Source organism: Natator depressus, chromosome 14 (genome assembly GCF_965152275.1).
Source record: "Natator depressus isolate rNatDep1 chromosome 14, rNatDep2.hap1, whole genome shotgun sequence".
Lineage (NCBI taxonomy): Eukaryota > Metazoa > Chordata > Testudines > Cheloniidae > Natator > Natator depressus.
The window spans coordinates 3,382,757-3,523,595 of NC_134247.1; the positions used below are offsets into that span (position 1 = coordinate 3,382,757).

The following is a 140,839-nucleotide window of genomic DNA, read 5'->3' on the forward strand; positions in this document are numbered from 1 at the left end:
ACTGCCCTGGCCTTTCAGTGTGTAGTATATGGACCAGTATAAACAAGTCAGTGTCTGTATGAAATTTTAGTTTGTACTGACTGCGCTGGTGCTTTTTATGTAGCCTGTTGTAAAACTAGGCAACTATCTAGAGGAGTTGATGGACCCCCGGCAGACCTCTGCACACGTCCAGGGTACGCGTATCCCTGGCTGGGAACCACTGCTCTAGCACATCAAACAAACTACAAGTCTTCACTTTCAAGGCTCTTCCCAGCCCATTCCCACCGACCGAGCAGCTCTCATTCAGCATCGCAAGGTCGATCTCCATTTCTGATTGCCTCCTGAGGCTAGCCTCTGTTGCCCCTTGATACGCTTTCAAACAAGCCCCTTTGTGCTTTCTCCTCTGCTGCCCCTCGTGCTTGGGAGACGCTCCCTGCGAACACCTGCAAGACTGACCTCATTATCTGCCTTCAGCTCCCTCCTTAAAACTCTCCTTTGCCATGATGCCTAGAACGAACAGTGGGTAACAGCTGGGGAGCTGGTGTGTGGAGACCACAGCCTCTCATGCTGACCGACACTGTTTCCTTGTGCTCCCCGTCTGTCTTTCTCCATCGGGTGCCTCTCGTCTGCTCCTTGGGGCAGGGACTGACTTTGTTCTGTGTTTGTTCAGCGCCTAGCGCGCTGGGTCCTGCTCCACGACTGGGCTATCTGGAGGCTACGGTGACAGAGAGAATAAATACTGAAATAGCAAAAACGACACTCAGACGGGAACAGGCGTGGGGCAGGAGATATTTCCCCCCTCTAGGGGGCAGGGCTACCGAGGGACAGAGCCTGCTCTACTGGATGCAGTCAGAACTCCTGGGTTCTATTCCTGGCTCTGGGTGAGTCACTCCCTCACCCAGTGCCTCAGTTTCCCCATCTGTACAAAGGGGATGATTACACTGACCTGCCTGAGAGGCCGCATGGAGAAGGGGCTTTGTACAAACACGTGCAATGCAGGCAGCGGAAAAGCCCCAGCAAGCTGAACAAGCCTCTCCTGCTTTCTCCTGCAGCTCTCGGGCTGGGTGAGTGGCTCGGAGAGCTGCTTTCACTTTCCCAGCTGCAAGACACTGGAAAGGCTGTTTCGCAGGACAATACACGAGGGAGCTCCTCAGCTCTGAGCTCTCCCCTCCGAGCGGCAGCTCCTGCCTGGATCAGACTGAAGTTACAGCCATGAATGTGCAGCAGTCTCCCCCGTCCCTGGCTGATGTTTCTAGCCATGTCTGCAAATTACCGAAGCAGTGCACAAGTATTTATACAAGGGGGCTTTGCTTCTGCCATGATCATCTTCCTGCTGCTGCTACACAGCCACTCAGTCCCTGCTTCTCCGGGCCACGTGCATGCCTGCAGCCAAACACACACGCACACGGTGCATCCTCATACCCCCTCCCCAGGGAGTATTCCAGCGCCTGGCCCCTTTACTGTCAGCAGGAGAGTCGCAAGTGTGCCTGCGGCTTTGGAACAGGCCTATCAGTTCCACGACCCAAGCAGATCGCGTGTGGATGAGTGTCACAGGGGAAGCTCGACAGACTAGACAGGTCGCCCCAGCTGGGATCGCGAGGCCAGATGAGCTGGCGCAGTGGCTGCAGGGTGCATGGTGGGACAAGGAGAGGAGCCAAGTGTTTGCCCAGGACTGTTTGGCCTTTTGTCATGTCACAAAGATGCTGCTTTCTGAGGGGAAGGGGAACGTCCCATGCTCCTGTGGGCAGGTGGCTGAAGGAGAGCAGGCGGAACAGAACACGGCACAGACCTCCAGCAGCTGCTGCTGCTCAGCCTGTGGGTCCACGTGGGGGAGACAGCACGGTCTCTAAGCAGAGAGCAGCGGCTGGGGAATGGCTGCCCGCCTCCTCCATCGATTCAGGATGCAAAGCGGATTGTAACATACAGATCCCGACACCCTGATATCTGTTGGATCCAACCAGACATGGCTTAAAAGTGCTGCTGTTTATTAATCCAGTCTATCTTGTAGAAAAGATCAAAAGGGGAAACAACCTGCACTGGTACGAGAATAAATTAAGTGCAACTGTGATCCACACACCAGGCTCACTCCTCCTGCAGAGAGAGAACAGGGGTTAGGCCAAGGAGGGTCTCCTGGGGCCCAGAGTCTCTTCCCATAGACAGCATCCCAATGCCCTGCCAGCCAGCGAAGGGGAGTCCAGATCCGTCACAGGTGCAGTGAGCTGCACTAGCTGGCCCTCCTGAACCTCGGCAGGCTCACAAGACAGTGGGGAAGAATCCACGCTTACTCTTTCTGGCTCCACCGGCTGTGCTGCATGTCATCACACAGGATGCCTGGGTCCAAGCACTGCACAGGATGGAGGCTGACAGGAAGCCCCCTCCCCACGCCGGCCCCACGGCAGCTGACCAAAGGAATGGGATGGCTGCCTTAGAAGGGTGCCGCCCAAGAAGGCTGGCTGCACAGAGAGGTAGGGTTAGCTGCTCACGTACAAGGGGAGAGGGAAAGTTCATAGGGAAAGAAGCAGCAGCTGAGAATAAAGGGTTAGGCGCAAGCTCCCAAGCCAAACCCGCCTGGTGTCCTTAGGAAGGGGACTGGCCCCACAGCATATCCTGAGTGGAGCTGGTAGGAGGGAGGAAAGCTGGGCTCCTCCCCCTGAGAATACACACCTTTCAAACCCCTCCTTTCGCAAAGAACCCAGAGCTGCATCTACACTCTGGGCGCTGCCACATGGGGGACCCAGTTACACAGTTCCCTCTTGCAGTGCAGGTGAGACTGCTGGGATATGGATGCCCCTAATTTTGGCTCCTGTGTGAATTTCACATGGGGATCGGTGTGTGACTGGCAAGCTGGGGTGCTCAGAGAAGGAGAGACATTGAAAAAAGCCACAGTGTGGGGGCTTTTCAGGAGTCGGGGGGGGGTAGAAATGGGGGAATCAGTCTACAGAGGGGAAAGGAGGGTAGCCTGGGGTGTATCCTGACCTTGTAAGGGTCCTCGTCCTCGTTTTCATCTGTAACTTCTTTCTCCTGAAAGGAATAGGGAGATCGTTGTGTTCCAAGTCCCCAGGCATGGAAAACCTGCTCTTACGGACCCTCTTTCTCTCTGAAACAGCTCCCTGCCCAGCTCTGCTGCTTTGGCCTTTTATCAGTGAATACTTAGAACCTCTATAAAAATCAGCCCCCCGCTCTTGTGGAATCTGTGCCAGCCCGGCAGAGTTCCCCACAACAGGCAGCGCACTGGTAAACGGGACAAAAGTGCAGTCAGTCAGAAATCATCTTCTCCATAGGGGTGCAGTTAATACTCTCAAACAGACTGTTCTTTCATGAGGGGAAGCCGGTACTGGAAGGTTAAGTGAATAACTGCAGAAGTTGAGTGACAATGGTGTGAACAACGCAGGGCCAGGCTCACATCCATCAAACCTACGGGGGACAGCTAAGTGATTGTCAGGGGATCGGGGTCCCCTGCAATGAAATGAAAGCAAAGGCAAACAGACCATTAGCCTGAAACAGCAGTCTGTTCCTTGGGCTCTCCCTGCCCTGCTGGGTGAACGCCATGTTCTCAGAGAGGAATCCTGCAGCTTGACGGCTGATATAAACGTCACGGGTCTAAGACATGCGGCAGGACTGGTAGGTAGGGAAATCACCTCTGACTTTTAACTGAGTCCACCTGATTTGGAATCAGCAAGTCCCTCATCGCAGGGCCCTTGCAGAGCAGAGCTGCACTTCCATTTAGTCTCCTCACAGCACGTGATGTGCCGCCCACCCCGAGCTCATCGACCTGCCTCCTAGACGCCAGCTCCAGGCTGTAGCACCATGGTCAGAGAGCCACCCCCCCATCCCTTTTGCAGACCTCGTCTCTGTGCTACCTGAGCTTTCGACAGCTTGGCTGCCCGCTCCTTCCTCTTGATCTCTGCTTCGATGACCTCGAAGAACTCCTGCTGGACTCTGGCCAGCAGCTCCTCAGGCTTCTCCTCCTCCGTCTCCACCTTCATGTCCTCCTCCTTGCCCTCAGTCTTGGTGCGCTCCTTCAGACGCATCTCCCGGTGCCGGGCCTCCAGGATCTTCTCTCGCTTTGCTTCTCGCTCAAACATCTGAGAGGCACAGGGGGCAGGAGAGGGCTAGGGCTCGGGGACCTGGGTCGCCAGCGAGAGGGCTGTGGGGAGGAATCCTGGCCCCTGAACTGAAGCAGAACGCCTAAGAACCCATGCCGTTAGCCCCTACAGCGCGCCAGGCTGCTCCCTTCCTGCCCCACAGCAGGTCCCGCTGCTCAGTGCACACATTAGCCATGCCCTCGGCATTCCCGCAATCCCCCTCCATCCAGGGATCAGCCACAGGTCTCCTTCACACAGCAGAATCCCCACAAGTGGGGTCTCTGGCGCTTTGGCCCCTGCTGTGAAGCAGTTACACAGGTCAAGTGCGTCAGGGTGCCTCAGGATGAGCTCCGGGGCTTAAAGCTAGGCACCTAACCCTACTCCATGGGCCGTGATGAGGAGCTGCCACACTGGCTGGGGTCCTCAGCACCCTGGAGAAATCAGGTCACTTGCTTAGGAACCCAAGTGTTTCCCCTTGTGCCCGCCACCAGGGGTGAAGGGGTGAGTCTTTGCCTTAAAACTCCTACACACACCAGGGGAATAGAGAGAGCCAGCCCCGCACAGTGCAGAGGAGGAAGGCTCGAGAACACAGAGGTCCATGTCCCTGATGTTAGTGAGACCTGGAATGCCACCAGAATGCCCCCCTTTTTGCAGCATGGGCCCAGGATTGCCTACCTCTGAACCCCTCCTAACACTGCACCATCCTATTGCCAGAGACACCCCGCGGAAAGCCTGGACTACACCCAACGCTGCACTGGTTTAATGGCAGGTTTGATTTGAAGCCCATTTTAGTTAAACTGGTGCAATGTTTTGTGTGGCCGCTCTAACCTAGGTTAGCTACGCCTGGGGGCAAAATGAAATCCACGGAACCAGACTTAAACAGATATAAGTGCATCCACACAGGGCTTTGCAGTGGTTTAACTAAATCTGGTTTTAATCCAATTGAAGTTAAACAGGTGCAGCTTCTGTCCATAGACAACCTGGGTGCCCCAGAGCAACCCCCAGCATGGGTGCATGTACTCCCAGACCGTTAACGACAATCCATGCCAACCGCTTGCATCACACAAGTTTCTACTGGCAAACGTTACGAGGGAGATTGGAAGCATCCGGGTTCAAAGCAGACCCTGAGCTCACCTGTGGCAGCTAGCACAGCCTGGCCCACGTGGCCACTTGCAGCACGAGACACTCACCGCCGTGGCCAGGTTCTTCTCGTTCCTCTGCAGGGTACAGAGCCCAGAAGAGACCTCCAGCAGGGTCACCGTGCCCAGCTTAGAGCCGCAGCCAATGAAACGCCCGGTGTCCTGCAGACGCAGGCTGAAGAGAGGCTCGTCACAGACCTGGGGAAGAAGGACCACTTGGGGAGTTTACTGCTTCGGTGCTGCCCATCACCAGAGTGTCAGGGCGCCTGTCTCAGGGCAGGCTGGCCACACGGCTCAGCATGTCAGGACTGACTGACATGCGCGCCTCAGGCACTAGTCATTAATACTCGCTGAAATGGATTTTTAAAAGATGTTTTCACTTATGTGTGACATGGCCTAAACGGGGGAGGTGGGAGGCCTGGCTCCTGCTCCCAGCTACTACGAGGAGGCACACATTGGAAACACGGACACAGCAAAAACTTGGTGGGAACATCTCTTTCCTACAGGTTTGGGTTGCCCGAACAGTGAGACATTGGTGAGTGCCTATGTGTGCACCAGAGCTTATGCTGGCCGCTTTATTTCCTCCACGGCCGGGCTGGCCAGGATGCGTTTGCTAGCTCACTCCTGCTGCAGAACTCAACACAGGCAACTTAAAGCATTGCGTGGGTGCAGCCTTCCACTGGCCTTGGTCTGCGAAGCACCTGGCACATCCCTGCAATGGTTCAGATCCCTGCAATGGCTTGGTCTCCGCTCCCACCCAGTGGGCGATGAGGAGACACAAAGGTAAAAGACGACATGTTTCTGACCCAACCTTCACGCTGAGGGAGGGGTTGTTCTGTTTGAAGAGGAAGTCCCAGATGTCAAGGGTCCCGTCCATTTTGCTTGTGAAGAAGACAGCTGGCCGGATGGTGCTCCAGCACCCATCTGTTAGGTAAGCCATGTGGTACCTGCCAAGAAATCCAGCAGCTCTTAGAACAACTCATTCACACCATTTGGTGCTGAAGAATCCACGTTAAAGAGCTATGCTACATTGGAGTAACTGCTGAATTCCCTGAGTGCGTGGCTTTAACATGCCATGCATTGCTGTGCTAGACACGCTAGGCAGCTGCCTTACACGTATACTGGGGCTGGGACATGCAACCGGACCAAGAGTGAATCCAGGTCCCTTCACTCCTGTTCTGCTTCTGTCTTCACGATGGCTCGAGCTCTGTGGCTCTGCAAGGCGAATTCTAAAGAAACCTAATTGTGGGGGGAGGAACAATTTCCTGCCACCACCACTCGCTGGGGCCGCAGGTGGGATTTCCAAAGCCCAGTGATTCAGGCACTGAAGTGCCATTAAAATAGACGGAGAATTGTGCTCCTCCATCACTGAGATGCTTCTGAAACCCCATCCTGTGCCTATAAATCAGGGACAAAAACAGTACGTGCAAAACAAAACCCATTGCCTACTTTGTCCACATGATGGATGATTCCTTGCAGTCCTCAGACCAGATCCGAGCAGTCCAGTCCCCGACTGTCAGGAAGTTCTTGGGGAAGAAAGGGTTCCTTGCCAGGGCGTAGATGGGGCCATGGTGCCCACTGTATGTGCCAACTATCTTTTCAGCAGGTGTCTTGGCTTTGCGGTTACAGGTGATCACCATGCCTTGTTCCGTCCCCACCATGAACTTGGTCGGCTGTGGTCGGAAATACAGTTGAACGCAACTATCACTGGGTATGGGGATGCTCTTCCAGCGGGAGAGGATCTCCCACATGAAGGGCAGGTCCCAGAAAGGGGGTTTGTTCTCCTCTAGATGAGTGGAAGGCGAGGGTGTAGCTGGATCCAAGTAATGCCCGTAGGAGTTATGCAGGCAAACTTTCTTCCAACGTGCATCAAGAGGAGAACTGAACCCGGCATTGAAAACTGGCAGGTGTACTATTAACTAGAGCACTGTTGGTGAGATCCACCATTCTAGGAACAAGCCCAACTCCAGCTTCCCGAAGCTGGTGAAAGTAGCGTGGAATCCACTGAAGATCAAGCGACTGCCTAGAATTCTGGCTTTTCCCTGGACACGCACTAGTTGTTTTTTTCGCCTAAGCTTCATGTCCTGTGTATATAAACTGAGGTTACATTTCTTGATGCCTTGCTGGAGAGATGGAGTCTCATCCAACAGGCCTTCCCCATCCCTACATTGTCATATACAGCTCGGTTCCTTTGTCTTCAGGGCTACACTTAAACCAAAGGCACTTCCATGCAGTTGAGGTTTGCTCTGCAGAGCCAGTGTCAAAGCAGCCCCCCAGCTCTCATTCACTGTTGGCCTCATCGCTTTGTAAACATCCCAATTTCTGCGCACACAGAGCAGGATACTTATCAACTGCAGCCCCCCACTGGCTCTACGCAACTCTCCATTCTCAGCAATTATAGCACTGCTCGGCTGTGCAATGCAGAGATAAAGATGCTTATCATGGCTCGGCCCCTGCCGGCTCTGGAGATTAGAGATCCCTTAGAGTCTAGATCTGATTTTTCCTGTCTCGGCAGCAACCAACTGCAGGGGTAGCGGGGAAAGGGAAGCCAAAACACAACACTGGATAATTTACACTTACTAATGTAGAACCCAGCAGGCTTCCCAAGGAAGAGCCCTGCGTATGCTGCAAATACTCGACTTTAGCAACAAACAACAATCTCAGGCCATTATCACCCCAGTCTTCTAACAGAGACCTTTAGTTGTATGCCAAGATCAGGAGAAAATAAATAAATTCCGGGCTTGTTAAGTGCTGGTTCCATGAAGGAAACCCATGCTGTGCGCAGAGATTACCACCTGCAGCATTCGAGATGCTTTATGGCACTGGCCAGCCTCTCTCTCAAATTCAAGCAGATTTGTACACAACACATATGGGCCCACATCCTGCTCTCAGCACCGCTGATGTAAATCCAGAGTAACCCCATGGAAGTCAGTGGAGTTACTCTGAATGCAGACAGATGTGGTGCATGGTAATGAAGCATGTGAATGGTGTGGAAGCTCAGGAAATCAACATGTTTGAGAAATATAAACCAGTGTGTAGAGAACCTGGTTTGCCTGCTGAACCCTACACAACGCCAGGACCGTATGAGATGTCATACTAACTGGGCCTACAAATGTACCCTGTGAGATGCTGGCAGGCCAGGTGCGAGCTCATGCCAAGGTCCCCATGTCTCAGTTGAACACTGACAAATACTTAGCAGGCATCTGTCTGGCTCAACGGGGTTAGTATTGTTAAAATAGGCTTGAGAGTTTTACAAATGTGTTTAGTGTTTAGACTTTATTGAATGCTTGTGACTTGCAGCCAGCATTAATCTCACTTATAGAAGCCGCATCCCATACTGTAAAGTAATATTTGAGCAATTGTATTGTGAACCTCTGTGACTGTGTAAATCACCAGACAGGAGAGAGACATTAATTAGTGTGACGGGTTGATCTTCAACAGAAGGTGTTACGCCCTTCCAAAAAGGAAAAGTCCATCAATACCAGACAGACTATTGTGGGATGCTGCAGCTGGAATTTCCCTGCATACTGTCAGGAAGAGGACAAACGACTTTTGCTGTTATTCTGCCTCCTCCACATGAAGATGAGCCAGGCCTCGGACTCCATCCATCAGCTGAGCTTTGCAACCAAAAGAGTGGGTGAAGAAGAGAATAAAACCCCTAACGAAGAGAAACTGATTATGCCTGTGCTGCTTGGACTCTGGGAAGGCAAGTTTTTCTAGGCATAAGCAAGAGATCCCCAGCTGTGTTGACTGAGTTAGCCCTAAACAACACATAGAGCTTGCTCATTAGAGAAGCTTCTATTATCTTTTGAAAAGTAAGATTGTAATTCATTTGTGTTTCTATGTTTACCTACTTTCACCTTGTAAATAACTCTCTGGTTTCCTTTTCTGATTTAATAAATCTTTAGATAGTGTATTATAGGATTGGCTACAAGCGTTGTCTTTGGTGTGAGATCTAAGGTGCAACTGACCTGGGCTAAATAACTGGTCCTTTGGGGTTGGAAGTAGCCTGAATATTGCTGTGATTCTTGGTGTAAGGGACCATCTATCACAAAGGCAGGCTGACTTGGGTGGTGAGACAGATCGGCGTACCCAAGAGGACTGTCTGTGACTCCATGTTACGGCTCTTATAGTGCCTGCGGAGTTTGCACTTGGTGATTGGTTCGTGAACAGTAAGTGTAGAACTCATAGCCAATTTGGGGTTTGTGCCCTGGTTCTTAATAGTTTGCCCTGAAATTGTTACTCATGCTCTTCAGCCCCTGCAGAGAGGTTATACCCTAGCTGTGAGCTCAGCTGTTGGAAGTGTGAGAAAGTTCGTAAGATGTCCCAATAACCTGTAATAACAAGTGTTGATGGGGAAAGGTGCAGAGGCAGGCAGACTGAATTAGTCCAAACACAAAGGCCTCCTGATATAGCTCAGGGACTGTGTTAAGATCATGCTGGGTAAACAAGAAAAGCGTGGAACCAGAAATCAGTGAACCACAGCTGGTACATTGGAAACGAGGCCTAATTGGTAGCCGAAATAATGAGAGGACGGGCTATTCTGCCCATCACAGCCTTTTGGGTCCTTGAAGAAAGACTTTGGGAGAAAGACTGTCTGCTGGAGTGAGCTTCACCAACATGGCTACCATCCCCACCACATCTTGGGACCCTGGACCATCCTAATCCTGAGAAATGTCCTGGCCAGAGCGGGGCAGAGAGAGGGACCCAGCTGATGCCACCACCTCCCCTGGCTGAATCCCAAACACCATCTGGGGTGCGCGTGTCTCTCTCTCCCCCCACCTCCATGTGTCCTTTTCCTTCCCTGCCTAATTTCTTCCCTTTCCTCTCTCTCTCCCCCTTCTTTCTGTGTAACAAGAATTTGGTGTAGCCAGCCCAAGACTGTACATTTTACAACACTGCTGACAGACAGCCTGTGACCAAAAAGGCAGCTAAACAAAATGCCCTAAACAGCCCCATGTTGGTAAAAGTTTGCCAGAACTTGGAGTGGCTGATAAGACCATGTTCTGTGCGAGACTGCAAGTGGGAGTCAACATCAGAGACAGAAGCTGCATTTTCTGTCTCTGCTGTTCTTTTCTCACGCTCTTTTCTGGATGTCTATCATGTTTTGCCTTCTAAAGAAAATGGGACTTAACTTTAACAACAACAGTGACAATGCCAGCTCCAGCCCCGTTCAACTCACTTATTCTCTTTCCCCCCACAAGGACAGTTATTACCACCTTTAATACAATCTAAGAGCCTGTCAAACAAGGGGTTTTCCCTTTAAAGACTCTCCAGCTAAGGGAAAGGGAACAAGGGCTGTTTTAAAATGAAAGCCTCACTTAACACTTTACATTTCAAAGGCTTTCACTGTTTGCCCTTCTTTTCTGTATCTTTAATAAAAGGTTAAAAGGATTCCTAACTGTGTGTTTACCAGGGTACTAAGAAAGTGAATGCCTCTGTATACCAAACCCCGGACCTCATTTAACACTGGTTAATGTCAGACAGTAACTTTGGCCCATTTATTTAATCTAAATTAATACAACAGACATGTACGTTCCCTCCTCCCCACCGTAACCCTTGACCGTAACCCAAGCCTGTGCCTAAGGATTCCACCACTGGGAACTGCTTCTCTGAAGCGTTGCATCCCGGCCACCATGCTTCTGGCTTTGGAGCTCTGCACAAGCCTGCGAAGCCTCGCTCAGCACCCCCAGTCTGAGCAGAAAGTAACCTGGGACACCCAGGGTCTTTGGAACAATGACTACCACAGGACAAAGCCTCCCACGTGAGCTCATGGCACTCACCATGGTTGGTTCAAACTCCAGTGCGATGGCTCCTAAAGCGTTCTCCAAGACTCCTTTCCTGCTGATGTCCATCACCAGTGTCTCAATGGGCTCGGTCAGCTTTCGGATATCCCACCACAGGACCTGGCAGAGGGGATGGGAGACATCAGAGTGGCTCGCTCTCATAATCCCCAGAGTTTCTTTCTTGTATAGAGATGCTACCCAGCATCAGGTAGCTCTTGAATCAAACACATGAATGACTGGACGTGCAATGGCAGGACACACGTACATGCATGCTTCCTCTCTGTGGGTGGGGGGCAGTGGAGTGTCCCAGGGCAAACTAACTCTCCTCTGAGCAGAGACTGTCAGTGCTACCAAGCCGTTTGGTGATGCCAGGTGCTGGCCGTGAGGAGACCACAGACCGCCTTTTCTCTTGGCCTTTACCTGCCCATCAGTAGAAGCGGAGAAACAGTCTGTGCCAGTTTTGGATTGAAGCCAGATCGTTCCATACACGGGGTCCCTGTGGCTGAATTCTACAGTGGAAAGCTCCACCGGCTGTCCTCCTTTCCTGGTGTCCCAGTAAGCTGCGAAGGGGGAGGAGACCGTCAGCAGTGTCATATCCCCTGCCCCGCTCTTTTGGTTGCAGCTCTCAAAGAGGACCTGGTGAATAACCATTCCCCGCCCCAGTGTTTTGGCTCTGCTCCACCTGGCTCCCATGGGTTGTTTCCCCTCTCGGTGCTTTCTAACTGGATGAAGCAAACGTGGAGTTCGTCTTCCTTTGGCTATCACTTCAGCAGCACCCCAGTGATGCCAGGAATAAGGAGCAGGGTTTGCGACTACCTGGCACTTACTTTGTGCATTTCATCGCAAAAGAGCCGTCAAACCATCCACTGATTTGGGCCTCACATACACTGGGGTTTTTAGCTGCCAATATAGTAACACTGACCTAGCAAAACTGTTGCAACCTCTAGTGTAGATGGGCTGAACAAAGGCTAAACTGTGGGTTCCCCAGGGCAGCCTGAAGCTGGCTTAAGCAAGTCACTGATGCAGCTACACCAGCAGCCAAAAACTCCAGTGTAGGAAAGTCCAAGTGTCCCAACTGCCCTTGGAGAGGCAAGGGATGACCCCTATCCCTAGCAGAGATGTATGCAGTGGTGCTGAGCAATACCCCAGTTCCCATCTACTCCAGCTGGTGGTCTGGGTGCTTGGCGCTTCTGAAATCCAGGCCCCAAGGTCGTATAGCAGGCTGGCGTCAAACCACTCCACAGCTTGTAACTCATGCACCCTCTAACGGCTCCGCAGGAGCACAAATCAGTGGAGGTCCTACAAAAACAGCGGGTACTATATATGCATATCTCTGCATCAGACAGGCACAGATGCTGCTGAGGAGAATCCCTAGCACAGCATAAAGGTAGCTCTCATTTTGGGTGTAAATGACTTGCCTGGCCCTGCTTTTGCCAGGGTTAGGCATCTGGGTTGATTCTCTGCAGACGTGGCAGAGCGGCACTTGCTTGCTCTTGCTCGGTTATAATTAAACAATTGAATGTGACAGTCCTGTGCTCTGCTGGGCCATCAGCTGCACGCCTGGGGAGCCCTGTGAAGGATGAGGTGAAATCGACTCTCTCTTCCATCACCTAAGGAGCGCATGATAATGTCCTTCTAATGTATGCCCTGCCAGATCAGATTGCTGCTGCAAAGGGCAGCGAAAACATAAAAATGAGCATAATTAAATTGAAAGGCTTGCGTGGCTGAATAAATAATAGAATCTTACATGGATCTGGCAAAGATGGGGGCCTCTTTTAATATTTAAAACAAGGGAACAAAAATTATTCTACAAATGAAATGAAGGCAATTATTCCGAGCTTTTCTAATGCCACTGCTCACTTCCCGAGGCACATTAGTGGGGAAGCGAGCAATAGCAGGTCACACTACCACCAGCAGCTACTACCCACTACACAGTGTTCTGTGCAGCGCGCGGGATCTACAACAGCAGCCTCCTGTCCTTGGCCCTAGCCTGCTTGGTGACATGGTGCACCTACAGCCATGCCACGGGAAGGACGCCCTGGTGAGCAAGGACATTCCCACGGCATCTCCAGAGAGAATACTTGTGTTGGCGATGGCAGCTAGTTGAGCACAGCAGATCCCCCAGGGCAGGTCCCCCCGTTAGGTGAATGGGCCGTATCTGGGCTACTGTTGACATTAAATAAAATGGTGACGGATGTTGGGACTCAGTCCTGCTTCTAATGTCCACATCTCTCCCCCCGCAGTCCCCGCTGCACTGATTCCCGCAGGTGAGAGGCAGGAAGGGACAAGCGCACACGGGCAGACTGGGTGGACACAGAGACCCACCTGACCATTCTACAGAACGGAGCTGAGTCTCACTGGTGCCAGGCAGTGCGTGTAGAGGGCACAGGAAGCTCTTACCGCCCCTGTTTGGGCTGTATCTGTTTTATGGATAAGCACGAGCCTCCGGTCTCCAGGGACTGCTGATTTCACTAGCACTCAAGTTACTCAGTAATTCAAAGCATTCCACCAGCTACATCCTTGTCTGTTTCCCATCTGGAAAGGGCCTGACATGTTTTGAGGGCTAAACAAATGAAATGACCACCTTTCTTCTAGGAAATAACACAGCCTCTTTGTCCAGGATGACCCACCTCCGCCACTGACAGAATGGGCTTCCCCCGGAACACTATCACGTCACGGTGAATTATCTAGCCACATAGCCTGCACGGCCATCACCTGCTGCCTAATTAGGTGAGCGTGTGTTATCTCATCAGTCATGGCAGCCCCAAGGCTCCGATTCCAATTCGGTATTCCAGGCCTTGGAGCTAATGACACGAAAGAGTCTTGTGCAGATTTCAGAGTGGTAGCCGTGTTAGTCTGTATCCTCCCTTGGTATCCTGTTGTTAATTGATTTATCTCGTTAGACTGACCTCACAGTTGGTAAAGCAACCCCCAACCCGTCATGTATTTATACCTGCTCCTGTATTTTCACTCCATGCATCTGATGAAGTGGGTTCTAACCCACAAAAGCTTATGCCCAAATAAATGTGTTAGTCTCTAAGGTGCCACAAGGACTCCTCATTATTTGTGCAGATGAGCACTGGAGCAAGGCTAGTGCAGAACTAAAATTAAGCAGTTCCCCTGGTAGCGTTGCTTTACATACAATCCATGTCCCTTACCGATCTGTCCATTATAGCATCCTCCAACCAGGATGTGAGAGTCCTTGGGGTTGTATTCCAGACTCACGAGCGGGGATGATGGCCTGAGAACCAGTTCTGGTTTGTTGGGATTTTCTACCAGGAAGGGACAAAACAAACGAGTAAAGTTTGAGTGAAGCCCAAAAGGAAAACAACATTTCCAACTAATTCAGCTCAGGACGGCTGGACACTAAGCAGTGACCTCCAGAACCCATGTCTTTCCAGCATCTAGTCCAATGGTCTGTTTTTGACAGATGCTGGGTTAGGAACTCAGTGCTAGCGAGAGGCAGGGTAGAAACCGTTACTACAATGTACTAATCCGGAGTAATCTCTAGCACCGATGTCACACTCTTCACCCAAAATTACTTTACAAGTATTCTCTCCATTTTACAGGTGGAGGTGGAGAGAGGAAATGACTTCCCCAGGGTATCACAACAGCCAGGAAGAGAACCCAGGAATCCTGACTTCCAGTTCTGTGCCTGAAATAGCCCAGCAACTCCTCTCCCTGCCTCAGATAAAAATGCACCTCGTCGTCTCCCTCCAAACAGAATATGAGCCATCCCATGGCTTGGGACAGAAAGACAAGGCATGTTGCACTGCGTGCGCGCTTTCTGCCTCCATTCTGCATGACTCTTTTCCCATTTAGCACCTTGATTCTAAAGGAGGGAAAAGCAGATGGGACCATTACTGAGGGGCTGCGAGCCGCTGGGAATGAAAGTCACTAGACAGACAGCTGGGAGAAGAAGGAATGTCTCCAGCTCCCACATCTTTCACAGCCACAGGGGGCTGCAACCACAGTCTGAAAGGTCTGTTCACTTTGGGAGGGCATGTGAAATGATGGGGGGAGGAAGAGGTGTCCACTCCTCACACTCCACGGCCCCTTTTGCTTGTCATCCTTTTGTTTTTCAATGGTGGACTCAGTCCTGCTTCTAATGTCCACATCTCTCTCACACACCCCTCCCTCTCACCCACTGCACTGAAGTTCTATACACCTGGGAAGTTCCTCAGCAAGATGATTTTCCCAGCCCAGGGCGTGTTGCTTCTTGCTTTTTAACAGAATGGGCAATTAAGCTACTTCAACAATCCAATCTGTCTGGAAAATGTAACTGAGCTCGCTGGAAAAAGCTAGTAGGGCTCTATCTTGGGAAGCCAGAGAGTCAGGGCCGGATTTCCAATTAGGCGCAGTAGGCCTGTGCCTGGGGCGCCTAAAAGTTAAAAGTGGGTTAAAAGTTAACACATACAGCTCCCCTGAGGGGAGCCGGGCTCCTGGCATGGGTTGGTGGCCGCCCAGCATGTGGGGCTGGAGCAGGGTAAGCGTCTAAGTCAGTCCGCCTGGGGGCGCTGTGAGCTGCGGCCAGGGCCGGGTGGCTGCTGAAGGTGCTGAATGGGAGCTTCCCAGCCCCTTTCCAATCTCGGCCACCCTGCTGCCTCCGCCCCATGCCGGTGAGGGAGAGGGAGGGGCATGGCCAATGCTCCATTTATTTACACAGGCAGAGCCGGAGTGTGGCTGCCATGCCAGGCTGTGGGAGGGACAGAAGACACCCGGGGACTGCTCACTATGGGGAGAGGTACAGTCCCCCCTCTTTGCGCCTCGCCTGGGGCAGGTGGTCTGCGCCCCGGCTCAGGCTGGGATCACCATGCATGGTGGAGGGTCTCATGCCTTCCCAAGGAGGCTGTGTTTATATTTCTTTTCATTTCAATTTTTTACGAAAAACACAAAGGTCAGCTGTAGGCAGTGGGGGTGCTGAAGATGCTGTGCCTAGTGACATGTGAGGTGTAAATCTGGCCCTGCAGAGAGAGAGTCTTTACAGGTGGTTTTCCATATTTTGGTCAGGTTTCAGATACCTTAAACCCCTCTTCTCATTCCCCCATGTGTAAAACGGGAGTCTACCTCCTCTTTCTACTCTCCCGGGGGGTATTGTGAGGATTAGCTAGTTAATACCTTCAGAGCACTTACTAGACATTAAGGACCGTGTTAGTTAAGAACCAAGCATTACTAACTCTAGCATTTTTCCTTCTTACCAAGATCCCATATGTATGACTCATAGCTCATATCTTTAGAACTTCGCTGGAACTCCAGGCTGGAATAAGCTACTGCCAGCTTCTTGCTTCCATCTGGGTGCCAGGAGAGATGCGTGGCTGTCCTTTTGATTAAATTTGGATCCCTTTTTGATAATAAAACAACGGCATTAACTTACTAACAATTTTGTCATGCTCCAGGCTATGCAATAGTGTCCCAAGGGAAGTGGCGGGAATCTCAATTAGAAAGTTTAAAACCCTTGAGTATTGATTACAGGAAACAATCCTGCATTGGGTTGTGAAAGGAAGACCTAGATGAGCTAATAAACCTTTCCCGTTAGAAATTTATAGAAATTCAATTACATTCCAGGATCTAACTTTTAAAAGTTACTACACAGGCCCCTACACTGAAAAAAATCCTTGAGAAACCAAAGAAGGAAGATTCCTTTGACACTGTGTGGTACAAAAGATATTAAAACCTGGGGTACTCACTGAAATGCACTAACTAAAAAGAGCCCCATAATACCGCAAGTCCATTAGATTCTCCCCATATGAACATTATTTGACTGTTTTTTGAAGGACATGTTAATTAGTGCTCAAAACACAGGGAAGGAAAAACAGTCTGCTTTCAGAGATCGGAACAAATAATCAGTGAGGTGGGGGATTAAGCTCTCCCAGAAGAATTATTTGGAAATACCTAAAGGAGCATCTATATTTATATATTACTCTCGAAAGCTTATGCTCAAATGCTTGGCTTAATGGTGAAATCCTAACGGATCTTAAACATAAAAAAGAAGCTTACAAGAAGTGGAAGGTTGGACATATGACCAGGGAAGAGTATAAAAATATTGCTCGGGCATGTAGGAAAGATATCAGGAGGGCCAAATCGCACCTGGAGCTGCAGCTAGCAAGAGATGTCAAAAGTAACAAGAAGGGTTTCTTCAGGTATGTTGGCAACAAGAAGAAAGCCAAGGAAAGTGTGGGCCCCTTACTGAATGAGGGAGGCAACCTAGTGACAGAGGATGTGGAAAAAGCTAATGTACTCAATGCTTTTTTTGCCTCTGTTTTCACTAACAAGGTCAGCTCCCAGACTGCTGCGCTGGGCATCACACAATGGGGAAGAGATGGCCAGCCCTCTGTGGAGATAGAGCTGGTTAGGGACTATTTAGAAAAGCTGGACGTGCACAAGTCCATGGGGCCGGACGAGTTGCATCCGAGAGTGCTGAAGGAATTGGCGGCTGTGATTGCAGAGTCCTTGGCCATTATCTTTGAAAACTCGTGGCGAACGGGGGAAGTCCCGGATGACTGGAAAAAGGCTAATGTAGTGCCCATCTTTAAAAAAGGGAAGAAGGAGGATCCTGGGAACTACAGGCCAGTCAGCCTCACCTCAGTCCCCGGAAAAATCATGGAGCAGGTCCTCAAGGAATCAATTCTGAAGCACTTAGATGAGAGGAAAGTGATCAGGAACAGTCAGCATGGATTCACCAAGGGCAAGTCATGCCTGACTAATCTAATTGCCTTCTATGACGAGATAGCTGGTTCTGTGGATGAAGTGAAAGCAGTGGACGTGTTGTTCCTTGACTTTAGCAAAGCTTTTGACACGGTCTCCCACAGTATTCTTGCCAGCAAGTTAAAGAAGTATGGGCTGGATGAATGCACTATAAGGTGGGTAGAAAGCTGGCTAGGTTGTCGGGCTCAACGGGTAGTGATCAATGGCTCCATGTCTAGTTGGCAGCCAGTATCAAGCGGAGTGCCCCAAGGGTCGGTCCTGGGGCCGGTTTTGTTCAATATCTTCATAAATGATCTGGAGGATGGTGTGGATTGCACCCTCAGCAAGTTTGCAGACGACACTAAACTGGGAGGAGAGGTAGATACGCTGGCGGGTAGGGATAGGATACAGAGGGACCTAGACAAATTGGAGGATTGGGCCAAAAGAAATCTGATGAGGTTCAACAAGGACAGGTGCAGAGTCCTGCACTTAGGACGGAAGAATCCCAGGCACCGCTACAGACTAGGAACCGAATGGCTCGGCAGCAGTTCTGCGGAAAAGGACCTAGGGGTGACAGTGGACGAGAAGCTGGATATGAGTCAGCAGTGTGCCCTTGTTGCCAAGAAGGCCAATGGCATTTTGGGATGTATAAGTAGGGGCATAGCGAGCAGATCGAGGGACGTGATCGTTCCCCTCTATTCGACACTGGTGAGGCCTCATCTGGAGTACTGTGTCCAGTTTTGGGCCCCACACTACAAGAAGGATGTGGATAAATTGGAGAGAGTCCAGCGAAGGGCAACAAAAATGATTAGGGGTCTAGAGCACATGACTTATGAGGAGAGGCTGAGGGAGCTGGGATTGTTTAGTCTGCAGAAGAGAAGAGTGAGGGGGGATTTGATAGCTGCTTTCAACTACCTGAAAGGGGGTTCCAAAAAGGACGGCTCTAGACTGTTCTCAATGGTAGCAGATGACAGAACGAGGAGTAATGGTCTCAAGTTGCAATGGGGGAGGTTTAGATTGGATATTAGGAAAAACTTTTTCACTAAGAGGGTGGTGAAACACTGGAATGCGTTACCTAGGGAGGTGGTAGAATCTCCTTCCTTAGAGGTTTTTAAGGTCAGGCTTGACAAAGCCCTGGCTGGGATGATTTAACTGGGAATTGGTCCTGCTTCGAGCAGGGGGTTGGACTAGATGACCTTCTGGGGTCCCTTCCAACCCTGATATTCTATGATTCTATGAAATTTGTTAGTCTCTAAGATGCCACAAGCACTCCTTTTCTTTGTGCGGATACAGACTAACATGGCTACTACTCTGAAACATCTCCAAGGATTATCTTTCTGAGCCAAGGTTGAAATTGACAGGGTTGGTCCGAGTGCAGAGAGAGACTGTCTCTACCAGAGGAAAGGCTATAGCTCCAGCCTTCCATTCATATAGCTGGGATGTCCTGCAGTTAATTCTGGTTGAGATGGACTGCTGCTAGGATCTGCTGCGATGGCTGCTTCGGTTATGCCTGCTCCTGTCAGCAGATGCAGCTTAGCAGAGCAGGCTTAACTGAAGTAGCCGTCTCAGCTGGCCCAATGGTCAGTATGGACTGGAACAGAACAGTGAATGCTTAGAACACAGCGCAGCACCTCCTGGCTGCCAATACCTGAAGACACTGATGGTTTTTGCAGACGGAGGCTCATCTGCTACGTCTGCTGTCTCCTCATCTTCAAAGTACTCCTCGTAGATATTAATCGCATTGTTCTGTTTGATGCAATGTTCCATCAGCTGTGAAACAAGTCATGCAAATAAGCCGTGATGTGACATTTGGGGAACCTACTGGCTTGGGAGGGCAGGCAGCAAGCAGAGCATGATGGGAAAGGGAACTGTAACACACGCAGACAGGCAGAGGGGCAGTAAAGGAGAGGGGAGGGTAAAGGGATGGGACAGTGGCCTTACACTGCCGAGCTGTATGATGGTGTAGACATAGTTCTCATCTTTCTCCACTTTCTTCCGGAAGCGAATGGTCTGCTCCATCTCCAGGGGGTTGACGTCTTTTGGCCACCCTCCTTCCAAGTGGTTAACCCCCTGATTTTCCATCTCAAATCTCTCCGTGTTGACCTGAAGTGTTACACAAAGCAAGAGGGAAGCAAGATACAAAGCTGATGGGCTTGGTTTTTAAAGCTGCTCCATGAGCTGACTTTGTGGGGTCTAGCATTTACTCCCTCACTGATTCCAGATCTGGAATTGATTCCAGTGCTCAGACTACCAATTTCCCTGGCTTTGTCAGTGCTGCAAACTCCACCTGGGTTTTCAAAACTCCTCTCTCTGGCTCCTGCGCCATCACCAAGACTAAAGAGCCAGCAGCCAGAATAGAACAGGCTGTTCAGTTGCTGATGCACAAGGCAGATTAGAACCCTGCACACTCCTCTCCAGCTGCACTGCTCCTGCGGGGCAAAGGGGAGTAAACACTATTTTCGTCAGTGCCATCAGCAGATCTGACCTGAACACACACACACACAGATGGTGAGAAGCTGCCAGCATTACAGTCACTTTTCTGGCCATAACCAAGTGTTGAGCTCGTAGTCCCCTCTGTGGCTAACAATGGAATTATGGACAATCACTTCACCAAATGTCCGTAGCACCCCACTCAACTTCCATCTACTGGAATGCAATGGGATCATGTAGCATTACACCTTATAACTGAGAAATCCCTTATTATTTAAACTGGGCAAATTACAAGGAAGGTAGAGAGCTCATCTGGGAATGTTAACAAATTGGACTAACAAAGTTCTTACTTTTATTACTCCCCACACTGGAAAAAAGGGGTTTCCAACAATGTGATTGCAAACAGGGGCCAGCACTGGAATGAAGAATTATTGGCTACTTCTCCACAGTTCAAACCCAAAGTAGCTTCTCATCTCTCACCCAAGCGGAGCAGATTGGCTTTGCAAAGGATCAGTCCGGCTCTGGGAGCTCTTAGGAAATCATTCATGAATCGTTTTCTTTATTAACCATCACTGACTGCAGAGAAGTGAGAACCCCCCAACCACCCCCCTTTTCTCATGGCATTCCAGGTTTGCAACACACGAGTCTCTTTCCTGCTATGGTGGAGGTTCTCCTCAGAGGATCTCAAGCCACGCTACAAACATCCATGGAGCCTCACAACTTGTTTCCTGTGAGGTAGCTAAGATCAAATCCACTTTAGGTCTTAACATCTTAGAGCTGCCAAGGCCATACAATGAAGCAGAACCAACAGAACCCTGTCTCCTGCTTTAACCACGAGACAAACTCAGAGCTCTTAACTGTCCTGCAGGAGACAGAAATGAAAATATTGGCTCCATCTTGTGAATTTTAGGATGGGTGAGAACCCTGAGATAACATCATTGCAAACTTCTCTGAATACCGCCCAATTGTTACACCAGCAGCATCACTAAATTTCTTCCAGAGGAGATCTTGATACCTATATCCTCCTCCTACAGATGGGGTCCCAGAAGATCTCCAGTTTATCACTGACTAAGGCTGCCTTGCATTGTTGAGCATACCAAACTCTGCAACCCCATTAAGCGACACATCCCTCTTATCCTGTCAGAGGAAGCCTTGCAAGCAAGTATTCATTAAAAGAGAGCTCTGTTTGCTCCCACTCTACCTCATGCTCTGACATATCACTGGCACACTGTATTGCAGCATCAATGGGGTCCCGCTCGATGAAGTTTGAAGCTTGGCTCGGGTCTGGCTGGATGTCCACGTTGGTCTCGCCCAGCCGGTCAGAGAAGTTGCATTGTCGGCCAAACTCGCTGCGCTTCTTCACATACACATAGACGATCTCCATGGTGCCTGCTGAGGCAAGGGAGAAGGAAACATTGCACCTTTGCACTGCTTCAAACTTACTGTTTCACTGCTGTGTTGCACAGCAGATGCTTCCTGGGGGACACAGAAAGATGTAGTCCCTACCCCAAAGGATTACACTCTGTGTTTAGAAATGAGAGTTTAAATTAGGGAACAATCCTGGACTGGATGATCCAGTGGGCCTTTCCTCTCTGATTTCTATCACTCTGTTTTGTAAGTGTATCCCTAATTTCTTCGATGGATCTAGCATGCAACAGGCTTTCCTACCATTTCCTTTGACCTATGATTGCACATTCAGGAGATGGGGACCTTGGCCTTTAAAGAGCAACCCCTGGTCTACACAGTTTTTGTACCCGTTTAACTATTTCAGTTGGGAGTGAGTGGTTTTTTTTATTGAAATAGTTAAAACCATTCACCCCTAGCATGGATGCAGTTATAGGAGTATAAATGTGCCTTATGCCGGTACAGCCTATTCCTCTAATTATTATTACAGGAGTGTTTACAGGAAGAAACTGAGGCAAGCACCTTTACACTGTGTCCATGCTAGAGGGTCAGACCTCCTTAACGATACAATTTCAAACCAATACAGTTAAAGCAGTACGAACCTCTGCACCCTCAGCCCCACACACGGCTCCTAGCAGAGCAAACTCAGGAGTCCTGGCTGCCAGGGCCCGCTCTGCGCCCTCGGCCACAAGCACGGCTCAGAGCGAACACAGGAGTCCTGGCTACTGGCCCTGCTCTGTGCCCTCAGCCCCGCACATGGCTCCCAGCAGAGCGAACCCAGGAGTCCTGGCCGCCAGCCCTGCTCTGCGCCCTGGGCCCTCACACGGCTCCTAGCAGAGCAAACTCAGGAGTCCTGGCTGCCAGGCCCCGCTCTGCGCCCTCGGCCCCACGCACGGCTCAGAGCGAACCCAGGAGTCCTGACTGCTGGCCCCGCTCTGCGTCCTGGGCCCCACACATGGCTCCTAGCAGAGTGAACCCAGGAGTCCTGGCTGCTGGCCCCGCTCTGCGTCCTGGGCCCCACACACGGCTCCTAGCAGAGCAAACCCAGGAGTCCTGGCTGCCAGGCCCCACTCTGCGCCCTCGGCCCCACGCACGGCTCAGAGTGAACCCAGGAGTCCTGCCTACTGGCCCCGCTCTGCGTCCTGGGCCCCACACATGGCTCCTAGCAGAGGGAACCCAGGAGTCCTGGCTGCTGGCCCCACACATGGCTCCTAGCAGAGGGAACCCAGGAATCCTGGCTGCGGCCCCGCGCACGGCTCAGAGCGAACCCAGGAGTCCTGGCTGCGGCCCCGCTCTGCGCCCTGGCCCCACACGCTGCCCCGCGGAGCCCTAGTGCCTGCGGGTGCCGGCTGCGCCAGGCGCTGCACGAGGGGCGCCCGCGGCAGGGGAGGGGCCGGGCTGCCAAGGTACCGCCTGGGGGCAGACCCGGGGGGGAGGGGGCAGACCCGCATCCCCGCCCGCCCTCCCTCCCTCCCTCCCTCCCTCACCCGGCCTGGGGGGTCAGATCCGCTCCGGGCCCGGCTCCCTGCAGCCGCGGGCGGCGTGTCCCCGTTGCCCAGCAACGCCCGCGGGGCCCGGAAGCGGAGCAGTCACGTGACGGGCCGGGGGCCGCCACCGCCCTGTTGGGGGGCGGGGCTGTTCCGTGAGGGAGCGGGGCGTGTGGCCGGGGGGGCGGGGCCTGCCCCCCCCCCCCCCCCGCAGTCTGCCCTCGCACCTGGGGACACGCGGCCCTGGCCCGGCTCCCGGCCCAGCCGCTGCCTGTGCGGGCCGGAAAGCGGGGCCCGGGGGCCAGAACCGGAGCGGGCCGGTGCCAAGCCTGAGGCCCCGAGAGCGCCCTGGGATAGCCCAGGAGGGAGATGATGGAGGACGCTGAACTCTGCTGCGCCCCTTCGTACGGGCGGACAGGCAGGGCGCCTGACACCAGGGCTGGGGCTAAAATAGCTTTTACCAGCGAAAGGAGGAAGGGGCCTTGCCCACAAGAATTCAGCCAAAACATCTTCCCCGTAGTTCCACAATTTGCCATGCCCCCCCTTTTTTTAGGGTGCAGGGGAAAGAGCAGAAATTCCTCCAGCCCTGAATACTCAGTGTCAAAGTTTTTTTTAATCCTCTTATTCAAAATTGTGCGGTATTAGTGGGATATAGAACCTCCCACAGGTGACCCCCCTGTGCAGAGCTGGCCCAGGTCAGGAATGATCAGATGTTAACAGCGGATGGCCAAGCTGCCCCTCATGAAGAAAGGAAATAAATAATGCAAAGTTAGACGGTGGAACTCCCTGACACAGGGCATGGAAGCCAACAATTTAGCAAAATTCGTGGAGGAACTGGACATTTATATCAATAACAAATATCCAGAGTTCCAATACTAAAAAGTTTCCGAAGGAATAAGAATTTTTTTGCTTCCGAACTTAGGCCAATCTTGGTAAGATGTGAGGAGGAGACCTCCTTAACGAGAAGATTATCTCAACTGCATCTTACGGGGTTTCTTGCACCTTCCTCTAAAGCATCTGGTGCTGGCCACTGTCAGAGAAGATAATGAGGCCCATTGACTATGGGTTTGACGCTGTATGGGAATTCCTATGAAAGGCATGGCCTGGTAGCCTCTGTTTAGAGCTGCCCATTTAACCTTACCTCACAAAACCAGCCATTGTGATAGCCAGGCCTGCTGGTGTGTCCAGCAGATAGGTCAAGAATAAAATGGGCCAGAGCGACTGAGCTGTCTTCAGACACCTAGGTCACAGTCGAGGCACCGCACTTACCAGTGCTGTAAACTGCTCCCTGGATCCCACATTCTGGAGCTTTTACTGCCATCCTTGTTAGCAGCAATAAAACCAAAATTTGATATCCTGGCCATAAAAACCAGCATTGGTAATAACCGTGACACACGTGGTGCCATTTCAGTCTTAAAAACCTAGATTAATATTCTCAGATGCTGGCAGTTGACTAATACAATTTAAAAACTAAACATTTGCAATGCTCAAGTGGGTTCCGAACATGAGTTAGAGGACACTAACTGCAGTCGAGGTGTTGGAGTGTGACCTGGGTGTTTTTAATTTAATGCAAATTAAATACGTTGTGCGGTATCCATCTACAGAAGAACCTCAGAGTTACGAACACCAGTGTTACGAACTGACTAATCACCCACACACCTCATTGGGAACCAGAAGTACACAATCAGGTAGCAGCAGAGAGGGAAAAAAATAAAATCAAATACAGTACAGTACGGTGTTAAACGTAAACTATTAAAAAATAAAGGGAAAGCAGCATTTCTGCATAGTAAAGTTTCAAAGCTGTATTAAGTCAACGTTCATTTGTAAACTTTTGCAAGAACTAAACTTTTTGTTCAGTTACGAACGTTTCAGAGTTACAAGCAATCTCCATTCCCGAGGTGTTCGTAACTCTGGGGTTCTATTGTATTGCACAAACAAGTTATACCATAAGGTGGCACTGCTCTCTATATCAAATAGCTGGGCCCTAGCATCCTTGTATCTGGAAGAACTTTCTCATGCTCTGAAATTAAACAATTAAAGCTAGGCAAGTACTGGGGGGGGGGAAAACACCCACATTCCAGAGACTTTTTAAACAACTTTTGTTTAACTGCATTTATGCTCCTTGTAAACGCTCTAGCAAATCCGTTTGCTGTCGTGAATATCTGCAGCAAAGGCAAACTATGAAGTGAATATTGTAGTCTATTGGCAGAATGCCAAGTTCAAATCCACAGATCTATGTAGGTTTGAATAGCACTGTAGGACTAGGGCACCTCAACATTTAAATAATCCACACATAATTGTGAGCATTTGCAGCAGAAACCTGATTATAAATTACACTCATTCTGTCACGGAATGGAAGCGATATCACGTGACCTGTGCCCAATCAAAAGACATCTTGGACTGCGGAGATAAAATACTCAATTCAGCATTTGCAGCAAACTGTTCCTGCAGTTCACTGTTGGCTGCAAAGAGTGTGCCCAGCTCCGGAGACCAGGCTGGAATGGACTGAAGCCTCATCTATGTAAGCCAATGAAGACATTGGCAGATACCATCTTGTCCTCATAAGGATCAAAAGGAGATGAATGTTTAGTCCAAGTTTTTATTGTCTCCTTCCTGGAGGGTACATACAAATCAAGCAGGACTCCGAGTTCCTCCAAGGAGCCCAGAATGAGGTTAATTCACATGCGTTTAAAAACAGCTCTTCTACCAGTACTGTTACACTGAAACATTAAAAGCAAAAATGAAGATTTTCAACCATACCCTAGCGCTAGTCACGTGTAACATGGACGTACAAACAATGTTATGGTGCGTGATATGTACAGTTATATTTAAAAGACCCAGGCAATACAACCTCCATGAGGTGTCTGCATGCCTGGGAGGGCCGCTCCGCACAGTTGAGAAGGAGAAGGAGGAGCCTGTTCAGTTTTAGCATCGCAACCACAGCGTTAGGCTAAGAAGAGCAAAAATGGGTGTGGAAGGATAGCTCAGCGTCAGCAGGGCAGGCTGGGCCAATGCCATCCAACCAACCCGGCATGATCCAGGGTTGAGTTTCTCTGGTTTTTTTGTGCTTGAGTAGAACAAACCCTGGACCAATTGCTCTGTTCTGAGGTGATGGCTGCAGGCTGGCTTTTCTCTCTGTTTGAGAGCCTAGTCTTGTAAGGGGTGCAGCTCCACAATTTAGGAGGAACCATGGTTCAAATTCAGTTCTGGTGCAAGCAGATGCAACCTCACTGATTTCAAATGGAGCTAAAATGCTTATGCTAGAGCTGTATTTAACCATGGTAAGAGGATGGACCCAGAAGGATCAAGTGGGTAGAAAATCTCTCTCTTTCCATCTGGGTCTTTTAATCCTCTGAATCCAGAAATCAGTTCTCACCCACCACTGCTGACTAGGTATTCTCTCCTGTCCCAAAGGACACGGGAGGAGGATGGCAAAGGGTGAACCTGTACTTTCTTTGATTATGAAAGGGAGAGGAGGTAACTGAGGTCCTGTCTACAGTATAAGAGAAAATAGTGTTGGCAACAGCTGTGTTAGAAGACTATTGTAGCTAACAGGGTTTCCTGATCAGTGTGAACAGGGGAGTTTCCTTGAGAACCCTCTGTTGGGTTTAGTCTATAGCACTATGTAACTCAGCAACGTCCACACTGCTCAGAATTAAAAGACGTGCCACCTACCGCTTGCTGCTAACACCATTTCAACGGCTGTGGGGACAGAATCGAGGAGCTGCCAGTTCCCACCACACGATGGGTCAAAAGTGGCTGCCATCCTCCACGCTGAGTGGCAGGAGAAAAGGAGATGCAGCCTCTCTCACGAGTCTTAAAATTATCTCGGGTTTGGATTAAAATATTTTCTAAAAAATAATTGTTTTTTCTTAGCCAGCCCCTAGGAACAAAAATCAGTGCCAAAAAAAGTTACAAGACCTGCAAAAGATTTTTATATAAAAACCCATGCAAAACCAAAAAACCCTTCTAAAAAAGGCAAAAAGTGTGCTGTGTATGTCTGTTCTTTGGATAGTCGATAAAACCACTGGTGGAAAGACGATACCAGCAAAAAATAATACAAGGACAAATTATTCTACTTATTGTGAACTCTCTAATACCTGAGACCATCCTGGCTTATTCCAGTAGCAAAGGGACTGCAAGACAGGTGAGGGGAAGCGTGTGTTGGTCTGGTACCGTACATACCAAACAGGTGCTACAGACAGTGTGGGGAGGATGCCGTCACAGGGCGCCAGGGTGAAAAGCCCACCCGCTGGGACCCTCAAAAGAAAGCTGGAATCACTAGTGGTTGGTATTGCATTGCTGCAGGAGTGAGGAGCATCTCCCCACTTTGCAAGGTGGTTGTGTGCGATACTGAACAGTGGATGTGCCTGTGTTCTGTGTATTTGGACAGTGTACTGGTCTTGTTATTCACACCTCACTAGTTATAAAAGGAAGCCCTCCAAAGGCCCTCCAGTGACTTAAAATAACCCCAAGTTGGTGCAGATAGGAAGCAAAGAGGAACCCACTCCTATGCACAAAGCTGCTTCCATCTTCAAATTGGCATCGGCTGTCATGCTGGAAATGGCAGAGAGCCGCATCCAACCCCCCAGGCGGGGGAGGCAGAGAGGTGGCAGCACCTAGCCTGTTGTATCACAAGCCAGCTGGAATCCCTGCTCCACGCTGGGGATGGATGGAGAGAGGGAAACCATGTTTCAAGCAAAGGGCATGAGGGAAGTTAGTTTGGAGAATAGAGGCTGTGGGCACAGTCTCACGTGCACTTCAGAGAGGAAGACTAAATGTGAGCAAAAGCTGCCAGATGATACAGGAGGGATCTGCAGAGCACATGGAACATGCTCTGGGCTTCCAGCAACCATCAGCTTTTGACCTGCAATTTGTCCTTCAGCCAGAACCAGCTCCAGATCTCTCCTGTTGGCTCCTGTCCCCTCTCTTCTCCAGCAAGAGGCCTTTTTGTTTCATGCGCTTTCCAGTTGCCTTTGGTTTCCGTTGCAGAAACGCTGTTCATGTTTTCATCTCTTGTAAGTTGCTCAGGGAGAGCACGCATTAGGCTGGGAATTCGTTGCCGTAAGGTCTTATATGCTCATCGTTGACAGAAAGATATGTGGCTCGCATGCTGGGAGAGTACTGTGGAGGAGAAGAGGGAAATTAAGCAATATGTTCTGCCTACAATCCGTAATCAGGTGAGCCGCTCGGCAGTAGAAGCTGTGCTGCTGAACTTGGAAAGGTCTATTTAAGACCCCAAGTCAGTAAGAGAGTAGGTTTCAGTTGCAAACCTATCTGAGGGTTTTATTCTGCCACCCATCACCATAATATCTGGGCAACTTCCACATAAAATCAATAGCAACAGTGAAGTCCCAAGTGGATTTGGGGGAGTCTCTACGTTTTAATTTTTGAGTTAGTCCTTTATTTATCAGTCAAGTTCCTGTGATTAAGAGGAATTTGATCCTATTTATGGGCTAGTTTCCTCCCCTGGATGAAGTGAAATCTAAAGTGTTATCTGTAAAACAAAAGATTTTATTTATGTCTTAATATCTGATTTTACACCAATTCTAGAATTTCTTTTTCACTCTGCTGGGACAGCAAAATGAGATTAGTCACATTTGTTTTCTGATTTTCAGGCCCTAGCTCAGAAACTGAACTGTAAATATAGCAGGGGAAATTCTAAACCCTAATTAAAAAACTCCAACACTTTCCCTTCAGTTCTTTAAGCCATAAGAAACCCTAACAGACCCAACAGCCGCTGGGTGTGGAGGTCTAAGCGACCCAGCAGTCCCTTAGTAATCAATGGGTCTATTCCCCTGCATCATTTGGTATTTCGACCGCCTAGGAGAGACAAGGAGAAGCTGATTTAGGTGGCTCACAGATCATGGTAAATGGAGGAGGAATTGATTTTAAAGTATTTTGTTCTACTGTTATTTTATTATGGTAGCACCAAGCAGCCCCAGTGTATCCAAACGTTCCTTTTAGATTCACATACTAACTGTGCTGAGGTAATGGGATTTTAATGAGGAGTACAAAAGCCTTTGTGATTGAAAAATTGAGGAACTGTCACTCATTACAGTAATTTTGCCCTGACTATGGCAACACGTATCAGTGCTTGGTTTCCATGTCTACCAAATACGATTTGGACAGTGGCAAGCTGGAGGACAAAGGTGTACAGCAGCTGGGATGACTCCTCCTTGCAAAGCACTTCGCCCTGCTGGGCTGCCCCCCACAGCAGAACACACTGCACGTGCAGTTGGACAGTATGTCCACACAAGAGGGAAAAGGCACAAATGCGACGCACAGAGGTGCCCAGCAGCACAGAGTGTGCGCACCATTCACTGAGTAAGGCACTGTGGGAGAGGATGGAGGAAGAGGACTGCACAGACAGACACACCAGAGACGGTGTGCGGGTGCCACAGCTCACAGGACTCCCTCTATAGGGCACAAGTTTGCCGGCTGACCTTCTGTTGAATTATTAGTACATGGAGATTAACGGTCCCAATTCTAGTTCCCATAGGATGAGACAGGCAGTGGGAAAAGGTAACAGAAAGCTGCATCAGCACTAGCCTGCGTCACACTCATCACCAGACTAGCACCGACAGCTCCATCAGTGGGAGCACTGGACAGCTAACCCTGCTCTGAATAATCCTAGACATAGCCTAGGTCTGTCTTCATTGCAGAATTAACAGGCTCTTACTCAGGTGTTGCCCCTCTCCCATCCACACACAAAATTCACTGACCCCAAGTTCAGTGGGGCTTCCAACCCAGGCTAGCTGGCTCGTCTGGGGCTACAAACTAAAATTTGTACTGGTCACCTGCCCACTTTGCAGTATGGACACAGGCCAAGTCATTCAAGTGCTTACAGTCCTCCAGTGCCTTCCCACAATTCCCCCCGTTTGCCCAGGACAGACAAGTTCTCCCACAATTCACTGTGAATGAATCAGAACGTCTTAGCTCACTGCAGCACAAAGAACCATGCGATACCCCAGAGGTCCTAAAGATGCACACGGTAACTCGGGCAGGGCTTCGCTGTGTGGCTGCTCACACCCAGGCTAGGCCAACCTGGGTGTCGCTCGCCCGAGCTAACTCTGCAATGGGACATGAGCAGTGCTCACAGAACCAGGGGGACTGGAGCTGGCTGCTCTGGGGCAGGTGGGAGATTTGAAGGGAGAGGCTAGAGCAGACAGAGCCTCAAGAAATTCCCATCCCAACAACAATGCAAAAGGAAATTCTCTCTAGCCATTTAGTTTAAAAGGGGGGGAGAGGAAGGAAAAAGGTCCCCACCAAGCCAAGGCGTTAGGGAAGATTATTCAGAGTTTGTTATTTTGGAACTCAAAAGCCCTTCCTCAGGGATTTTAATTAGACTGTTCGGTGCGAGGATGGCAAAGAGCCAGGAGAGGCATGAGCTGGCCACAACGGCCTAGCGCCTAGCCATAGGCTACTAGATAACCCGCCCGGGGGCATTACAGCCAGAGATGGAGGTGTCTAATGGGATTTCATGGACAATGCCCATTGTCTTCAAAGGGGGGCGGGGAGGGGGAGAAAGCAACCAATGCACAGAAAAGTTAATGATGATGCTATCAGGCTGGAGCTTAATGATTTCTAGCAACCATTGAAAGGCACATGCGCTCTGGAGGTCTGGCTGGGACCTCTTTGGGCAGAGTTGAATGACAGGCCTGCATTTCAGCCATTAACAGGTAGCCCTTACACCGCTTAGTATGAAGTGCTCTCACAGGCTAATCGCAAGCCGTCCTGGGCAGGCGCCAGATCTTCCTAGTCATCTAGGGCACTAGGTAAATAGCAACCATGTCTGAGCTGTTCCAACGATGGGCTGTAGCTCACTCCAAGGGGCATCACCCTGGCATAGCAGTTCACTCCCAGAAGACGCTGGTGGGGAGCAGCTTTGAGGAATATTGGCCGGGCAAAGAGGATCAGATACTTGGTTATTTTCTAAAAATAGAAATTCCTACTACTGCCATTACTACCACCTCTTCTAGCTAGATTTCCTCCAGCTGGGGTCAACGCTCATCCTGGCTTCTGGTCGTATTTCACTCAGACCAGGCAGGGAGTAGACTATTAAGGCAGAGAGAGGTGGAAGTAGCAGTAGGGGGAAAAAGCATCCCACTTTTTTGTGGAAAGGGCATTTTGATGGAGATTTTCCAAACAGCCCCCTGATCTGTTTCAGTCTCTGGCTCTAGTTAGTTTCCCTCCCTGACCTAGGAGCACAAGGAGGGTGTACTGAAGAACTCCAGTGGGTTGAGAGAATCTGGGAGCCCTCCACACAATTCAGGCGGATTCAGGCTTTGGACTAGAGTTGAGATACACAGAACCCCTGGGTCTGGCTCCAGAGTGCCTACTGTCAATGGTTTCCCATTTCCGTTCCAATGAAAGCAAAACACACACAAAGAAAATATGTATACAAAATGGAAGACAGGACAGCTAAAATGATGGACGTTATGAGGGGAACAAAATGACCATCTCAAAACAGAAAAGAAAAAAAACCCAAAAAACTTACTCTTGATGGGCAACATAGCTCCAAAATAGTTGATGCAAAAACAAAGCAAATATTAGCAGGCAAGATGCTTTTAAAGAACATTAAGCCAAACACTCCAGGGAAATGCAGACAAGTTTTGGTTACAGTGAATACATTTTAAAAACGTCTTGGGAGAAACCAACAAAAAAAAAATAAATAAAAAGATCAGAACCAAAGCAAATGAAGCAAAACTTTAGTTTGTCTTCTGAGATGTATAGAATGCATGACTCTTTTCCCACAAAAGCCAGCGCAGATTAGAGAAGAAATCTGTTAACAAGTTAGATATGGATGCATTTGTTTTTAAATATGGCACCAAGCACAAAGTCATGACAAGATACAATAAAATGAAGCCATATGACGTATCGGTGATGTAGCTGGAGTGCTATGGGTAATGAGTCATCTGCTTTTTCATGAGCCATTTTCTCCCTCTTGCTCAAGTGGCGTATCAAGAAGTTCCGCCTCCAAGTCTAAAAGGTGGGACTTCCTGTCACAGCCTTACATTTCCGACAGTGCTGATTCCTGGCTTGGGATCATCATTGCCAGAGGTGCCGTGTTCAAAGGACAGGGTATGTCCATTAATGCCCAAGAGCAAGAGGGATTGGAAGAGGAAGCGTTCACGAGCCATTGTCACTAGCTCAGCAAACGAACCTCTTTGGTTTCGGAAGAAGTGGAAGGATTCCCCATCACTTAGCAACACGATTAAAATAATAAAAACTGAGAAAGCCAAGAGGCCCTATTATAAAAATGACTTGGCTTCAGATGCCCATCGTACCGTAGGGGGAGGAGAGCCTCTTCCAATCAACGGGACATTTTCATAGCGCGGGTTTCCACCAAAGAGTGCAGCTTGGTTCCTGTGGGGAGATGGAGTAAAAGCCCTTCAGCGATGGAGACCACAAGTTGACCGAGCACCACCCCAGAAGGACAAGTCCACTGAATGGACCAGATCTCCCAGGACTCTCGTCATGAGGGGACGAGACCAGGGGGAGGAAGTGCCAATTCCCCCTCTGGTGGGTCAGAGGTCAGTCATGGAGTAGGATACCACACCTCCATGCAAAGGGGATCTGGGACACTCCAGAGCCCTCTACAAACACTGGACTGGCCCAGAGGTTCTGGGACTCGTTGGAGGAGGGAGGCAGGGGGCTGTAAATCAGACAAACAGTGGGGTCGAGAACGCCTTCAGCACTCATGGATGGTTGTGGGGAGTATTAATAGTTCGCGGTTTTCTAGCACTGTGCACCCCATGGTCAGAGAGCACTTTACACACTGACACCCCACCTCCTATCAGTCCTCTCACTCTTCTACTGAGGGGACAACTGGGCCAACAAGGAAAAGTGACTTTCCCGAGGATGGGGACTCAACAGCCAAGTGGGGCACAGAACCCACCCCTCCCAAGCAGCAGTTCCCTGCCCCAGGACAACCCCCCCAAGCGCTGAGCCTTCCCCCAGGGAGAAGTAAGCAATGAAGCAAGACACAGTGAAGGAGGGGCGGAGAGGCAAGGGGGCTACACCAAACTTTCGCATAAGCCTTCTGCCTCTTCACACCAGATCTGAGCACAAGGCTCTCACCCTTCTGAGCTGGAAAGCTGTATATTCCCCGCCCCGGGGGAAGGGGTGCGTCTGTCTGTTGATGCCTTAAGGATCTGCTCTAAGCCTCCCCATAGCCCCCTGAAGCCCCTCCAAGCAGCAGCCCCAGTGCCGCTAGCTGTCCTGCCGGGGGAAGGACTGGAGACCCTGAGTGTGCCGTCTCCACGCCCAGTTCCCATTGCTCAGGGAGCTGCAGGCCAGTCCATGAGCACCAAGCCCGCAATGGCACGAGCCGCCCCAGCACCCTGGAGGGGTTCCCAGCCCCGGGGTTCCCCAGTGGGTGAGATGGGGATGGGGTGTTGAGGACGGAGCAGCCTTACATGTACTCAGACACTGGGGCATTGGAGATGGTCTGTGCCGGCGGGTGCAGGCTGGTCTGGCTGCCCAGACTGCTGCTGTAACTGCAGAAGCTGCGGAGCTGTGCGCGGGGGGGGTTGTGGGTGGCGATGCGACGGGCCTGCGGGTTGAAGGGATCTTCCTCGTCAATGTCGTCATAATCCCGATCCCTGGAAGGAAGGAGGGGCAGTGCGGCCCTTTAGCCACCCTCTGACAACGCCGGGACCATGGCCCAGCCCAGAGGGGCAGCCCCCGGGGACGGGAAAGGGGCCTCTCTCTGGGCAGTCTCAGCACAGGCGCCGCGATGAGAGCACAGCCGTGGAGTCTGAACCCGGGGCGAGTTCGCCCAGCCTTGTGCCCAATCTGTGGAGAACAGGACCCTCAAATCCGCCCTCCTCCCGCCAGCCCCACACTTCACTGGGGGAAGGCAGGGCCCCAGGGCTGGGAGAGCTGGCACAGGGCAAACCCACGGCAACTGGACGCCATCACTTTGGAGGAAGGAACAAGCCAAGAGACATGACCCGGTACTGCCACTGCCTGAAGCGTTCAGGACCCAGGCCCTGGGCATGGCAGCGACGCTCCCCGGGATTCATGAGGAGCCAGAGACAGCCAGGGTGCCAGGGAAGGGCGGCTCAGAGAGCCAGCTCCTAGGGCAAGGAGGCAGGCGGCCATCCATGGCACTGAGCCAGATCACCCACCCTCTGTGGGTTACATACTCCCGGGTGGTGCCTGGCCAGCCGCATGCCGCATTACAGCCCGGCTCCCCAGACTGGTGGGGAGCTCAACGACTCCCACCATCCGCCTCAAGCGAGCACCAGCGGCGCGATCCCAGGATTGGACTCACCTGTCGGCAAAGTGCTTCCAGGCCCGCGGCATGGCACAGATGAGCGTGGAGAAGGACGTGGCGGCCAGCAGGGAGAACAACGCCAGATAGAGCAAGCCCTCCACCCCATCGTAGCAGATGCCCATCAGCCCGTCCAGGTAATCCTGCAGTGGGGACAGACCACGCAGTCTTGCTCCTTCCCCCCGTGCTCCCGCTGGGCTGGCAGGCAGCACAGTGCCAGCCCCAGGGTGAGCCACGTCACGGGAGGGAAAGCACCCCCTCCCCTGATGCCTTGGCAGAGATGCCCCACCCACCTTGTGCAGGCCCCGGCAGTCCAGCATGGCCGTCAGCTGGTGCAGGCTGGTCTCGGAGGAGTTCAGCAGCTGCTGGATTCCGAGCAGGTCTTTCTGCGGCCGAGAGAGGAGGGGCAAGGCAGAGGCACTGAGGCCAGCTGGGCAGCTGGAGGAGCTGGCGGCAGCACAGGTTGGGGGGCGTGGTGGGTGGCGGGGGAGGCAGGGGCAGGTGCACGCCGCACCTCGGCCCGGGGGAGCCCTGCGTCTCCCCTAAACGTGGCGGCTGGGGACGTGGTCTGTATGGAGCTTTGGGAGATAACCACCCTGCCCCAGCCACAGCTGAACTTCCACCCCCAACGTCTTGTGTGTTCCAGACACCTCTGAACTGTTCTGGCCTCGGCTGCAGGATTTCGGGTGGGGCTAGAACGCCTCCCTCGTCCGTCCATCCCTCCCCCCCGAGCTCTCAGCCCAGGAGGAGCCGTGCCCATCCTGCAGAGCGGCTGGGGAGAGGGCAGCCAGGCACGCTGCGGGCTCAACACTGGGCACAGAAGGCGGGTGGCACGGCATGGGTTTCAGTTCCAGGTATGAGAAAACAGGAGCAGCCTCTCCTCCCCAGTGAGGCACTACTGCCCCGGATCTGAGTGCCCAGCGCTGGCCCCGCCTTACCTCGGCCGTGGGGAAGAGGGGCACCGCAAACTGCAGCAGGCCCTGGATCTGAATTTGCATGGTGGTGAGCGAGCGCTGGTAGATGGTCAGGGCCTGCATGGCAGAAAACAAGACCTAGCTTAGGGAGTTGTCCATGCCACCCGCAGGAGGGCAGGAAGAGCAATGCCCCCCCCCCAGCCTTGTCAAGACCCAAAGTGCAAGCTGGGCATTGTAACCCTGGGGAGTCAAATCCAGCTAGTGCCAGCTACACCTGTAATGCAGATCCCAGGCCCAGCACAAGCCCGGGAAGAGAGCTTGATGCCTTGATTTTTCCACCCCAAGGTGCCTACGTGGACGTGTCTTGTGGCTGTGGTTGGTGCTGGCAATGCATGGAGCACTGGGATACAGGGTATCGGGAGCCGCATTCCTGCCCCAACACCCAAAGGAGATACTGGGCTCCGCACCTTCTGCGCTCTGGTCCCCCATCATAGGCAGAGTCAGCCCCTCTCCTCCCACCCCCCCGCAAGCACTGCAAGGGGAACCCCCAGGCCTGGGCTTTCCAGCGCCGGCCTCTGGAGAGAAGGCACTAGGCCGCGCTGCAGGAGGGGAGGGGTCTCCGTACCTGCTGGAAGGGGTTGCTCAGGTTCTGGCTGCAGCACAGGTAGTAGTGAACCACTTCTGCAACGCAAGCACAAGGGGAGATGTCGGAAACCAGGGTGACATGCCGCTTGCCCCTTGTGGGTGCCTCTCACCCGAGCCAGAGAGATCCCTCCAGCCCTCCCAGATGCAACAACCCTCCCCAGCACCAACAGGGTCCCAGGCCCCGCGGCCCCGGAACAGGGAAAGCAGCGTCTCTGCACAGGAGCCTTTGCCAAGAGAACCAGTCGCCTCTCCGAGACGGGACGGGCTGCTCTGCTGGTGGCTGTCTGCCATGGACGGCACTGGGCCAGGTCATGCTGCAATGTGCCCGCGGGTTTCAGTTCCGCTCCAGGTGGGCGCGTACCTGGACAGAGCTGCCTCTGCTTGCATCAGGGCTGAGGCGAGCCCTGCAAGTTACACGGCCCCGCCTCTTACCCCACTCGTCCACCCACTGGCGTCCCCGCAGGCACCAAAGCCACACCACGCCAGGCACACTGGGCCCGTGCCGAAGCGCTACGCACAAGAAAGGCAATTCCGTCACCTGCACGGAGATCACCCCGAGTTAGGTTCATGATGAACTTGTCCGGGGCGACGCAGAAGTCACTGGTGCCCTGCAAGAAGCAGAGAACACACGTTGACAGCACGGCCCGGTCTCTCGGAAAGAACCCAGGCCAGGGGGCAAAACGACAGCGGGGGGGGAGGCGGGGGAGCACGTAGCTAGGAGCTGCCCCCGCCCCATCAGCTCCACCACACACAAAACTGGGCCCATTTTAATAGGTGGTGGAGGTCCCATTTTACAGCTTCTGTCCCTAAGCAGGGCTCCCCATGCCCCGCACAGCGGACACCAGCCCATTCCTAAGGCCTCTCCGAACCACCCAGAGCTGGGTGCTCTTTGCACACGTGCTCCGGCACCGCCTTGGGCAGCCCCTCCCGCACAGCACAGCCAGCTTGTGCAGGCAGGGCCCCGTGCCCTGCATGGGGGGGGGGGGGGGGGAGTGCCCCTTTCTGCCACGACCACCCTCAGGATCTTGCATTTCATCCCAAGCACTGCAGGACGAGACCCCCCGGCCCCGAGCAGGGGGCAGGTTCCCGGGTGGGGAGGGGAGGAGAGAAACCGACGCAACAGACGCCACATCCCTGCACCTCCATGCCGCACCTACTTGAAGCACAGGAGAGAGACGGGGATTTGGCGGCTGCATGCCCGTCAGCGCCTGGCGCACAGGGCCCAGCTATTAGCAGGAGCTGCTCGCTTCCCCTGGGAGTGGGCTACAAGCACTGAGCAGCTGCTTGGTGTCCTAATGGGATCCAGGCCTTGAACTACTCCCGCTCACACCCACTTTGCAGCACACACTGTGTGGACAGACAGACAGCCGGACTTCAGCAGCCAGCCAGCCCGCCACTCTGTTCCTTCTCACTCACCACAGCCGCAGAGGTGTCCACAGCCAGGGAGGCCCAGCTGAGGATGAGTGTCACCAGCCCGCAGCACAACATCCTACATGAGAAAGGGAGACAACTAAGTTACGGGGACCCGAGATCTCCCACTGCCCAGGCCAGGGGACCCTGCAAGGGCAGGGGCTGTGGTGTCGACTGGATAGAACATGGTCTGGGACTCTGCCACTGACTCACCAATGACCTTGGGAGAGTCACTGCTCCGATTCCCCACTGCACCAAGCTGCACAGGGGCCTTGCATGCTTACGTGAGCAACTAAGGAGCGGTGGCGGGGTGGGGGGGGAGGGGAGGGAGGGAGCGCTGACCCCTGGGCAGAGGGGCTCTCGGTGCTGCAGCACCGTCCATCCCGCAGGTGCGTCAGGGCCCCTGGGCCAACCCAAGGGAGGCAGGTGCAGGGCCAGTTCCAGGCCTGGGGAAGGGAAGGTCCCCATCTCCCCTCCCAAAGATAGCAGCAGCCTCGGCGCAGCGCAGGAGGGTAGGGCTGCACGGGCAGTGCCCACCCCGCGCCAGACAGTGGGGCAGAGGTGGGTACTCACATGGTGAGGAGGCACCTGGAACGCTTGGCCAGCCCCAAGCAGGCGATGAGGCAGATGATCAAGTCCAGGATGAAGAGCAGGAGGTAGGAGAGCCACCTGGGCCCAGGGGAGGAAGGGGAAAGGCTGTCAGAGTCCTGCAGCCAGCCACGCCCCTGGAGGGCCATCTACCCCAGAGCCAGCCGCACTCCCCTGGAGAGGCCGGCACATGAGCTGCAGCCACAGATGGGAGCCTGCAGCATCGCATCTCCGCAGGGAAGCCAGGAGATGGGGTGAGATGGACACTGGCCTGACCCAGTCTGGCCCTTCATACGCTCAGGTTGGGGACGGCGGGAGCCCCGTGGTCTCTGGCTGCCCAGCTGGATCTCAGCCTCTCCCCTCGATGGCAGCAGACGTGCACCCGCGGCCCTGACCCGGCGGCTCTTCTGTTGTGCCTGTCGCACCCTTCACGCCTCTGCCATCATGGCTGGTTTCCGAGCGAGGGCTTCCCCAGGGCCCTCCAATGCACAAACCCGCCCTGCGCAGAGGCGGATGGGACGGCGCTGGCTCGGGCAGGACGGGTGTACGGGCAGCCCACATGGGTGGGGATAGAGACGCATTTGGTCCCATCAAGTCCAGCACCCCAGAAGCAGGCCAGGTCAGCCCTATGTTCGACCCCCAGGGGATGGGGTTTCCTCTGCTCTCCCTTGGGGGGGCAGACTAGCTCAGAGCGGAGGCACCTCCCCCTCGAGGTTCAGCCTAAACTCTCTGTTCCCTGGGTCAGACGCTACATCGCTGAATACGACCCAAGTGCACTGGGCAGGGACGGGGCTGAGCTCCATGGGGCGTGGTGCACACAGGCCAATTACAGCCCCTGGGCGTAGCCAGTTCCTGACACAAGGCAACGCCTCCTCTGAGCCCCCCCAAAGTGGGGCTGGCAGATACGGTTGCAGCAGCCCTCGTGGGGCAGACGCGGTGCTGCAGGCTGGGTCTGTGGGGAGTTAGCGGGAGCGCTGGCGCGTGGGGAGCACGCTGTGTCTCTGGCTTGCTCTCCCCCGAGGCGCCGGAGCCCAGCGGGCGCTCTGGTTTCATTCTGGCTCGTTAACCCTGCAGGGGAGGGAAAAATCAGCTTGTTTCCGCTCATTAGAATCACTGCCACAGCCAAAAGGAGCCAATTAAATTCCTCGACTCCGGCGCCGCGGGGCGCACGCTGCAGAGAGCTGCGCTCACGGCTCTGGGATCTGCTCAATTTCACAGCTGGGATGGCTCGGGAGCTCCTGCCCCTCCCCCCCCAATACTGCCCCCCCCCCCCCCCCCAGTCTCCTTCCCCAATGTGTTCGCAACAGGACGGTGAAATCCAATCGGCAGAGCCCCCAATTCAGCAGCATCATCACTGCAGCAACCAGCCAGAGCATTGGACAGGAATTTACCCTGGCACAGCCCTGGGCTCCTCTCCTACCCAGCCCCACAGTGCCATGCTGGCCTGGCCCAGACAGTGCAGTGCAGACCCCGATCCCCCCCCGCTCACCTGTAATACTCCACGTAGCCCACCTGGCCGGCCACAGCAGTCAGGTCAACACTCACGTCCTGCCAGACCGGCAGCCCTGAGAGCTGCCGGACGATGTTGCCAGCCATTTGCTGCAGAAACTTCAGGGTCTGCACGTAGTCGCCCCGCATGGCGAAGATCTCGTTCAGCCGAGCCAGGTGCTGCTCCAGCCCCACCTTCATCTGCACCGTGGTGCCCGAGACCTGCCCCGGGGAGAGGAGCAGGAACAGTGAGCCTGCCACGGAAACAGCCCGTATGCTGCCCCATCCCATCCAGCGCTGGCCCAAGGTAACCCCTGCAAGACAGACCCCGCGGGCGCAGTGCCCACCTCGGCGGGCTGTGCGCAGATAGCTCTGCAGCGATGGAGAATCAACAGGGAGCTGAGGAGCAACCAGAGCAGAGCTCTTCCCAATGGGGCAGGTTCTCCCTGATCTACAGAGTGGGTCACAGAGCCCCAGGGACCCGCCCGGTGAGTCCTTGGGAACGGGCTCCCGGCATGACTCAGTGCTCGTGCCAGAGCATCTGCTTCTCTGCCTCCCCAGCCCTGGCGCCCAGCCCGCCCTGCACACGACCAGGCCGCCCCGCCTGCCCTGGCCAGGCCAGCGCCGCAGCCAGCAAACCGCAGCTCCTCATGGAGGCAGCTCCCGCCCCGGCGTACAGTAATCCGGCAGGAACGGGGAGAGCGCCGCGCAGGGACTGGGGGCAGGGCTGCCAACAGACCAGCCTGGCAGCACTAGGGGCTGCCCCATGCTAGCGAGCGACTCAGCCAGGTCTCTATAAAGGGCAGGGGAACCCTTGTTTCCAGCCAATGGCACTTCAGGGGCCCCTGCTGGGGCTATTTGTAGGGCCCCCTTCACCCCCCAAAGCGGGAGCATTTGCAGGTTTAAATCCAGCCCCTGCACTAGCTCTGTAAAGGCCTCCCCAAGCAGCAGCGGATGGATCAGTGTGGCCCGGGGGCGGGGGGCCAGCAGGGCTGGAGCTCTGTGCTCCCCAGTGCTAGGCGAGTGCTCATGCAGCTCCGTGCACCCTGGGAACAAAGGGGCTCCTCATACAAACATTTCCCCCACGCTGACCACCCCAACCCAGGGCAGGTCGAGTCGCCCCAGTGGCAAAACTGCCGTGCCCAGGTCACCATGACGGAGGGAGATTTTACAGACAGCTTAGCATGGGCAGGAGAAGAAAGGCCTGGCTGGTCGCGTCATGGGGCTCCCCCAAGCCAGGGCAGATGCCACACCAGCTCTTGGGGGCAGAGCAGCTGTGCCTTGGGGGATTCACCCTGTAGGGAGCAGCCCCCTCTGCAGGGAAACCTCCCAGCTGGAGATCTAGCGACACGGCGCCACGGAGGAGTGGTTCTGCAGCTGGGGTCTGACCTAGATACGTCACTCAGCTGACTGCAACGCTGCTTCCGGCTCTGAAAGAAGCAGGCCGCCCTAGCGGGGCTGGCTCCCATCTCCACGCGGCCTGCACAAAGGCGCCGTTCTGTGCTCCCCGGACGCCAGGCCCAGCACAAGGAGGCAGGACCAAAGGCTGTGACACTTTGCAGCTGTGCCAGACGCTCCGGGACCCAGTGCTCCCCCAAACAGAGGGAGACAAGACGGGATGGCATCACTGCCCAGGGCACTGCCGAGTGCTTGTGTTCATGCACCCACGGCATCTCCAGGGCTGTTGTGCCCAGTTAACAGAAGCAGCCCCTGATTTTGGGTGCCTCTGCCCAACCTGCAATGCCCTGGGCCTGGTTTCCAGAGCTCCTGCTGATTCCAGCCCCGGCTCCCCGAGTTGGACCCTCGGCAAACCCAACCCGCTCAGGGGCTGAGAACACTTGGGAGCTTTGGCTTAGGCCACTCGTGCAGGTCACATGGTGTGTCGGGGAAGATGCGAGGCACAGAACCCAGGAGTCCTGCATCCCTGTCTCGGCTCACCCCACAAAGAGGAGACAGACACCAGAGGGGGCACTAATGCCCGGTTATTTCTTGCTTTATCTGGCTGGTGCCCTGCAATCAGCCCCGCGCTGCCGCTGCCCAAGGCAGTCCAGGTGCCCCAGCTAAGGGGGCCCAGGCCTGCTAAGCACAGAAACAGCAACCACCACCTCGGGCACCGAGCTCGGCCCTTCTGGGCCCAAGGCCAGTCCCGACAGCCTGCAGGGAAGGTAAGTACCATACTGCTCTGCAGCAGCTGGGGCAGGGCATGCCGCCTGGCAGGCAGGCTGCCCTCCCCTCTCCCAGTTCCGTGGCCAATGGTCCAGAGCCTGCCAACAAGAATCTCCACAGGTGCAATCTAACAGGGGCTGGCACAGAGGGGCACTGTGCCCTTTGCCCCACTGCTGGGGATAAGGATGGCAGAATATGCATGGGGGGAGCAGGCACAAGAGACCCTAGGGGATTCCCAGCCACGTTCCCGAGAGCCCCGTGGCCCCCAGGTACATTACCGTGGGAACGAGACTGTGCCAACGCGCTGACTTGGCCGTCAGCGGCGCTGCAGCTGAGCCAAACTGTTTGACCAACGCCTCGCAGCCCTAGCCAGCAGCTCCTGTTACTCCAGTCCTGGCCCTGCTCCTTCACCCTGCCTCCTGCCTCCCGCCTCCCTCACCCCCCAGCTCTACTGATGCCCCACGATCCCCACCGCTCTGCTCCTCATGAGTGGTGACTCTGCCGGGCAGATGTGCAGACCCTTCCCGGCCTCTCTGGGCATCAGGACAGACTATTACAGGTACGGCCGTAGCGCCAGGAGCTGCACAAACAGATCCCAAGAGACTGAGCGAAAGCTGTCTGGGGCGGGGATTGAGTATGAGACAAGAGACAACAGGTGGATCCAGACACATCAGCACAGGGAGCCAGTACTGGCCGGCATGATGCACAGTGCGCTCAGCTCACCAGCTGTGGAGCCGTTGCCCAGTTTTCCCGCTGGCCTCAGAGCAAGGGGGCCTTCCGAGGAGGGCAGGGAAGGAGGATGAAGAGGGAGCTTTGTGGATGGTCACAGGGAGCTCCTCCGAAGCACCAGGGGCAGCGTGGGAGAAAGCACAAAGGGGCACCGGAGGTTGGGCTCAGGGGCCGACAGCGACTGAGAGGGAGGGCGGAGATAGGCAGGGAAGGGCTTTGAACGTGGAGACAAGTAGTCCCGTGTGATATGCTGGAGAAGAGGAGGCTGGCGGAGGGATGCAAAGAGAGGGGTGCCACGGGCCAAGCGCCAGGCTAGGAAAAGGATCATGGCAGCAGCATTCGGAACTGAGCCGAGACACCATTTGCCAAGGGCAGAGAGGACGGTGCAGTGATCGAGATGCAAGCTGGCGAGCACCTGAGTGAGAGGTTTTGCTGTGTGGATGGACAGGAAAGGCAAGGCCGCAGCTCAGGGACATCAGGCAGGGAGAACTGGCGAGATTTAGACACAGGCTGGACGGGAGCCACTGGCGAGGGATCTAAGGTGAAGAGGACACCCAGGTGCGGGCCTGAGTGACAGGCAGGATCAATCGACACAGGAGGTAGTGGGGAGAAGATGATGAAGAGCCATGCTAAGCTCGAGTGGGTGGCCAAACACCCCTGGGGAGCGGTCAGAGAGACAGGGCTAGATCTTCGTTTGGCCAGGAGACAGGCTGGAGCAGAGGCAGATCCGTGCGTCATCAGCACAGAGATGGCAGCTGAACCGGGGTTTGCAGATGAGATCACCCAGGTGCAGAGGGAGGAGAGACAGGGATGCAGGACAGGCCCCAAGGAACCCCCCAGGGCGCCGGACAGGGGATGACGAGTATTCTCTGAGTTACCCCCTCTGCCACGCCTGGCGCTGGTGGCTCTCCAGAAGGCAGCACCGAGGCTGGACGTGTCCAACGCCGGGCAGCGCAGGCTCGGCCTAGTCCATCTCGCTGGGATAAACCCCTGGTTTTTCAGAGGTTTAATTCCCAGCCAGCTTAGCAGATGCAGGAGGGAGCTGCCAGCGCAGCCCCCGCAGCGGAGATGCCAGCTGATCTCCGTAATCTCTGGAGGAACACAGCTGTCTCTTTAAGACAAGGCCCATCCAAGAGACCCACTGGTTATATCACCTGAGCAGCTTACAAGAGGAGTGAGGATGGAAAAACAGCCAGTTTCCCAGGAAGGCCAATAGCTTCTGGCCCAATTTCCTCGGCCTATTGTATCCCGGGAGGCCAGCACTCCAGCAGGCATGGTGAATGCAGCAAGGCCACGGGTGGTGGGAAAACATGGCCAGGCCAAGCACAGGCAGGAGAAAGCCAGCGCGTCAGCTTGTAAAGTAATGCTGTGGCGAGAACAAGGAGCGGGCACAGTTCACTAGTTTGAGTTGGAGGGAAGGGGGAGCTGGAAGCCAGGACTCCTGGGTTCTGTTTTTGGCTCAGTTGCATGGCCCAGCTCAAATCACTTTCCTGCTCTGTGCCTTAGTTAAGGATACCCACCAGCTCTGTGACAGACCGAGGGCCGGGGACCGAGAGCCGGCGATGGTTTCTTCTACATTAGAGACTCATGCCTGGCGTCCTGCCGAAGCCCCACGTATCTGCCTCCAGCCACCCAAGCTAAGGAACTCGGAAGAAGCATCTCGCCCCACAAGGGGCAGCCCTGGGCTCTCCCGAGGCCACAACGACTCACCCACCAGCTCCAGCGCTTGCCAGGGAGAACGGCCAATGGCAGATGCTTCGGATGCGGACGGAATACCCCACAATGCATCTGTGCAGCTGACCCCCAGCAGGCCCTTACCAGCGTGTCAATCCCGGAGAGGGTGTGGTTGGCGTTGTCGATGGCATAGATCAGCTGGTACACCCCATCGTTGGTCTCGCTGTTCCCATAGAAGCCGATGCCGACTGCAGCACTACGGACGAGAGAAAACACAGATTAGAGGAGAGGGAAACGGCACAGCTGGCTCCAGGTGCCAGGGGCACATTACCCACTGCTGGCCTGGCACTGCTGTAGCCCCGGGCCACTGGCTCTGGCCAGAGGAAGGCAAATGAAAGGCAGCCCTCTGAGCACTGAGTTTAGTGTGTGCACGAGATGTGACTCACCCCAGCTGGACAGGCCTCCTGGGGGGCGCAGCCAGTCCTGGGCCTCCGACACGGGCAGCTAATGCCAGCTGTGACAGCGACACCAGCCCCCTAGGAACTGGAGCAAAGCTCCCGAACTCCTCTCACCCCAGGGCCTTGCACAGTCCTGGACGTGGTAATCCCCTAACCGCTCGCCAGGGCAGCAGGGTCTCTGAGGGTGCCATGGGGCTGTATCCGGCCAACGCCCTCCTCCAGTACAGGGAGTCACCAGGAGGAAGGTGGCTCAGGGCTCGTTAAGGGGACGGGGCGAGGCTAGGTACAGGGATGCTCCTCCCAAGCAGCTCTACCATCACTTCTCCCTGCCCACCCATGGCAGCGCAGCGGGAGGATGGTGGTTCAGAGGCATCAGGACTGAATCGCCCTCGGCCCTAGAAGCCGCTGAGATGAGGGAGGGAAGGTTTGCCCGGTCTCTGCTCAGGTCGTACCTGCTCTGCAAAGGGAGGGTGCTGCCCGTACACACTGCTGGAGCACCCCCCACTGCAGACCTGGGCAGGCCCTGGTTGAGATTCCCCCCCCCCTCCCCAGCTCCCCTTTGCCCCACAGCTGGGACTCCTGCGGGGGGGGTGTCATTTACAAGAATGGAAAAGGGAGGGAGAGCTGGAGGGGATCCAGGCTTGAAACAAACTCAATCCTCAATACAAAGCCATCAATAGCTTTTAGTGCAGCCTGGAGCCGCCTGGCGCCTGCAGCCCGGCCAGGGATCTCGTCCCCTTCCCCTGCCTCTCTCATGCCCTTCCACAGCCACCAGGACATCTCTTGCTCAGCTGTACAAAGTGAGAGGGCCCCATTCAGGCCACAGGCCGGGCAGAAGCAGGGTATGAGACACCGGGCACCTGCAGAACTGCCAGCGCTGCCCTGCACAACCCGGCCCAGTGGTTCGGGCACTAGCCTAGAATCTGGGAGACCTGGGTTCAATTCCCTGCTGTGTGACTTTGCGTGACTCACTCGGTCTCCGTGCCTCAGTTTCCTGTCTGTACCAGCCCAGCCCCGCTGCACCGGGGTGTTGTGAGGATAAATTCATTGGAAGTGCTCAGACACTGCAGCAACAGCAGCCACAGAAATACCCGAGACTGGGCTCAGCACGAGCATCCAGGTGCTTAAAGGCAGAAGCACCAACAGCCCTGATTTGGGCCCCAGGGAAGGCAGAGGTGCCCCGCTGGGGCACGAGGCTGGCTGTGGGTGAGAGGAGATTCTCTGCTCATGCTGGGGCTTAGCGAAGCTCGCAGCCAGACACACAGGCTGGATCTGAAGCCAGCCCCAGCGAATGCCGCGAGATTTAGGCCGCAAAGCCTGGCAAAGCAGATTAAGAGAATCTGTCAGAAAAGAAACACTGCCTCCGATTAAATCTGCTCCTTGGTTAGTCCCCAGGAGGGGACAAGGAGTGAAAGCTGGGTCTCCTGCTCGCCCCTCCTTGGCTCTGTGAGCCAGCTGGCCTCAGGGACCCAGTGCAGAGCCCAGGAGCCATGCCACAGGCCCCAGCTCGTCAGCGCTGCTGCATGCCCCACAGGTACCCCCAGCAGCGTCCCCTCCACATCCAGCCAGGTCCCTGCTTCCTGACAGAGAGCAGGGGCATTTGGTGTTTGCTCCAGCTGGGACATCTGGGGGGCTAAGTGTCAACTGCTGAGCCGAGCGGGGATGACGAAGGGTTCTACGGGCTTTGCTCGTGCCCCAGGTGCTCAATTGGATCATTGGCACACTTCTCCCTGCCCCTAACAGATTCATCGTGCCTCCCCCAGGGTCCTGTGAGGGCAGGCAGGGATGTCTCGTAGCAGTGGGTAGCCAGAGAGCTGGGTTCTAGCCCCAGGTCCACCGCCTTGCCCGCCCCAGAGAGGTGAAGGGAGTTTCTGCTGGGACGTTGCAGGGTTCTGAGGGCCTCCCAGAGGGAGTGCAGGGCGGTATTGTGGCATACGGACCTGTCTTGCAGGGGCACGGCCCGCCACATGGGGTGAACCCCGCAGCCAGGTGAAGTCCTGATGCAGCTCCCAGCCAGGGAGCACGTGCACCAAGGACGGGGCCCCCGATAACACCACGCCTGGCAGCTCCTGCGCCCTCTGTGCGTAGGGTTGGCTCCAGCTCGGCTGCTGGGACCGAGAGCCCGGGGGTCCCTGGAAGGGAGGAGCAGTGCATGCTTGGCACGGCTCCCGAAGAGCAGGCGCTCGCTGCTCCCCCACTTCCGGGTGCAGCTGTCAATGAACATGATGGACAGCAGCCAGCTCTCCCCATTAGCCTGTTAATGGCTGCACTCTGCTCCAAAGAGGTTCCACTTAGGCATCGATGTGGGTTTGGGCGCCTCTGAAGGGCTATAAAGCCCCAGCTCGGTCTCCTCCCCAAGCCACAGCACTTCACGGGACCCCACAGCCCAGAGCAGCGCTAGCCGCCCCAGCACTTCTTAAGCACAAGGAGGGAGGAACTCACAACCACCACCTATGAGACCTCTCCGGGCACCGCAGGGTGCCAGGCACCCTAGCAAAGGGAGTGCTCCGACAGCACCACCCTTCTCCCCGTGTTCCCAGCCTTTCGTTCCCCCGGGGCGACAGAGGGTTAACGCGCCCCTGGGAGCTGGGTTCAAATCCTGCCTTCGCTCACCAGTGAAATGAGTCCGAGTCTTGCCCTTGTCCTTAGCGGGCACCTGGCATTGCGGCTTTGGTGCAGCTGGTATTCTGTGCTCAGCAGAGGCCCAGCGCTGCCATGGCAGGGGACTGGGGCCCAGTGGCACAGCTGCGGGGGAGCCCGACACCAGAACGGCAGGGGATTGGGCACACGGGCTCAGCAGCTGCGGTGGAGCCAAACGACAACGCCAGAGCCCAGACGCGTGCTCAGCCGTGCACAGCTGCTACGTGTGGCACTTGCGAGCCTCTTGGAAAGCCCCAGGGGAGCGAGGATGTTGGGCAGCATTTGCTTGTCACTGGAGAAGAGGAAACATGGATTCCTCTCCAAGCAGCTGGTGATCACAGCCCCGTCCCTGGAAGTCACATGGAGCGGTGGTGGAATGGGCCCGGGGAGTGGGGGGAGTCAGCAGTCATGGGAAGGGCACGCTGAACTAATCAGCGGCATTTGCTTCCTCTTTAGAGCGTGTCTATTGCCATACACTGAAATCTCTGTCTGGTCTAAAGCGAGGGAAGAACAATCTCTTTATTCCCTTCCCATGGGGAGCGGATCACGCCGAAGCAATCAAGAGCCCCCACCGCCTGGGGCAGGAGCCCTGCCTGGATGGGCTGAGAAGGGGATTCCTGGCAATGCAAAGTAGAGAACAACAGAGCAGCCCATAACCCCAGGACACAACCTGCGTGGCAGGGCGAGGACGGGCCGATGAACGGTCAGGATTTTGTATCGGCCAGCCTGGGCTGCTGGCAAATTTTGTTACATTCTTCTGAAACCGGGAGAGAGCTTAAAAACGCCTCTGATGAGGACATGCAACTACCAGGCAGCAGGAGACGGACATCAGCTGCCCGCCCACCGCAACGGGGCCAAGCACCAGATTCAAGCAGAAGTGCCCGGCGGGCTTATCACTGCAGAGCCGAGCCTGCGCCACACAGGCCGGGCAGTGGCTGGGGGAGCTCCTGGGCCTCACCCTGCCCCAGAGAGGTTTAGACACAGACATGGGACCCAGAACCAGATGAGCCACTAACTCCCCTAGAGTCCCCCAGTCACCCACTGCTGCCCTGGCCTCAGAGTATGGTTTCCATTAGTCAGGCCACTCCTGGCCCCTCAGGCCTGCAGCGCCAAGGAGAGGCCGAGAGCGCCAGGCCATGCCAGTCAGAGGGATGCTCTCTGCCAGCAGGACAGCAGAGCCTCTCCAAGCCACCTGGGACCCCTCCGGGGCCCACTCCCTGCCCCCACCCCCTGCCAATTGACCCAGCCTTCATCTGTAATTAACCGCAAGCCTCATGTGACCAAAGGCTGCCAGCTGTGTCCGGCTGCAGGCTGCCATCTGCTCCAGGACTGGGATTAGTGACCCCAACTCCCCGCTACCCCCACTGCTACCCCTCCCCTCCCCCGGGATTAGCCAGCACTTCCAGGAGGCCAAATGCACATGGGGCCCAGAGCCACCAGTTACAGCAGGGAGGGGAGAGGCTGCCAGGGCAAAGATGCAGCCTCGGGCTCCAGCCCCGGGCGGATGAGCCTATGCCCAGAGAGGAGCAATCAGTATTTAAGCCTCTGAGAGCTGGATCTAATCAAAGCGATTCACGTGCACAGCTGGCCCTCAAATCCAGCGATGGGCGCGAGATGAAGCCTGGGTTAGGAGGCAGCTCAGCGGGGAGAAGAGGAGGATCCTGAGCAGACAACAGGGAAACAAAAGCCGTCTGCCTCTTCCTCCACCCGCAGCGACTCAGGCTTGGGACTAGCGGCCATGAGAACCTGTCTGAAGGCAGCTGGGCTGGGGAGATGGAAGCAGAGCCCCCGCCCCTGGCTCTCACAGGCATGCTCCTTCCCCGCCCTGGGCAGTCGCCTCCCCAGCTGCAAGACCGCCCGTGTTCCACCCATCACCCTGGCATCCGGGCGCGCAGGGGCTTGCGAATATCAACTGCTCGCGAAGCGCTCAGGGACGAGCGTCTTTTTCATCAGGTGACCCACTGGAAGCTCCTTCCCACCAAGTGATTCTGAGAATGGCCAGGAACCTCTGCCCGGCAGCTGTCCGCTTTGTCTGGTCCCCTGCCCTTCAGCCGTAATCCCCCAGGAAGTGGTGTTTGCCCCCACTCAACAGGTGGGGACCCAGAAATGGGGGACTACCCAAGGGCACACAGCAAGTCAGTAGCAGAGTCTGGAATAGAACCCAGGAGTTCTAGCCTGACCACTGGGCCATGCTTCCTGTGGCCAGCGGCTGCAAGGTCTCCCCCAGCCCTGCCAGCTGGGCTGCGAAGGCAGCAGCCACACGGGCCCTAGGCCCACCCCGCGGGACACTCACCAGCAAACGAGGCCAGCCACGACAGCCGTCCAGGTGACGCAGCAGGAGTTGGGCCGCTTGGTCTCCGACTCCTCGCCTCGTTTGCAGCTGCACAGGCAGATCAGGTAGATGGTGAGGAAGAGCAGGTTGAGGCCGAGGCAGACGGCAGCCACCAGGCCCAGGAACAGCAGGGACTAGGCAAGGGAGAGACACCAGAGTCAGTGCATGCTCCATGCAGGCTGCACAGCACCAGGGCTCGGGGCGCGAGAGCAAAGCTAAGGCGCCCAAGGCCCTTGGTTTGCAGGCTCCCTAGAAAGGGCCAACGTGGCAGGGGGCTGCTCACCACCATCCGCGGGGCTCCAGTGCCGACCAGCTCAAACGCAGCACTGGGAAAATCCGCAGCCCCCTCCCACTGCTGCAAAAAGCAGCATTTGATGACACACTCCCCTGGCCCCAGAGCTCCAGAGCACCAAGCATCTCCCAGCCCACAGCGAGCCACTTCTGGTCCAGGCGTGCCCAGCCCGGAGAAGGTGCCTGTTTACACACAGCCCAGACAAGCGCCCCGTCAGATCCTAACACGGCAGCAAGGCGGTCGGAGCAGGGACGTCTCTGGCCAGAGCTGCCCCAGCCTAAGAGGCTGTAGAAAGCTCTCGATCCAGCCCCTTTAGCGAGACCTCCCCCAGCCGGTGGGCATCTCTAGACTGAGCGATCCTGGCCGATGATGGGAGCTTGCCCTCCCCAAGGGGGTACTCCGGCTGAGAGACCTGGGAGCAGGTGTGTGCGTGACGCAAGCGCTGGAGACCAAAGCCTCTCCACCCATGGAGCAAGGCCAGCTCAGGCAGCCACCATGCAAGCTGCCGGCAGACCATTCACCCTGCTAGCGCGCCTCGCCCTGCCCGGGAGGAACAGCCTCGGGTCCAGGGAGCGACATCAGGTTCAATCCATGGCCCATCAGAGCCGATGTGACAGGGAACCCGCGAGGGGAGCTGCGCCGAGTGCGGCAGACAGATGGGAGCAGCTCAGTCCCTGCCAACTGGGCCAGACCCAGCCGAGTAGCCTAGATGTGAAAGGCCCCTAATCCCACTGCACTGAGCCAGCCGGGGCCTCCGCCTCAGCTGTATTTGCTACTGGTCAGCAAATATGCCTGTCCCTTAGCTGGTGCTGGACGGGGTGTGCTGGGCGTCGGGCTGTTTGCCTGGGGGAATTCACTTGGTGCACAGTTCACAAGCATCCTGCTGCTGCCCTCTCACCCCAACCAGGGTTACAGCTGTGGATCCTCAGGGAGATTTCTGTGGGTGCACTCCTCCCCCAGACACCAACACGCAGACACCTGTCTCACACAGCCCTGCCGACTGGCACCCATCACGCCCCCCCCCCCCCGCTCTTCACATTTACAATCTGAATGCTGGTGGAGGGTAACAGCATCATAGGACTGGAAGGGACCTTGAAAGGTCATCTCATCCAGTCCCCTGTACTCATGGCAGGACTAAGGATTATCTAGACCATCCCTGACAGGTGTTTGTCTAACCTGCTCTTAAAAATCCCCAATGATGGAGATTCCACAACCTCCCTAGGCAATTTATTCCAGTGCTTAACCACCCCGACAGTCAGGAAGTTTGTCCTAATGTCCAACCTAAACCTCCCTTGCTGCAATTTAAGCCCACTGCTTCTTGTCCTATCCTCAGAGGTTAAGAAGAACAATTCTTCTCCCTCCTCCTTGTATCCACCTTTTATGTACTTGAGAACTGTTATGTCCCTCCCAGTCTTCTCTTTGCCTGGCTAAACAAACCCATTTTTTTCAATCTTTCCTCACAGCTCATGTTTTCTAGACCTTTCATCATTTTTGTTGCTCTTCTCTGGACCTTCTCCAATTTGTCCACAACCTTCCTGAAATGTGGAAATCAGAAAAGGACCCAACACTCCAGCTGAGGCCTAATCAGCGCGGAGTAGAATGGAAAAATAACTTCTCGGTCTTACAACATTCCTGCTAATACAGCCCGGAATGATGTTCGCTTTTTTTGCGACAGTGTTACACTGTTGACTTATATTTAGCTTGTGATCCACTCTGATCCCCAGATCCCTTTCCACAGTACTCCTTCCCAGGCAGTCATTTCCCAGTTTGTATGTGTGCAACTGATTGTTCCTTCCTAAGTGGAGCGCTTTTTGTCCTAATTGAATTTCATCCTATTTACTTCAGACCAGTTCTCCAGTTTGTCCAGATCATTTTGAATTTTAATCCTCTCCTCCAGAGCACTTGCAACCCCTCCCAGTTTGGTATCGCCCGCAAACTTTATAAGTGTACTCTCTATGCCATTATCTAAATCACTGATGAAGATATTGAACAGAACCAGACCCAGAACTGATCCCTGCGGGATCCCACTCATTATGCCCTTCCAGCCTGACTGTGAACCACTGATGATTACTCTCAGGGAACGGTTTTCCAACCAGTTATGCACCCACCTTACAGTAGCTCCATCTAGGCTGTATTTCTCTAGTTTATGAGAAGATCATGCAAGCCAGTATCCAAAGCCATACTAAAGTCAAGATATACCACCTCTACGCTACCCCCCATTCACAAAGCTTGTTACTCTGTCAAAAAGAAAAGGAGTACTTGTGGCACCTTAGAGACTAACCAATTTATCTGAGCATAAGCTCATGCTCAAATAAATTGGTTAGTCTCTAAGGTGCCACAAGTACTCCTTTTCTTTTTGCGAATACAGACTAACACGGCTGTTACTCTGAAACCTGTTACTCTGTCAAAGAAAGCCATCAGGTTGATTTGACATGGATTTGTTCTTGATAAATCCATGCTGTTACTTATCACCTTATTATCTTCTCAGAGTTTGCAAACTGATTGCTTGATTATTTACTCCATTATCTTTCCAGGTACTGAAGTTAAGCTGACCTATCTAATTCCCCAGGTTTTCTTTATTCCCCTTCTTATAGATTGGCACTATTTGTCTTCTTCCAGTCCTCTGGAATCTCTCCCGTCTTCCATGAGTTTGAGAAGATAATTGCTAATGGCTCAGATATCTCTTCAGTCAGCTCCTTAAGTATTCTAGGATGGATTTCATCAGGCCTTGCCGACTTGAAGACCTCTAACTTGTCTAAGTAATTTTTAACTTGTCCTTTCCCATCCGCTTCTCCTGGTCTCCTCTCACAGCATAGGGGTACAGTTACACTGCATATTCCTGAGGGCATTCTGTGCCAAAAAATGAAAAATTCTGCGCACAATATTTTAAAATTCTGCACATTTTATTTGTCAAATAAACGTGGAGGCTCCAGCATGGCATTGGGGAACACAGGCCACTGGCTGTGCAGAAGTGGAAGATCACTGTGCAGCTTCCCCATCCCCCTCCCAGGACATGGACTCAGTGGTGAGGCTGCACCCAACCTTGACACAGCATAAGGACCGGGTCTGCCCCAGAAACACCCCAGGGCCCTGCCCCTCCGTGCCAAGTGCACCAGATGTGGGCAGGCAGGCTCAGCCAGGCAGCATCTAAGTGTGGGGGAATCCAGGTTTGGGTTGAGAGGGTTCTGTGTGGGACAATCTGTGTGCGGGTGGCTCAGTGGGGGAGGATCTGGATGCACAGGGGCCTGTTGGGGGGTTCTGGGTGCAACGGTAATGGGGCTCTGCAGGGGTTCCAGGTGAAGGTAGCTGGGGCTCAGCGGACGGGGGGTCTGGGTGTGGGAGGATAGAGCTCGACGGTGGGTCTGGGTGTGGGGGGGGTCTAGATGATGGGGATCCAGGTGCAGGTGGCTCGGGACTCATTGCAGGGGGGTAAGGCTCAGTGGGAGGGACTGGGTATGAGGATCTGGATGCACGGGGGTTGGGTGGATGGGGGAACAACTCCCTGTACAGGGATCCCTCCCCCTGCAGCTGGGGAGCGATGGGTGCAGGAAGCAGGGTGGGGAGTTTGCAGAGATTCCTGCAGCTGGGGGAGAAATCTTGGGATGGGTCTGATCCGGCCCCGGATGCCGTGCAGGGGAAGAGGAAGTCCAGTCCTCCTCAGCCTAGCCAGGACTAGCAGCTGAGCCCAGCACAGGGTAGGAGCCACCAGCCAGGTCTTCTCCAGTCTCACTCCCTGCCCCACAGTGATCATAGAATCTCAGGGTTGGAAGGGACCTCAGGAAGTCATCTAGTCCAACCCCCTGCTCAAAGCAGGACCAATCCCCAATGAAATCATCCCAGCCAGGGCTTTGTCAAGCCTGACCTTAAAAATATCTAAGGAAGGCGATTCCACCACCTCCCTAGGTAACCCATTCCAGTGTTTCACCACCCTCCTAGTGAAAAAGTTTTTCCTAATATCCAACCTAAACCTCCCCCACTGCAGCTTGAGACCATTACTCCTTGTTCTGTCATCTGATACCACTGAGAACAGTCTAGAGCCATCCTCTTTGGAACCCCCTTTCAGGCAGTTGAAAGCAGCTATCAAATCCCCCCTCATTCTTCTCTTCTGCAGACTAAACAATCCCAGTTCCCTCAGCCTCTCCTCATAAATCTTGTGTTCCAGTCCCCTAATCATTTTTGCTGCCCTCCGCTGGACTCTTTCCAATTTTTCCACATTTACCTCTCTGCTGACTGCCCTGGGCACCTGAAACATAGCGCTGGGGAGGGTCGCATCACCGCTCTTGGGGCTTCCCTTTGCTTCCATGTCAGAAAGTCATTTTTCTGCAGAGAAGCCAAGAAATCTGTGGGGGACATAAATTCTGCGCATGCGCAGCGGTGCAGAATTCCCCCAGGAGTAACTGTGAAAAAAGGTGTGCTCTTGACTCAAGTTAGCGGCTCGAGTTCAAACCTGTAAGGCAGCTGGAGGTGGAGCCTTTGTGGTGTCTTCGCTGCTGTTTGAACCCAAGTTCAGAACCCCCCCGTCTGCAGCACAGACATACCCTAAACGGCTACGCCTTGCGCTGAAGCTCCAGGCTACGCGAGCGCTGGCTGTCACCGGGCAGCGCCACCCCCACAATGAAGCTGTCTGGCTGTCCATGAAGCAGCTCTTTCCCTTGCTCAGTGGACGTGCCGAAGTCTTGCTCTCCGTGGCCCAGCTGAGCACTGCAGCCAAACTGCCTTCCCGGCAGGAATGGTTACCAACCATCCCGAGCACGGCACGCAAACAGCCGCCTTTCCCTCCAGTCCCCTGCTGTGCTCCCCGTGGAGCCAAGAATAACGGCTCCCAAGCCGGTCCGGGGAGCTGGAAAGGTTCAGCCAGAGGCAGACACTGACGAGGCCAGGCACAAAGCCAGGAATGCGCCCCAACGTGCATACCCACACCTGGCGGTCGATTCACCCGTCCCCCCGTTACACGGGGGCGCCGCAGCCAGCATTAGATGCAGCAGAGAAGATGGGGAAGGGCCCTCCCCACATGCATCTCCGCCTGAGAGCGAGGAAGACCGTACCGAGCACAGCACCGTGCTCAGTTCCTGCATGCAACGTATCTCACCTCTCCTACCCCCGCTGAGTAGGAACGAGCCCCCCCTGCAGCCACAGCCCCCGCTCCCTACACACACCCTGCAGCCCGGGCTGCTGCAACGGGCTCGGCGCATCGCTCCATCTTCAGCCAGCACAGGATGTGCCTGGCAAGGCGCGTCCGTTTCGCACATGGAGCCTCTGGCTCCCCTGCTTTGCGAGAGGTCAGTTCAGGGTGCCTGGTTCTGATCTAAGGCCTGCCACGTTGAAGGCACGAGCGCCTCAGACCAGTCTCTGCCTTCGTCTCTCTCCATTAGAGACTGAGTGAGCCGATGACCCCACCAGTCGACATTGGGGAAGGCAGCGCCAGATGCAGGAGGTCTCCCCGATCCCAGAGCAACGCCACCTGCATCTCCCGTCCCACGCTCTCCGGCTCCGCTGTTCCTGTTGCTTGTTCCTCGCCCCTCCCTGCTCCATCCCCATTAGCGGCTGCATTAATACCACAAGCAACAGCAGGGAACGAGTGAATCCGATGAGAGCCGGAGTTCCCGCAAGTGAAAGCTGAGATGTGACCAGACAATACCATGAGCATAACTGCCCCCAGCCAGGGCATCCACTGGCTTCCCGTCAAGCCGTGTCCATTTACCAAATCCTGAGGGCAGGTCACCATCACGGGACCTAACCAAGACCTATCCTGCTGACCACATGATCTACATGGAGGCCAGCAGGACACGTTACTGGACCATCCGGCAGGGGGTGTCCTTGCTGGGTCACACTCCCATCCAGATTTGCACGTACGGCAGAACTCCAATTTTACAACCTAATGGGGGACTGAGAAGTTCATAAAAATCGACCGAGTCGGAAAACGGAATATCCCCGAGCTCCAGCCGGCGCACTGCGTCGCTGCCCTCCGACCACGGCCAGCGCACGGACCGCAAAGGGACGACGCCCTGTTCTCCATCAACGTCACGGTTACGTGATTCCCCACCGCGGTCCCCGTTAGGAAAAAACTGGGAGAGACGGGTACCTGTAAGAGTGGGGCTCACAAAATCGAGGTTCTGCTCTCAGATGGTTGGGGCTGGTTCTAGAGCAACATTTGCCAGGGCAGGGGGTGGGTAGCAGCCTGTATGGGACAGACCAGACAGCAGGGAAAAACAGTCACTGGGAGGCAACAGCACATCCATGGGCTCCCGCTCCCCCACCTTCCCACCACACCCCACTCCCCCAGTGTGACCCAAGGCAGGACCGTTCCCACCGTTCTCCAAAACGGCAAGCATGTATTGAGCGCCTCCAGCACGCTAATCACCTTGCAAGACAGACAGTGGCACAGTCCCTGCAATCTGCTAGCTAGAGTGCTCCAAGAATGGGGCGCCAGATTTCCCGAGGGACGCCTATCTGTTTGAATTGCCTCTCGTTTGTGCTACAAGTCAGTTATAGCGTGGGGCTGCTTCCTGGCTGTCATTAAAGAGACTGATTGACATCTTAATGGCCTGTATAGTCCCCCGAAATGCAGTGGCCTGCCGTGACCTTTTCAGTATTCCACATTTTGATTAAGTGGCATCTCAGGCCCCTCTGTGCAGGTTGCTGAGGCCATAAAGCAGGGAGCAGGCACCGAATTTGAAGAAGGGCAAAGTGGTCCCATAATTCAGGGAGCACATGACACGTTAACAATAGAGGCCTCATTCATTACAGGGCCGGACAGGGCAAGAATGGGTTTCTAGTGAAAGGAACGTAGACCCACGCATCCATCTTTCCCCATGAGAGAGAGAAACACACACACTGTGCGTGAGAGAGTGTGCGTGAGAGAGAGAGAGATCCACAGAACAATCTTTACACTAATGATGGTTCACATTTGCAATTGTTCCAGCGTAAATGGCTGTTCACACAGTGAACCGCATCCTGGATCGAGAGGAAGGGGGAGACAGCCTCAGACCCAACAGCGATGCTGTGCAGCTCTGCCTCAGTTTCCCCACCGATGAAGCAGGGACAGTCCATTCCCTGCCCTGCAGGGGGTGCGTTGGGTTGGTGAAGCAGGGCTGCAAAAGCGAGGCGGATGTGACTCTTGCTGTCCCTTTCTACCAGGGACTTCCCACCCAGCTTTTAGGTGCCGAGCCAGCTTCCTAACTGGGTCCTGTGGCGCTCACCCCGCCCACCCAGCATGGGGCCGGGCAGGAAGGAGATACGGAGCCAGAGCACTGTTAGCTCATCGCTCGTATTCCACCGCTGTGTTTCCCAGGACCTGAACACGGCGCCAGTTCCAGGGGGCTCTGGCTTCGCAGCCATGGAGCCTTTCATCAAACAGTCGTTACGTGGCTGAAAGGAAAAAGGGCCCCAAAACATCATCCAGTGCGGTGTGCAGCCTTGGGGCAGTCTTGTGGGTCCCAGGATATCAGAGATGTTACCACAGCTGCCTCATCTCTCTTTAAACCATCAGTTGACTGAAAAGCATCCGAAGGGGAGAATCGTGGACTGAGCTTCTAAGCCCAGATGGGCCGGGGTTCCACAGAGCTGAACCTCGTGGAGTCAGCCGCACGGACACCCCCTCCCTGCGGTTCTCTGGGAACTAAACACACACGCTAACAAGTTGCAGACCCTGCTACTGCACCCCCTCCGCCTTCCAAGCCATTTCCCAGCACCGAGGGCTCCAGGGTCGTTAGCGGCCCCGCTCGCCTGCCAAGCCCGATCGAATCTAAGAGCCTGGCTTCGATTACTCCAGCTAATGCAGGCCAGAGCGCGGGAGGCGGCTGCTGGGGAAAGCCACGCTGCAGGGCTCTTTGTTAAGGAGTTCTCCGCCTGAGGGGCATGGGGGAATGCACCAGCAGGAATCATTTCTCTCCGTAACGGGCAATTACTCCTGCAGTCCTAACGAACAGTGCCAGAGCCTCCCCGCCCAGGGCTCTCCATTTCCAGAGCTGTAATTCCCCTATAGATGGGCTGGCCCACAACAGCCATCACAGACATTCCAGCTTACGTGAGGGCCTCAACATGGTGATTCAAGCACAGCCCCCTGATTGATCGGGGCCATCTTTACCAGGTGTGGGTCACAGAGAGACGACAGGTCCCAGCACGCAACGCTCCAGCTTGAGCGGAGCAGCGGATTGAGGGTTGCATGCTATGTCTGCCAGGGCCATACCTCCATGTTCCAGATGTGGGCAGCTGCGATTCACTCCCATGCAGGGCCAATCGGGCCAGGCCCCGGGCTCCTGGCATGTTACCAACACAGGCTCCCCGCCCTCCACCAGGCAAGGACTTGGCATTGCCCAGTGACAAGAACCTATTGAAGAAAAGGGAGAGGAGCGCAAGGCATGCAATCCACACCGTGGAATGTACTACTTCACACAACACTCAGTCAACCTGCGGAACTCATTGCCAGGGGATGCCGCGAAGGCCAAAGGTATAACTGGGTTCAACAAAGAATTAGATCCGTTCCTGGAGGATAGGTCCATCAATGGCTATTAGCCAAGAGCGTCAGGGACACCAGGCCATGCTCAGGGTGTCCGGAAGCCTCTGACTGACAGAAGCTGGGGCTGGATGATGCGGGATGGATCGCTCAATAATTGCCCTGTTCTATTTGTTCCCTCTGAAGGACCTGGCACCAGCCACTGTCAGAAGACAGGACACTGGGCTAGGTGGGCCATTCTTGTGACACACAGCGGGCATCCCTGGAAGTCTCGTGTCCTCAGCCGGGACTGGACAAGGCTTTCCTCAGCAGCAGTGCATGGCCGCTGCTACAGAGGCAGACAGCAATCACCCCGCAGGGCGTGACCCTCTCCCAGGGATGCGCTGATGGGAGCACCAACCAAGGAGCTCATCGCAGGATGGTCCCATGGCCACAGCACTGGACGGGGACTCAGGAACCCTGGGTTCTACCCCTGGCTTGGCATGACCATGGGCAACTCACTGCCCTGCTCTGTTGGGTCTGCAAGCTCACTGGGGCAGGGACTCTCACCACGCACACAGCGGGCCCCTGATCTCAGCCGGACCCTCTAAGGCATTACACTGGTGCAAGACAAATCCTGACACACAACAGCTCAGGCAGACGTCACCTTCCTTTAGCTTCCAGTTCCCTTATATTTAACGGCTCCCTTCCTGGATCAGGAAACCTCAGAGCATGACTGGCTTATGACAGTGACTCAGACGAACTCCTCAGGCTGACCCCCTCCTGCAGGGAACTTCTCCCATTCCCTTCCTCAGCCAGATGCAGGCCCATGCCCTGCTTGACCTGCCTTTTTATTTTTTTGGTGTACTCGTCACTGCATATTTTAATTCCAACCTTTGTCAGACATTCACCCGCTCCTAGGGGCAGAGAGCAGCAGCGAGGGCCGCAACAGCTCTGCAATGCTCCAGGGGCAACTAGAGAAGAACAGAGTAATCCCAGAGACAAAGAGAAGGGGAAAGCAGCTCTGATCACCTGGCTCACACACAGCGATAGCAAGTTTGACACCGAACATGCAGCTTCCATCAGCCCGAATTTCCGCTCTTCCATCTCGCTTCCCGATAGCAGCTCTCTGAAGGGGAGATGCCCCCATCCCTGGTTTCAATAAACCCCCATTTGTCCTGTCGACTTTCATGCACCATTCTCCCCACCTGCTATTGCATTGCTGTTTTGCATCAGTGGAGGAGCTGTTACTAGCCAGAAATGGCAAGGACCTGGGGCTCTCAGCTCATCAAAAGCCCCATAATACGGACCCAGCTCCCAAGCCCCAGAATGCTCAGCACGCAGGCCAGGACCCCAGACCGGCCGAGGGAGCATGTCATTTTGGACTTGCTTTGTGGGTGGCTGGTGAGAGGCTCTGTGCAGCCGGAGACAGAGGGGCACTTGGTGAGAGTGGGTTAAATCAGCGCCGGCCCTGGGCTGGGTGGAGCCGGTGCCGCAGCAGGAGGTGTATTAGAGGTGGGGGAACAGCGATGCCACTGCTGGTTAGGACCAACCCAACCCTACAAAGCGTGAAAGCAAAGCTGTGCCATGCATCGCACAGCCGACAAAGTCACAGGCGGGAAAGGAGCTTGGAGCAGCCCAAGCCACTGACTGGAAGGAGCCGGATCCCAGTGGGAAGAGACGCAGGAGGGGCGTGAAAGGGTGTCACTTGGAGGCAAGGACAATGATTAACCCAAGGTGATAGAGCAGAGGGACCCGGCTTGTTCTGGGGGCATCCTTGGTCAGTTCTTTACAGCGGGAATCTAAGCCCCCCCGGGCTAGCACCCAGGCTGGAACTTGTAACACAGTCACTGACCAGAGGGAGAATGAGGCGTTAGGTCCGTCCCGCCGTTAAAACAGAGCTTTCAGCGAGCACCAGGGCAGAGTCCAGAGGCTGGCGCTGGGATCTCTCTGCGAGGCTACACCCTTGAACTGTGCTGAAATCCTAATAGAGAGAGGACAAAGCGAGGGCCCCGCCTTGCACCCGGTGCCTTCACCTCTGGAGACCTCAATCAGCAAAAACAGAGCCCAGGGCTGGAAGAACAGGGGGTTGGAGGTCAGGATTTGAAGGACATCCGCAGAGCTGCGGGGGCAACCCGGGGCTGGAAAAGCCGGTGTGTGGGGGCCACATTCCAATCAATCCACTGCAGCCCTGGGATTGTGTGTTGGGCAGAAACTTTTTCTGCGAGGACTTGGCTCAAGAGAGCCACTCTGAACAGAGCAGTGATTGGTACAATCACCTGAGCCACTGACCTCGCTGTCCTGGTCTCTGCAGGGCCCCCCCCCAGACTAAGCCAGTGCCCCCCGCCCACCTGGGGGAAGAGTTTTCAAACACTTTCCCTGCAGCTCCAAGGGAGTGTGGACCGAGCGGCCTGGTTTGCACAGGAAGTGACGAGCAGCAGTGGACATCCCGGGGGGCAGCTGTGGGAGCGCTTGCCCGGAGACTGGCCTCCACAGATCCCCTCCCTCGTGGTGCAAGGGGCAGCCAGTGCTCACTGGGCCTGGTCCCAGCTGTGAGCTCAGAGCAGAGCTGCGGGACGCCAGGGTTGCACAAGAAAACTCTCCCGGCCACGTCTTCTCCCTCCCGCTTCACCCGCTCCTCTGTGGGGAGGTAGGGCGGATAAACAGGCATCGGGGTCACCCTGCAAAGAAACTGTGGTTCTGCCACAGAGCAGAGACGGGTCGCTCTTCTCTGGAGCCCTGGATTTTCCCCACGTGCTCCGTACAGACTGCGCCCCCCCCCATGACACACAACCCCCGAAGGGAGGGAGACAGAAACCTGGCACATCAGGGGCCAAGGCCTAGACCCTCCAGCTACGATCGTCGGCTAAATCACGTCTGTCCCCACGGGATAGGCGCGCCTGTCAGACCACACAGCGCTGCGTCGGCACCAAAGCGTGCCACAGGCCCCGGGCCAATCCTCACACCCCTCCAGGAGAAAGGCAAGTCTCGCTGTGCAGCGGGGAACTTGGCAGAGCTTTCAATGCCCCAGCGCTGGGTTTAGGAGACAGGAGCCCGGCCTGACACTTCCCCTTCCAGTGCACATTCTCCCAGGCCACGCTGCCGAGCCTGGGCACCACAGGACCGGTCTGTCCCCGGCCCCTGTACACATCTCCCAGTTCCCGTGGACCGACCCAGTGGCTGTCAGAGAGGTGGGTGCCCAGATACGCCCTGGGTGCTTTCTGGTCCCCGCGGGACGCCCGGTAGGGTCTCTGCCATCTTACACTCCCACTTCTCACTCTACGGCAACCCGAGGCCACCCCGCCCCCCTCGGAGGGGATGAAGGGGGAGCTAGCGCTGGGTTTGTGGGGGCATGCTGGCCATTGGGGGCTGCCCAGGAACACGGCAGCGAAGCAGTACGGTGTGGGCGGAAAGGTGCTGGCCGTGCAGGACAGGAGGGCTCTCAGGCAGTGCCCTGCCTACCTTCTGCCACAGGCACTGCCCCTGGGTACTGCCACGTCTCTGCCCCGGAGCCAGGTCTCCATTCAGGGCAGTTACTTTCCTGACAGTCTGCATGGCTCAGGCTCGGCTCCCAGAGAGCCAGGCTCAGACCCGAGCTGGCTCAGAGACGGCAAACTCCCATCTTTATGCCTGTGTTCGAACAGGTTGTGTAGAAGAGAAACCAGATCCTCAGGGCGTCTGAGAAAGCCCCCCCAAGAGCGCAGGCGTCATGTCCCCCCAGCAGCTTCTGCCTGATGTGAGTGGACAGCGCTGCCACCGCCAGCGTAGTCAGCCTGAGACAAGTGGATGGCTTTCCAGTCCCACTGCCCGCTGCCCCAGAGGTGGCCGCATTTCCGCACACTGCCTGTAAGCTATGGGACCGGAGGTACTATGAAAATGTCAGCCATGACCTACATCCCCAGCACCCAAGTGTCAATCCCCATCCCAAAGCGAGCAGCACCCTGCACCCATTCAGCAGCAGCCGCTGGGCTCCGAGCCGCAGAAAACCCGCCCGACACCTTTGCAGGGAAGGTGATCGGGCTGCGAAGGGCTTCCTGTGCTACGCTGTATTGTTTGAAGGTTTCCTTCCTGCCCAGCCTGGTTTGGCACAGCTGTGCTCATTAGTGAGCAGATACGATCTTATCGAGCCAGCAGGAATCGAGCGCACCTCCGGCTCCCGATGGCACGAGACCAAGCAGAACCGCGCCCCCCCCCCCCCCCCCCAATTATCGACAGCAGATAACGGGCAGCGTCCACAGCGCTCCCTGGAGAGAGCCACACGGGATTGAGAGCTAAGTAAGGGCTGAGGCGCTTTGCAGTTCTGATCACATTGCAGCCAACTCAACCACACTGAGCAGCCCCTCCGAAAAGGCTCTGGAGTGCCGAATGGAGCCATGAGGGGCGTGTCTGCTGGTGAAGAGGAGCGCTTCTCCTGGGGAGCTGTGGGTTCATGGTGGGGAGGATTAAACAGGAAAAATAATAGCCGTACATGTCTGTAGGGTGTCTTTCAGCCATGAGTGCTTTGCAGACTATATACAGGCAGTGCCAGGGAAGTGCAGCTGCCCCTGGGGAGGAGCGCACCGAATAGGGGTGTGAGTGGGGTGTTTTTAGCAGAGGACAGCGGGACAGGCCCCTAACTCATGGGGACTGGCATCCACAGGCAACAGACAGGCGCTTGGAGGCGGGGGCGGGGGCAGAGCTCCATTTTGGTGATGCTACAATTACTCCAGAGTGGACCAGGCCCTGCTTTAAGCTCTGCTGAAGGCCGGAGTGGGAACAGGCGGGGCCCTTCAGACAGGAACTAAGCTGCAGGGAGGGGGCTGGCACACAGCATGAGGGGGAGAACAGCACGGCTGCTCCGGCAGAGGAGCTGGTAATGCCGAGGCTGGCTCTACCCAGCTTGGTGGACCGGGCTCTCCTGAGCTTACCTCGGCTTCCTTGAGGTGCGCCCCGCGCACAGTGCTGCATTCAGTGTCCACAGACCCTGTAACACTCTCCTAAGGGCGGCCCTGGGCTCCCAACGGATCTCAGAGCCCCTGTGTTCTGATCATCCAGATCTGCAGAGCCAGGTCCCGAAGCCACCTGCCAAGTCCCGTGTCCAGGTGGCACATCCTGAGCAGGCCTGCATCCCAGGAAGGAGAACCGGGGCCCACACGACGGAGACCCGGCCGACACGCTGCGTGCAGGGATGGAGCCCCTCGCACCGGGACGGGGAGCTAGCCATCGCCCGGGTCCACAGTCCAGCTGACCAGCACCTCATTCGCATCAGTCGCCTTCTGGTGATAGCTCTGCAAGCCTAGCACTGCCAACACCTCCCTCCATCGGCGGCACCCCACCCCCAGCCCCCCGGGGCCTGTCCAGCACCGATCAGAGCAAGTGATTCCAGTCACAGGCACCTCACCGCCCACCGTGCTGCCAGCGACCTCTCGCCGCTTACAAGCCCCCATTAGCTTCCGCACGCTGCGCTACTTTTCCCCTGGTGGAGAGCTCCTGGGAGGCAGGACCGCCACCCCAATGCACCAGTCAGGCTCCAAAGTACCACGTACCTTTTGTTAAACAGGCCCTCAGAGCCCACAAACCAAGCCAGGGTGGGCACGAGGAGAGCATGGGGAACTTCTCAGCACCAACGGCCGAGCGTTTGCCCTCCAAACACCCCAACGGTGCTTAAAGGGGCATGTCAGGTGACTCAGGTTGCTCAAAAAGAGCCACCTTTGCAGGCGATTGTGAGCAACCCAGCAGACGAATTCAACAAAGGAGGGGGGGAAGAACTCCAAGTGGCTCTTCCTCGCAGAGGGATTTGCTCTCTGCAGTTTGCCCAGCCTGGCTGGTGGAGTGGACCGCTCACATCCTGGTTCTCGTGCTCTGACTCACCCACTCTGACATACTGACCCCCTGACCTTCCCCTACTGCCGAACGGACAGAGGGGTCCCAGCGTGAGAGTCACTGCTCGAGCTCAAAGCGGAGATACTTGGGTTGCAGGGGAAGTTTCAGGCACGATTAAAAAACAATGTTCTCAATTAGTTCCTCCATCCCCTCCCCGCACCAGCCATGCCACTCAAGAACTAGGCCAGTAGTTCTCAAACTTTTGTCCTGGTGACCCCTTTCACACAGGAAGCCTCTGAGTGTGGCACCCCCCACCCCCTTATAAATTAAAAACACTTTTTTTTGCAACCCAAAGTACTTTGGGAATTATACCGAGGCGGCACCCCTGAAATGCAGCCACCTCTGGGGTGGAGGGTGGCAGTCACTCAGCAAAGAGTACAACAGCGTCACAGGAGGGGGGATAATGACAATGCAGTAACTTTTAATGTCTCATCCAAGGGCCAACCCTCCAATAAACAGCATGACACTGTCTGAAGGCCTGGGGAGAACTGGAGTCAGCTCCGCTGGGTTTCAACCTGGGGTTTTCTACTGGCGGTGACTGAGCTGTCCCCTGCCAACAAACCACAAAACCCAAGACTCTCTCTGTAGCAGACCCACAAGGACAGGGCTGTAACACCGCTCGGCCGCGCAGGGCCCAGGAGGGCTACCGAGGCAGAGAGGAGGGACAGGTAGGATTGGCAGTGGGAGGATGTGAAGGGGTCAGAGTCGGAGGGGCAGAGTTAGCAGCAGGACAGATGGCTGGAAGAAGAGGTGCGCCACTGCCCACATCCCCCGCTTTCCAGTATCCCTCTGTCACCAGCTGCATCCTCTGCTTTGCTTTGACAGGAAAGAAGCCCCCCTCCACGCATCTTGCCGCACTGGAAGAGTGGGGGGGGCGGGGGAGTGGGTGTACAGCACAGTACCTGCCCTGAGAGCTGCGTGAAGGGGGCTCCAGAAGATGACGAACTCAAGTACCCCTCGTACAGCACATCTCATAACCCTGGCTAGGAGCATGTCCGGAGGGCAGATGGCGTGTAAACGGCTACTCCACCCGATCACTCCTTGCACCTACAAACGGTCTGAAAACACCAAAGGGCAGGAGAACACCTGGCCAGCTTCCCACTGGCCACAACACTTGGTCCAGGCAAAACCTAACTTTACAAAGACTGACCACTTCCCTATCGTGGGCTGTGTTCAGAGGAGTGCGACAAAAGCCCCGCTAGCACAAGAGTGCGCAGGTTTCTGGGTGGCACGAATGGAATCCAACGCTTTAGAGGCCCAAGGAGAGCAGAGGAGAAGCAGTGATTTAACGCCCCTTTGTTTGCTTCCCCCCTTCATTCACGGAAGAGAGACTGACTAGAGAGTTGCCATTTCTGCTTTTCTTCCCAGACTGGTGCAAGGCTTGGGTTGCAAACCCTGCAAGGGGATGTTTCACTGGAAAGAGAAGAACTTGGCATTTTAAGAAACAGTTTGCAGATTTTCTTCTCTCAATAACTAAGTTCGGCCAAACCTTTAATGAGCACACAACCCCTAAAACGCTGGCCCTGGCTAGCAACTCCCTGCAGCCGGCCACGCTCAGACACTCAGCAACAACAAACAGAACGGGTACCAACTTCAACACCACTGAGTCAATCTCTGATACTTGCCCACAAGCAAGTGTGGTTAGGAGGAAAGAGCCGCTACCTTTGTAAATACCATTTCAGGCTACAGCGTAATCTGCAGGACTCGGGGAGTGGGGTGTGGGGGGACACACAGGGTGCCATGCCATCCGTGGCCTAGAAATAAGTATTCTCTGCCTACCCTACAGGTTCCCCCCGAGAAGGACCCCCCAGAGATAAATATCGGCTCCAACCTCTCGCTCTTTTTTTTATTTTTTTTTAAGAGCAAACAAAAGATCCACATGCAGCAGGAGCGTGAAGGGAAAAGCTACATGGGAATTGGAAATTGTCCCATGGGAAGCAGAGGTGGGTCCCTCCTCCCATAACCAGAGCTCCCTCTGATTCTCAGCAAATCCATTTTGCAACCAGACTGAAACTTTTCAAAGGCGATTCCCCATCCCCCCTCCACACAGCCCTACAGACAAAGCCCAGCTAGGTTGGGAAGGGTTCAGAGCCAGGGCCAGGCTGGGTGCAGAGGACAGATTTGGGGGAAGGCCTGGGATACATTCATTCTATTGAGGGTCTTATGGGTGGTACCGAGGCTTCCCGATTTTTCATACTTGCTGTCTGGTCACCTGAGGAGCTGGCGAGCTCGCGGGGATGCTGGCGAGGCGGAGGGTAGGGCGCACGCAGAATGCCCTGGGCATGGGGTTAGCGCGCCAGAGAATTGGCACATGGGGGCAGAGAGGGTGCTGCCCCAGGGAAGTTGGCAGCACACAAGGGTGCACTGGGGTGACCCCCAGGTTCGCAGTGTGCAGAGGGTTGCACTGTGGCTGGGGGGGTTACACAGGAAGAATGGCCCTGAGATGGCAGGTGGGACTTGACTGCACTGGGGCTTGCAATGCACAGGGTGGGGAGGGGTGTCCAGGGGAGGTGCTAAGGGTGGAAGGATTGACGGGGTGCACTGGGACAAGGGCTGAGGGGGTGGTGAACGGAGCTGGGGCTCACGTGCCTGGGGGATGCCCCAAGCCCGAGTGTTGTTAGGGAGGAGGGGAGCTGGGTGCACCGGGGATGCCAGGCGGGGAGGGGACGGGTTGACGGAGGGTGTACAGGGGCTGCCAGCAGGGAGGAGGGGGACTGGGTGCACTGGGGTTGTCGGGAGGAGGGGGGGAAGAGGGAGGAGAGTCCAGGGGGACAGGTGCACAGAGGGAGAACGGGGGGGTCCGGGTGCACCGGGGGGAGGGGGCTGGGGACACGGAGGGAGGACGGGAGGGGGGTCCGGGTGCACCGGGGGGAGAGGTTGGGGGCACGGAGGAAGGCGGGTAGGAGGGTCCGGGGGCAGCGGGGGGAGGGGCGGGGGGCACGGAGGGAGGACGGGGGGAGGGCCCGGGTGCACCGGGGGAGGGGGCGGGGGGCACGGAGGGAGGACGGTCCGGGGGCACCGGGGGGAGAGGTTGGGGGCACGGAGGGAGGACGGGGGGAGGGCCCGGGTGCACCGGGGGAGGGCACGGGGGGAGGCGGAGGCGGGGCCGGACCCACCTGCTGGTAGTCGGGCTGCTGCGGGCGGAAGGCGCTGGGCACGGGCTGCAGCCGCAGGCTCACGTGCGGGAAGCGGTGCAGCCAGGCGGCCCACCAGGGCACCAGGTAGTCGGCGCGCGCGGCCGGCAGGGCCATGGCTCCGGGACCGGCTCCTCCGCCCGCCGCGCTCGGCTCCAGCGCCCGGCCCCGGCCCCGCCCCCCGCCAGGCCCCGCCTCCAGCGCCAGGCCCCGCCCCGCCCCCCGCAGCCCGGTCCCCGGCCCCGCCCGCACCGCGCACAGCGGCTGGGACCCCCCGCCCAGAACCCCAGGGGGACTGAACTCTTGTTTTCCTGGTGCTGGCTGCTTCCAAATGGTTTCTGAAGCAAGAAAACGGAGCTCAGAGCCTGCCCCTTCTCCCTCTAAGGGCCCTTTGTGACGCGCTGTACCTGCGGGGAGCACCCTACGCCCCCACGTTCATCGTTATAAAAGGATCGTGTGGCAGCCAGCGCGAAGTTTGCCGTGGGTGGGTGTCTGCGGAAGGCTCACGATGCACTGCGCAGGGCTGGTCTAGCGAGGTTACAGGTTATAATTTCCTGTGTGTAGTTACGAGGCTGAAAACGTATCCTCATGGCTTAAAGCAAGCCCCTGCAAACAGTCTCCAGGAACAGAGGGGCAGTTCACACCTCGTCAGGGCATGGAGGGGACAAACCCAGCCCAGCCTCACAGGAACAATGGACACGGGCTTAGGCAGCAACAAAAGAATCTGTTAGACCCTGGAGGGAGTCCCCCCCTTCCTTTGGGCAGTCTGGGAGTGCGATGAGGTAATGCTCACTTGGCCCTGAGGGGGGGGGGGGGCAAAGCCAGGAGGAAGGAAAGGACATGATAAAAGGGAGAGACATGTTGCCCTGCTCGCTCTCTTCTGCCTACATCTACAGACACCACCACCGCCAAGCGACTGAAACGCTGATCACAGGGGAGAGCCTGCCTGAAAAGTAACCAGCCAGCCTGTGGTGAGAAGCATCTAAGTTTTTAAAGACATAGAAAGCAGGGGGCTGGACTAGATGACCTCCTGAGGTCTCCTCCAACCCTAATCTTCTCTGATTCTATGGAAGTGTTAAGATCAGCTCAGAATGCGTTTTGCTTTTATTTAATTTGACCAGATTTGTCTTGTTATGCTTTGACTTATAATCACTTAAAATCTGTTTTTATAGTTAATACATCTGTTTGTTTATTCTACCTGAAGCAGTGTTTGGTTTGAAGCATGTCAGAGGCTCCCCTTGGGAGAACAAGCCTGGTGCATATCAATTTCTTTGTAAAATTGATGAACTCCTATAAGCTTGCAGCGTCCAGCGGGCATAACTGGACACTGCAAGACGGAGGTTCCCAGGGTTGGTGCTGGGACCGGAGATATTGGCTCGTGTCATTCGGTTGCAAGTAGCTGGGAGCAGCTGACATGCCAGAGGCTTTGTGAGAACAGCCCAGGAGTGGGGGTTCTCACAGCAGAGCAGGGTCAGGCTGGCTCCCAGAGTCAAGGATTGGAGCGGCCTAGCAGATCACTGGTCCTGACACCACCAGAGGGGAACGTCACACCCTTCCTAGCCCTCTGCCCCCCATCTGCAGTGCGCAGCACTTGGCTCTGCTTCTACCAGCAGGAGCATTGTTTCAAGGAGCACACATTTAAATTTTTTCTTGTCCTTTCTCTGGCTTTTCTTCCCTCTTTCTCATTCGGAATATCAACCCCTGTGCGTGGGCAGCAGGTGAACCCCGTAGGGGAGGCTAGCCCCCCGGCCCTGCCCCTTCTGCCCAAGGCCCCGCCCCCACGGCTGGAGTGCCCCCCCCCCAAAGCTGGAGGCCTGAGCCCCACACACCCCCTGTGGCTAGAGGAGCCCCCTGCCCCAAGCCGCCAGCCAGCCCTCCCCAACTGCCCCAAGCCAAACTCCAGCCAGCTTTAGGGGAGAGGGGGAGGAAGGGCAGATCCTTGGGGCGGAGTATGGGCAGGACCACGGCCTGGGTTGGGGAGGTTTAGCCTCCCCTGGCCTACGATACCCGCCGCCCTTGCCCCTGTGCGACAACGAGGTGGGAGTAGCTAAGGTAATTGCACCTGAAATGGTCTCAGTGCTGTTGCTGATGTTTGTATTTGATGCAGTGCTGAGTGGTATGCTGGAAATTAACCAATAGCAATTAATTATCTGGCATCAGATTGCCCAGAGATACCAGCAGAAGGGGCTCAGCTAGAAGTCATGGGCTTGATACAGGAACCATTGGGTGACATTCTCTGGCCTGTGGACAGAGATCAGACTAGAGATCATAATGGGCTCTTCAAGCCTTAAATCTAGGAAGGCCAAGCAGAGTAAGGGGTAGGAGCCGTGTTGTTTTTCAATAGGAAGCGTTCAGCTCTAAAGGTGCAGCTCCAATTAAGCGCCGACTGACTCCACCGGAGAACTCCCTGCTGTGATACACAAACGCGGCAGCAGAGAACGGAATGGGTGTCTCTTTCTTCCAGCTAATAGAGTCATTGAACGACTTATTTTTTAAACAAAGCGGCCCGGGCCCCTCTTCCAAAGGGAACGACCCAGGAGATGAGAGACTAGCAAGGAAGGAGAGGTGCTAAGGGGCCATGGGCAAAGAAATCCTGGGTAGGGAGGCAGCAGGGGGACTAAGCCAAGAGCCTATTTTTGCAGGAAAGGGAGGTGCGACGAGGTGTTTCCCCAAAGAGCTCAGACTCTCGCTGAGCGTTTGTGCCCTTCCGGGGCAGTGAAGTAGGGTGACCAGGCAGCAAGGGTGAAAAATTGGGATTGGGGGGAAGGGTAAGAGGTTGCCTATAGAAGACAAAGCCCCTAATATCGGACGTCTGGTCACCCCACAGTGAAGTCAACGGAATGAGGCCCTGGCGTTAGCATCTTGTGGAGGTGAGCGGGATGGAGGATTGCAACAGGCACCTTTGCAGTGGCTGGGGCAGTCAGAAGCCCGTTAACGGCCTAGCCGGGCCTGCCAGGATGCTGGGGACACCTCCAAAAGGAGAGAGTGAGAAACTGCATTTAAAAAAAAAAAAAAAAACCAAAAGGGAAAAGTGTTTTAGATTCTGCAGGTAACAAAGGGCAGGAAGGGCACGCAAGGAACACGGAATAGGCTCAGGCTAGAGTTTGCTTCTTTCTAATGGACAAAGGAGGCTTGGAGGGTTTTATCTAAATAAATAATCTTTTGTTCTTTCCCTTGAAACTCAGGCTGTGGCTGGGATGGAAGAGTCCGGAGCCAGTGGAAACTTGGGAGGAAGGATGGTCCAGTGGACATGAGACACTGCTCTGCTGTAGGCTCCTTGTGTGAGCCGTTTAGCCACTCTGTGCCTCGGTTTCCCCATCTGTGAAAGTGATAATAGCCCTGCCACCCGGGGGGGGGGAGGGGGGTTGGAAGGATAAAGACAGTAAAGGTTGTGAGATTTTCATCTATTATGGTAATGGGGGGGGGACTTATCTGGCCTGCCTCAGATAGAGATCTAGTCATGTCCTGGCAGCCCCTGGGGCGAGAGCCCAGACATCGGGGAAAAGATTTTTAGTCTGAGTCTTTAGAGCTTGTTTTTAACACCCATAACTAACAAAGACGTGGAGAAAGGACAGCTTTGTTAACGATACACATCCTGGCCTCCCCCACGGTGGTGGGCTTTGAGAGCTATCATAGAAATGGCCTGAGGCCTCGACATCCTGCTCCTAAACTTAGACCAGACACTACCGTACAGATGAAGCAGAGAAAAGGGCTTTTTCCTGTGTGAACGCTACCCTGGACCCATCTTTTGCCACCATACAGCAGCAAGGGCAGGCAGAGACCCAACTGCTTAGCAAAAGCCAGGGGAGGTCACCTTGAAAAGAGAAGAAGCTATCGTTTTCCACAGACACGGTGTTAGCATAAGAGCCACACGCAGAGACCCAAACGGCCAAAGCACGCCGCAGATCCCATGCAGCCTCTGGCCTGGCTGGAGTCGCACCCCAGTAGAATTTGGCCTGCTAACTACACGGATGACTTACGTACTAAAACACAGGAACCGGCCTGAAACAAAAAGAAGCTTCCTCTTGCTAGTGGTTCCTCGTGACCCTGCTGTTTAGAAGGTGGAAGGCCGGGCAGAGTTGCATGAGAATCGTGGTTCTAGGCCTTGTAGGACTGACAGGCCCAGCGCCAGAGGACCGGGGTTTAGCTTTTGAAATCGGAGAATCAGACTGATGGTGCTTTGCAGATGGGGAGGGGGAAACGTGTGCAGAGTTGCCTGTCCGAGTCACCCCCCTGCCCCCGTTCCATAAGGGCAAGGGCCCAGGGCCGCCCAGAGGGGAGGGGCAAGTGGGGCAATTTGCCCCAGGCCCCCACAGAATATTATAGTATTGCAACTTGTTTTTATGGAAGGGCCCCCGAAATTGCTTTGCCCCAGGCCCCCTGAATCCTCTGGGCAACACTGCAAGGGCCAGTAGTGTCCGAGCAGTCTCATGCACTCACTAGCAGACTAAGGAAGACAGAGAAGTATGAGAGTGTGTGTGTGCGCACACGCGGGGGTGGGGGAAGAAGGGGTTAACTTCCTCCCTGAGCGCTGACAGCTAGATGAGGCGGCTCTCTGATGTGGGGGTGAAAGCCGTTTCTAGGCTGCGTGGAAGTAAACACCACAGTGGATACAAATGAGCTTTACTTGCCATCCTTTGCTCGCACTTGCTTACCTAATGAGTTCAGCTTGGCAGTGCCTTCCCCTGGGAGAAGCCTGAGATTGCAGAATCTGAATGTCACATTTTAGGTAGCTGATTAAACAAAGGACTTGTCCTTTTCCAGGACAATGAGAAAATGAGTGAAATGAAAGCCCACACGCTGGCAGGGAGCAAATGCGTTATTAGCCCAGCCATGCAGTCAGACCCTCCCCTATGAAGGCTTGGAGAGGGGAGATGCTCTCAGAACCAATAACCTCAGTTTTGTAAAGGATCCATAACAGAAATGGAGTTGCAGGATCAGCCTGACTGGTCAGATCGTGTGGGGGTTCCCCCACAGGAAGGAGAGGTGAAGAATGCCTTACAGCGTACCAATCTTGATCACATTTTACTCCATCTGTAGATCTCAAAGCACAGCAACAAATTAAATCTCAGACACAGACGGAAGGGAACCGCCTTTGGGAATTGCTTTGCAGGGGGAGTTCACAGGCTGTTCCAAGCCAAAAGCATCCGCCCTCACTGAGCCCTGGAGCTGGGAAGAGCAGAGAACCCAAAGGGCCTAGTCTAAGTCCTGTTTTCACCACCCCATGATCACCTTTGAACTGGCACTTGCCACATCCTGAAGTTGCAGTTGAAAAGAACACCAAGGACAGCTACAAATTGTCTGAGGCTTCCTGCAGGGGTAGGAGCGATTCAGCTGGGCTGGGAAACAACAATTTAGCTGCACATACAGTGCCATGGCTCCAGGCCTCAGCAAAGCTCCTGGACCCGCCTACAGCCTCCACTCGTTACACTTCCAGCTCCGTGTGCCTTTGAAAAGGAAACTGTCAGAACCAAAGACAGGCTCCCCCAGCCCGGGCATCCGGTGTGCAGAGACGACACCGGCTCTGGGACAAAAGCTGAAAAAAAGGTTGGACAATTGGAGGCCGTAGCATGCATCCCAAAGCGCAGCCCGGAACGTGAAGGCACATGCAGGGGGGCTCTGGTAGGTGAATGCAGGAGGCCTGGCTCTGCTGAATATGGTTAAAAACACGTCTCCACCCAGCTTGCATCCCACGTGAACAACAACGGTCATATATATTAAGCCAGGGAAAGGCCCAAACAAGAAACTTTGCTAACACTGGATTTAAAAAGGTTGCTGGACCACAGAGCGCACCTCTGCAAGCCGTGAGAGGCTAGGAAGTAAGCAGTTAAGTCATTCAGCATCTTACCTACACTCATTTGATCACCTTTTCCTAAAGATTACAGAACACACATCTAGCAGCTGCTGTTTGCAATCTTACACCATCCCTCGCTTACTGTCCCCCCCCCCCCACTCCACACTGAAACACATTAATACCAATCCACAGAGGCTGGAGTTCAAGGGTGTCCACTGGTTGTTCAGGGAGATAGTAGATATCGGAAAGGATCAATGAGTGGAGTAGGTGGGGTGCTAGAGGACTTGCATGCTCGTTATGGCTTGCACTGGAAGGGGGCGGATCTGCAGCATAGCTACCTGGGCTCAAAGTGGTTTTATTTCTACAACCAGACCGCAGAGATCTTGAGACTCCACTGCCAGAAACCATCCTGTCACGGGTGCCAGGAAATTAACCTGCCGACCCCATAAGTCTTCCTCACCCCCAGCCTCTGAGAGACGCATGGGACACAGTTGCTTCACTCCACTTTTATTGCTTCCTACACCCATGCCTAACAGTGTCAATTTCAAGACTCTGCAGCAGGATGTCATAATCTCCAGGCTGATGTAATGAATTCGCTGTAATAACCATTCTTCAGATGCTGGGCTGCTTTCTGAAGAATGGCAGTTGCTTGACTAGCCAGATGGCCCTTACCCCAGCTTACCCCCACTTGCTCCTACACACCTTCTAATCAATTGTTTTAATAAGCAACACAACATCTCGCTCATGCTGGGATATTATAAACAGTAAATTACAGCAGCATAGAAGATACTCTATATATCATATCTGTGGTTCTGATGAATGCATCTAGTTTCTCATGTGGTTTATATTGTCACCACACATCCTTGATAAAATACTGTCCTTTGTCAGGGTTTATTCTTTAGAGCTCTCTTTTTTTTCCCCCTGTCCTAGTTCCTGATTTAGAGCTAGTTTACCGTGTCTGCGGTTAGAAGTATGGCTATTACTAACTCACATGAAAAAAATCACAATTCTGTGATTTTAGGGTTATGATTTTTCACCAAAAATTGTAACATTAAGATCCCAGCCCGTTCTGTTGCAAAAGCAATGTTCACAACATAAGGCCAGCCCCCAGGAAGCACAGATCATGCGTGATTAAGGACAATTTAAGCTCTGTCCCCAGTAAAAGGAAGGCAATTTTAATGAGACACTTGAACAGAAACACTCACGCAAGCCCATTCAGAGTTCAAATACAGCAGAAAAATGCTGTCAAGAAATGAGACGTCAACTGTGCGACTTCTCCTGAGACAATTTAAGTGATCTACCAGGGAGCACAGACTAACCCACCGCTCTTTGGAGCTTTTATGCTGTTTTAATGAGAACATGCCAGGCAGCTGGGGACCACAGGATGGGAAGGACAAAAATGCATCGCTGGATGCATAGACATTAAAATCAATCTATTAAAAAAAATATGAAGATTGTCACTGGTTCTTTTTCCTCCTGTAATCTTCTACTAGCCCATGCAGATTCTCCATTTCACAGCAGCAGAACGGCCAATTTCTCCCAGGGACAAAATTATATATTCACTCGTCTGGCACGTGGTCTTTCTGAGCTCTCTCAGCTCCCTGCTCAAGATGCATGTAAAATTTGCAAGAGACAAGGTTGGTGAGGTATTTTCTTGTATTGGACAACCTTCTGTTGGTGAAAGAGACAAGCTTTCATGCCTTTCTGGGGCACTTGATAGCTTGTCTTTTGCACGAGTGGCAGCTGGTCCAATAAAAGATTTTACCTCACCCACCTTCTCTCTCATATCTCTTGGGACCAACAAGGCTATAACACTGCAAATGTCTTAATTTGCACTTATTATTGTATGGTGCCACCTAGTGGCAGCTTGTACTACATAGGAGTTGCCCAACAATATTACTCAGAAATGATCAATTCTTTGAAGATCCCTGAATCCTGGCAGCAGCACAGAACAGCTGGCAGGAGGAAGAGTGCTTTGGAAGCCTTCTTGATGAAACGCAGCATATGTGGGGAAGAGAAGAGGAACTTAACCTAAAGCACTGACCTGAATCTCACATGGTGTGAGGTTGAGCCATCTCAGCTTAATCTACCCGGAAATTTCCACAAATCCAGCACACTGACAACAGGCAGATCCACTCTGCCTGCTGCAGAGAACTCTTTATCCTGGGCAGTTAAGTTATTCAGCTCAACCCCTCTCGCCAACCCACATTTGGCTAGCGAGGCTTCAGAACTGGGGAGAAGCTGTGAGGCACCCATGTGTGTGCCCTTCTCTGTGAGACATGGGACACTTAGCCCAGAGCTGGTATCAGCGCTGCCGGAATCTACTGCCAGTTAAAGGCTCTGCTAGCACTTTAACCACCACTCATCTACCCCTTTGTTCTGCTAGGCTAAGCTTAGTAAAATCAAACCACTCTGAAAAGCATTAGCACTAAAAGGTCGCAAAACAGGGGCTTCCAAACTGGTTATGGAGAGACTGCTGGTCATATGGTGCTGGCAACTCCAAGTTCTCTAGCTGCTAAGCCAGGAGTGGGCAAACTTTTTGGCCTGAGGGCCACACTGGGGTGCAAAACTGTATGGAGGGCCAGGTAGGGAAGGCTGTGCCTCCCCAAACAGCCTGGCCCCACCCAGCTCAGAACACCCCCCTCCCACTCCTTGTCCCAACCACCCCGTCCCAGGACCCCCACTCCTAACCGCCCCCTGGGACTCCACCCCCTATCTACCTCCCCCTGCTCCCCATCCCAAGTGCCCCCCCCCCGAACCTCTGCCCTATCCAACCGCTCCCTGACCGCCCCCTCTCGAGACCCTACCCGCTATCCAACTGCCCCCTGCTCCCATGGGCTGTAGTTTGTCCACCTCTCTGCTAAGCTATGCTACAAGGCTAAAAATACAACAAACCTCTCAGTTTGCCATGCAATCAGTCCGTGTGCAGGGATGCTATGTGATTGCAAACCTCCATATGAACCCACAGACACTTGCTAATCTGAGTTCAGTCTGTACTACAGAAAACCACAAACCCCAGCGCTGAACTGTCAGAAAGTTCAGTGCACAGAGCCCTGGGTGGGTAAACTTCTTAGAACAAAGGTGCAACACCCCCGCGCTTAATGTCTCTTAAGAACTCAAGGCTTAGTGCCAGCAACTGGCACCACTGTCTTCTCAGCATGGGGATGGAAAGCTTGGCAGCTCAAGGGGTTCTATCCCTCTAAAATCAAGTTTGCCATCTTCTTTCCTCAGTTTGAGGTAACGATTGGTACAGCAGCACCAGCCAGACCCTGTGGGAGGGGGAGTGGCCTTAGTGCCCATCTACCAGCGAGTTCGAAGGCATCCAAGCCCTTTGCAGGTCACGCTGAGAACGCAGCATTTTTTGCTTAACTGAATGCTAGACAGGAGAATCGGAACTAACAGGGCCAACTGCAGCCCCAGCCTACGGGAAGGAAATCTCGGCATTACAGCCAGTGAACCTGTGGGATGCGAGCCACAAGTGCTTTCCCTGCACGTTAGCACGAGCGTGGACACACTGCAGTCTAAAGAGCTAGGCCTGGCCTACCCTCAGTTTTGCCAGCGCATACATGTCAGTTAGGAGCACGGGGGGAAACCCCCACCAACTGACAGCTCTGCCAGGACAAGCCCCGGTGCAGGCGCAGTTATACTGGCTCCAGTTCTGTAGCTGGTATAGGCGGGTCTCTACTAGAGGGGTGTGACGGTATAGCTCCTGCCAACTTCGTACTAGAGGCAAGGTTTGAGAGGGATGTCAAGCAGCAATTTCCCACGCTGGCGTTAGTGCCTCCATTTCTATTCACTTCTAGAAGTGCCGGCTGCGCTGGGCTAAAGAGACCCAGCACATTCGGATGCTGTTGATAAATGAAAAGCAGACCCTATGGCAGCTGATGATAACTTCATTTGAATAGACTGAGGGGCCGACCCAGCACGTGACCCATGTATCTTTGGCCAGCAAGCCCTGGGCTACCACCTCTTTCAGTGGAGTACAGGTGGTACAAGCCTGGCTCCTGCAGCTACTCCAAACTGCCAGCTGGGGTAGCACGAGGACCCTGGCCATGCTCAGCTGGTAAGAGCCTGCCCGTTCGATGACATTCCTTCCGGAGCAGTTACATAAGCAGCAGTAGGTTGGTCAAGTCAACCTTCAGAAAAGAGAAGCCAGACACGCAAGAGCAGTTCCCTCTTTTATTATCTCACACCTGAAAAGCTCTGAGCACGACTGGTTCATTTCAGCTCCTTCACAGCCAAACCTGAAGAGAAGGGAGGGAAAAAGAAAGGTTGAGTAGCTAAAGAGAGATCGATCACACTCATCATTTCTGCTTGCCTGGCTGTGAAACCCTGTAACAGGGGCACTGCATCCTGGAGACAAGCTGCTGAAAGGACTGCGGTCCCCAATGACAGGTCAGGAGTGGATTTCTCTGCCTGCCTAGAGCCTCCAGACTTGAGACCTCACTCCCATAGCTTTCAAAGCAAGAGCAGTTGCTCAGATGCTGCAAGACTAGGGCCAGATATTCTGTTTCAGAATTAATACTGGGAGAGAGTCTATGATTTTCATACAGTAGGCGGGGCAGCAAACCCCACTGCTGCCCCAATGGAGGGCACTTAGCCCCTCCACCTGGAATTCAGCACCAAAAAGCCACTTGAATTGGGCTGACACATCAAGAATGGTTTTGTTGATCTCTGAAACTCCATGGGATGGGCAGGGATGGTGTCCTTAGCCTCTCTTTGCCAGAAGCTGGGAATGGGCGATAGGGAATCATCAAGTGATCCATCCCCTATTCTGCTCATTCCCTCTGGGGCACCTGGTATTGGCCACTGTTGGAAGACAGGATACTGGGCTAGATGGACCTTTGGTCTGACCCAGAATGGCCATTCTTATGGCAACACCAGAACCTCTCCTAGTAGCAGACAGCTGTGGCAAGAGGGAATTATCTCCTTCCCCACTTACGGTCCCTCCATCATTCCCTTCAGGGCAGGACTTGCAGTTCAACACTCTGCCCACGAGTGCATGTGACACCAGGGGCTCCCGGAGGAGCACAGCCAGAGTATCAGTGCTCTAGACGAGTCCTTTGGGTGTTCTCGGATCTCTACTGCTGGTGCCTCAACCACCTCTTGGCTTGTTGGTCCATGTTACCCCATATGTATAGTCTCATTCACCCTTTTAATTGAAGACCATTACTTTCTACAGTGACCCCTGTGGTCAGCCTCATAAGTGTCTCCCATATTTTAGCAGCTCTCTTCCTGCTCTCTTTAAAAAGCGTCACTTTCATTACGTTAACACATGAAACCAGTGACTGCAGGGCTGGACGCTTCTCCGACACTCGACTCCGGCAAAGCACAAAGCGAACTACCAGGAATAGGGGATACACAGCCAGAAGCAACAAGCTCCTAAGACAATGAGACATGCACAGCATTCAAGTGATATTAAGTGAACCAAAATTAGACAGACAGGGCAACCCCACCCACAGTAGTTCTCCCTATGAGGTGATGTTTAAGGCATAAGGCACCTCTCCAAAAAAAAAAAAAGGGCCATATATTTGGAGTTGAATGCCCCCACCCTACACTCACCCATGCTGTATATCATTTGAAGCTTCTTTAATGTATGTGTAGATGAGGTGTGATGTGAGGCTATCAAGTGGGGCCATAACCCTGTAGGCACAGTGAAACAGTGGTACCCAAAATGAGGACGTATCATAGAATATCAGGGTTGGAAGGGGCCTCAGGAGGTCATCTAGTTCAACCCCCTGCTCAAAGCAGGGCCGATCCCCAATGAAATCATCCCAGCCAGGGCTTTGTCAAGCCTGACCTTAAAAACTTCTAAGGAAGGAGATTCCACCACCTCCCTAGGAAACACTGGAATGCGTTACACCACCCTCCTAGTGAAAAAGTTTTTCCTAGTATCCAACCTAAATCTCCCCCACTTCAACTTGAGACCATTACTCCTCGTTCTGTCATCTGCTACCACTGAGAACAGTCTAGATCCATCCTCTCTGGAACCCCCTTTCAGGTAGTTGAAAGCAGCTATCAAATCCCCCCTCATTCTTCTCTTCCGTAGACTAAACATCCCCAGTTCCCTCAGCCTCTGCTCATAACTTGTGTTCTAGTCCCCTAATAATTTTTGTTGATCCTCCTTTGCTGTTCCAGAAACACTGCAGTGAGTGACTATAGGTTTTACTGTTTAAGTTACACACCGTAATGTGGTGTTTCCCGGATAAAGATGGTCATTGGTTTTGCAAGGGCAATTTCCCCCCTACAAATAATGCTGTTTGGCATGTGACAAAAAATGGCAACTATCAACATTTTGCCATGTATTACCATGAATTGGTTTCATATCACAGACTCTCAATTGTCCAAGTATCCCACAAGTGACTGTAATAGTCGGATATTTTCACTTAGAATTTGCTGACCAGATCAGCCTTACACTGAAGGTTGTGCAGCAGTAGCAGCTGACTGCATATGTCCATAGTCTGTCCGGCAGAGTGGATAGATACAATGTACATGAATTCCTAACGTCATGCTGCTCCATTTGTAAGCTTTTGCACATACAACGTAGCGTCTAGTCTGGAATGCCTATGCATGTAGTCCTAGCCTTTGAAATAGTCGAGAACAGTGGTTCTCAACCCACTTAGCATACAGTTGCAACCCAGATGCGTGCTAAAGGCTAGGGTCTGGGCTGCTGCACAGCTGCCCTGCCACCCGGTAGGGTCTGGGGCCCCTGCTGCCCGGCTCTCCACCCAGGGCTCTGCTCCTGGCCCCACTCTGTGGAGGGGGTCCCTGGGCAGGAAGTGCTGGGGATGGCGGGGGTGGGGGAAGAGAGAGAAAAGCAACACTGTGGTTCTCAACCTGAGGCCCAGGTAACACGCTGTCAGCTGCATATGCAGCCCACAGTGATAAATAGGTTGAGAATCACTGGTCTAGGAACTAGCTTTTTAATTCAGTGACACTTATGCACAGGTCAGCATTAGTGTTAGAGGTAACATTCAAATTATGAATACGCAAAAGCTATGAGAATAAGAAATGGCCTAAGAACTAGTAATGAAGTCCACAAACAAGTCCTTGCCCCTGCACTGAAGAAGGATAAAGATCATGTTACAGCTCTTACTAACCACTGTCAGTAACAATGACAAACTCATTTGACTCTGAATCACATCCAGACGTGCTTAACAACATATCTACCGGTACATCAGATGTTTTATCAGTCAAGAGTCTACTGAAAACAAAAGACGTAGGTGAAGAACAAAAGGAGAGATTTGAGAGAGGTGCACTTGATTTCTGATGGGATCCGTACCTTCTTTAGTCCAGCCAAGAAATCAGACATTTAGTCTAGAAAGGGAGGGACAGTCATTACAGCTGTCAGTCCACAAATTGCTTTCCACAGAGCCCTGTCCTTAGAAAATGCAGGGATGATGTTTCAATGGCAACTGTTCTTAGTTGCCCAATAGGACCTGTGCCTATGTCCCTCTTCCACACTGATGGAACAATGAGAACTGACAAAGCTGAATTAGGGCATCAAGCTGAAAGAATCCATGAGTTAAGAGCATGCAACAAAGAAACCACAGTGTACATCAGAGATGCTGTGGCTGTCACACAAGTCATGGCTACAGAAAATTACAGACATTCAGTGAATTGGCTGCTAAGTACTTGAGGCAGGCGCTAAAAGGATTTGACAAAATTAATTCTATAATCAAAGTTTCTGACAGATATGACAACAGTAACTCTGTGAAAACTGCAGAAAAACAGTGCCAGACAGGACATAAGGTTGGATGCAAGAGTTACCAGAGGATGGGTGGACACCCTGCGCCTCCATGGAAAAAGTTTAGAAACGTGGCAGGCAACAAGCAGGCACTTGGTAAAATTCCTCTGTGAATACGCAGCTGAGAGCGCAGGAGCACACCCGCTCCCTCTTGCTGGAAGCTTTTCCAATAGTGAAGCAGTGAAGTCCATCACCCGCAGAGGGCTAAAGAAGCCTAAGGCTTGTACAGTATTCACAAGGAAGCTTCTGCATTATGTACATGCCAATATGACGTGTGTGTCTCGGTGTCAAAGGAGCCGTAGTAATTAGGTCCCCTGATTCAGATATTTTGGTCCTTGCTGTTCGCTAATTTCCAAAAATGGAACACACAGATAACATGTGGAGTGAAACAGTCACTGTTACCAGCACAACTGACTAGCATTACCTCATACCTGTGCATGCAACTTTTCCACACACTCACTCCTGACTTCTGCAGTACACACATTAACAGGATGTGACCCTGAGTCATCCATATTTTGTATTAGGGGGAAAAAAAAAAAAATCTGTTTAACATTGTCAAAGCAAATGGAGCTTACTGCTTCAGAGACCTTGCCAAACTGGGAGAGAGATGGACAAGGTGCAATTTCTGCAGCAAAGAAGTTGGTAGCAGTGCATGACCAGAGCAAGAAAGAAAGAGAGACCCACAAAGACCTCAGTTGCTTGTGCCTCAAACTAGCCATCAAAAAGGCAAGTGTCACTGGCCAAACTCCCACCATGTCAGTCATTTTGAAGAGCACGTCAGGACACGCTCTTGGCAAACAAAGATTTGGATGCCTCTGCACACATATTGGATCACCACTGCAACATGGATGGAAAAAGTGTGGATGAACTATTTCCTGTATGCTTCAAGGCCCCAATGACATCTGATCTTCAGCAAGACCTTATTTGTGCCTAAACCAATAACAGTTGCCAGACAATCAACTCTGTTGCAGTCAGGACAATTTTCCCTGCACACACTGTTGTAACCTACACACTCTTGACAGAGATCACGATGATGAATGAGATGATGTTGACTAGAAATGTCACCAGTGCTATTACATTTCAGTATTACCTGTATCAAATTTTACCCTTTAGATTGTTGTTGTAACACTTTGAAGTATTTGCATTGGTTTCTGTTAGTTTAATGACTATCATTTCAAGACATAAATTTGAGTTTCTTTGTGACCCCAAAGTTGTCATTTAAACATATTGATGGTGTCATCATTTATCCGTTTCTACGGTAACAGCAGCACTTGACAGCTCCACATGCTCTCATCTTGAAGGAGACATAATAAGCTCTCAAATGATGCATGGGATGCGCGTAGGTGTAGAAAAGAGGCAGGCAGACTTTTTCGCCTGAGGGCCACATTGGGCTTCCAAAATTGTATGGAGGGCCGGTTAGGGGAGGCTGTGTCTCCCAAAACAGCCAGGTGTGGCCCAGCCCCCGCCTCCTTTCTGACCCCCTGCTGGCCCCATCCAACCCCCCGTTCCCTTTCCCTGACCACCCCCCCGGGATTCCTGTCCCATCACCACCCCCTGCTTCCTGATCACCCCCGGACCCCCCACCCCTGACTGCCCCGTCACCCCATCCAACCCCCCCCCCTCCCCCGGCTCATTCCTGACTGCCCCCGCCCCCCAGACCCTTGCCCCATCCAACGCCCCTGTTCCCTGCCCTCTGACCACCCCGACCCCTATCCATACCCCCTGAACTCCCCTGCTCTCTATCCAACCCCTCCTGCCCCCTGCCTGGAGGGCCAGTGGCTGGCGGCGCTACAGCCATGCCGCCCGGAGCACTTGGTCAGGCTGTGGCTCTGCAACTGCGCTGCCCGGCTGCCCAGAGCGTTGCTCCGGTGGCACAGCGAGGCTGCAGGAGATGGGGAACAGCAGGGGAGGGACCGGGGACTAGCCTCCCAGGCCAGGAGCTCAGGGGCCGGGCAGGAGAGTCCCATGGGCCGGATGTGGCCCGTGGGCCATAGTTTGCCCACCTCTTGGGTAGAGGGTACAGTAAGTTGACCAAATCAGTGTGTCTCCTGCTCCCCTATTTCATGTACTGTAGAATACTGCGAATACCTACAGCTTACAGATCCGATCAAGCTGAGGGAATGAACTGTGAGCCAGAACGAGGGTCTGTGCTCCATAATGTAGCACTACCCTTCATCAAACATGTATGTATTCTTTGGCAGCTCTTGTATGCGCAGAAAGAGCCATTTCACACACCCCCTGCTCAGCCTAGCAGTGTGAGGCTCTCAAAAATAGAGCAAACAAAGGGGGTCCCAAAGCCTCCACTTTCCTGTTCCACCTCATGGCACAATGAAAGAGGGGTGCCAGTTCACTGGTAACTCTAGATAACACAAGAGGCTGGTTATAAGTACTTTGAGATCTGAAAAAGTGCTATATAAAATACAGGACACTCTCCCCCACAGTCAGTTACCTGGTGGCAGGGACTGCTTCAATTTCTCAGCCTTCTCCTTGTCTGTGATAACCAGAGTGTAGAGATACCGGCTGCAACGCACCTTAAATTTCACATTGTCTTTGTTCTTCTTGATCTTGACAGCTGCAGTAGAAAGAAGCTGGAGTTAGCACATCATTAGTGCCTTGCGCACACAATAACTTTTGCAAGCCACTCCAGCCAGCCAAGGAAAGTCTCAGGAACCCAGTGAAAAAAGTAGCCCTCCCACTACAAGGCCTTGCACACCAGTTATTCTGCCTCAAATGTTTAAGTGCAGAGCAGAATTCAAGACTATCTAACCCTGGCCACCCTACTGCCATCACAAAGGGGCAAAGTGAAAATCCAGCTCAAAAACCTCATCAGTTTGTTAGTGTCAGCTGCAGCTGAAGTGTTTTCACTGGATTTAACTCACTCCAGCCAGTAAAGAGGATAGACCACATGAGGATTTCACAAAGCAAACAGCTGTATATTTCAGGCTATTGTCCTCCAACACACACACACAAAACTTAATGAACTGAAATTTATAGTGCCACAAATTCCAACAGAGTGAGACAGTTTAAGTGTTATGAGGTTGTATTTACCATTATGGTCTTTTTGCACATAAACAACATTTCAAGTTCCACCACCATGTTTTACATAAAATTCAAGTTATCCAAGGTTGCAGAAGATGCTTTAAATCCAGTTTTTCCATCTTTGTCTTTTAGGACCAATTTAACTAGACAGTTCCTTCAAACATATGAAACTGTGCTTCTTAGCCTCCCTTCTTGAAGCAGAGTATGAAAAAGCCCCAAGAGTTCTGCATTACAGAAGCTATCGGAGGTTTACAGAACCCAGAACTGGTTGAAATGCTTTTTAAAAATGACACTATCAGCCATAATAATGTTTCAAGTACTACACCATGCCCTCACCCCTTGCTCACATAATGGGTTTTACAAAGCCCATTTTCAAGTATTTTTCCTCTTTGTTGCAGTGCAAGACCCACACAAAGAACGGAACAGTGTAAATGGGGCTCTCACACTAGGTCGTGACATCATGTGGGGCTTGCGAGCAGTCAGCCCAACCCCAAAACCTGCTTTGCATCCAGCATTTATAATTGTGTGAAAGTGTTTTTAATTTATAAGGGGGGTTGCACTCAGAGGCTTGCAGTGTGAAAGGGGTCACCAATACAAAGGTTTGAGAACCACTGGGAAACCACACACGAAGTACTGTCAAATGCTAAAAGCAAACCGAAGAGACATTTCTCATTTTGCAATTATAGTCATCTTAGGTGCCACCTGAAACAATAGCAGGTACGACAATTACAGGTAAAAGAGTGATTTAATGGTGCCTCTTTCAAAAGAATATGAAAAGCTTTTGATATTAAAAATGTGGCTGAAAGGCTAGACTGAAGCTGACAAGACACATGATCATACCATAGTTGCAAATAGTTTCCAACATCACTTATTTGCCAAAACCCAAGTGCAAGGTTGTGTGTCCCTGTTCACCACATTCCCATGAAGGGAAGGAGCCGCACTCCTTACACTACTTGAGGTGCCCCAATAGCATCAATTCTTGCAGGAGAAATGTAGTCCTGAACTTGGGTCATGACAAAAGCAACACAAACACAGTTTATAAGAAAAAACAAACTAACATTGGTATAACCACAGTCAGGCTCTCTATTTAACAGGCACTGCAATTAGCCTCTACTTGCTTTATTTAAGCTCAGATGCTGCTATATTTATTTAGTGATTGCCACTTCCTGGATGATTATTTTTGTAGCATTCAACACAAGGTATGAGAAAACTATTGTAATCCCAGAATTTGCTCCGCTCCCCATCTTACACCATTTAATCAAGGTCACCATGTTAAGTACCAATCCAATGAGAAACCACTACTTTAAGACAGAGCTCCTCAGGGCAGGAAGTGCACCTCTACTTAATACACATACTAATATTACTATATATTAATCTTAAACAATTGAATAAGTCACTAACACATTCATTTGTGTTGGGAAGAACAGCCCCCACTCTTGTTACAAACAGAAGTGTGTGGGTCTAGACCAGAGTCAGGTTTACGTCCCCTGCTAGGGACAGGATTTACCCATTAGTAGCAGACATGACAAGATTTTGTCAGTTATTTTTAGTAAAAGTCACAGACAGGTGGGTAATAAACAAAAATTCACAGAAGCCTGTGACCTGCCCTTGACTTTTACTAAAAATACTTGGGGGTGGGGGTGAGAGAGAGCATGCCCACTGCTGTTCCTGAGGTAGGGGCTGACCCTTGCTGAAGCCCAAGGGGACTGGACACCTGCCAGCTGCTCCAGCATCCCAGGGGGCTGACATCTGCTCCAGCTGTGCCCCAGAACTAGTCCCAGAGGCACTGGAAAGTCACAGAACCCAGGACAGAATAGTAGCCTTAATGATGGTGAACAGGATCTACACTGAGCAGTCATTCATGGTCAGTCCTGTGTCAACTAACTTAGACTCTATACAGTTGCCCTTGGACAGGAAGTTGTAGCATGTGGGCAAGCCCCTGACCAATCGTCTAACATGTACTCATAGGCTCCAGAAATTTAAGTCCCAACATTGCTCCCTAACAACCATGTGGCCATAGCTAAACATATAAGTCAGCAGACATGCTGTGGGGCCCACGCGCTCTGTCTGCACTAGGGTAAAAAGATTCCCTCCCTTCAGCTTCTACAGAGAAGGGCCCTCTTTAGCGCTTCAACAGGAGATAATTTTTTAGAAGACAGATGGAAGCCAAGCAGACCCCATGTAGGACTTCAACCCAGCACCCGGGCAACCAGTACGACTCACATTTGGCATCCTTTCTCCTGGCTGTAAGCAGGAAGTCTTTGATCTCTTCGATTTTGCGAGGCTGGAAATACGTACAAAAAATTTTTTAAAATTATTATTATGAAGACTCCCTATCTGGAGCACCACTCAGCTTGGAGAGCAGCGGGAGGCAGCATGTGTCCCCGAGCCAGCCAGCCCTAGGCCGGTCAGCTGCCCAACAGTGGGCTCGCACCAGGGAAACGCTCCGCCAGCCCCTCGCACCCGTGCCCACCCTCCGGGGCACGGGGGGAGCGGGGCGTGAGCCCAGGTCCCCAGAGCAGATGGGGAGAGACTCCCCGCAGGGCCGGCCCGCCCTCGCCACGCCGCAGGGTCCCCCCAGGGCCCGGCCCGCCGTCCCGTCCCACCCGAGGCCCAGGCGCCCATCACCCCCACGTGCCGACTCACCATGGCGACCGGCCGGGCTCCGGGGACCTGCGGGAGAGAAAATCCAAGATGGCGTCAGCGCGGGGGGGGGGGCTGAGAACCCCCAAGCTCGCCCCTCCTCGCCCCCACCCCGCCAACGGGCCCGCCCGCCTGGCCCCACACCCGCTCCCCCGTGTCCCTCACCCCCTCCTCGGGACCCCCCCGCCCGGCCCCGCCGAGGATGCCGGCGGATCCAGCCCCGCACCCCCCGGACACTCACTCAGACAGCCACAGACGCGGTGGTGAAAAGGAACAAGTACTTCCGCATCCGGGCACTTAAACCAGACCCAGGCGGCTACTGGTGCCGAGCGCAGACAAAAGGCGCCGGGGGGCGCTCACAGCAAGACAAGTGAGGAGGGCTGGCTAGCCGGAGACGTGCTGGTTTATTTGGGACCCTAGGTTTAGACAGGGGTTACAGTGTGTGGTTGTGAGGGGGGTATTGGTGTCGTGTTTGCTATTGTCTTCATTGATATGAATAGCCAGGGATAGTGCTATCGATTTTTATTACAATTATACTAATTGTATTAAGATTTTAATTAATGATAAACAATTAATTCACAACTCACGGTTGGAGTGTGTTCGTTCCTTATAATATTTCCTTTGCCGGTTAGTCCGGATCTACTAATATTGCATTACTCCCAGCTGGGGGTCATTGTAGACACGACGACGTTTTTGTTAATGTAGAGTTGAATGCCATCCATTGCAGTTTCTTGGCTGACTGTTACAACCTCTCTTTGCTTAGTGCTATGATCCGGGTCTTCCAGCATGTTACCGGCTGTTATAAAGAGCATGGGGATCAATTGTTTTCCATGTCCACTGACGGTAGGAGAAGAAGCAATGGACTTAATCTGCAACAAGGCAGATTTATGTTAGATGTTAGGAAAAACTTTCTAACTCTAAGGGTAGTTAGGCTCTGGAATAGGCTTCCCAAGGGAGCTCTTGGAGTCCCCATCATTGGAAGCATTTAAAAACAAGTTGGACAAACACCTGCCAGGGATGATCTAGATGTTCTTGGTCCTGCCGCAGCTCCGAGGACTGGACTTGATGACTTCTCGAAGTCCCTTCCAGCCCTATGTTTCTATGATACAAGAGGAAAGAGTATGCTTTTTTTGTGGTTAAGCCAACCACAAAAGGAGACTGGGTTCTGTTCTCAGTTTAACTCCAATTTTGCTGTGTGATTTTGGACACGTCAAATCCCCCTGTGTTGTGCCTCGGTTTCCCCATCTGTAAAATGGGGGTAATGACACCTACTTTATATGGTGGCTGTGAGGCTCAATTCACTAATCTGAAGTCATCAGAGGGAAGCTGCTAGAGAAGAAGAAAGCAGGGTGTGGTTAGGGCTATCATTATTTATCAGGCACTATTTAATTATGGCAGCGCCTGGGGGCCACCTGAGAATGGGGTGCCATTGTGCTAGGCACTGGACAGACAGAATCAGAGACAGTCCCTGCCCCAAAGAGCTTACAATCTGAATAGAGCAAAGGGGCGGGGAAAGGTTTAGAACACAGAAGTGGAGCCCATCTGGGTTTGTACAGTGCTTAGCACAATGGGGGCCTGGTCCACTCCTGGGTGCTGCTGCAATACAGATTATAGGACCGAGCTGGTGGCAAATTAGGTCTGCAATTTTTACGTTGGTGGTGCCATTGTTTTCTTTTGGCTTCTAAGGCAGAGAACCACCAGAGTTTTCAAAAAGAGAAAAATATTTCAGGCCTCCTTTATCCATTAGGATGGGCACAAGCCTAGTTCCCTCCCCCCACTGCGTCCCCCCAAGCTGTCCTGTTCAGGGCCCCCTTCAAAGAGCTGCATGTCAGAGCTAGGGATGTAATGGAACAGTTCATCCACGGGAGGGAGCTTTAGCAACGCTTTAGCACCCTTGCACAAAGTCAATGTAAAGAGCAAAGCAGCCTGGTCCCAGGTATTGCATTGGGTGATGACCCTGGGAAAGGTTAGCCCTCCCCAACAGCCACAGCTCAGTGTGGCTTGCTTTGTCCCGAACAGTAATTGGGTTCCTTCTACACGGCATCCTCAATCCATCGGTCATGCTGCTGCCATCCAAAGAGCAGCCGTGGACTGGGGCATACCAGGCCTTGTAGGGAAACTGGATCATTTGCTAAGGGCAAATTCAGTGTTGATTTATTTGTTGGGTTTAGTGCTTTGCTGGGAGTTTAGGGGAATGGGGCGGTAACAAGCCGACAGGGCCAGGGGGCTGCTTGACACACACAGCAGGTGCCTGGCTGTGAAAGTGACATCCTCCAACAAGGGGATTGCATCAGGAATTTCTCCTGGGTGTGAGTTTCTCTCTAAGCACCCTTGCCCTGATTCCGCTCGCTGGGATTTAGAAATGCTAGGAGCCCAGGTCCTGGGCGGATGTGTGTCCAGCTGGCTGTGAGGGGAATGGTGAGGGACAAGGGGAAGGAACAGACACTTCACTGACAGTGTCTGATGTCTGTGGGGCTGCGTTGTTGAAAAGCTGCTTCTGCACTCCTCGATGGGATGCATTACTGAGACCAGCCCTCCCAGGATGGGCAGATTCAGCCGCCACCAGCAAATGAGTCATGAACAAGTAGGAACTTCAGGGGATTTGGAGGGGTATGTATCCAAAATATATGTCCAGAGGCTTCACCCACTGTTCCTTTCCCTTCCGGCTGTACCTGTATTTCTTCTAATGCATCTGGAGAGACCCAGTAACCTGCTCCCTCCAAACCCCCAATCTTCCCTCCCCCTGATCACTATGGGAAGGGGAGGGTGACTTTGCTTATACTTCAATTTTGCATCAGTTTCCATCCTTTGATCTTAAAGCACTTTACAAAAAAAGGCAAGTCTCATCTCCCCGCAGATTTCAGGTGAGGAAACTGAGGCCCACAGAGCAGGTCAGTGCCGGGAATAGAAACACCTGGGGCTGTGAAACCGCAGCTCGTCTGTCAGACAACTGAACCAGCCTGGAACAAGCGAGGGGAGAAGGCTGAAAGCTCAGGCTTTGCTGGCATGATTTCTCCTCTCCGCTCCCAGCCAGCCCTAGGAAGGAGAGAGACAGGCTTGTATTTATGAAACACACACAGCTCTGTGTGTGTGTATGGGGTCATGCTGGAAGTCTGGGCAGAAGGGTCAGGTGACTTAGGACACTGGCGGCATAGTTTCCCCCAGCCCTAGAGCACAAGGTCCCCCTCAAGACAGTGCCAAGACTCCCTGTGAGCTGAACGGGAGCAGGAACAGCCCCTTGGGCCAGGAAACTGGACCATGGTACGACAGAGACAGACCGGAACCAAGACACCAGCCAGGAACCGCTTTGAGGAACTTTGGACCCTGATCAGCATCTAGGCGTGAGCTTTGCTCCAGGCCTTCTCTACAGTCTGGGTGAAGCTCTGGAGCCAACTCCTGCCCGCAATCAATCAGTCCAACCTATCAGCTTTACAGAAGTTTGGATCTCGAGCAGAACTTTTATCTCCACATCGGTTTTTCTACCATACCCATCACCAGAGCATCTGGGCTTTCCCCCTCTGGGCTCTTCCCTACAAATCCCAGTAAAATATCTACTGCTGGGACAGAAGATAAATTAAATGGACATTTCTACAGATCTAGCAAAATTATACTGGAGTGAAGGAGAATTCATCTTCACCTTAAGGGACAAAATTTTTTCCTATCTATCAAAATGTGCGTGGGAGAAGGAACATTAGATCTACAGAAAGGGACAGACCCTTTCGACTAAGGGGCAGGGGGCCAGCCTATCTGCTTGTATATATCTTATGTTATGCAGCAGGAGAAAGGAAATCAATAGAGCTGTCAGGGCTTTAATGCATTCAGTATTGCAAACTCTGCAATCACCGGAATCACCAGATGGATGTTTCAAATTAAAAAAAAAAAAAAAAAAAAAAAGGAAGATAAACACCTGCCATGCCAAAGGGGAAGTGGGAACAGGAGTAAGTATTGGGGCAAATTAAAGGCCATAAATCATTAGAACCTGCCCAAAGTCCAGGACGCGTTATTTATAGGACAGGCCCTTTAAATTAAAAAAAAATTGCATTAGCACCCCAGGGTCACTGGCTGTTGCAGCTCGGGCTTGAGCGTGGTCTGTCCCTGTCAGTGTAGAGCCCTGTTTCACAGCACCTGCTCGTAGCTGTAGCATGGCAGGGAAAAACCAGAGCTTGGGGGAGCTTTATAAACACTCCTAAGGGGTTCTAGCAGCCTGGGGAGTGTTAGAGCCTGCTGCCCCAAACCACAGGCTCCGAGAACTTGAGACACCAGGACGTTGCTGTGGGATATACCAATAGCAGGGCTTTTAGCCTCTTTGCAAACCAGACACTAGTGGGCAACTCTCATTCTACCAAGACAGAGGCCCCCTTGTTCTGGGTGCTGCATGGACTCCTAGCAAGAGAGTGCCCTTGCCCCAAACAGCTTACAGTCTAAATAGACAAGACAGACAAAGGGGAAACTGAGGTGCGGAGAGAGGGGACATGTGACTTACCTTACGTCAGTGGAAACAGAACCCAGGTCTTAAGTCTCACTCCATTGTTCTGCACACTAGCGCACACTGCTTCCAAATAGACCCACTATCCACACTCCCCATGCACCCAGAAATGGATGCATCATTTCAGGGTCTTGAGGGGGATCATAAAACCCAGGGAGGATATTTTGAAAGTCAGGTTAAATGTGAACATAAGAACGGCCATACTGGGGTCAGACCAATGGTCCATCTAGTCCAGTATCTTGTCTCTGACAGTGGCCAATGCCCGATGCCCCAGAGGGAATGAACAGAACAGGGCAATTTCGGGTGATCCATCCCCTGTTGCCCAGTCCCAGCTTCTGGCAGTCAGAGGTGTAGGGACACCCAAAGCATGGGGTTGTGTCCCTGACCATCCTGGATAATAGCCACTGAGGGACCTGTCCTCCATGAACATGTCTAACTAGTTTTTTAACCCAGGTATGCTTCTGGCTTTCACACCATCCCCTGGCAATGAGTTCCACAGGTTGACTGAGGGTTGTGTGAAGCACTTCCTTATGTTTGTTTTAAACCTGCTGCCTATTAATTTCATTGGGTGGCCCCTGGTTTGTGTGTTATGTAAAGGGGGTAAATAACACTTCCGTACTCACTTTCTCCACATCAGTCATGATTTTATAGATCTCTATCCTATCCCCCCTTAGTCAAGCTTTTTTCTAAGTCTTTTTAATCTCTCCTCGTATGGAAGCTGTTCTGTCCCCCTAATCACTTTTGTTGCCCTTCTCTGTACCCTTTCCAATGTATCATTTTTGAGATGGGGCGACCAGAACTGCAGGCAGTATTCAAGGTGTGGGCGTACCATGGATATATAGCGGCATAATGATATTTTCTATGCCTTTCTTGATGATTCCCAACATTCTGTTCGCGTTTTTGACGGCCGCTGCACATTGAGCAGATGTTTTCAGATAATTATGCACAATGTCTCCAAGATCTCTTCCTTGAGTGGTAACAGCTAATTTAGACCCCCATCATTTTGTCTGTGTAGTTGAGATTATGTTTTCCAATGTGCATTACTTTGCATTTATCAATAGGGCCCTACCAAATTCATGGTCCATTTTGGTCATAGGATTTTTAAAATAGTAAATTTCATGATTTCGGATATTTAAATCTGACATTTCACCATGTTGTAACTGTGGGTCCTGACCCAAAAGGGAGGGTTTTTTTTGGGGGGAGGCGTTTTGCAAGATTATTGTAGGGGGATTCAGAGTAGCAGCCGTGTTAGTCTGTATCCGCAAAAAGAACAGGAGGACTTGTGGCACCTTAGAGACTAACAAATTTATCTGAGCATAAGCTTTCGTGGGTTAAGTTAAGGTGAGCTCACCTTAACTGATCACTCTCGTTATAGTGTGTATGATAACACTCATTGTTTCATGTTCTCTGTGTATATATATATCTTCCTGCTGTATTTTCCACTGCATGCATCTGATGAAGTGGGTTTTAGCCCACGAAAGCTTCTGCTCAAATAAATGGGTTCGTCTCTAAGGTGCCACAAGTCCTCCTGTTTTTTTTGTAGGGCGATTGTGCTGCTGCCCTCATAGCTGGAACCTCAGCCAGCAGCTGCCACTCTGCTACTGGCAGGGCGCTCGCTGCCTTCAGAGCCGGCCGCTGCTCTCTGGCCACCCAGCTCTGAGGGCAGCACAGAAGTAAGGGTGACAATACTGCAATCTCCCTACAGTAACCTTCTGACCCCCCACCATGACCCTCTTTTAGGTGAGGACCTCCACTTTGAGAAACGCTGGTCTCCTCCATGAATAACCTGTATAGTAGGTTAAAAGTCCACAAAAGACCAGATTTCACCGGAGACACCAGATTTCACGGGCCGTGATGCATTTTTCACAGCCATGAATTTGGTAGGGCCCTATTTATTAACACTAAATTTCATCCGCCCTTTTGTTGCCCAGTCACCCAGTTTTGTGAGATCCTTTTGTAACTCTTCACAGTCAGCTTTGGATCTAAGTACCTTGAGTAATTTTGTATCATCTGCAAACTTTGCTATCTCACTGTTTACCCCTTTTTCCAGATCATTTATGAATACAGGAGGTCCCTGGTATACGTCTCCCCTTTATCCGTTGTTTCGTATATCCGTCGCACATCAATAGGGCAACATGTTCTGATTCACATCGGTCCCAAGCCACATATCAGTCGTTTGCTGTACTGTGAGTTGCAAAGGACAGATATGCGGATTGGGACCAACGTGAATTGGAACACGTTGCCCTATTGATGAGCGACGGATATGTGACAGATATGCATAGCCACGGGTGGCCCGCAGCCCACCCACTTAATATCCAGATCCGTCCCCGCAGTCCTGGTTCTGCTCCCGCTCCACCCAGCCGGTGTTCCAGCTGGGGAGTGCGGTCGGGGGGCGTGTCCAGCTCTGGTGCTTGTGCTGGGGAGCGAGGTGGGGCACATGTGGACTTCCAAGCCCCTGACCCCCACTCCCTGGCTAGAGCGCTGGAGCGGGACAAGCCCCCACATCCCAACCCTGCTCCACGGCTGGTGCGCCGGGCAGGCGGAGCGGGGCAAGTTTTCGTGCCCTGATCCCGATCCTCTGCCGGGTGGAGCGGGGCAAGCCCTTGCACCCTGGTCCCTGGCTGGAGCACTGGGCAGAGTGGGGCAAGCCCCCGATCCCTGGCAGGAGCACAGGACGGAGCGGGACAAGCCCCCATGCCCTGATCCCCAGAAGGAGCACTGGACAGAGTGGGGCAAGCCCCCGCACCCTGATCCCACTCCCTGCAGGAGCGCTGGGCGGGTGGAGCAGGGCAAGCCCTGAGCAGTGGGCGAGGGGGGGCAAAGTGGGTGGGGCTGTGGGGGTTCACATTTTTACGGGGCCCCCATTTTTCCAGGAGCTCCTGACCAGAGCGTCTATCAGTCCCCCTGCACGGCCAGCTGGATGGGGGAGAGGCAGCCAGATCGTTCCTACCCCTCCACTCCCCCATCATTGCCCGCCCACACCGCGCCCACCCAAGTGTCCCCTCCTGCCTACACTACTGCTGTACCAGTGGGTCCCCAGTAAACATCGCTGAACAGCACTGGTCTCAGGACATACACTTCGGGGACCCTGTTATTTAACTCTCTTCACTGTGAAAACTGACCATTCATTCCTACCCTTTGTTTCCTATCTTTTAACCAGTTACTGATCCATGAGAGGACCTTCCCTCTTATCCCATGGCAGCTTACTTTGCTTAAGAGCCTGTGATGAGGGACTTTATCAAAGGCTTTCTGCAAGGCCACGTACACTGTATCCACTGGATCATCCTTGTCCTTATGTTTGTTGACCCCCTCAAAGAATTCTAATAGATTGGTGAGGCATGCTTTTTCTTTACAGAAGCCGTGTTGGCTTCCCCAACACATCATGTTTATCTGTGTGTCTCATAATTCTGTGCTGATAGTTCCAACCAATTTACCTGGTACTGAAGTGAGGCTTACTGGCCTGCAATTGCCAGGATTGCTTTTGAAACCTTCTTTAAAAATCAGCGTTACAATTAGTTATTCTCCAGTCATCTGGTACCGAGGCTGATTTAAGCGATAGGTTACATATCACAGTTGGGATTCACCCAAGAGTTCTGAAGGAACTCAAATATGAAATGGCAGGACTACTCTCTGCTCCTGGTGATTTATCACTGTTTAATTTATCAGTTTGTTCCAAAACCTCCTCTACTGACACCTCAGTCTGGGACAGCTCCTCAGATTTGTCACCTAAGAAGAATGGCTCAGGCCTGGGAATCTCCCTCACATCCTCTGCAGTGAAGACCAATGCAACGAATTCATTTAGCTTCACCGCAACAGCCTTGTCTTCCTTGAGTGCACCGTTAGCACCTCGATCGTCCAGCGGCCCCATGGATTGTTTGCCAGGCTTCCGGCTTACAATTTGTTTGGCTGTTCGTGTCTGTGTCTTTGCTCCAACCCCTCCCGCCCCACTCATTCTCTACTGTCACTCAGCAGCTTCCTGATTATTTTTAAGAGTTTGTAGCAGGAGAGCAATAACTGGAGCCCTCACACTGCTTTACGAGGCAATAACCCAGCTCCCTGGCTCAGGATAATACTCGGTGGCCTCCTATGGGGACTGGCTTACAGCCCATTAACCTGTGGGGATGGGCTGTTATCACTCCTCGCAGCGGAGACCTTCACCAAGGGGCATGCACTTGGAGCCAGGGCAGGGAGAGGGGAGTGGGAAACATAGCAAGAGAGTGGCGGTCCAGAGGATGAGCTGGGATGTCTCCCTTCTGCCCCACAACTCCTGCAGCTTAGACCCAGAGACAGCTCTCAGACCCCCATTTCCCTGGTGACCTGGGAGGCTGAGCCCATCTGTCTCACTCTGGCCCTTGGAGAGCTCCCAGTGCTGGTGCATGGGGAGTTTGGAGTGTGCCAGGATGGAGCCCCAGGAGGCCCCTGGTTGGTGCTGGAGTTGGAGCACCCCCCTCTGCTCCTAGCTGCCATCACCAGGAGCAAGGTGGGAACGGAGCTGGCCTGGATGTTGGAAGCATGAGCTGGGAGCTAGCGGAGGGACTCGGGGAGGGGTTGAGACTTGGGCAGCGGGGAGGGCAGAACTAGGTCACACCTGCCAGCCATCAGCCACGGGCGTTGAGGTCCTGGCCTGACACTTCAGCCTGGCAGGCAGGGAGCTTGCACCTTACCGGGACCCGGATATAGGCTGGAGAAGAGCTAGGGGAAGAGGCTGAGGTGGGAGGGGGTTAGGGGTGAGAGGCAACTGGAGAGGTCCCTGCCCTGGGGTGGAGGAGGCCGGCAGGAGTGAAGAGAGGAGACCAAAGGCACTGATGGTGCTGGCATAGAGAACGGTCAAGGTTCCTTCCCCACTCTGAACTCTGGGGTACAGAGGTGGGGACCTGCAAGAAAGACCCCCTACGCTTATTCTTACCAGCTTTGGTTAAAAACTTCCCCAAGGTACAAACTTTGCCTTGTCCTTGAACCCTATGCTGCCACCACCAAGCGTTTTAAACAAAGAACAGGGAAAGAGCCCCCCTGGAGACGTCTTCCCCCAAAATATCCCCCCAAGCCCTACACCCCCTCTCCTGGGGAAGGCTTGATAAGAATCCTCACCAATTGGCACAGTGAACACAGACCCAAACCCTTGGATCTTAAGAACAATGAAAAATCAATCAGGTTCTTAAAAGAAGAATTTTAATTAAAGAAAAGGTAAAAGAATCACCTCTGTAAAATCAGGGTGGTAAATACCTTACAGGGTAATCAGATTAGAAACATAGAGAATCCTTCTAGGCAGAACCTTAAGTTACAAAAAGATACAAAAACAGGAATATACATTCCTCCCAGCAAAGCTTATTTTACCATCCATTAAACAAAAGGAAATCTAACGCATTTCTAGCTAGATGACTTACTAACTTAACAGGAGTTGTAAGGCTGCATTCCTGATCTGTTCCTAGCAAAAGCATCACACAGAGACAGACAAACCCTTTGTCGTCCCCCACTCCATATTTGAAAGTATCTTGTCCCCTCTTTGGTCATTTTGGGTCAGGTGCCAGCGAGGTTATCTTAGCTTCTTAACACTTTATGGGTGAAAGGGTTTTGCCTCTGGCCAGGAGGGATTTTATAGCACTGTATACAGAAAGGTGGTTACCCTTCCCTTTATTTTTATGACATGCCCCCCAAATCACAGATAGGGTGAAACACTGGCTGTGATTTCTTCCTGGAGCTCTAGGAGAAAACAGAGTTAGTAAGACACATGCACCTCTAAATACACTACTAACTGTATAAAGACTAACAATATTTTCCACATCTCAAGGACGATTTTAACCAGTTGATTCTGGGAAACTTTCACGGGAGAGTGCATCAGCCACTTTGTTACAAGCTCCTGAGATGTGTTGCATGTCGAAATCAAAATCTTGGAGAGCTAAACTCCACCGAATAAGTTTTTTATTTCCCTTGGCGGTATGAAGCCACTGTAGCACAGCATGGTCAGTTTGCAGGTGGAAATGCCGTCCCCAAACGTATGGGTGTAGCTTTTCCAGGGCGTAGACAATGGTGTAACATTCCTTTTCACTGATTGACTGGTGGCTTTCCCTCTCAGACAGCTTCTTGCTAAGAAACATGACAGGATGGAACTCTTGATTTGGTCCTTCCTGCATTAAAACTGCTCCCACACCACGCTCGGATGCATCTGTGGTTACTAGGAACAGTTTGTCAAAGTCTGGGGTCCTTAGCACAGGGTCAGACATGAGTGTTGCTTTAAGCTGGTTAAAGGCCTTCTGACACTCTTCAGTCCACTGAACTGCATTTGGTTAGGTCTGTCAGTGGGGGTGGCGATTTGGCTGTATTGCGGTACAAATCGCCTGTAATATCCAACAAAGCCTAAGAAGGATTGGACCTGTTTCTTTGACTTTGGGACAGGCCACTTTTGGATAGCATCCACTTTGACCTGTAGGGGGTTGATAGTTCCTTGACCCACCTGGTGTCCAAGGTAAGTCATTCTGTTTAGGTCTATTTGACACTTCTTAGCCTTAACAGTTAGTCCTGCCTCCCTTATGTGCTCAAAGACTTTTTGTAGATGTTCCAGGTGTTCTGCCCAGGAATCCGAAAATATGGCCACATCGTCAAGGTAGGCGACTGCATATTCTCCCAATCCTGCTAGGAGACCATCTACAAGTCTTTGGAAGGTGGCGGGTGCATTCCACAGCCCGAAAGGGAGCACATTAAATTCATAAAGCCCGACATGAGTGATGAAGGCTGACCTTTTCTTGGCTGATTCATCTAGCGGTACCTGCCAGTACCCCTTGGTTAAGTCCAAGGTAGAGATGAACTGGCCCCGTCCCAGTTTCTCCAATAGTTCATCTGTGCGTGGCATTGGATAGTTGTCTGGGCGAGTTACAGCATTTAACTTACAGTATTCCACGCAAAAACGTATCTCCCCATCTGGGTTGGGAACTAGAACCACTGGAGATGCCCATGCACTGCCAGAGGGGTGGATTACACCCATCTGTAGCATATCCTGGATCTCCCGTTCAAAAGCAGTTTTAGCTTGAGGAGACACCCGGTAAGGTTGGGCTCTAATTGGGTGAGCATTACCTGTATCAATCTGGAGTGGTATGCCTGTTCAGTCAGTCTGTTTGAGCCATTTATCAAACAGATCTGTCATCTGGTTTACATAAGCCACATTACTTAGTCCAGGCCCTCTCTTAAGGCTTCAAAATTTTACTTTGTAAGTTTCAGGTGTAACTTGAAATTGCTTTAAAACCAAATCCTTGAATTTATTATAGTCAGAAGCCTCATCAATAGGCATCTTACTGAATATGTCCAGAGCTCTTCCAGTCAATTTTGCGACCAATGTGGTCATCTTGTGAGCTTCAGGAATTTTATGGAGAGTGCACCGTCTCTCAAAGGTGAGAAAATATTCAGCAATATCAGTGGATTTATCATACCGTGGACATAGTCACTCCCATTTGTGGATTGTTGGGGAAGGATTGTTAGGGTTATCCAGTAGATTCCACTCAGCCCTTGCCTTCTCTATCTCCAGTTCATGCTTCCTCTCTTTTTCCCTCTCCTCCATTTCTTTTTCCTTTGCCTCCACAGCTCTCCTGTGGGCAGCCTCCATTTCTTTTTCTTTGGCCGCTTGTGCCTCAATCTCCATCTGTCTGAGTTCTACCCGTCTTTCATGTTCCTTTTGTCTTTCTTCAGTCTCAAATCTGGCTAATTCCAGTTTCTGTTGGGTATTGTTTTCTGTCATTCTAACCTCTCTGTTTTTAACCAAGCTATGCCCAAGAGTTAGAAAGAAAGAAAAAACCTGGGTTGTAAAATTTTGCTGTGCTGTAACCTGATACCTGTTTTCTCTGACAGCTGTTCTCAGCTGACAGAAAAATCCTTTTGTGATGTCTGCTGCTCTGTCCCCCAGGCAGAGAGACAGAATCGACAGCAGCAATCACCTTTTACAAATCCTTTTAAAATCCTGCTGTGTTTCTGGTTCAAAATGATCCCACCGCTGCCACCATGTCAAGGTCCCCACATCTGTACCCTGGAGTTCAGAGTGGGGAAGGAACCTTGACATGGTCAATGCTCTGAGTCACCATGGGGGAGAATACGCGGGAGACCCTAAGCCCTGCCTAGCCTGACCCCAGCTCAGCTCCAGCTCTGCCATTCTGCCCAGGCAGCTCAGACATCACCTAGGCCAGAGGCCAGTCTCCAGAGCCGAGGACGACGTGGGCATCTCCACGGGGCCAGAGAGGCCCACGGACCCATCCCTCCGGGAGAAGAGAGACACAAAGGTGAGGCCATCCCTCGTCTTAATGAGACTGATATGAGCCTCATTTGCTAATGAGGAATTTCATAGTCACAGACTGACAAGAGCAGCCGCAGTGGGGACCCGGAAGGTCAGCGCTGTAAGGTGTGAGTGCGCCGATCTGCGGCCAGCCCGGGCAGGGAGCAGTGCCAGGCACTGGCTTCCTTCCCTGAACCATGCCAAAGGGGTTGCTGAGCCGCTGCTGGACAAGGCCAGGGGCAGCCCCTCCCTCTGGCCCGGTCACTGCAGCAGGTTGCCTGGCTTGGCGTTCTGAGCGTCATATTTGGCAGGAGCTTTCCTGGTCTGCACATGCAGCCTGTCATGGGATGACCTCAAAAGACTTTGAAAACGCTAGCAAACTGAACCAGGGCAGTACTATTAGACCCATTCGACAGATGGGAAAACTGAGATACACCAAAGTCAGTGACTTACTAGGGCCACACAGTGGCAGAGCTGGGACTGGAATCCAGGATCCCTGACTGCCAGTTCCCTGCTCCACCTGTTAGACCATACTCCCCTCCCAGGGCTGGGACTAGAACCCAGGAGTCCTGACTCTCGTGCTAGCATGGTTAGAACACAGGATTTTATTATATTGATCTTCTCCTGTGACAGATGGAGTCTGTCACCAAAAGAGGGACTCAAAGCACTTAGCAAAAATCATGGGTATAAAAACCACCTCTTCCCCCCGAAACGCAGCTGCCCCGAGAGGCGGAAGCCACTAGCTGTTTCCTAGCCCAGCGCAAGAAGGAGACACCCATGGCCAAGGTGAAATGTAGGGAGGCAGAATGTCCTGACGTGAGCTGGAATCCCGCCAGCACGGCGAGGCTGATAATGGACTTATACAAAACACTGCAGTGTCTTTAATGGCTGCAGGCGGTTAGAACTTCGGTTTTATGCCTCCTCCGAAACTGAGCGCTTCTGGTAGCGCAGCGCCCCCTAGCCTCAGGACAGGGAAACAGAAGAGCGCCACCTATGGCACGACTAGCACCACTGCAGAGGGAGGTTTTCCATTAAGGTCTCCCCCCCAAGTACCGACCAGGCCTGTCCTTGCTGAGCTTGCGGGCCCAGATCCCTGCATGGGTTCCAGAGAAAGGTCAAAAGGGATGGGAAATGATTTTTCAAAGGTATTCTCTGCAACCAGCGACGCTTTGCTTTCCTTGTATCGATTGCCTCCGTGGCTACTTCCCAATCGTCTAATTACAGAAGGACTTTTTCAATTGGAACAAAATAGCTTCCCCTTGCAGAAGAAGAAAAGCCAGAACCTCCAAATAACATTGTAATAGATCAGGCAACAGCGAGGCTCTAAATAAACCCGGCAATAATTGTAACTGAAATTCAATTCCAGGCAAGAGGAAGCAGGGAGGGCTGGGCTGGACTGCGCTGATCTTTCCTTAAGCAAGGCCATTTGATTTGCCGTCCGGGATCAAGCCAGCTCTGAAAAGCATTAGCTGCAGGGGCTGGATGGCTCTGAGCTGTTGCAAGGGGCTTTCTGGCCAAGCTTGCTGGTGGCCAAAAGTCATTGCCATTCTTAGCTCTTTGGTGACCTGTGTGGAACAAGTCTGGTGCGTCTCTTAGCCCAGCCCCTGGAGGACAGCCGTCCACATCCCAATAACCAGCATGGCCTCTCTGGCACAGATTGGCCCTCGCTGGCAGTCTCGGCTGAGCGGGTCCATGGAGGCTAAGCTTGCCCCTCTTACCTTCAGAGAGTTTGTGTGAGGGGCTCCCTGCAATTCAGTCTAGCTCCTCCCTGGACCCCTGACAAGTGGAGCTAGTGAGGGGGAGCCCTAGAAAGGAAAAAGAACACCACAAACGTACCTTGCCCTCCCTTTTCCTTCGCCAGTGAACCCTCAGCTCAGGATGGGAATGTCTCCAGGTGCTAAAGGGTTAATCTCACATCTGTCTTGGTGAAGTTCTCCCCTCACGGGTGACCCAGAGCTGGGAGGGAGCCGCTGATCCTGAGACACAAGAGGCAGATGCCCCCCAGCACCCACCCAACCCACGCGTGAGTGAACAGCCACAGACACACCCTAACCACCGTGCACAATGCCATGCACACACTAGTGTGCTGAAGTTCACATCCAGATCCATATGTACAAATCTTCCCCGCCCCCGTGGAATGGCGCCATTAAAGCGAGATGGCTGGAGCTGCAGTAATTACTGCTGTGTACCTTGGGGAGACATGCACAACTCCCTAAAGACCAGCTTTTCATTGCAAACCTATTAAACAACCATGTTTAACAGAGAATGAGGGATAACTGCTCTGCAGAGACACCGCCATTGCATTGTCTGGGAAGAAAATCTTTGGATCTCGAATTCCTCTTTTCTCTGCACCCGTGTCCTGCTGGATGGGAGTGTATGCACACGTGTGTGTGTATGTTGTCCTTGTGGCTCTGTGTGCATGGTGTGTGTGTGTGTGTGTGAGTGTGGAGTCCTTGTGGCTCCGTGTGCATGTGTTTCTGTGCATTTGCACATGGATCTGTGTACATGAGTGTACATATCGTTATGGGTGGGGTTTGTGTGTGTGTGTTTGCATATGTGTGCGCATGCACAGCGAGTGGCAGAGAGGGCCTATCAGTGTGTGTGTGTGTGTGTCCAGCTACCTCTCCCTGCTCCCTCTCTCTCTAATGCAGCTGTCGTCCTGCGCCGGGTATCACTCACGTCAATTGTGAATCATAAAAATCACAATTGATGTTTCAATTAGTTATAATTTATGGAGCGATTACCTTTAATTTCTCTTTTATTGTATTTTAATGGCTTGAAATTTCCTGATGAGATTTGAAGGCGCTGCTCCCATCCCGGTGCTGGGGGGAGCCTGTGAGATGGGGAAGGGGCAAACCGCCCTCCCGCGGGCCCCATGTCCCCATGCTGTGGGCTCGGCCCCACAGAGCCACCTTGTTACACAAAAAGAGCTAGATAGGATTGGGGGGGAGGGAAAATCCCCATCTCCCCCATCCCCTCCCACCTGCTGAGTCTCAGTGTGTCCCCAGCATTGAGGCTGGCTCTAAATTACCTTGCTAACGGGGAAGCTTTGGAATAAGGGAGCTGGACAAGTCTCCATTAATCAGCGCGCCGGCGAGGAACGGGGAAGCAGGGGGCCAGAGGCTGCTGAGATGAGGAAGCCAGTAAGGGGAGTTCTCCTCCGCCTCCTTGGCAGAGCCCAGCCACAAGCTGGGTGCCAGTGTCTTGAAGCAAAGCTGGCGAGGTGGCCAGCAGGCCTGGGGGGCACAGTGTAACGGTGTCTGGGGAAAGACCTGGCCTCTGAGACACATGCAGCAGGGACAGAGGCTGGCGACTCCCAAGGAGGTGGAGAGGGAAGGCTGCCTGCCACCCTCTCCTTGCCCAGGATGAGCCCCGACTTCCCTGGATCTTGTCCTGTGGGCCCACAGCGCTGCAGCCCCTTTGCTGGAGTCCTGCCCCTCGTGTTGCTCGCCCCAGTCGCTGCTCTTGACAGTGACCCTCTGGAAGCTTGAAGCTGACATAGATTCCCTGGGCTGTGTACACTGGTTGGTTACTGTAGGTCTCTCTGGAGCAGTAAAGTGCATGCACTGGTTTGTTACTGTAGGGTCACTCTTGAGCCCCGGGCTGCACACACGGGTTTGCTCTTGCGGGAGGGCTGCTGTGGATGCCCGTGTGCAGATGCCTATGCCTGCTTTTCAGACACATTTCAAAGCACGATGATTTTGGCGCCAAACCCACAAAGCAGAGCAGGCCCCTCTGAGCCGAGCTAGCTGCGTGGCAAAGCTCGGAGCCCCACGTCCCGGAACAGACAGTGGGGCGAGTACAACTTCGGAGATCACAACGCTCCACTCTTGCTCCAGGGCAAACTGCTCTGAGTGGCTGCAACTTCGACATCTTAGAGCTCCTTGCTTCGAAACAATTCCCTGCCTCGTGAGCTGGGGAGCAGGAACTGAAGTCAACGTGCAAGAAGAGAAAGAGAATACATGCCAGGCTCTTCTACACTTTCCACAGTATGCATCCGATGAAGTGAGCTGTAGCTCACGAAAGCTCATGCTCAAATAAATTGGTTAGTCTCTAAGGTGCCACAAGTCCTCCTTTTCTTTTTGCGGATACAGACTAACACGGCTGCTACTCTGAAACGTGCCGGGCTGTGGCACTGAAATGGTTAAAACCCAGGGGCGGGGAGGGGGTGGGTGGGAATGCAGCTAATTGCCTCACATGCCAGTTTTCAGGCCTGTGATACATTTTTTTTCTCTCTCTTTCCTCACAGGTAGGGCAGGTGGTGGGTTTTCTTTAGCTGTGAGTGTCAAGCCAGATCCCTGGGCCAATCATCTGCAAAGCCTCCCCTATGGCGCTGAGGCACATGGATATCTCTGCCCAGCTGGGGAATTCCCAGGGTTATGGTCATGACCCAGGCAGCCACCAAAATACATTTGAAATGAAGATGCAAGGGAAGGAAAACAGCCGGGAAGTTTTGTGGTGCCAGTTGGGGGCTGGGAGTGGGGGTAATCAAAGAGCTCATGTAGTGCATGGCACAAAAGGGGATTATTGAGGATTGCTTGCAGGAAGTGTGGGGTCAGGTGGGCGGAGCCCGGACTCCTGGGTTCTGAGGGATAGCGACAGGACTCTTAGAATGTGAATGGTTAGACCCAGGATGCCCCAGGTTCTGCTACTGACTCATTGTCCTTAGACATTAGTGTAGTTGGTGACAAACTGGGTGACTCCTGTCTCCTCACTGTGCCTCAGTTTCCACACCTATCACCTGGGAAGAATGATACTGGCTCAGCGTTGGAAGGACCTTTGAGATGCTGGTGGAGGCCCATTGTGGCCAATCCTGCTTTGAACGGACAGAGTAGATGTAGCCTAACTTGTGTGATTCCCCTTCCCTCTCAGTCCCGTTCCCCTCTACGCATGTCTGAGCGGAGCTGCGGAGGACCCAAAGGCTGAGCGACACATGGGATTTATGAGGTCAACTCAATCCCAAACTGAACTTGGTTTGGAGCCTCTTGCAATCTCCGGCCTCCCCAGAGCGGTCTGATGCCAGTTCTTATAACCAGAGAAGGGGTGTGTGTGTGGCCATTGCAGGCCCTAGGAGAAGGGCTGGGGTGAGGGGTGGCAGGAGAGGGTGGGCCGGGATCAGCCCCTCTCCCTTACAGCGGGGGAAATACAGACAAGTCAGATCAACAGACACGCCGATGTAGGTGCCAAATTGGCCAGTAGGTGTCAGTGTGTGTTAATAGATGGGAGCTGATTCCTCAGTGTGTGTGTTTGTGTGTGTGTGTGTGCGCGCGCATTGATCAGCAATGTCTGTGTCCAGATCCATTCCTCTGCCCTGCAAATCCGAAGTGCTCTCCCCACCCCTCCAGAAGGGAGAAAATACCTCATTCACTTTCCAGGGCCAGGAACAGTTGCAGAGGAAAACTCGGTGAAGCTGGAGTCTTTGGACGCTGACTCTGAGCCGGGCCCAGCCCACACCTGTGGGGCACAGCCTGCCAGCTCTCGACCCGCGGCAGATGTGACACACAGCTCTGGCAGGGAGCCTGCGCCCAGATCTACCTGGCACCTGTAACATGCGTTTGATGCTGTGGATACAAGGGGGAAAAGGGTGAGACCCAGCTAACTGCGGCCCCGAATCGGAATTTGAACCCAGGTCACTGGTGGTGTAAGGGCAGGGCATACCATGCACTGCCCCACCCAATCTAACGCCTTACCATGCCGGTGGTACCCTGGAATCTGTCTAACCTCTGAGCCTGGGTGAATGAACAGGTCCCTTTGCAGAGTCCTTCTATCAGTCCCCATATGACCCACTCATGGGGTCTGCCAGCCGCTGCCCTGCTCGGAGCTGCCTCCCTTGCAGACTTCCCAGCGTCAGCTCCCCTCAAGGCTGGCTTCAGCTCTCGTACTTAAGGAACCAGCTGCGGATGGTGCCCTCCCTGTGCCAGGCATCTCTGCTTGGCTCACTTAGCAAACCCGCCCCAGGCTTCAGGTCTCCCATAGGCAGCTCCCTCCGCCGCTGTGCTCTCCATTGCCCGCTTCCCAGGGGCGAGATGGTCTCCCCGCAGGCACCTCCGTCTGCGTCAGTGAAGGTACCAGGGGGAGGGGCACCATTGATAGAACCAAGTCGCCAGAGGGTGGGCGAATCCACAGGGAACCGCGCGGCTGGTAGCAAGGAAGGATGTAGCACCTGGCTGGCACTTTGCTGCTTTAAAAAAAATAAATATACAAGTCAGTGTTTCCTGTCTTAAGAAGTGGTTTGACAGCTTTCCGTGCAGACAGCCCCGCTCCCGCGGCTGAACTAGTGACCGGGTCTGGCAGCAAGAGTTACTCCTGGAGCTTGTGGAGGGTGATCACCTGGGCTGAAGGCTTTAGGGGGGATCAGCCCCTCTGCCCCCGAGGCACAGAAGCTGTCTTCAGCGTGAGAGCTCCCCGTAGGCTGTGGACGAGCTCTGGCTTACAGCAGCAATAGCAACTCTGGCAGCCCCCAGATCCTTGGGGCAGCCCCAGAGGGAGCCCCACTCGTGGCTGGAAATGAGTGTGCTGGGCACCTAGGGCCCCAGGAGTTGGGCACCTGTGTCCTTGCAGGCTCCCTGGTGGTTGTCAGCAAACACAGGGCAGGCGGGGCCCATGCCAGTAAGGGGCAGAGGGCCTGAGCATGACCGTCCCAGAGCAAACAGCCACCCAGCGAGGGAGCGAGCCAGGACCCGAGAGAGAGAGAAAGACAGGGAAAGTGACTGAGGGAGAAAGGAAGCAGAGAGAGGGGCGGACAGAACAGGGCCAGGCTGGAAGAGCAGCAGCGAGTGGGCCAGCTGCACGCTGGCTGAGAGGTTCATGCAGACAGATCCAGGACAGGAGGACACAGCGAGGGGAGTTTCCTGGGGAGAAGTCCCTGTGCAGTGGTTTATGTTTCCACACTCCCCCAGGAGTCTTTCTGTTTCCAAGCAGCACCTGGGGCTGCACAGGGAGGAACAGGGTCAAGGAAGCCTGAGGAGATTTGAAAACCCCCTGTTCTCTGCTTGCACAGGGCTGTGAGTCTAACCACCCAAGGGGTTTAGTGGAAGACAGCGTGAACTGAGGGCTCGGTCCTGGGGGCGTTCCAACCCTGCTCCAGCCATCCCCGCGTGGAGAAAACACCATGGTGCCGCCATACCAGAGGGATCTGTGCAAGGCCTTCCCTGCACACTCCAGGCTTGTTCCATTATCGGACTGGTTCTGGGCTCGGTTTCATGGGGAGGTGACTGAGGTTTCCTTGCATTGCAGGCAGACTGTCTCTGCCCTGGCGTCTGGAATCACAGGCCATCCGAAATCCTGACCCTAACCAACCCCTACTGCACACTACAGGCATAACGCCCCCAGCCTTCCACCCAGCTTGAGTTCCAGCTTTGCCTGCCTTATTTGCCATGGACTACCCCCTGCCTGGAATGCTGTACCACCCACAGCCACATGTAGTGGTTGAATGACATGCTGCAAGTAACCGTGGCATTGCTCTCCCCAGCGTCTCTGGGGAGGGATTATGGCTTAGGGCTGGAGGCACGAAAAGCTTTGTGGCTTTCAGCTGTTCAGACAAAGCTAAAAACTCCAAGGGAAACTCTAGCGATGGGAACCCACCTGAACGCAAACTGAAAAGGAATTTGCTGGACACAGATGAATGGAGATTATTAAATGCAGCAATAGCCAAGCCCACTAGCTACAAATAGATTGGGGCCCCATTGTGTCAGGTGCAGCACACACGTGTAGAATAAAAACATCAGCCGCTGGCCCAAAGAGCTTCCGATCCCTACTTGCACTGGAGCTGATTGCATGGATTGGCTTGAGCGTAAGACTGGGAGCCAGGAGCTCCTGCATTCAAATCCTATTCCTGACACTGACACTTGCCTGGGGTCTTGGGCACATCACTTAGGCCAGAGTTTTCAAAAGCAGCTGTTGCTCTTGCATGCCCGGCTTGAGAACCCCAGGGCCTGATTTCTCAGAGGTGTCCCGCCCCGTGAGGCCAGCTCGGACTGCAAGCACTCGGCATCTCTAAAAACCAGGCCATGGGCGTCCTCAGCTGGGTGGGGCGGGGGGGGGCGCCCAGAATTTGGAACCATTGGCATTCGCCTCTGTGCCTTGATTTCTTCATTTGCATGACAGGGTCAATAACACTGACTCGCCTCCCCCGGGGCCGGAGAATGCCCAGGAAGCCTTTGAAAGAAGCTAGCACCATGGTGAGTCCTGCAGGGTTTCAGCGCGAGGGATTCTGGGCAGAGAACAGGCAGGCGTGGCTCACACCTACAGTGGCAGATCTCAGAATGGCTCACTGAGTTTACCAACTTCAGGCTGAACCAGCTTCCCTGGGTTCAGAGACCCTCTCCCGCTGCCCCTGCCGCTTCGAGGAAAGGACCAGAAAAGCACAGGGAGCTTCCCCACCAACCTTGTCCTCTCCTTCAGAGTGGCCCGTGGGCGGCTCTCCTCAGGGAGAAGGGAGAGGACTCAGAAAGTGCCAGCGTGGTATGAATCAGCACCCAACTGACCCACTTTCCCCACCATCTCCAAGTTAGCGTATTGATGAGCGTTGGCTGCCTCCCGCTCTCCTTGGTGACTGGCACAGAGGGGTGTCTCCTGGCACGCTGCTAGCGAGATGGGCAAAAAGAGAAGGCAGGGCCCTTGCAGCCAGCCAGCGGCAGCTCCGCAGCACGACGCTCGGTTCCAATTGATTACGGAGGCGCGCTGCGTGGCAGGAAAGAAGGCCCCCAGGTAAATAGAGCAGAGCCTGGAAATGGAAAAGGAACGGCGCCGGCTGCAATGAGCCGCAGCACGGGGGACATTTGCCGGGCTGGAGGGGCCGACAGGAACAAGTTAATAAGAACCATGAGAAAAGCAGCGGCCAGAATGATCTGGATCCTGGGAAGATGGATGGGGCTGGGGTGACGAATGCACACACCCGGGGCTGGGAATGAAAACAGAGAGCCAAGCGAGCCTGGGAGAGGCTGCGGGGGAAAGGGCCCGGGAGTGGGGAGGGCTTAGTGGAACATGGGGAAGGGAGATGCTGGGGGGAGTGAAGGAGGAGAGCCAGGAAGAACCATAGCAAGGATCCATATTGAACTGCTTGAGCCATATGCTCACAGAGCTCCCTTTGCTGCGATGGTGCTGTCCCTTCACCAGCCTAGAGAGTGTAAGAGTTTTCTCCTGCTGCCCATCACCATAGCCTCTGGGAGCTTTCCATGCACCGTGATAGCAAGATCCCTTGGGGGGCGCCTGTGTTGTCGGATGTTTCAGGCCCCTGAGAGCTCTGCTCAGTATGAATGGAAGGGAAAGTCCTGACACAGAAAGCAGGGCGGTCCGAGGCTGGTCAGAGGGACCCAGATCTGAGCTCTGGGTCGGCGTCCTTCTCTGAGGGCAGTTCGATCCAAAGTCGAGTGTTTTAAGCCACATGGTGCTGCCCGCAGATCAGGGTGTCTTTGCTCGTCCCCTTGAGTCATTGCTCAGGGACGGGCTCTTCATGCGATATCCCTGCACCCCAGTGATGGTGTCACACCAGTGGGACTGGGGTGGAGCTGGAGTGGAGAGGAGTGGGCTCCAGGGAGGAACAGCCCTGAATCAGTGAGAGCAGAAGGGTGAGGAATGTGAGTGCAGGTTACGCCAGCGCTGCACCAGTAGGAGGAACTGTCCCCATCACCATCCTGCATCCAGTGCTGCTGTGTTTCCAGGGCAATGCTGCATCTGGATTCCTCAACAAGACTTGGGAGGAGTGTCCGTACTGCTGCTAGCCCTGGGCTCCCTGCGCTAGCCTGGGCTCCCTACACCAGCCTGCTAGCCCTGGGCTCCCTGCCCTGGCCTGCTAGCCTGGGTTCCCTGGCCCACCTGCTAGCCCTGTGCTCTCTGGACCCGCCTGCTAGCCCCGGGCTCCCTACCTTGGCCTGCAAGCCCTGGGCTCCTTGACCTGGCCTGCAAGCCCTGGGCTCCCTGTCCCAGCCTAGGCTCCATGCAAGAGTTTTCTTGTCAGCCGGCAGCATGCCCACAGTCCAAGCCCTCAAGCCTCCTCCAGCACACACACAGGCAGGGACACACACAGCTGCAGAAAGACAGACACTGAAGTCAGCTCTGCATGGGAACAGTCAGCTAAGGAATTGCTGAGCCCTCAAGTGCACACCCCCTCTAAGGTGCAAACTCAAAATTGTACAGCGTAAGCTCATGAAATTTACCCCCTCCCTCAATGTGGAGGAAGATCTACACAGCTTTTTGCCCCCCAGTTATGAATTCCACAAACTGGTGTTAGACAAAACAAAAACAAGTTCATTAACTACAAAAGAGAGATTTTAAGTGATTATAAGGGATAGCAAACAGATCAAAGCAGATTACTGAGCAAATAAAACAAACATGCAAACTAAGTTTAATACACTATAGAAACTGTCTACAAATAGTAATTGCTCACCCTAAATGTTGTTTTTGGCAGATTGCAGTGGTTCTTGAAGACAGGCTGCTCTTGCTTGCAGCTTAAAACTCCAGGTATTTCTTTCACAGGCCTGACACCTTTTCCAGCCTGGGCTCAGTCCTTCTCCCTGCCTTTCTCCTTGTTTCTGTGTTTCCAGCAGTCATTCTGGGAGGGGGTTCTGCGAAAAATGAAAGCTGACTAAGTCACTCCCCGGCCTTAAATAGGTTTTACATATGGTGGGAACCCTTTGTTTTCCACTGTGGTTCCCCCCTTGCCCCTGCAGTGGAAAAATGCTGGGTGATGATGCTTGGTGGCAACAAGACTTTCAAAGATTAATTACCCGCTGGTTTCAGCGCTCCCATTGAATTATCTGCTGCTTTAACTAAAGCAGGCAGGATGGCTCACTTGGGACAGGGGAGCAATCTTGCTGCTAGGCTAGAAGGTAATGGGTTCGGGTCTCACCTAGAGGCACTGCTCTGGGGAATTGGCGCCCTTTGGCTAACTGGTACCTGAAAGGAGCAGAGTCGTAACCCTGCTGCCTGAGCCAGCATGCCTCCCGTTGATGCAGCAGCTCGCAGCCCACTGGGCTGGACACAGAGTAGCAAGCGCAGCCATCACCTTCCTGGTGTGCAAGACATTGTGGGACATGTGCCAGATGCTAACAGGGCCAATTGCTGTTCTTTCCTTCCCTGCCATGACATGGTGCTGGTCAGGCGGTTCCGTGGCACTGGGCTCCGCCTGGACTCTGTTGCGTGGTTATTTCCTCCCCCACCTGCTCCCAGTTGTTTACCAGGTCCACATGCCTGCACCCCGTGCCAGTTCTGCATTTCACCTGCTTGCACTGTCTACGCCAGCTGGGTGGCAGGAGCTCTGTTCATGTTCCCGTTTCTTGGCCTTTATGTAAACGGTGTGTGTACAAAATCTGAGCTGATCGTTACTTTCTTATTTGTATGGCTGGCGCATCTAAGAGCCCCAGCTAGGGACCCAGACCCCCTGTGCAGCCACAGCAAAGACACTGGCCCAGCCCGAAGGAGCTTACAAACTGACTGCAAAGACTGGGAGCCTGGGACGCGCAGGGGGCCGACGATGGCCTGTGTCACCTTTCAGCTCCAAGCCTGGGGCAGCAGCGGCAGAAAGACGTGGGATGCAGAGAGACCCGGTGAGTCAGGGAAGCTGGCCTTGCCTGCTCAGTGGGCTTCTGACTCTTCGGCTGCACTTCCAACAGCTGCCCCCGTGTGAAATTTGCTTGAAAAAGAAACAAAGTGGGGGGGGGGGGGGGAACCCAAGCCAGACTGCAGGTAAGCGAGCCCAGGGATCTAAATAAAATCAATGGCCCCTCCTTTCTCGCTGGCTGCTGGGGAATGTGTGGTTTGTACTGTTTAATGTGCAGCTCCCACGCACATTGGGAAAATTAAATTTGAAAAAAGAGAGATTGCTTAGACCCCCTCCCACCCCAGGCCAGCCCTGTGACTGAAGGCTCCTTCCCTGCTGCCGCACACGTGCTCGCTCTCTATATATAACCACGTCTCCGTGCCCAACGGCAACACGCCTTTCATCCCATTTAGATTGAAAGGCGGAATTTTCGTCAGGGCGCCGGCTGCTCCCAGCTGCGGCTGGATGGCGGAGACGCCGGGTGGTCTTTCCCCCTCAGGACCACACCTTCCCCCCCGCCCCGTTCCTCCTGCCGGCTGTTGTGACAGATCCCGGGTCACCGTGGCCACCCGGATTTCTATCGTGGCTGTTCCTCATGGACCCCGGGCCACCTTCCCTGCTGTCCTTGCTCTGCTCCCACCTTGGAAAGCCCGGGGCCGGGGGAGGATCCACTGGAGCATATTTCTTCCAAGAAAGCGACGCCTTGCAGGGCAATCAGGAGGTGTCACAGGAAAGCGAGATGTTGCTGCTGGAGAGGCCTGAAGAACTCCCATGTAGGTAGCATGTAGGGTGGGAAGAGCCGCTAGTCCCTCGAGTCCAGGGGTTCCCCACCAATGGAGCAGGCCCCCAGAGTGGGTCTCCAGGCTGGTACCCTGTGCTCCCCTCCCACTTACTGATGCATCTCTATGCTGGGCTGTGCAGTGCCGCGCCAGGCGCAGTGGGGCCTCACATCCACCTGGCACGTCTAGGCACGACTGCCATGGTAATGATGCCAATGCCCGTGGCCCAGCCCATCCTGCCTGCTCCAGCACATGGCTCCGGGTCACGGCACTGGGCTGGCGGAGATGAAATGGTTGCACTGACCAGGGCTCCCGGCTGCATCCCTGCTCAGAGGGGCCTTAAATGTCGCCTATCTCTGCTTCTCCGGGGCTGGAGGAGACACGGCACCGGGCCAGGGCCAAGCGCTGATCAGTCAAGGAAGAGCCCTGGGTCGGTACCTCTCAGGATGGGAGGCCAGAGTCAACAGAAGGGCTCCAATTCCAGCTGCTGGACCCCAGTGATGGCAGGAGGGCCACAGTCCAGCACACGCTGGTTCGTAAATGTGCCAGTCCTGCCTGCCCCTTCCTGACTGGCAGCAGCAGGGTGATTCTCCCAACCCCCCAAACACAGGAGAATGAGAGAGCAAGGGCCCAGGCCCAGCATTGGCAGCAGAGCCCAGGAGTGAGGGGTACGGGCCAACCTGATCCCACTCAGCGCTCATCCCACAACTCCGCATGGGGCGGGGGTACCAGGCATGGCAACTCGGAGAGCTCTCCATGGAGCCGGGGGCTCCATTCCCGACAGGAGGGGAGCGCAGCCCTGATGCCCTGGTTCTGCCAAGACAGCAGGGTGTTCACAGGGTGCCTGAGCATTGCCTTTAACCCATTTCAGATTCTTCCCAGAGCAAACTCAGAAGTGACAGGCCGGGCCTTAGCCACGAATGAAAGACTGGGACCCAAACCTCCCTGTGGGTCTGGAGAACTTTCACGGGGATCAGCCCACAGGATTGAACCATGGCCAGGGCCCCCTCTCCTGCCGTCCTCTTTGCTTCACACAGACCAGTCAGAGATCTTCTCTGGTGCAGATACCACCGGGCAGTTGATTTACAGTGGTTCACTCTGCTACCTGTCACGTACTAGGGCAGCCCCAGTGTTTAGTGTCCTCTGATGTTCCTGACCCGCCTGCAAAGGTTTCTCCTCCCAGAGAACTCCCTTTTGTCAGGCCATGTAGCCTCTCTCTCTCTCTCCTGCTTCTCTCCCACCCTTCCTTCCTGTGCTTTTTTATCTACTTGCCTTGTTAATGGGATACTTAGTTCCCTGGGGAAGGGCCGATTAAGGAAAGCAGTTCCTGATGACCAGATCAGACTGGGGCCAGGGAGCTAACTGCTCAAGGAGTGACCAGAGTGCTGGTTCAGTTGCTGATTCCTAGTCATCCTGCTAGCTGGTAGCAGTAGTAGGCTGTTATTCTCTTTCATGGACCAGCCACCAGGGGGACACATAACACACACTGGGGTTTTATCCCAAGTCCATCCCAGTTCAGAGCAGAACCCAGCTCCAATGGGGATATGCTGGTTCTGAAATCCAGGCCCTGACCCACGTATGAAGTTTGGGGCTCGGGTCCATCTCTGACACTCCCCACAAAACAATGGGTCAATTTGCTTCCCACTCTAGGATGGATCAGCCTCTCAGGTGCTCCTGCAAATCCTCATCTTGCCCATGGAACCCATCCTCCTCCCCCTGCTTCCCCACACGAGCCTAACGAGGACACTTCATGCGAACACATTCCCCAAGGCCTGGTGCAGATGGGACGAGTCCCCATCATCCCTTGTGTAATATTCCTGCTCTTCACTACAGTGATCCCTGTCTGATTACCAATTGTCTGGGGCGGGGAGGGAGTGGGAGGGGAATCCATCCCACCGCCCACTCTGCATCGCTGCAGGACGGGGAATTGATGGAGGTTAACCGGGGAGGTTAACCGGATGGGAGGTTAACTGGGGAGAGAGCTGAAAATGAATGGCGCTAGGATTCCCAGCTCTGCATCAGCTGGAGGCCTGAGATCTGTGTTATGGAACCTCTCCAAGCAGTAAGGGTAGACCCCAATCCCAAACCTGGTGGACCGGCTCAGTCCCGGCCTGAGGGGGGCACTGCCCCTGCAGCGTTCACTGCCCGGGCAGCGAGGGCAAGGCAGAGCTCCCAAGGAGTGCAGCGCTCACACCGGCCATGCCTGGCCTTCACACAGATTCTCTGCAGTCTTGGGGGCGATGCCCAGGGAGCACGGCTTGTTGATGCTTCACAGGGATCGGCTGGGAAGCACTGTGCCGCGGGGATTCAGCCCAGGTGCTGGTGGGAGGGTGCTGCACCCCGAGGGTTTGTGTCTGCGGCACCCAGAAGTCCCCCTGACAGTGCCCCGGTAGCGTGTACCAGAGTGGCAGCTCCACTAAGAGGCGGAGGTGTGCCGTCCCCTCCGCGCCCCTTCCCGCTCGCCATGCCCGGCCCCAGTTCAGAGACACCTTCCCTCCCTCATGCTGCCAGGGCCAGGAATTCTTAGTGCCCTGGCCTTCCTGGGCCCTGTGCTGCTTCGGAGAACACCGCTCTGGGTGCCGGGGAAGTGGGGGCGTTTTGGCAGCAGAAGCCCCCCCACTTACGATTTCCATTTGTTTTGAAATTGGAAATGGGCCCCGAGCCCCCAAACATGGGGGCAATTTGGTTCTGGATCCTAACACCGCCGCTGGCCCCTCCCTATGACGGACCGAACCAAACGCCGGGCTCACAGCACCAGCAATCAAGGCTCGGAAAGATGGACTCTGTGGGCTGGGCGTTTTCCCCCGCGGGGCAGCTGGGATCAGTAACATATCAGGGCGAAGGAACAGCTTACTGGGAAAGAAGGACAGAGGGGAAAGGGACCCCACAGAACTGCTTGGCGGGAGGGTGTGTGCGCTGCTTTGCGGGCCTCGGACACCCCTTTTCCCGCACCTGTGCTGAGCAGCCAGCAACACCCCCACCTCCTTCAGCTTCCCCCATGCCTGGGGGTCCCAGAGCCCCCTTGGTTCCCTTCCCCTCTCAGCAGCCATTGGGAAAGGGCCATTCTCACAACAAAGACCAAACAGCAATCACAATACTAATAAGATCTATTATGTGTAATAAGATTTCCCAGGGATGTGGCTTTCGCTGAGGAGCTAAATTCTCTCCTCCTCAATCCATTGTTCCTCGGGTATGTGACCTACTCGGTATTATTGCGTGCTGGTTATTATTACCATAAATCCTTCCAGTTTTGCTCATTCCATTTACATTAAATATAGCTCCCGTGACGTTGTCCAAATTAGCTTGCAGATGAGGACACTGTCTGCATTAGTTAAAGCAGACGTAACAACTAGGACGGAGGGCTGGGGGGCTGTATGGAGCTGGCGTTTTGTTTTACAGGGGCAGGTGGCATTTCCATGTGGCTGCTGTCCTTGGAAGCTGTGATCCTGAAGAAGGATCCACCGAACATTCAGGGAGCCAGATATTTGAAAACTAGAAGGAACCATTGTGATTATCTAGTCTGACATCCCATACCACAGGCCAAAGAACGTCACCCAGCCATTCCTGCATCCAGCCCATATCTGACGGTTGAGCTAGAGATGTTTTGTAGCTGAAGACATCCAATTAAAGGGTTCAAGTGAGGGGAAATACACCAAAGTCAGACCCCTGGGGAGACTGCGGGGAGTGGAAAGCAAAATCCTGATTATTTCTCCCCTGCCCTGGTCCTGACAGCACAGAGCAGAAACATTTCATTGATCTATTGAGATTAATAAGCAAAGCGACAAGTGGGGCCTCTGGGGAGCTCTGGCACCTCAGACAATTGTTGGAAGCACAGTCAATCAATACAGGTGCAGCGAAGCCTCATCCAATGCCATAAAACAGCCCAGCAGAACAGCCGGCTGCTGAAATCGGGCTGACGGCCTGGCCTCATGGACGTCAGAGACAAAACTCCCATTGACGCCACTGGGGCCAGAATTGCACCCTGTGTCTGCAGCAAACCCGCCTCCCGGAGGAGAGTGAATTGCTGCCCCATCGTGGGCATGTCCCTTTATTGATTTGCCAGGCTAAGTACCAAGTGTGGCCGTGGCCGTTCCCAGCTCAGGCACAGGACCTTCCTGCTGCTACCGGGGTTTCTTCTCTGCACTGGCTGCTGGGATGGGGGTCCCTGTCCAGTGGGGGTGGGTTGAACTGAGACCCAGCAAACTTGTGACTCCCAGCTGGGTTTGATTTCTTGCCCTAGCGACGGTGAGTGAGTGTCCTACCGACCGCTCCATTCCCTGCTCCGGAGACACCTTTCTGGCCCTCAGGCCAAGCTGCTGCCTCCCAGAGCCACCTGGGCCCGTGGGACGACCCTGTCAGCTGGGAGGAGCGCAGGCCTGGCTTTGCAAGGCTTTGCTGCGAGTCGCCGACTCGCCCTGTCTGTTCTCCTTCTGGTCAGTGCTAAGGGCTTCATCTTCATTCTGCAGCTCAAGCCTCTGTTCCCAAGCACCCTGCCAGGAGATGTGAGTGGCCCGGCTGACCTTTCGCTCCGGGGGAGTGATGGATGGCCGCTCTCAACCTCTGAGCCAATCAGCAAAAGTGCACAGGGTGGAGTGTGTGGGGCGAAATCCAGCGAGCAGCCCAAAATCCAGTGGCCTGAGGGAAGGTAGGAGGCTGAACTGGCAAACTGCATGGAGATGGGTTTCTCTGAAGGAGCTTGGTGGTTATTTTGGACCCGTGGCTTCGCACGACTGTAGGGATATGATCCCGTGTGAGAATGTGAGTGTGAAAGGGAGTGTGTGCACACGAATGGCTGGGTGTGATGGTGATGGTGCCTGTGTACGACTGACCACGAGTATGTGAATGAGGTCGCGTGCCTGCGTGAGTGCACGTGGGGGTGAGAGTGAGTGCGCGCACGAGGACAGCTGCTGGGGAATGCAGAAAGATGAGCGTGAAATGAATGCAAGTGTGATTGGGCATGAATAAGGAGGAGTGTTTGTGGCAGTGGGGGTGTACATAGCGGTGGGTGTGGTCAAGTGTGCATGTGTGCACGTGAGTGTGCGAGAATGGGTGTGTGCACAAGAATGACATCGAGGTGAATGTGAGTGTGTGAATGTGTCCTCCTGAATGAGTGCCCACGGCTCTGAGCGTGTGTGCGAATGAGTGTGACTGTGTAGGGCTAGACATGAATGTGTGTGTACGAGACTGAATGAGAGTGTAGGATGTGTGTGAGTCCATGAACTTGTGTGCCTGTGTGTGCGTATGAGCATGTGTGAGCACCAGTGTGAGTTCACAGCGTGTTTGTGTGTTGCATGGTTAGAGTGTGTGAGTGAGCAGAGAGAGTCTGGCTTGGAGAAAGCGTCAAAGGGGTCAAAGTGCTTGTTCCAACAGAGATTTTCTGGGTGGGACGATCCTTTTTCCCCAAATGAATTTTTGTAATTGCTTGATTTACTTATCTCGACTCAGATTGGCCGATCTACTCGGCTGCCTTTTAATTGCTTGGAAAGTTGTGCCGTGTTTCATGTTTTAAGGAGTGCTGAATTGTATAATTAAAACACTAACGGTGTAAATCAACAGTGCCGAAGAAAGACAGCAGAGAATTAAGCAGACTTCTCGGCATCATAATAAAACCAAACCGGCATGAAGAGGGTCCATTATGGAATCAATGCTGAATACTAATTCTCTGGAGTTTGGTGGGCTGAGGGGGGGTGGGGGGGGGAGAGAGGAGTTCTTGGAGACCCCCTCCCCACCAGCACAGCAAGGGAGTGAATGGCTGGCGTGTGCTGCGGAGTTGAGCAGAAGAAGACTATTCGCGTGAGAGTCAGCCAGCGGCTCAGGCATATGGTCGCAAACAGGATGGGACATAGAAATTGCTTTTAATTAGGGTTTTCTTTCAGTGGTGGAATTGTCCTTGGCAAGCTGGGGCCCAGATGCTGCAGCAAATTGGATCGGGGCGGCGGTGGCTGCCAACTCCTCCTTCCCACTTTACATTGTGCTTTGCAGGATCACGCAGGCGGGCGTCCTGCCTCGTTAGAGCAGCTCCCCGTCCTTGGGTCCCTCTCCCCCAAAGCGCAGCCAGCTGTCATGGGAGCAGTGAAACTCAGGAGTCCCGTAGCCATGGCAGGAAGGGAGCTCTGGGACTGGCTGAGCACAGCACGCCTGGAAGGTTAACGCATTTGGGCGCTGTTGGACCTGCCAGGCCCACAGCAGAGGGTCCTCTCCATGTCTGGCCACCAGCCTCAGGATGGCCAAGTCTAGGAGCATCTCAGTGCTGTGGGGACAGCCCACAGAGAGGCCGTATCTGCGAGCTATTACAGCAGCTGTTAAAAAACAGCCATACTCAGCGCTTCCATAGCACCTGCCTGTGAGAGTGCTTTGCCAATATTAACCTGACAAACGTGAAGGGTAGGTACTGCGGGGTGCAGACAGAAGCTCATGAGAGGGTTGAACCCTCAGGGGTTTAGGGGCTGGTTGGAACCTCTCGGCCTGCTTGGGACCAGAACCTGTTAATGATATGGGATGCCCTCCTCTGGCATCAGCTGCTGTCAGGGGTCCTAGCCCTCTCCCCTGTCCTCGGGCCCCTGGAAAGGACATGGGCCCTGCAAGAGGTGGCTCTCTTGGCTAGTCAGCTCAGCTCCCGCTCTCCTCAGGGGCTGATGCAGGACCCTAGGGATTCAGCCTTTCTCTAGCTGAGGGGGAGCCTTCCTTCCCCCTTCCCTCTCTTGCTCCTAGGGGTCGGGTGCCCCCTCCCAAGGCCCCTGCTCGTTCTGCAGGGTAGCTCAATCCACAGGGCCCCCTTGGGTTTCACATCATGCTCCCATGCTCGGGTCCCTGTCCCTCGATGTCCCTTCCCCTCCCCACACATCACTGCTGCTCAGTGTATTCAGCACACCACCATGTTTTGGGGGGGACATGATAAGCAGCACTTCACCAGAGGGGGCGCCCAAGAGTCCTGCACACCCCTCCTTTTCCTTACCCACAATCCCAGCGAATACGCGCGAGTGGTGCTTGCGTCCTGCGGGCTGCCCACGAGCCGCACCCCACCTGGGATTTGCAATGTGATGCCAGGCTCTGCAGCGTACTGATGTGCTAATACACTGTTATTTTGCATATTTATAACACCCTATTACTGCGCCCGGTGTTGGATGGTTCACTTATTGAGGGTCAATAAAGACTTTATCGTGTTTGCACATTTATGTTGTTAAGAAGTAGTAAGTCACGGCGCCCAGGCTAGTGGAGAGGGGTTTTCGAGGCAGTCCCTTCAGAGTGCCCTCTGTCCTTGGCCCAGGCTGAGACAACTGGGATTGATTGCCGAAAGAGACTACCCTAATGGAGCCACAGGGAGAACGAGCGAGCGTACGCGTGTTTGCAAAGAAATAACCATTGATTACCAGGCGTGTGTACTTGGCTGGCGCGTAGGGAGTCTGGCCACGTGGCCTGGAGGACGCCCAGACTTGCTGTGTTCCCTTGCTATGGGCAGAACTAACGGGAAACGCTCCACAATGTCGCAGGGGGCCTACAGAAATACACCAGGCATCTGCGGGCTTTGCAGGCACTTTCCCCCTTGGCTGCGCAGCCACAGTGAACCAGCAAAAGCGATTGGTGGAGGTGGAGCCGCGGCGATGTCGTTGGCGAGGCTGGTCCTCAAATTAGGAAGTGAAGAAAAATACAGACCCACAATGAAGTTCAGCTCCAGGGGAAGGGAGCCTGGTCTAGAGCAGGGGTTCTCAACCAAGGGTACCCAACCCCCTGGGGGGTACGCAGAGGTCTTCCAGGGGCACATCAACTCATCTAGATATTTGCCTAGTTTTACAACAGGCGACATGAAAAGCACTAGCTCAGTCAGTACAAACTAAAATTTCATACAATGACTTGTTTATACTGCTCTGTATACTATACACTGAAATGTCAGTACTATATGTATGTTCCAATCTATTCATTTTATAATTAGGGCTGTCGATTAATTGCAGTTAACTCATGCGACTAAAAAAAAATCGCGATAAAAAACAAATCACGATTAATCGCAATTTTCATTGCACTGTTAAACAATAGAATACCAATTGAAATTTATTAAATATTTTGGATGTTTTTCTACATTTTCATATATGTTGTCCTCTGTGTTTTAATTGAAATCAAAGTATATATTATTTTTAATACTAAATATTTGCACTGTAAAAATTATAAACAAAAGAAACGGTATTTTTCAATTCACCTCATACAAGTACTGAAGTGCAATCTGTTTGTGGTGAAAGTGCAACTTAAAAAAAATTCTACCTTTGTGTTACATAACTGCACTCAAAAAAACAAGGGCTGTTGATTAATCACAGTTAACTCACGCAATTAACTCAAAAAAATTAATTGCCATTAATTGCACCGTTAAACAATAGAATACCAATTGAAATGTATTAAATATTTTTGGATGTTTTTCTACATTTTCAAATATATTGATTTCTATTACAACACAGAAGTGTACAGTGCTCACTTTATATTATTTTTATTACAAATATTTGCAATGTAAATGTGATAAACAAAAGAAATGGTATTTTTCAATTCACCTCATACAAGTACTGTAGTGCAATCTCTTTATTGTGAAAGTGCAACTTACAAATGTAGATTTTTTTTGTTACATAACTGCACTCAAAACCAAAACAATATAAAACTTTAGAGCCTACAAGTCCACTCAGTCCTACTTCTTGTTCAGCCACTTGCTAAGACAAACAAGTTTGTTTACATTTATGGGAGATAATGCTGCCTGCTTCTTATTTACAATGTCACCTGAAAGTGAGAACAGGCGTCTGCATGGCACTTTTATAGCCGGCACTGTAAGGTATTTATGTGCCAGCTATGCTAAACATTTGTATGCCCTTTCATGCTTCGGCCACCAGTCCAGAAAGCATGCTTCCTTGCTGCTGATGCTCGTTAAAAAAATAATGCATTACTTAAATTTGTGACTGAACTTCTTGGGGGAGAATTGTACATCTTCTGCTCTGTTTTACCAGCATTCTGCCATATATTTCATGTTACAGCAGTCTCGGATGATGACCCAGCACATGTTGTTCATTTTAAGAACACTTTCACTGCAGATTTGACAAAACACAAAGAAGGCACCAATGGGAGATTTCTAAAGATAGCTACAGCGCTCGACCCAAGGTTTAAGAATCTGAAGTGCCGTCCAATATCTGAGAGGGATGAGATGTGGAGCATGCCTTCAGAAATCTTAAAAGAGCAACACTCAGATGCAGAAACTACAGAACCCAGACCATCAAAAAAGAAAATCAACCTTCTGCTGGTGGCATCTGTCGCAAATGATAAAAATGAACATGTGTCAGTCTGCTCTGCTTTGGATCGTTATCCAGCAGAATCCGTCATCAGGGTGGTTGAAGCATGAAGGGACTTATGAATCTTTAGCACATCTTGCGACACTGGCTACCATGCCATGTGATGCCTGTTCTCACTTTCAGGTGACATTGTAAGCAAGAAGCAGGCAGCATTATCTCCTGCAAATTGCAACCAGACCTGTTTGTCTGAGCTTGATTCACTGAAGTAGGACTGAGTGGACTTGTAAGCTCTAAAGTTTTACATTGTTTTATTTTTGAATGCAGTTATTTTTTTGTACTTAATTCTACATTTGTAAGTTCAACTTTCATGACAAAGAGGTTGCACTACAGTACTTGTATTAGGTGAATTGAAAAATACTATTTCTTTTGTTTTTTACAGTACAAATACTTGTAATAAAAAATAAATAGAAAGTGAGCACTGTACACTTTGTATTCTGTGTTGTAATTGAAATCAATATGTTTGAAAATGTAGAAAACATCCAAAAATATTTAAATAAATGGTATTTTATTATTGTTTAACAGTACAAATTGTGCAATTAATCAAGATTAATTTTTTTAATAGCTTGACAGCCCTATTTATAATGATATGGTAAAAATGAGAAAGTAAGCAATTTTTCAGTAACAGCATTGCTGTGTCACTTTTGTATGGTTTATGTCTGATTTTGTAAGCAAGTAGTTTTTAAGTGAGGTGGAACTTGGGGCTACTCAAGACAAATCAGACTCCGGAAAGGGGGACAGTCGTCTGGAAAGGTTGAGAGGCACTGAGCTAGTGGGATGAGCACTCAACTGGGAGCGAGAAACACCCAGCCCCCCACAACAATTCTCAGTGCTGCGCACTGGAGAACATGACCTTGAGCTCTTTGGAAAGTCTGGCCCCATGTTTGCACAATTTCAGGTTGTTCTCTGGTTGTTAACTTCTCTGTGTCTGAGTTCCTCCCTGTGCAAAATGGGTCTGATGTTATTTATCCACCTGCCTCATGGGGGGTGGAGGGGAAGATGAGGGATTAATTCAGGTTTGTGCTGGGCTCTGAAGATGTGAAGTGTTAAGCATGGTTATTAGCAAAGGCGGGAGAGGTAGGCATCAGTGGTTGCTGGGTAGAGAAGGGCGAATTAATCAGGGAACCAGCGGGTAATTTTCACCTTCCTAAGAAAGGGGTTTCCCATTACAAGGAGGAATAAGCTCTGTTGGGAATTTACTGCAGAGGTCCTGGTCTGTAGTTACAGAGTAAGACTTCTCCATCTTAAGCCCTGGGATGGGAATTCCTCCTAGGGCATTTTAATAAATATTTAAAATAAAGCGGAGTCATATCCTTTTTCATCTGTCCTCACCAGGAGGGCAATTATGTTCTAGAATACAGAGAGGGTCCTGTCTCCTCTTGCCACATTCCAAAGGGGCATGAGGAGGTGGCTGGCTGAGCGGGGAGATGACCCATCAGCACAGTTATTACTAGACCGGAGTCCAAACTGGAATCCTGGATCTGAACTATCCAAACTTCAGAGCCAGACTCCAGCTCTGCGGTTTGTGTGAATAAATTCAGACAACAGGCACAACTGGCATCTAAACCGCAGAAAGAAGGAGCAGGGTTAGAACTTCTGTCCTTCAGTTCTAGAAACTCAGCCTTCTGTCACTTGGATTCAAGGAGAATCTCCTACAGCAGTAGTAGGTCCCTTATCCTTACTGTGGACAGCATGGCTCAGCCATACAGGTTTCACATATCACATGTTGGGTAATAACATGAAAGGAGGCCGTGCTTGTGAAACTAAACCAAACTGGCTCTTTACTAAGAGAACTATTTACAGAGGTGCTGTAACTGCAGCGAGCATTCCAGCCATGTGCACACAGACTGACTTCCCAGTGCCTCCTCCACACTCCGCTCCTCCCTCCAAGTTCCATGCATGTTGCTATAATACACCTAAAGGTCATAGTTCTTGGCCTTGCTAATGGGCCCAAGGTGCCACAACCGATCCACGCCTTACTGTAACGGTAGCTACTGGCAGGGTATATATCCTGGTTGTGGGTTGGGGTTCCTTTACACACACACACACACACACACACACACACACACACACACACACACACACTCCTTCAATAAAAGGCATGTCATGCACAAGTGTTGGTCAGACACTAGTCTTTATGTCTCCTCCAGTCACACAGCATGGGTCAAAGGTCATCAAAGGTTAAAATCCCTTCCGCATGGCAGAGGGTGAGTTCCCACTGATTTCGGAGGTGCCACCCCAGCCCGGATATGTGGCAGGTCCGATCTGCATGCAAACTGGGCAGCTCGGGCCTGTCCCTGATGATGTGGCGGGGAAGGTGCTGATTTCTGCCCGGTCACAATTGCTGAAGACAGCTGAGCTTTTAAGCCATGAAGGGGTTGCTGTGGAGAGCAAGCACCAAGAGGCGCTGAAAGCTCACAGTACGCACCCCCGCCCAGGTGATTGTGGCCCTTTGTTAAAATGTCAGCCGGAGTGATTTTCAGGCCCTTGGACGTGAAAAATAACCACCCCCATCCGAGGCTGCTAGGCTCGCAGGCAGGCTGTACAGCAGCGAACGCAGCGAGAGGGCCCTGTGCTATAACCCTGGCCACCAAATGGAAATCAACCCTGTCATTTCAGAATTGCAGCCAGGGAAGGGATTGGTACTATTAGGCCCAGCTCCCCGCTGAGCTGCTGCTTCTTCATTTCAGCAGCCCCTCCTGCCAGTCTCCTCTCTCTCTTCCCTGGCTTCCTGCCTCCTGTGGGCTACCCCTCAGGTGCCGGCAGTGGGCTGCCCCCACAGCCCAGCCCAGCGAGCTAAGGCGTGTCCTCCAGGTCGCATGCTGATCCATGCAGTTAAGCTGAGTAACAAGGCAGAGGAAAGCTTCTCTCGGCTGCCTGGCACCTATTTCCAAACAACCACAGCTGAGAAGTCCCTCTGGGGGGCCTGTAATGTGGATGCGAACTCGCGATGACAAATGACAGAGAGAAACTTTTCAGGACTTAGCGCTCGTGCTGCACGTCCCTGGGGAGAGGGGAGGGCGGCAAGGGGAGGCTGTATCCGAGCCGGGACGGCAGAGATGAATGGTGTCAGCAGGCTTTGCTAGCTCATCGGCAATGCTGTTCCGCAGCAAGTCTGAGCAGACAAGAGCCGGTCAATGTCGCATCTGAGCAGAGCTGGGAAATCCGGATCCCGATTACAAGGCAGGGCCAAACTGGGTGGGTGGGTGAAGGGTTTGGCCCAGGCACTGGAGACTTTCCCACTGGGTGGCCCTGTGCTGTGGGTGATGGTTCTCAGCCTCGTTCCCAGCACGGATGCTTAGCTGGTGCACATCCCCCTGGTGCGATGGATGTCTTCTTTGCTGGCGCTCTGGGCACAGAGGCCAAGGACCACAGGGCCTCAGAGACTGAGCTCCCCCCAGCTCCTGGAAGTGATGCCCCACACCGAGGCAGAGCCATAGTGGCAAGGGCAGCAGGGTTCCTTCAGCTACCCCCTGCCTGAGTTTCCCTATGTGTAAAATGGGCCTAAGGCATCCTTCCCTTGCAGGGGGCGTTGGGAGGGTAAATTCTTTCAAACCAGTGAGACGGGGCCCACAGAGAACCCTGGCTGGGAAGTTAAAATAGCTATTTCTAGAAAGGGGCCTGACTCTCATCTTTACAGCTGCTCCTTTCCAGCCTTCTGGCAGCATAAAGAGTCTTTGAAATGGGTGTAAATGTAAATACATCCAGTTCACGGCCCCTTGACAGGGGCCCGAGGGTACAAGAAAGACAGGCTTGGTCGCACGTTCCCTGTTCTCCCCCAGGAAGAAGTTGCTTTCTCTTTATTAATATTATTTCAAGTCAGAGTGGGTGTATAAATCAACGCATATAATTCATGTGGCTTTAGCTCCTCCAAGACGGGCTCTTTTATGACTGGCATTAAATTAAAAAAATTAAAAAAAGCCTGAAACTGAAGTGCTTAAAACACATCAAATGCGTTTCCTCCCTGCCTCCCCTCCTCCACGGCGCCTTCTAGCTAATGAAATTAAATTAGCATCTTTAATTCACCCTCGGGCTACCGGTTTGATATGAAAAGTCGATTTGGTTCTGCTTGAGAAAGGAGATGCCAGAATCACAGAGCGTTTAACCTCGCTGCATGCTGGGACGCCCGCTCTCCTCCAGACGCGCTTTCAAGTTGCCGCAGCAGTCGCTCCCATGCTCCTGGAAGGGTTTGGCTGGCTGGCTGCTCTCCCCATCCCCAGTAATGAACGTCTGTCCGAGAGAGCTAGGGTCGTGGGAGAATTCCTTCCTCCTTCCTAAGCCCCCTCTTCCTCTCTCTAGCTGCTGGCCTGGCGCATCGCGGCTGGTCCTTTGTGGATCCTACGCACAGGGCAGCCACATGGGAATAATCCTAATGGGGGTGACTGGGGAAAAGGAACCGACTAGGGGTTGCCAAGACCTCTTGGGGAATCAGCGACCGGCTGCAGCTAGCTTCTTTGCAATGCGCCCGAGAGCATGTCTACACTGCAATAAAACCCCCACAGCACCGAGTCTCCAAGCCTGGGCCAACTGACTTGGGCTTGCGGGTGTAAGAACTGCAGTGTAGCCATTCGGGCTCAGGCTGGAGGCTGGGACCTGGGCCGTGAGGGGATGGGTCTCACAGCCTGGGCTCCAGCCCAACGCTGAATGTCTACACTGCCAATTTTAGCCCCGCAGACCCAACCCCGAGTCAGCTGACCCAGGCCGATCGCGGCCGTGCCATGGGTCTTTTATTGTAGTGTAGACACAGCTGAAGGGAACTCACTCCTGAAAATGGCAAAAAGGGGGGTGGGGGATGCTGCCAATGTCTCCCCCACACACCTGCAAGCTCTGTATGGGGACTAGAGATGGGCTCAAGCCATTCAGTGCACCCAAGTTTCGAGCACCTCCCAAAAAACCTCCGTGATTTGACTTGGGCCCCTCTCTAGGGGCAGACAGAAGAGCGGGCTCAGAAGCAGCCTGGTTCAGGAGACAACTGTGTAAGTGGTTAGAGAAGAGGGCTGGGAGTCAGGATGCCTGGGTTACTGTCCCACCTCTGACCTGTTCTGTGACTTAGGCACCCAATGTGACCTTGGGTGGGGGCGGGAAATGAAATTTGCCCCTCTGAAATTTTAATTTGAGGGCTGAAGTGGTGACTTGCTCTTGAACATAGGGGTGAATTTCACTGCATGTGACCCTGGGCATCTTGAACCTCACCTGAGTGCAATCTCTTCTCTGCCCAGCAGATCTGTCCCCTGCTGAACAGGGACCAAAGTAACATTGCTCCTTTTCGACTGGAGTGGCTCGTCAAAGTTCAGGGCTGTCTTGTTTATGTACAAGGAATGTAAAAAGCCCTGTTTCTCCGAATCAAGAACCAAAGGAGCAATTTTGTAGCTTACAGCCCCATGCTCCCTTCAGCCCGCACCCCTTGGCCCAGGACCCTGCTCCACGCTTCTCCGAGGGCCATGCTCTGCTTCCAGGCTGCTGCTCGGCTCTCTGACTCTTGTCCTCTGCTCTGCGTGTTCTGCCTACACATACACCCCCTCACCACTACTCAGCAAAACCCCTCTGCCGACACAGTCCAGAAGCTCCGGGGTGGGTTCCCAACCCCTTTTTTCCTTAGAGGGGGCTTGTGATGAACTTATGGTGACAGGCATGTTAATTGCAGGCTGCATTCACACCTAGGTTCAAGAGGTTGGTGATCCAAGCAGTCATTGGTACCTCTCAGCATAACCATGCTAAGAATGCAGGTGGGTAAAAGTGCCACTTTGCTCAGGTGGCTGGACTCTGAACTGCTCAACTGTGTGTCACAGGCCCTATACTGCTCAAAACTAGTGGAGAGTCTGCTATCCCTCAAGTGGCAGGCGCCTGTGCTTTAGGAGCAGGAGGCTCTGTGTTCTATCCCGGCAAAGTGCTTAGCGGCCACGGTGGGCTGCGCAGCAACTGCCGCAAAGTCCTCGATGGCTTCACATTGGTTGCAAAACTTTACCCAACTCACAAGAGGCTGGGAGGGGAAATTAACGTTTGTAAAGCTCTGCTTGTGCGCTAAGGGTTGTTATTATTCTGCTGCCCTAGGCAGTCTGGGAAGTATCTGCTGCACACGGGGGCTTGTCCTGCGCAGTGCTGAGTGCTCTCCACTCCCCTAGAGTCAACGGGAGCAGAGGATGCTTGGCAATGCTTGGCTGGGGCCCGGGGTGCATATGGTTTCAAGGGAAGCTGCATGTGCAGAACGCTGCACTTTCCCGGGAACACCAAGTGCTGCTCTGAGTGGAGCTGGCGTCCTCGGGGGCTGAGCGCCACAGGGCTGCACAGGGAAAGCGGCTGTCATTTTCACTTGCTGCTCTCAACGTAGCTTTAAGTTTGTTAGTAGCTTTCTGGACGCTTTCCAGAGCTCCTGGTCACCCCTGGATGTCTTTCATGGTGATGATGATAAATATGTAGCGAGTCGCAGAATCTCAATTTGCTCAGCAAGGTCCTGCCAGTGAAAGCAGGAGGCGGTTTGGTAATAACACGGTGACTTTTGGCCGGAGCTCCTGAAAGCCTGACTCAGGGAATGGGAAGTGGCGGGCACTGCAGCCCAGACGCTAGCTGCGGCCAAGACTGTGTTTTTTGTCCATTTGTCCTTGGCTGGCAGAGTGTGACTTTTTGCCCATTGTCCCTTCCAGGCTGGGTGGCTGCCATGTGCTGTCCTTGCGGCTGAAATACAAGGCTGTTGGGTTCAAGCTGAGAAGTTCTAAAACTCTCTTCGCTTTTAGCAGTATAGAGCTCATGACACACATGGGAACAGTTCTGATCCAACCAGTAGAGGGCAGTGGAAGCACAGCCGCATGAGCTAGTCCATTCTAGCACTTTCATACTAGGCACACAAAATTACATGGGGCACTGGAGGCCACCTATTACCCCTGCAGATAGCTCAGTGACTGTGGGGCCGTGACATGTCCCAGCAGAGCAGCCCCAGCTCCTACCCCTGTGAGCGATTGCTCTATGGATTAGACCCACTCCCAGCTTTACATGCAGAGCTAGGATTTCAGATATCGCAGTGGGCAGCGCCTGTGAAGTGAGTGGCGGGATTGCTGTGGAATATTAAGAGCCTTCTCTGTGGCTTGATGCATGAGCATCCCTAGGTGACTGGAAAGCAGAGCAGAAATGAAAACAAGGGCTTGACATCCGCTCTGGAGATTCACCTCCTTGATTAGGTTTAAGCACAACCTGCTTAAAGGAACAAACTCCAGCATAACAGAAAGAGAGATTCTAATTACCAGGGAGGGGAAATCGCCAGCAAAAACATGCAAGTAGGCCTTACATCTCATTAGGAAATGAATAATTAACTATCAGACAGGAAGCCACTCTGATGAAGCAGGGCAGGGGTCACAAGTGTTCTCATAGAGCCGGCATCCCTCCTGGGCAACTCCCCTGCTCTCCCATTCACGATGGCGCAGGCCCCACCTTCCCTCCCATTCACGGTGGCACAGGTACTGCCTCCCCTCCCATTCATTATAGTGCAGACCCAGCCTCCTCTCCCATTCACAATGGCACAGGCCCCGCCTCCTCTCCCATGCCTCCTCTCCCATTCACGATGGCACAGGCCCCGCCTTCCCTCCCATTCATTATAGTGCAGGGCCTGCCTCCTCTCCCATTCACGATGGCGCAGGCCCCCCATCCCCTTCCATTCACGGTGGCATAGGCCCTGCCTCTCACCCCATTCACTGTGACATTACATCCCCAGCAATTGGTTATAATAATAATTATTTGCATTACTGTACCGCCCGGGACCGCAGCCGTCGGCCAGGACCCCATTGTGCTAGGCGTTGTACATGGAACACAAAGACAGCCCGGGTATGGGAATGAAACATTAGCAAAGCATTAAATGCACATTCAGCTTCTTGCAATGGCAGCTGGAACCAAGGAGGAGGCATCACCCCGTATGGCCAGTCGGCTCTACCCGGATCACCCGCCAGCCGAGAACCACCGGTACAAAGCTGAGCTAAGTTGCTATTTCGTCTCCATGTCTTCAAAACAGGGCCATGCTGAAAGGAGCTGAAAGGAGTGAAATTCAATGAGTCTTGGGCACTGAGCCTACAGGAAAACCCGGCCAGGGAGTGTATTCCTTAAAGCCTAACCATCAGATGGCCAGTCAGAGAAAGAGAGAGAGAGTGTGTGTGTGTGGTAAATCCACAAGAGATCAGAGCTCCTGCCTCCCCATGAGACTTTATTTGCACCAGCCAGTTTAAAGAGTGGCATGAACAGCAAGCGAGCCGCGTGGGTGTCATCCTGGTGATTAGATAATAGCATCTTATCTGCGGCAGCAGCACCAGAGAGCATTTTTAAAGAGAGGGGAAATAAAGAAACCAGATCAGTGTTTCCCCCCCATCCCTTTTCATAGGTCTGAGTAAATGTTAAATAGCAGCCAAATATAATCTGCTCCGGGTCCCATTCGTCAGCGAGATTCGTTCCAACCTCCCAGCCCTTCTGCTTCCAGCCATCCTGAGTTAAGAGTCACCCTCACTCCTTGGAAACCAGCCATATGTTTAACATGGTTTATTGTAGAGCTGTGCAAGCCAGAAGGGCTGTTTGCAGAAGGGTACTCAGTCAAATCTGTGTTTACATACACAAGGGCAGACGTATTTTTATTATGCATAATTATACTCTCCTTAATGTAGTTGCAAACCATTTCTTTCTGGTGGAGGGAGAGAGCCATTACACAGAAGGGGGAAATTGTTGCTTATCTTCACATTAATATTACCTTGAGGCTATTGAACATTCTTCTGTATTGTTTTATAGATATACATATATATATATGACTCACACCCATACAATGCTGCTAACTCGATGTCTTGCTATATGCGTAAATCTACCTTTCCATCAGTAGAATCTAGTATCATTAGAATCCTCTTAAACTAGAATATAAACACTTAGGGCCAAATTCTGTTCTGCCATCACATGCCACTTGTATCTTGGCTGTCTATCCTTCCAGTCACTACTGCAGACCTTGCTTGGGCTCACTGCCAGGGTTTGCTTTGAGGAAGGACACCAGGATCAGGTCCAAAATGGTGTTGGGGGAGGGGGGTGGGACCTGAGGATTCTTACTCTGATGGGAGAGAGGCGCCATGCATAGAGCGAAGCTTGCAACTTGAATTGGGGAGGAGCTAGCTTCTGTCACTCAGTGAGAACCTGGCGGTGGCTGCGCAGAATGCCACAGGGCATGGGCATGAAGGGACGGGGGACATGGTGGACTAGAGGGATCCTGGCCCTTCCCTCTCTTAAAGGGACAGGAAATGCCTCGGAAGGCGAGTGGCCTTCACCTAGCAATGGCTACAGAGTCAAGTCAGGGTCACTTTTAGCCCAAACAACCTTAAGATTTACTTAGATCAGTGGTTCCCAACTCGCAGCCCATGGGCCAGTTGGGACCCAATCAGCACACAGCTGCGGTCCATGTGACATCCTCAGGGCCATACAGGGAGTATATCTACACTGTGTGAAAGTGGCCCATAGAACACATAAGGAGCTGCATATGCGGCCCATAAATATGTTGAGAACCACTGACTTAGATTGACAGCTCTTTGGAGGAGGGACCATCTTTGTGTTCTGTGTTCGTACAGCACCTGGTGCAATGGGGGCCTGTCCCAAAAGATTTGGTCTCCCCCCCCCCCCCGCCCCATGAGCCAAACACTGACAGGTTCGCTCATTAGTGCAATTGCAAACTAACATGGCTCCATGCAGTTTACTTCCACATTAGTGGGTTCACGTATTAGCACCACTCTGGGGTGACGAAGTGGGACTGTTCTTAATGTTTCCTCTGAATACCGTAGGGGTGCCTCAGTTTCCCCGACACATTTCTTAAGTCTCTAGGTGGTGGGATAAGGGGGTGTAATTGTTGCAGAGCAAAGGGCCAGTGTACATAAATGGCCGACACTCTGTCTCCTGGCAACTGATGGCCTGGGCCCTTCCCCCCTGCCAGGTGAGAGCTAAAGGGTTGTGAAAGCTCATGCTCCAATATGTCTGTTAGTCTATAAGGTGCCACAGGACTCTTTGCCGCGTTTAAAGGGATCCGGTGACCTCCTGGCCCGGGAAAGGGACAAAGCCCAGAGGAGGGGGGGCTGGAGAGAGTTTCAGTTTGGGGCTGGCTGGGGACATGGAGTGAAGTGCAGACGTGGTTGTCTGGCTCATTGCCCCCCAAAATGGACCCAGCTGAGGGGTCCTGTTCTCTGCACCTACAAGCTCTGGTTTAGACCATGTTCCTGTCATCTAATAAACCTCTGTTTTACTGGCTGGCTGAGAGTCACGTCTGACTGCGGAGTTGGGGGGCAGGACCCTCTGGCTTCCCCAGGACCCCACCTGTGGGAAGCGCACGGAGGGGCAGAGAGGATGCTGAATGCTCCGAGGTCAGACCCAGGAAGGTGGAAGCCGTGTGAGCTGTTTGCCCTGGGGACAGTCTGCTCACAGAGAGGAGACTTCCCCAGAGTCCTGCCTGGCTTCGTAGGGAGCAGTTCCAGAGCATCGCCCCGGGAATCCATGATACCTGGGAACAGTGTTTGACTGCTGTCAGCCAGCAGGGTGGCCCAGGAGAACTAACCATTGTGTTTGTGTCGATCCTAGAAACACACTGATTTTCAAAAACGTTAGATGACGATGGGCTAAAATAGGATCGAAAATCCCCACCATCTCATAATTTTGGGTCCATATGACTAACCATTCTGGTTTAAGATTTTCAAAAGTGGCTAGTGATTTTGAGTGCCTTGATTTTCGGGTGTCCAACCTGAAACACTTTAAAGGGCCCTGATTTTCAGAGGATGAGTGCACAATACACAAATGGAGACTTCCCTGATCGCTAATCGCTTTTAAAAATCATGGCCTTCCCTTGGGCACAGCGAGGAAGCTGCCATATTCAGACACTCGCTACCACTCCAGCCCCAGATGGCACAATAGAAAAGTAGAATACATCAAGGCATAGATATTTCCATGCAGTCCTTGTTATGTCCTTACAAAATTGGGGGCCCTTCTTTACTGCCTAACTGTGTTGATGCTGGAAACTAACAGGAGGCGGGTGAGGTGGGAAATTGACAGAGTTAACAGAAGACACATGAAAGGACAGGTTTGGATTGAGATTCCTCTATTCAATGAACAAAGTGCATTAGAAATTGATTTCCCCCCCTGTTTATTATGTTTTTTCCCCCCCTCTGGTGCAGAGAAGAAAGGCTTTGCATCAAGATTAGCTGCTCCAAAGTGAGTGCAATTTGCTGAATGCATTTATTATTATCAGGGACTGAAAACTATTCACAATCACTTGGTATTTTCTTTTCTTTTCTTAAAGAGAAAACTGTCCTACTAAGCAAGGCTGGTGAACAGCCGATCAATTCATTCTTAATGTCAAGGCAGATGCCCTATCATTCCATCAGCGAGAATCTTAAAGAGCAGCTGATGCTTCGCAGAGGACTTTGGAAAAAAAATCCCACCCTACACCATTCCGGGACTAGATCATTCCCCTGCCTTTCCTCCTATTTTCTGTCTCTAGGTGGGGAACAAGCAGCAGGAGCAGATGAAATCCAAGAAACCAAGATCCTGTTTTCAACCAAATGTTCTAAAAGTGAGAATGAATTAGGGAGGGGGGAAGAGGAATATAGAGAAATGGGCTCAATTCCATTCTCCTGTGCAAACACAAGTGTCGCACGGGGACCACGAGCCAGCCCTTTACACGATAAAAGGCGAATAAACACTGTTCAAAGTTTCCCCTGAGGCATCAGAAGCTGTTTGAAGAACTTGAACATCATTTTGAAATAGGGCCAGACTCAGGGCTGGATTGTGAGCTGCGTAAATCTGGAGAAACTTCACTGAAGTCCGTGGAGTGGCTCTATTTTAGCTGAGATCAGAATCTGGCCCTGAAGTGGCTTTTTTAACCATTTGAAGGAGCTCAGAGAGGCTTGGATGCCGAGGGTGTAATCTGAAGTGTCACTCTACCAGATAAGCCATTTAATACCTGGATACTCCATTATCAGGCCCTGTTCACCCTAAGTGGTTTCTCTCTCACTGTCATCATGGACATGAAACATATCAGGCCCCATTTTCCACTCGGGTAGTCACAGCTGGCATGTGAAAAAAGAAGAAGAAAATCAGTGCCGGTGTTTGGGAAAAACCTCATCCTTCCTCTGCTGCTCTCTTGGCACCGGGATCTCAGTCAGTCCTCGCTGAAAGCAGCTTTCCCAGCGGAGTGCAGCTGGGGCGCCAAGTGCAATGAATTGGGCCGGTCTCAGCAGGCTGCAAGGAACTGGAGTGGGATTGTGGGGGGCCACGAGAAAGGGAAATCCGCAGTCGCACCAGAGATGCAGCTAACTCCAGACTGTCTGGTGAGAACCCCTGGAGGGAACAATAGGTGGGACAGCCAGGGAATTAGCTTCTCCTTCTCCAGGAACCAGGAAATTTTCAGAGACACCGCTTTTGTCTTTCATTAGGGACATGGGAAATACCTGCACTAGTGAGACCAGCCCACCATTTACTGTCCCATTGGCTAGTAGACACCATCTCTGGTCCTCTCAGGGACTTGGCTTGGTTGTTGTGGGGAGTCTAGAAGTACCTTATGACTGGTGCTGTTCGAACACATGGATAATGTAGCCAGAGATCACAAGTGGCGGTTACACACCAAAATACCCGTAATCGTAGGGCCACATCCTCGGCTGGTATAAATTGGCACCGCCCTTTTGGAGTCAGGTTGCCAGGAAAATATCAGCTGAAGTCCATGGAGTTACACTGTTTTACACCAGCCGAGAATCTGGCCCCTGACCAATAATAATTGGTGAATGTGATCAGTTCGTCTGCCCCTGGCGAGAATCAGGCGCTCTTTATCTCCTGCGGATGGTGGGCTTGTTGCTGACTTTCCCCTTGCAGTTCTCTTTGTTCTTGTCTGTGCATTTAGAGGTTAGCTTTGCTCTGAACATGCCAGAGCCACAGGGAGCCTGGCAAAGCTAAACTTTAAAGGGCCTGTTGCTTCTTGGAGATTAGGAGAAGGAAGAAGACACCCACCTACCATCTCTCTCCCTCCTGATGTTCATAAATTTTTCAAATGGTTAAACTGCCGGAGACCACAGAGGCATTAATGCCGTGACTCCAGCATGGCATTAAATATGCTGTGATCCACACACTGCCCACTTCCAGCCATAAATCAATAGAGCGGCGTCCCTTTAAGCATAAGGGTGAGGCAGGCAGTTAAAGGAGGAACAAAGCCCAACGCTCACCAGAGAATGGGGAAGTCATTTTGTATGTGTGTGTGTCAGGAGGGGGGAGAGTGGTGTTTGCTGTAATGTTTCACTTATTGCTAGCAAATCACAGTCTCACACACAAAAGAAACAGGAAAAAGTAGGACAACAACAGCGGTCTATTTAAACGTCTGCTATTAGGGGCTCTAGCTTTCTGCTTTCTGTTGCCGAGTCTCGTTCGCCTTGACCATTTTCTTATTTTGAAACGGAATTTACAACGGCATCCCCTGGCTGGCTGCTCAGTTCACTCACCTTGTGCTCCGCTCTCCTTCAACAGCTGGGCAGCTCCAGGGGTTTTGGCTACCACAAGGGAAGGCTGGGCTTGCGGCTAAGATGCTGGACTAGGAGGTAGAAGCCATGGCCTCCGAGTTCTGAGCTTGGCTCTGTGTGACCTTGAGCATGTCACTGAATCTCTGTGTGGCTTGGCTCCCCAGCTGTAAAATGGGGAACATGATTCTGACCTACCTCCAAGGGGATCACTGATCTGAGTGCTCAGGTTTTCTCTAAAGGCCGAGGTAGATACAATGGACTCCTCTGTATTGGCTGAGGCAGACAGAGAATTGGGCCTGTTAAGCTTAGTCGCAGAAGACGGCATAGTGCTAGGATGGAGAGGATTTTCTTGCGGGAATGACTTTTAAAATAAGCAATGGGTGAAGCCTCAGACCATTCAAAGAGCCGGACTTGGGCCTGCTGAGCAGGTGCAACGGGCGCAGGGCATAACTGGAACTGAACAAAGGGGGTACAAAGTGGGAGGCTGATAGCTGGGAATGCCTTGGCCCTGCTGTCAGCAGGCAGCAGCCAGAATCAGGCGTGCCATTTAAATGCCCTCAATGTGCCTTTTATCCAAGGCATGGAGTTCACCGCATCTACTGTAAGGGGCGACAAGGTGGAGTCTCGTTGAATAGCCAGGATGCAGGCCGAACGCATGAGGCTATAACAAAGCACAGAGAAGTTACTGGTGTAAAACTCTTGTTACCGATGTGGAGGGCAGGGGGAGAGAAACAGCTTGGAGAAATCTGAATTCCAGCTGAAGTTCATCTCCATTTCCAGGGCTGGGTCTCGCTGGCTGGAGTTCACATCAAGAAATAAGAGAGGAGAAACTTGTCTCCAAGTTCACTCACCCGGGCTAACATCGCTGGCCAGTCACAGAAACAGATCACTTTCACATGTCTGCTTCACAGTTCCAGCGTCTGCCGTGCACATCTGCTCAGCAAATCCGCCTTGCCGGATGTGGCCAGCCCTCTTTAAGGAAGCACAGCAGGAGAGCGGCCGGTGTGAGCAACTTCTGTCCTGGTCAGAAAAGCCCTGGCAGTCGAATACAGGTAGGGAACCCTTTAGGATAAATGTAAAATAGGATTATTGGTAACATCTTGCCCTGAAAGTCTTCTTGAACCCAATGGACTATGCAATTGAATTACATTCCAGAGGACAAGATAATACTTAGTCCTGCCTTGAGTGCAGAGGATGGGACTAGGACACCTCTCGAGGCCCCTTCCAGTCCTATGATTCCGTGACAGCCACTGAATAGGAACCGTCAGGAGAGTCGAATGATCCCAGCCTGTCCTGTCCATTATAAACATTTCCTTTGTGCCTTTTCCCAGGCGTCTGCTATGCAAGGAAGGAGCTCTTTGTACATACCCACAAAGTCACCTCACTGGCCTCCTGCAGATCCCGTCTTAAAACTCTACAAAATGCCCCAGCAGCAGCTGTGACCGCTGCCTTTCACACCAGCCGGCTTAGTCTTGTTGCTTCCCTGTGCCTCTCCCCCCCCCCCCCCCCCCAGGTCCCCTATTTGTTGCATCCACCTGACGTGGAGGGCTGGAAATAGGAGGATGGAGCCATTCAGTCCAAAGGTCACTGGTCTCAACCCAGGCCAGGCTGGGAGGGGCCCAGATTTTGTTCCCAACCAGTTGCCGATTCAGAGGACCGTGAGGACGGAATTGTCTCACTCCAGCCGTCAGCGGGCAGGTGTCTGCGTCAGAGGAACTGCAATTGTCAGAGGGGCCAGGGCTCAACAGGACATGGTGGCTGAAGTCCCCTGGTGCCTATGGGTGGTTTCCTCTGGGACAGCACAGAGGGGGCTGGCTTTGGCGCTGAGGGCACCCAGCACTTTGCAGGAGGAGCCTGCTCAAGAATCGGGCAGGAGCAGGAGCGCATGGCCATCTGAGATCATCTGAGCCTGGCCCTCGGCTGTTGGATCGCTCTCACTGGGTGTGTTTGGTCCTGGGGTTTGCTTAATCCTGGCACTTCCTGGGAGCTTTTCCCTGACAGCTCCTGCCCCTTTTGGAAAGCTGCAACAAGGCGTGCTACTGTCAGTAACCATTGGCCCTTGGCTAAGCCATGCTACAGGCCAGATGGGCTGCTCTGACTGATGGATGTCAGACCCCAATCAAACCAGGAGACACAAAAACAAAGATCTAAATAAAACTCCACCTGCACCCGGCAATGGGGGATGGAGACTGTAAAAGGGCGAACTGTAAAGCCATTGGCGATGCACTTCCCCAGAATACAAGCGCTCTCCGGCCATCTGCTGAGCCACAGACACCGGGCTGCACACGAAGCGTGATGAACAAACGAAGTTGGAATGCAAAGCCTGTAGGTGGAAGAGGGGTGTGCGCGAGCGTGTGCAGGTGTCTTGCGGAGGGGGAACCACGAGGCAAGCACTCTGCAAGTGCTTGAGCTGCAAAGGCACTGAAACAAAAAACAGGTCTGCAAAGAGGCTCTTGGTCCTTTCGGGGGGGGAGAGATGGAGGGGAGGGAGATTAAAGAACTCCAACTTAATTGCATTCCATCATGGCACACTCGACTTGTAAAGACGTCTCAGGGTGGGCGACTTGCTGGCCCCCAGAGGCACTGCTCGGAGCTTCTTCCCCCGAGTCCCGAGCCCCCGGCTCCCTGTTGCGTTATTCTGGGCCTCGAGCATTTAACCAGTGAAGGGGTAGGAACCAGGGCCAGGAGAAAGCTGGGATTTCGCCACAGAGCAGGAAGAGGAATGTGCTAGGCAGCTAGCAGCGTGTCCCACTAGCTCCCACGTCATGTTTTAGGGCCGGCTTCTCGGGTGCGTTCCAGCCCCATTAACTCCATTCCAGCAGCACACAAGCCGGCTAAGTAAGGAAGCACTTCGCACCTGCAGAGATGGCTTCTCTGGTTCCTGTACCACCCTACCTTGAGTTTAGGGGGGAATCCAGGGCATGCCCTGACTGGCTATCCCCTGTATGCCTATGGACCACTATCAGCTGGGATAGGATGGAGCAGCCTCTAGACTGCTCTAACCTTATACCGCGGCAGGCACAGAGCTGCCCTGCGACTCAGGGACCTGTAGCATAGTTATGCCCTCCCCCTGCTGTACCAAAACAAGGTGTGGCAGGGAGGGTGGATCTGAAAAACTCATGTGTCTTGCAGGAAGGCAGGATGTCTTTTTTAACAGGAACTCAGTGTGATTCAATGGGCCCTTGCAGGGCCAGAGAAGAGAGGGGTTTTTTAAAGATCTGGTACTTTTAATGTTCCCAAAGCCATGGCTGTAATTTTGGGGGGTGGAAGTGCGCTGCTGGAGACAGCCTGGATTGCACCTGCCATCTCCCTGAATACAGACTCCAGGAATGATATACAGCCACTGGCCGCTCAATGGCTGCTGATTGTATTCTTGCTGAGCAGCCCCCCCATGCAGCCAGCCGAGCGAGGCTTTGCAATGATGGATGGCTGCGTGTGTGGACAGGCACCAGGGCTCTCGAATAACCATATCAATGCGGCTTGGGGAATCTATCAGGCTGCGAGCTCCATGGTTGGGCTGCAGCTTCTGTTCAGCCTGCCTGGCCCATTAGGGGTGACTGGGTTGATCTGGGGCATAGGTCCAGTAGACACCATTAGAGACAGGATGCATTCCCCTTTATCGCCGCGTCGAGTGTTCCCTCTGCCTACACTGCAGTGCATGGTAAGAGCCCGATTCTCAAAAAACCTGAGCCCCCAGCAGGCCCAGCTGAGAGCAATGGAAAATCCCCCGCCCTCCCCCGCATCCTGCCTGAGACCAATGGGGGCTGGTGCGGGCTGAGATCTCTTAAAATCCAGCCCAGGATGGAATTTTCCAAAGCCCCGGAGCACAAAGGGCGTTGCCTTTCCCTGTATCCAGGCCCGGCCTATTTGGAAACGATGCCATTAACAAGAGGGGCCTGTCCTCCGCGCCACGAGAGACAGGGTGTGGCCGCTTTTCTGGAGCCAGGCGCGGCTGGCCACCGCCCTGAAGCTGGGATGCAGCTGCAAGATTGAAGCCCACTGCAGTGCCAGGGAAACCGGCAGGCAGGGCTGGAAGGTTAACCCTGCCCTGCCGGGAGCTGCAGAGGGCAGGGCTGGAAGCTCTGTTTCCGCTGCTCTTGCACCAGCAGAGCTCCAAAGATGGGGACCTGCGCACCGTGGCCGGAGGGGGCTTTGCGGAACAGCAGGGCCACAGGTAACAGCATGGAAGGCTAAGGCGAGGCTGCTCCTGCACGTCGGCGACGAGCTGATCGCTACCACCGGGCGTGCGGCTCTCCTCTCCAAAGCACACGGAGGAACACCGCAACCCGCAGCCTCCTTCCAACCTCCGAATGAGTTCCCTTTCTTTCTAACCTGGATTCCGTCCTCCAGGGGCGAACACACCCAATAAAGCCTCCCAGCGATGCTCGCTCCATCGCACGCTCTCCCCGCTGCCTGAGGGAGGGCGAGAGAATTGAAAAGCTTTGTCTTCGTTAGAGGATGATGGGCTAAGAATGGATCGAAAAGCTCTGTATTGTGCCTTCACTGCTCATTGCTCCAGCGGGCCGGCCGATAGCCCACTCCATTGTCCTTTGGCGTCGGCTCGCCCTGCTCCAGCCCCGCACGCACCGCCAGTTCCTTCCTTCGCTTCACCACCACGTTTACCTTTCGACTGATCGCGCAGGCCGGGCTCAGGGCAGAGTGGATGGATTGCCTTGTCTGCGGTTATTTATCTTCAGAGGTACCCACCTTTATATTTATTGCCTGCCTAAACACAAGTCCGAGAAAACAAGTGGCCTTCGTGAGAAGGAGACAGATGTCTCAGCTCGCCTGCTTTGTGGCGTGCACGTCAATGCAGTGCCAGTCTGATGAGCCCCTGGCAGACCGCTGCTTAGTCGCAGAACAAACAGTACACGCAGCAGCGGTGCCAGCTTCCCCGCTGCCCAGCCTGCATCAGCGACTGCATCAAAGGGGCAGGTCTGAGCTCATTCTCCAGGAGCCATTTAGTTCCTTGGCCTCTCTGCTGAGATGCCACGAAGGAGGTCAGTTAGCACCAGCTGTCTGCCTCTTGTCCCATCTGCCTTCATATCTCTAATGCGTTTATCCCCAAACTGGGCACCTGACAATATTCCCAAAGCCAGCAGGAAAGGATGCAGGCGTTTTCTGTGATGCAGCCACCTGCCCCTGAGGAGCTGGTCTGAGGCTCCTTAGATCCATTGCGCATGGGGCACCAGACAGCCAGCAGAGGGTAATAAGTGGTCTCCACTGAGCCGAGCTGGGTTCAAATCAATGTGATGGGCGTCGTGCACTGGTATCAACCTCTGATCCACCCACTCCCCCAGCTGCAGGGAATTTGTGGTGTGGTTCTTGTGAAGGGCCCTGGTTGGATGTATCCAGGAGGCAGAGCATTCGACACAAGAGACCCATTAACATGGAAGCCAAGTGCTGAGTTGCCCCTGAAAATGTTCTCCCCGGCCCTGGTCCTGCTGTCTGCTCCCCATGGCACCAGTCCCCAGCTTGATCCCATTTCCTTATCAGCCTGGTCGTGGGTACTTTGGAGCGGAGGGGAGGACACGCTTTGGGTTGACGGATGTGGCCATCTCGGATGACCAGTCTCCCTCCAGGGTAGGACAGCCCTCCCTTGGTCAGAGGGTGCTCCTGGGCGTGGGGTGCGTTGCCTGTCCTGGGATTATCAGGACACCTCTCAACCCTGGTGGCCAGGCACACAGGGGCTCTGAATCCACGTGCAGCTTTGCCACGCATTGGCCCAGGCCGTTGCTGCAGCATCGCAGGGCACGGAACCAGGGGCCGGCCCAAAGACACACCTGCAGCAACATCGCACAGCAGAAACGACACACAAACGTTTTCTCCCGCAGGCCACGTGCCCCAAGGTGGAAACTCCCCACGCTGATCAGCAGAAACTCCCCACGCAACTAAAGAGCAGATCCCCCACGAGAAAACCTCACCAGCTTCCTCAGTGTGGAGCAGTAGGGCTACCTCCGTGGCTAAGAGGGCTCCCAGCACAAGGCTGGCGCGTCCTGGTTATAACCCGGCGTTGGATGGATGAGTGTCTTTGATTCAGCGCTTCCCAGTGGGCGACGGTCTGGACTGGTCCCGGCAGGAAGGAGGAGATGGCTCAAGATGTCCCCTGGATCGGCTTCCACTTACTAAAGCCACAATGCCAGAACCTCTAGCTCTGATGGCACCAGCTCGGTCACCGACCACCTCCGGGACTGACGGGAGCAGAAGGGGCTAGAGCCTGCAAGGGCTCAAAGAAGCTCCCTGAAGAACAACGAACACTCGGAAGATTTAAAGGACACTTGCTGCTGGGGAACCAGGCTGACAGGCTCTGACCCAGGAGTCTGTGAGGGGGACTGGAGAAGCCAGGCCTGCCCAGGCTGCCGTTACAGGACGGCAGGACGGTCGGAGAGATTGACATGCCTACGGGCTGTTTGTTGTTATAAATCCTTCTCTCTCTCATGCTTTGCCCAGAACCCCCCTTGGCGTTCGGAAGGGCAGTGGTTGTGATAGGGCTGGGTGCAGGCTCCCCCAGAGGAGGAAACACAGGTGCTGAAACCTATTCGGACCCACAGGCTGGAAGCAATTGGTGCCCAGGTTACTGCAGCCAGGTCCCAGTCTAAAGGTGGAAGAATCAGGTGATTCCATTGTGAGACATGCAAGGGCAAGAGCCCTTATCCCCAAGCTGGGTGCATTCAGAGACCAGCAAGGGGACAGTAAAGCACTGGACTGGG

General features: G+C 53.3%; 3 protein-coding genes across 8 annotated transcripts; all 3 read right to left on the minus strand.

Moving 5' to 3' along the window:
- Nucleotides 1-1,956: 1,956 nt before the first annotated feature.
- DNAI2 (dynein axonemal intermediate chain 2) lies at nt 1,957-23,123 on the minus strand. 5 transcript variants are annotated; one of them, XM_074971109.1, is made up of 14 exons: nt 22,995-23,123; nt 21,305-21,495; nt 19,615-19,776; nt 19,322-19,443; nt 16,188-16,330; nt 14,148-14,261; nt 11,410-11,549; nt 10,987-11,109; nt 6,653-6,876; nt 6,015-6,150; nt 5,255-5,401; nt 3,840-4,064; nt 2,956-3,000; nt 1,957-2,070 (listed from the first exon to the last, which is right to left on the minus strand). In XM_074971109.1, exons 2-14 carry the CDS (start codon nt 21,485-21,487, stop codon nt 2,062-2,064), a joined length of 1,773 nt encoding a protein of 590 aa, XP_074827210.1. In that variant the 5' UTR covers nt 21,488-21,495; nt 22,995-23,123; the 3' UTR covers nt 1,957-2,061. The 5 variants fall into 5 exon arrangements, with proteins under 5 accessions (XP_074827210.1, XP_074827208.1, XP_074827209.1 ...); XM_074971107.1 differs by lacking the exon at nt 1,957-2,070 and adding an exon at nt 2,110-2,378; XM_074971108.1 differs by lacking the exon at nt 1,957-2,070 and adding an exon at nt 2,110-2,378 and having other exon boundaries at nt 21,305-21,492; nt 22,995-23,101.
- A 2,466-nt stretch (nt 23,124-25,589) lies between these two features.
- TTYH2 (tweety family member 2) lies at nt 25,590-67,186 on the minus strand. 2 transcript variants are annotated; one of them, XM_074971012.1, is made up of 14 exons: nt 67,024-67,186; nt 49,281-49,453; nt 44,034-44,145; nt 39,322-39,542; nt 37,818-37,913; nt 37,251-37,323; nt 36,373-36,442; nt 35,815-35,870; nt 35,214-35,306; nt 34,569-34,661; nt 34,276-34,418; nt 33,416-33,601; nt 32,285-32,363; nt 25,590-28,118 (listed from the first exon to the last, which is right to left on the minus strand). In XM_074971012.1, the coding sequence occupies exons 1-14, from the start codon at nt 67,156-67,158 to the stop codon at nt 28,038-28,040; spliced, it is 1,611 nt and encodes a 536-aa protein (XP_074827113.1). In that variant the 5' UTR covers nt 67,159-67,186; the 3' UTR covers nt 25,590-28,037. The 2 variants fall into 2 exon arrangements, with proteins under 2 accessions (XP_074827113.1, XP_074827114.1); XM_074971013.1 differs by lacking the exon at nt 34,569-34,661.
- Nucleotides 67,187-76,999: 9,813 nt separating this feature from the next.
- On the minus strand, nt 77,000-86,601 carry RPL38 (ribosomal protein L38). The gene is made up of 5 exons (XM_074971167.1): nt 86,506-86,601; nt 86,268-86,294; nt 85,845-85,905; nt 83,032-83,154; nt 77,000-77,079 (listed from the first exon to the last, which is right to left on the minus strand). The coding sequence occupies exons 2-5, from the start codon at nt 86,268-86,270 to the stop codon at nt 77,054-77,056; spliced, it is 213 nt and encodes a 70-aa protein (XP_074827268.1). The 5' UTR covers nt 86,271-86,294; nt 86,506-86,601; the 3' UTR covers nt 77,000-77,053.
- Between the last annotated feature and the right edge of the window lie 54,238 nt (nt 86,602-140,839).

Excerpts from the sequence above, each read along its gene's own strand:
- DNAI2 (XM_074971107.1), bottom strand. The coding sequence starts at position 21,487 with ATGGAGATCGTCTATGTGTATGTGAAGAAGCGCAGCGAGTTTGGCCGA. Across the intron at positions 6,151-6,652 it reads TCATCCATCATGTGGACAAA|GTACCACATGGCTTACCTAA; the intron begins GTAGGCAATGGG and ends ATTTCTTGGCAG. Across the intron at positions 3,001-3,839 it reads CCAAGCTGTCGAAAGCTCAG|GAGAAAGAAGTTACAGATGA; the intron begins GTAGCACAGAGA and ends TATTCCTTTCAG.
- RPL38 (XM_074971167.1), bottom strand. Across the intron at positions 83,155-85,844 it reads CAGGAGAAAGGATGCCAAAT|CTGTCAAGATCAAGAAGAAC; the intron begins GTGAGTCGTACT and ends TTTCTACTGCAG. Across the intron at positions 77,080-83,031 it reads GAAGCAGTCCCTGCCACCAG|GTTTGGCTGTGAAGGAGCTG; the intron begins GTAACTGACTGT and ends CCTTCTCTTCAG.
- TTYH2 (XM_074971012.1), bottom strand. The coding sequence starts at position 67,158 with ATGGCCCTGCCGGCCGCGCGCGCCGACTACCTGGTGCCCTGGTGGGCC. Across the intron at positions 34,662-35,213 it reads CCCTCTTCCCCACGGCCGAG|AAAGACCTGCTCGGAATCCA; the intron begins GTAAGGCGGGGC and ends TCTCGGCCGCAG. Across the intron at positions 32,364-33,415 it reads GCCCCAGTGTCTGAGTACAT|GAACCAAGCTGCACTCTTTG; the intron begins GTAAGGCTGCTC and ends ATCTCCCCACAG.